The sequence below is a fragment of the Coturnix japonica genome, chromosome 4 (genome assembly GCF_001577835.2).
Source record: "Coturnix japonica isolate 7356 chromosome 4, Coturnix japonica 2.1, whole genome shotgun sequence".
NCBI classification, from domain to species: Eukaryota; Metazoa; Chordata; class Aves; order Galliformes; family Phasianidae; genus Coturnix; species Coturnix japonica.
The window spans coordinates 39,636,478-39,763,870 of NC_029519.1; the positions used below are offsets into that span (position 1 = coordinate 39,636,478).

At 39.4% G+C, this 127,393-nt stretch overlaps 3 protein-coding genes and 1 long non-coding RNA gene across 5 annotated transcripts; 3 read left to right on the forward strand and 1 right to left on the reverse strand.

The window, feature by feature from the left end:
- Nucleotides 1–7,146: 7,146 nt before the first annotated feature.
- On the reverse strand, nucleotides 7,147–61,605 carry LOC107313364. The gene is made up of 3 exons (XR_001554963.2): nucleotides 61,522–61,605; nucleotides 10,156–10,268; nucleotides 7,147–7,779 (listed from the first exon to the last, which is right to left on the reverse strand). It is a non-coding gene; the product is annotated as an uncharacterized LOC107313364 (long non-coding RNA).
- A 7,557-nt stretch (nucleotides 61,606–69,162) lies between these two features.
- MTHFD2L (methylenetetrahydrofolate dehydrogenase (NADP+ dependent) 2 like) lies at nucleotides 69,163–92,823 on the forward strand. Of its 2 annotated transcripts, XM_015861800.2 has the most exons (8): nucleotides 69,166–69,322; nucleotides 71,400–71,584; nucleotides 72,511–72,633; nucleotides 75,929–76,081; nucleotides 76,838–76,945; nucleotides 81,541–81,633; nucleotides 84,893–85,018; nucleotides 91,694–92,823. In XM_015861800.2, exons 1-8 carry the CDS (start codon nucleotides 69,195–69,197, stop codon nucleotides 91,804–91,806), a joined length of 1,029 nt encoding a protein of 342 aa, XP_015717286.1. In that variant the 5' UTR covers nucleotides 69,166–69,194; the 3' UTR covers nucleotides 91,807–92,823. The 2 variants fall into 2 exon arrangements, with proteins under 2 accessions (XP_015717287.1, XP_015717286.1); XM_015861801.2 differs by lacking the exon at nucleotides 84,893–85,018 and having other exon boundaries at nucleotides 69,163–69,322.
- Nucleotides 92,824–94,694: 1,871 nt separating this feature from the next.
- EPGN (epithelial mitogen) lies at nucleotides 94,695–103,061 on the forward strand. The gene is made up of 5 exons (XM_032444561.1): nucleotides 94,695–95,320; nucleotides 95,823–95,912; nucleotides 100,596–100,716; nucleotides 101,361–101,513; nucleotides 101,785–103,061. Exons 1-5 carry the CDS (start codon nucleotides 95,284–95,286, stop codon nucleotides 101,837–101,839), a joined length of 456 nt encoding a protein of 151 aa, XP_032300452.1. The 5' UTR covers nucleotides 94,695–95,283; the 3' UTR covers nucleotides 101,840–103,061.
- Nucleotides 103,062–116,719: 13,658 nt separating this feature from the next.
- Nucleotides 116,720–125,285, forward strand: EREG (epiregulin). The gene is made up of 5 exons (XM_015861843.2): nucleotides 116,720–117,357; nucleotides 122,370–122,453; nucleotides 122,878–123,001; nucleotides 123,554–123,700; nucleotides 124,882–125,285. Exons 1-5 carry the CDS (start codon nucleotides 117,312–117,314, stop codon nucleotides 124,940–124,942), a joined length of 462 nt encoding a protein of 153 aa, XP_015717329.1. The 5' UTR covers nucleotides 116,720–117,311; the 3' UTR covers nucleotides 124,943–125,285.
- The last annotated feature ends 2,108 nt before the right edge of the window (nucleotides 125,286–127,393 follow it).

Consider the following 127,393-nt stretch of genomic DNA (forward strand, 5'->3'; position numbering starts at 1 on the left):
ACAAAAGTGGAAAATAATATCTTTACCAAAGGTACTAGAATCTGGAAAAGCCAGTCAGATTAGCCAAAACCTCTCCTCATTATTTGTGCATGAGCAATAAAAAAAAAAATGGGCAGAATACGAGATTATCATTATCTCCAGCAAGTATCTCTGAATCATTGTGACACAACATTAAAACATTATGTTACTGTGTTCTCTGAAATGTAATATGTGAAATGTGTTGGAATAATACTTGTACGCTACACACTAACAAATGACAAGTTGTGCTGAAAACATCTCAGTATTAGCATACAAGAATAGAGATTATTTCTTCTAAAAGAAAAACAAAAGCAAAAACAAACAAAAAAAAAGAAAAATATTTTTTAGAATTTAACCATTTATCTAAATCACAAATGTAGCAACATGTCACTTTACAGTATTCCTACTTCTTTAGACAACACAAATGAATGTTTTGTATTCTCCTTTACAGGATGGCATTTCTTTTTCACTTTTTGGAATATATGGAGGAGCAAATGATTTTAAACTAGTTAGCACTGCCTTAAACATTCCTCTATTTAGCATGCCTAAGTATCTAAATATTTAGTGATTTTAAACAAGACAAATCCTTTCCTATACTCTAGGCTGTTTCCATGCTCCTTTCAAAGCATCAGTTGTTTCTAAAATAAGATCTTTTTGAAGACAACTAAATAATTTCCTGTCACATCCATATCTGACTCTTACCAGTACACCAGTATGGAATTTAGTTATCAGCTGGGAATTGCAGACATACTAAACCTCTGTCAGTGCTAGGAGGTATTCTGCATATTATTAGGCTGGAACAATAGCAGAAATGGCATAGATGTCAGTGGCAGAAATATGAAGCACATAAATTATTTTCCCAAAATTATATTCTTGATTAATTTTTGCTTTCTGTCTGGGTCATAAATGCAAAGCCAGAGTTTTTCAGTAGTTCAGCCAGTGTTACAGGATCTTCTCCTACAGAGTTTAGGAGCTTTTCTAATTCTTTACTGAACAGAAAATCCTTTCACACCACTCTATCTCCAGTGATTATTGGTAAGCTCCAAAACTGGGAACTACAAACAACAATCTCTGTGAACAGTTTTAAGAAGCTATTTTAAAAGCATTTTATTTTTTCTTCCTGAAGGAAGGAGGGTGGATTAAACATGAAAATAATTAGAAAGAAACTCACATATGAAGTAAACCACATATCTGGATTTTCAGTGGATTGTATGTTATGCACCTGGCAAATGCTGGCATTGGATGCTACCCACTTGTGTGAGGTCTTTTTCTTTTCACTTTGTGATAGCATCTGAAATTCTTGTTTAGAACAGTTCCAGAACATACTAAATGAAGTAATTCTTCAGTATTTAAGGCAATATTATTATACTGGAGAATAAGCCTGGCAGCACTATGGATAGATTGCATGGCTATTTATTATCACTCTAAGACCAAACTATTTTTTTTTAATGAATGAAGGCTCCAGTATGGAATACACTGAACAGAGAAATAATAAGAATTAAAAAAAAAAAAAAATCCCACTCAAAAACAGAAGGAAGTTGATACGTAGAATGTAGGGTGGGTGGGTGGGAAATGTAAAGAGCAGTGAGATAATTAAAGGAAAAATGGCTGTGTAATTTACTAAAGTTGACATTATTCACTTTGTAAAACTGGAGTCTATAAAAGATTAGTTATTTAATACTGAGACTCTGGCTGAGTTGTGACTGTCTTTAAAATCATTACAGACAAGTGTAAGAAAAGAATGGTAAACAGACAGATGACTTCAATTCTATTTTATCCAACATAATCCAAAAGCAATAAATTGCATTTGAAAACACAGACATTGTCTTCTCTTTTCCATCAGGAGAGATGACCATCAAAACACACTGCAGATAATCATAATCTCAGTTCCTGCCTGTACACAAGGAACTAATGACTTTGAATCTAATTTCTTTGTTCATCTTGCATGCTTGATGACATCAATTCCCCAATCCCCCATTCCTATTCCCACTTTCAACGGAAGATATCTGGTTTACAAAATAAGCAACCAAACATAATATTTCCATGTAAAATCTTTAAGAAATTGTTGCACTGTTGTCCACAGATTTTGGTGCAGATATTGTCACCTAGCAAAATCAATAGCTGTGGCATTTCACAGAGTTACATGCATTGAAAAGGATCATCAAAACTATCTGAACAGATTGTCTCTTAAACTGGCCTAGAGGTAGGATGCAATCCCAAACCTGTACAATTTTATTCAGGGAGTGAGTTAATAAGTTCCAGCTTTCCTAAGTTGTGTTTGTAAGAGCACAGGGAGGATCCAAGAAAGAAGGAATAAGCAGAAACATACAGCTGTTGTGGAACAAATAGCCTAGTGGCTTAAAGGTCAGTTTAAAATGCTTTAAAATCCAAACCCATACCTTACCTGTCTTAACACAGGAATATCATCTGAAGTCACTTATCCTACAGAAATCTTTACTGTCAGACTGACTAATGCACAGGACTTACAATGTGGTTAAAATTGTAAATGACTAATAACTGGAACAATTTTATTTTAATCTTCATATTTGTGGTCCCGGCATACCTATGAAATTGATTCAACTGAGGAAGAAGGTGCTTAGGTTGGGAGTCTTCCTTTGGGACTGAGCTTCAAGTAAGACATCAGCTAATGGAGATCTGGAATCTTATTCCAATGAACACAAAGTCATAGGCAGAAACTAAAACACATACAGAATGTACCTGCCTCTGGATAGAGGTGGCAGCTAAAGATATCAGTGATGCCTAAATGGGCAGCTAAGTGCCTAAAGTGGTGTATATTATCACTAAAGTACTTTTGAGAAAACCAGCTCAGTGAAAATCCAGCTACACATATATCTCCAGGTATCTTCTAACTGAACCATTGATTCATGGCAGTTTTATTTTGGTCACATTTTGACTTTATCTGTTCTCTTCTCAGGCACGGTATTTGTTCTAGTAAACTCTGATAAAAAAGAGTTTAGCTGTGTTGTTTATATAACTTCTATTTCTGTCTTATTCATGTTCCAACACTGCCATTACACTTTGCAATAATTGAGCACAGGATTAGGAATTCTTGGTTTCTGGCATTTCTCTTGCGCTTTTAGACAGTAAGAAAAAAATCAAGTAGAGGAGGTCAACAATTTATAATTTTTTATCATTTTAACAACAATAGCACTGCAGTTCCTCCTAGGCATCCCTCACCAAACAAGTCACGAAATGTAAAAGAGATATGTATGTACGCATATGTACTTCAGTAACCTTTAAAACATTTCCTGGAAAATAAGAGGATGAACTTGTGCCTACTCATTACAGCTACCAAGCTGTTTATCCCAAACTTTGCTTCGTTGTTCTTATTTATAGAATAAATTTGGCTTGTGTGGTCTGATTTACTAGCAAGTGTGCTGGAATGATACAACTGATTTTGAACTACTGAGGTTTATGTGAAACTTAATTGAAGTGAAACACTGAAACTGGAAAGGCGTAAAAGTGTAGAATTCTTAATTTTTGTGTTCACAAATATCATCCAAAACTCTATCAAGATAAAAATGTCTCAGTGTGTCTCACTTCTACAACACGTGTGCTAACACTATGACTTAGTATGAACATAATGAAAAAATACAAACTGAAGACTGAAGGGAAAGGGTTGGCAAGATTGATATTGGCTGAAATTTGTAAAATGGAACCTTCTTTCACTTGTTCTTCATGTCTAAAGCTTTTATTCACCATTGGCTTTGTTTCAAGCTTGATGGGAAATCGTTTCACACACAAAAAATATCTCTCTCAAAACCACATGAGATTTCATTAAAGGACCGAGAGAGAAAGAAAGACTAATCTGGCAATTCATGTGATTAGCTGAGCAGAATACACTGGTCATTCTATTCTCAAATTTCTCTTGTGCCTAGTTTAAGTTTTACATTTTTTACTGCACATGTTTCTCATCCCCATATTTCCTTCCTGTCACAATGGAGAAAAGATTGCCATGACAAGAATTTATTTTTTTATATATTTTATACGGAACTGTTCACATACATATTGCTTTTTCAGCTTCCCACTGGCAAACATGAGTGATCCATTCTTTAACAGTGCCAAACATTATCTACAATTATTTCTAGATTGTTATTTGGTTGTTGGAATTAGAGATACACCAAGGAAGAAATTATATGGTGTCCTTGACAAGAATGCCAGAAAAACATATATATCTTTTTTGATTATTATTTATAGCCATATTGTGCTTGGAATTCATTGAATTCACAGGCTGAATTGTACTTACAAAGTAAGACTTATCTGCCAGACAGTAGAACATCCTGGACAACCATCCACCAAGGAAATGACTAAAAAGTTTGAAATGCTAAAGAACAGTCAAGAAATAGGTGGTGTTCTACAGATAAAGCTTCTAGACAGAACTATGGGAAATGGAGGATATCTCTGTTAAACTATGTAGGGGAACTGCTAGGTCACAATATGAACTTGTGATTGGCAGTTAGTAAGATAGTGGTAGTAATTTTTGAAGAAAATACTGAAGGCAGATTCATTTGTTTTATAATCTGACAGAAGCAGGTATTATAGAGCTGTATAAATAGCACAAAGAGACTACATGAGATCCTGAGAGACTTAAAAGAAAGACCCAAAAATGGACGACCCAGCGCCCTGCATCTATTACAAACCATGTGGGCTTCCCCACTTAGGATTCAAATTAAAGCAAATGACACATTTTTAAAACCCCAAGTTGGGACAGTGAATAACATTTTGCTCCCTGCCCATGAGAACCTAGAGCCAGTGACCCACAAGGTGAAGTGGCCTTGGGAAGTGCAAGCGGGACCAAAGTGGTGCAGTCAACTTGGACCATGGGGGAAGCTATTAGAAGAAGGGAGAGTGGTAACCACACAAGTTAAAGGTACATGGCCCTTAGAGACTTAATACAAATCTCAATTTTTATTGCAAAGGAGACACTAGTTACAACACTTTGGCAAGTCCCCTTAGGTATCTGATGTAGATATCAGATAAGGTGTGGTACAAAAGGCCTGGAAATGCCCCTTGTCTAGGCAGAAATTTTGACTGAGGACAGAAATTTTTCACGCTTTGAAACTGTGATTTTTATATAAAAGGGATAAAAATAAATTAGAAAAAACAGATGTTCAAAATAGAATTATTTTTAGAAAAAAAAATATTTTTATCATTGTGTCTTGATGGAAAACACAATATTGAAACTATTTCCTAAAGTTTCTCTTCTCCATGGTAACCTAGAATTGTTGAAAAACAGAGCCTTTACTTAGTTAAAAATAAATACATGCAAACCAAATTGCAAAGTATTTTTACGTACAATACACTATTGTACACAGTGATAAAAGATGTAATTAAATTTCAACTTTTCCATTCTCCTTTATGTACCAAGATAATTATTTTTGAGAAAAATTACTAGAGAAAGCCACAATGAATTAAAATGGAAATTATCTTGCTAGAGAGCCCACATTTAGAGAAGAAAAAAGCAAATACATTTTTCCATCTAATATTAAACAGCCATGGCATGGGAAATATTTGTCTTAGTTACTACATTCAGAAAGTTGAATTTTTGATTTCATTAATGTGAACAACAGAAATATTGTTTTCCAACTGTCATGGTTTTGTAATTTTGTTATCAGTATTACACATAACATCATGTAAAGTATAGATACTTATATCGAATGTGCAGTTCACAGAAGAAGACTACATAACCCAGAGAACATCACGGTCAGGGATAAGTCAGGGGACCATAACGCTATATAATCTCATTCCCAGGCTGGAGTTCTCTCTCTCTCGGACTCTCAGAGAGTGGGAAGCATTCCAGCCGTGTCGCCTAGAGTTCACAGTAGGCCTCACGGTTTTCAGGGACTCTCTCTCTCTGTTTCGTTCGATTTATTAGCCTCAATTATATTATATTGTGTTAACTTGTATTCTGATATCATATTTAGGAAAATAAGTTTTTTCTCCTTAGATTGCTGCTGTTTTTATCCCATTTCCCTTTTCCCCCTCCTTTCCGGGCCCCAGGGGCCCTACGGGGTGGCTCCCCCCTGTCATGGGCATAGGTAAATCTAGGTAACCCGTGACAGATTTTGGTGGAGAATGCGGGCATAGAGCTTCTGCTTTTTTTTTTTTTTTTTTTTTTTTTTTAGCTTTTAGAACAACTCTCTCTTTGCTCTCAAAGAGCTTCATTAGCTTTGTTACGGGAGTGTAATGAGACTCTGGTGGGAAACCAGGACACCTTGCCTGTTGCAGTAGCCCTAACAGAATCTGTTAACGCCTACTTTAAAGGAGCAGATCCTTCATTAGACCTGGTGGCCCGTACGAGGACTGGCTTTCATCAGTCGTTTCTGATACTATTATGGGATCATTATGATTAGTTGATGGAAACAATTTCTTGTACATTTCATCTAGTCGGTCTTCTAGCCGTGAGATGGCAGAAACTGCGGCACACAGTGGGGGGAGCTGCTGATCGACGGTTTGAAGTATTATAATCAGTTCAATAACTCGGGGCCATCTGTCCTCGAATCCTCTAGATGCTGTTACCAATGACTGTGCAATTCTCTCTGGTGCTGTACTTGTGATTTTCTGCCACATGTCAGGATCGGTCCTCACTCTCTCAGGATCATGTTCGTTTGGATCAGGGTTGTACAACATTTCCATCATGGCCATTTCCCTCAGGTACTGGATACCTTTTTGGACGGTATTCCAACTAGTAATTTTAGGCTTCAAAGCATCCTTGTAGGGGTACCTTTCTCTCACGGCTTCTAACAGCCGGCTCCAGAGAGTGGCAGCTCCATCCGAACATCTGCTAATCCCTCTGTCGACACCTGCATCTTGGGCAATGCTTCCTAGTTGGCGAGCTTCATTACCATCTAGAGACAAGCTGTTGGCCCCGTTGTCCCAGCAGCGAAGCAACCAAGCAAGGATCTTAACCTCCATACTTGACGCTGTGTAAACTCCTTTCTGAGCCTTGGATTTCATTCAGCTCCAGAGGTGACAAAAGTAATTTCCTCCTCCTCAATCAGTCTCTTTCTCATGCTCTTGGTTTTTCCTTTTGCCTTTTTTGGTACTGATCCATGCCCGGCACCTGGATCTCGTGCTGCCCCCCCCCCCAACCCGCTTCTCCTTCTTTTCATTCTAGATGCATGGAGACCCGTTTCCATTTCTTGCCTTCCAAAGGGGCAACTGATATTGCTACTGATGCCTCCTGTGACTGATCAGAGTTGACTTGGGGATTTTCTTTTTTGGCTTGAATCTCAGATTGGAAACTCTCTCTCTCCAGAATAGTATTATACAGAGCACGGTATGCATAAGCCAAACCCCAAATAAGGTTTACCTCCTTAGATCTCTGACCCAAATACTCACTTAATTTCTCAGGGTCCCTTAGGTGTTCAAGAGTGAAATGCCATGACACTGCGGGTCCCCATGCTTCTATGATTTTTCCTAAACCTTTCCATATTCCCTGCCAGTCATCATTCTCTGGTTCTGGAGGAGACTTCCGCATAGAACGAATGTATAGGATTACATATACATTCATTAATATTGATAACATGGATACAAGTATGAACCCTATCTCGGCTATTGAAAAGCGTGCAGAAATCTGAGAGTATAGCCTGTACACTGGATTGAACATGGTGGTGTTTGTAAAATTGGCTATTCCATCTGGGATGCAAGTGTTTGTAAAATTAGCTATTCCATCTGGGATGTAGATGCCAAAATTCCATACCACATCGCATATAAGTACCAGGCAGATGCCTCCATCAGCTAAAAAAAAAAAATAAATAAAAAATTACAAAATTACAAAACCATGACACCAACAAACTGAAGTTAATAATTCTATGATTTTGTTGACATATAGCTGCTTAAAGAAAAAGCAATCAATTTTACATTTATATAATCTAGTCATATATCATTTATATCATTATGTTTCTTCCTGGAGATCTATACGGTGCAGTCACAACCTACTTGGAATGTAGCTGATACCAGTACTTGTTTTCCTGCATCTCTCTCACTGTAGCTGAGTCTAAAACTTCCTGTCAATATTTAGTAGTATTTTGGCATCTGTGTAATAACATTAGTCAAACATTTTTCTAGATCTATGCTTGGTTAAGAAATAATGGATTTCTAACAAGTAGAGCAATAGGAACAAACCTCGCTCACACACTTAATGAACAACAGGTGGAAATTATTTTGTTGCCTGACTACTTTGATTATTACTGGCAAATAATTTCAATGTGCCTGACATTCTCAAATATTTATGGTGTAGTATGAACACAAAATGAAAGCTTGGTGGAATATATAGATGCTTAAAAGAATTTGTCACTAAGTCAGAAAGTAGAAAAACAGCCTGATATTCCAGTCACATCTAAGTGTTACGCATAGCAAATGGATGTCCTTTAAAGTTCATAAAGTTTTTAACTTGTTTGTAGGAATATCCTGCCATGTTCAAAAGGTGTTTGAAAATCTGTTAAATCATTTAAATGTATATTTAGAATCAAAATTAAATATATTCTTAATGTCTAAGGATAATCTTTGTTGTGTTCCATAAACTGAGTAACATCGGAAAGTTGAATATAAGTAATCGGGTGATGAGCCTTACAGACATATGTTACTGTGTTACTTTGGGCCAGTGAACAAATAATTATTCATAGCATGTGACAAAGGATGATAACAGAATGTAGACATCCCCAAACAGCAGCAAGTCCAGCTTTTGTAGCTTTTGCCATACAAGAGCCTAGGATTTTAATGGCTTAATTTGAGTCCTATAGAGAATTAGGAAATATGCCTACTTTTCTGCAGTTTTGGCTAGAAATTGTAGTCTGGATCTAAGAAACATTTTTCCAGTGAAAACATCCCTCCAAAAGGTTTTATTTTTGCCAAAATAACCTTTTCTTAAGGGAAAAATATGAACAAGTTCCCAAACAGTTTTGTAGATGATTCATGGCAATAAGCTGCACTTATACTGCAAGATAAACATGAGTCCTTTAGTTAACTTTCTTGAGCAGCTGAATGTTGAAAACCTCTATTTCAGAAATATTTAGAGACTGGCACAATATTTCTTACCATCATGAAACAGTATTGAATGAAATTCACCAATTAGCAGACTATCCTTGTGGATTGTTCTACCATATACAGCTTCTGAGGCTCTGACAAAGTTTATAAAAATGAACAAAACCAAGACTATGCACATGACTTTAACAATTAAAGGTAGTATGAGATAAGAACTGGAAAAAACTTTAACTTTGCTTCTGACTGTGCCAGAGGAATGATAAGAAAACAAACTGTGTTAAGGAAATGGACAGTTAATGAAGTATAATTTGGCTTGGGAACTGGTATTTCAGGGCTACTGAACAATGTTCAAATACACGTCAATCAATCACTCTCAAACATATTTACACTATATGTATAATTGCTGTATGTATTCTCAACTTGACTTCCATTAACCTGAGAGTATAAGATTAACTTATCACACATAAGTAATATTTACATAGCACAGTCGATCATTCCTGAACAAACCTCATAAACCTTTTAAGCACAGAAATCCAAGCCATTTTATTATGGCATAAGATACATTTTCATGCATTCTGATACATCATTGATACTGGGATGAAGTTCTGGCATCATTTCAGCTAATGGGAGACCTCCTGCTAGCTTCTAAAACTCCAGTTATTTATCATGTGTATTTATCACATGTAATTACATGGGTTGGAGTCTGATATTTGGTATAATTTTGAGTCTAAAGGATTTTTATTCTGCAATACATTTGTTTAATTTTTATTTTCTGTAACCACTGGGACATTATAGAATATCGTATACACAATTCTAAATAACAAAAGTGATGTGACCTCTAATGAGGTTGTCCATTTATGATCTTCTGGCACATACAAATAGTCTGCCGGTTTGAGATAAACACTAGTGATGCACTGTAAACTCTACCATGATTAAACTTTTCTTATTATTAGGATTTCCTTCACCAGTATGAGTTTCGCACTTAATTGGTTTGACATCTAAATTAGAAATGGTGAAATGTGAGAACATACCACTGAATTTCATCATCATGAATATACAAAAGAGCTACAATTGAATAAGGAAAAATAAATGCTTTTAATAAGCCAGCTATGAATTTGGAAACTCACTTACCAACTAGTACTTCAGCTGGCACACATCAGTGAAAAAACACAGAAATCATCTGACTGAAGATAACCTATGTGGGTTGCTCCAAAAGTAATACCTTCTCTTTAGTTCCAAGGAAACTACAAAAGATACAAAGAGCAAAATAACACTATTTGATATAGTATGTTCTCATTTGCAAAAAACTATTTTTCAACAGAAACACCACCATTACTATACATTTTAGCCAGCAATGAACAAGAGTTTGCATGCAATGCTCATAAAAATCTACACCACTGGATTTGACTCACTGTTCATGTCATGACTGCTAAAACGCACCATGCGCTACCTCAATGTGCTCACATCCACTGTTTGGTTTCAGTAAATATTCAGCAAGCAGTGAATGTCAGTGTGTTCCATTTCTTTCCGCATGGAAGAATTCAATTACACATCTTTGCTTCTTTCATATGCACTTCCTTGCCAGATACTGTTCTGTCAGATCGTTCCTCTGTCATCACCTGTCACATGACAACAAAATATAATGGAATAGTGGTAGGAAGGTTCAGCCTCTACTACTGTACCACCACCTCTGAGGTTGTGGGCCAGGGTAAAAAAATAAATAAATAAAAATAGAGGCAATACATTTCGGACATTGTATATCAAATATTTGATCCTTCTTCTGCCTCTGTCTCATTAATATTGTACTTCAAAATTCATTCTTAACGTTATTGCTTATTTTATTTTCTTTGTGCTTGAGCAATGTGCTGGATACAGCCACGTCATACATATTCACAGTTTTCAGAAAATCTTGTATTTTGGTAAATAGCATAAGCCAGCATTTGGAAATTCTGTAATATTTTTTATAACATCTTAAAATACATTTTCTGTTTCTTAACATAATCTGAATTGTGAGAAAACAGCTATTAGTACTGTTCCCAACAGTGATATACCAACACCAAATCCACTACAAAGCAGCCTGAAATATCCATTCTGATGAGAGGTTCCAATATTAACCATATCTCAGTTTGGCACATATTTTTAGGAGCTCGACAATTAAAATGCATTTCATCCCACTAAATATAAATTATTTGTGTAAGCTTCATAGAAGTTCCATTTTCCTTTCCTCTGTGCTTCCTTACACAAACATTATTAAAAATTCTTTATCCATTTTAGTGTTTATTCTGAGAAGCTGTGTCTGATGAGGAATTTTATAGGGCAATTTAAATGTTATGTAAGTAATAAAAATTAGATTACACAGCATAAAAATTGCAAGAGTAAAACATACATATGAAAAAAATCTAGAGATGAATTATAAAATTCAAATGCTTTAATAAAATGTGGATGAATCAAACTATCAAAGAGCAAAGTACTTTAATAAAAATCTTTCCGTGCATCTTTCCATGCCATAGAAGCACATGAATATATGACACAAACAGTTAGGGCAGAAATTTCTTACTCAAGTTTTGGTGTATTAAGAAATTCATTTCTGAAGATGAGAAGATGTATTTTAATGTCAGTGATAATGAGAAGCACTTAGGATTTTTTAATTTTGTATCCACTATCTCTATTATGCTTAAGTACTACAGATCATTTCAAAATATCTATTATGATTTAAGCATCAATTACATAAAAGTCGTGGAAAAAAAACAGGAACAGTAAAAAGCAAAGTTCACCCTTACCAACACTGAAATAGGTGAGAACTTCTCCAATTTAGTGAGTAAATAATTCTAAGTTCAAATTACTTATTTATACCTACACCTAGATTTGTATTACAGTGTTGAGATAAAAAGTAAGAGTCTTTCTTTGAAAGCTTGAAGATTCCAAATTGTTAAGTGGTTTGGAGTGCCTAAAAATATAGACAGAGTTGTTTCAGAATCTTGAAGGAGACAAGAAACTACTAGTTTAGCATAAATGTCAAGAGAACTGTGTTGTATAAACTCATAGTAGTCACAATACAGAACAGAAAATCCCCCTGTATTTAAGATGTAGTTCCCCTAAAATGTAACATTCTCTGAAAAAAAACAGCCAACAAATTTTGACCCCTGAAGTCAACAAACAGTTTTTTGAGGCTGAAGAGGAAGAAAAAAAAATACAAAATGTGGAGATCTGAATTGATGATCAGATTGTCAGAATTTATTCCTTTCCTTATTTTTTGTTCTATGCCAAGTGACACTGGCTGTTGCAGTAAGAAAAAGCTGTGTAACTGAAACCCGTATACCTCTAACCAATTTAGCCTGTTTATGCATCTTCTTAAGGAATTACTGTTTTATACTACACATTTAAGCATTTAAACAATAAGAAAGATTGCCAAATACACCAAAAGGGTTCCTAGAAAGTCTTAAACTACCAAGAAGTTCACATAAAATGGGGCTGCTTATTTACAGGAAACAACTTTAAACAGTAATTATTTTGACTACTAGAGTGCGTTCAATATTAAAACACTGTACTAGGCTCAGGTAAAAGTCGAATATATGCAAGAATGTAGTGTTTCTTTAGGAGAACTAGGAATTTGGTTTCTAAACGTTTCAGAACATATCAATTTTTCTTTAAATTGTTGCACTTATCTGTGAGCATTTGGGAAGAAAAAAAAAGAAAAAGCAATTTCAGATACTATGTTAAAATATACATATATTACTGATTTACCAGCTTACAAATGTTTCATAAGTTTAATTTATTTTCTTTATTTTTATCTTGTTAATATAATAAAAGTAAAGTTTACTTTAGATTTTGTTTGAGCATTATGGTAGGAACATTCTGAATTTGTGATGTAACAAATGCAAATTGCAAATAAATAAATAAATAAATAGAACTAACTCTTAAACTTTCTATGTTTTTTTTTTTTTTTTTTTTTTTTCCTCCTAAATCTTAGTATGAGCATATCTCAGTGGCTTCATATCAAGAATCTTTAGAGCATGAATTCTTACTAGGGAAACTACAAATCAATGCCAAATAAATAATGGATAAACGTTGTGCTGAAATCAAATGTTTTCTATTACTGGCTATCTCCCATGGCTTCACTGTGTTGTTTGTTTGCTTAATAAATCCATTGTAATCCATAATGACACCACTGAGGAGTGTAAATGATTTTACTGATTTTATGAGATTGTGTTGCATTCTCCTAGAACCAAAAGGAAAATTACAGATTCCTTTCACTGCTGAATATGAATTATTTACCTTCAATGCAGACTGTGTGTGTAAGATATGAGTAAAAAAAATCTGAATTATATTTATATTAATTATGAAAAATTGTAGCTGTATGTACAGTGTATTATTTTAGTAGTTTATGTAGCCAGTTAGATTTATGGCAATGAACTACTTGGCCTTTATATCCAAATATATGGAAACTCTCCATGGAATCCATATAATTATCAGCATAGTTGAAGTTTATCACAGTGCAATTACTTTGCCAGATCAGTACTTGTATTATGCTATGAGCCACTCCTTTGTCTCACATGGAGATCCTGTTTTTGTATAATCCAAGATTACAGCTTCACTTCAACAAATTATAAATAAGATGTACAACCTGGTCACTGCAGGAAATATATTTCCTTCACTGTGCCTGGGGAGATGTTACAATCCACAGTGGTTATAAAGAAAATAGATACATCTGTGTTTCACATATCAGATAGAACGGTCAAAGAAGAAAACAGCACAGCTTGCATCAATAAGTAAATTAAATAGTGCTGCTCCAGATAACTCAGGATGCTGACTTAAAGTCTTTGTTTTCTTTGTTGCCTAGAAAATATGCTAAATTTAATTTATCATTCCTACATAGAAGTACAAACAATTTTCCTAGTCAAAGACATAAAAAAGTGTTTTCATAAAGTATCTTCCAGGGAAGATAAACTGCACGTGATTTATACTTCTACAAGTTTCCAAGACTTCCAAGGTAATAAATTGCTTATTAGTAAAATATTCTAATATCTGGCAAATCATTAAAGATACAGTTGAAAGGTTTTTGACTGCAGATTATTCCCAAGAAAAGCTACTCTTTCACCACTATGAAGGTTATATTTTCTCATAACAGATTTCTAGTAATCCACATGGTTCTGTATTTCAAACAAAATAAAGTTTGATATTTTGAAGTACCTACCTGATTCTTAAATCTACAAAATAGACTCATGGTTAAAATAAATAAGGTCATATTTTCATGCATCTGTGTTACCTTGCCTCCCATTGCCACTACCAGCTGTCTATTAAATATATGTTATATACCTTTATCTATCACTCTGTTCTGGGAAGGGAGTTTCTTACTGGACGTGAATCCAGTTGCTTTCATTTCAAGGAGCCCTGTATGAGGAGTGGATAATTCTTACTGCTAATAGATTTAAAAGAACGTACCTATTAACTTTCTTTTAATTGAAAGGTGCATAACAGACTCAAGATTAATGCCACTCCTGTCATTGTTTGTGCATCTGTTACATTCACAACAGGTCAAATCCGCCCCATCCCATTTTCCATGCTTATAAATAGTCTCATACACTGAAGAAAAGACATAGGAAAAATATAGATTGATTAGTTCTAAAAGACCAGAAGTGTTAAGTGGTTGAGATACCAAACAAAATGTTACTTCTAATAAATAGCCTCTCCAAGTATATTCTTACTTGTTATTAATATGATGCTTCATTCAGACACATATGTTCATTAGTTAATTGGACAGTACTCACAGTATATCACAGACTTAAATATGCATTTATATTTATTTCTGGAATTGCAGAATCAGAATACATTCAGTCAGAAGAAAATCTCATGTGAAGGTATTGTAAAAATCAGAAGCATTTATATCAAAATCTGCTTTTCCCTTGGATATCTTATTACATCAAAACTTACAAATTATTACCTACTTTTAACTTAGTTAAGATGTCCATTTTTAATCTTCTGCAAAACGACAGTTACAATAAATTTTATATGGTAATTTGAAGGACAGAACATACAATGACGATTATCTACTTTTGGAAAGTGCTCATTACTGTTGTAATTCATAGCATAAGAAGACTGGATCAAAATTTAGGAAAATTATGGAACATTGTTTTCTTCCAATATTTTGTCTTTTTGTTCCTGGCTGCTGCTAAGGATCCCTTTCTGTTTCTGCAATCTTAAGTTGTAGCAAGAATTGTATTCCTTATTTCTTTTTTCCTCTGAACTGAACTTTGGCAGGCTTCCTCCAGCATTGAAGCATAATTATATAGGCCATCTTGGACTGGGGGGAATAATTTCGTAAAGGACAGTTGCAGAGTAGGGGTCTTCCAGAAATATTTGAAGATATACCTATTTTTGCTTGTATTTGGCTTTCTCTCACTCCTATGATCCTGTCCAATACTGTAATTTTTTACAAATTCTGATTTAAATTCTTTCCATTCAACAGGAAGCCATAGCTTTCCACTTCATCCAGCTGTTGCTTCATTTGGCTACACATTATCCAGAGAATGTTATTGTGGTTTCATTTTCCAACACAGCAGAAAACTTCTATTTGTTTTGGTATACATTAAAAATGGAAAACTTTTCTAAATATTTATAGGAGAGATGTGGAACAAGATATATTTCTACTGGAGAAATCATATGTCTGAGGAGAGAAAATACTGAGGAATGGTTTCCAGTTCATGAAAGACTCTCTGCAGGGAGTATATAGTGCTGAGATGTACAGTGCTTTCATGGTACGAGATTAAAGCAGTCTGTGAAAAACTGGATCATTTTTCTTAAAGTCAGCAGATACCAGAATTGTTTCTGATAAAACTTTGACAGCATTAGAGATTTCTAGCAGTTATTTGCCAGGTTTCCTAGATCTTGCTTATTTGTGTCTCTGTGTCTTACATCTGTATCTTTTGCCTGCCTGCTCCCAAGGTGTCAGCAGTCCAGACAGTACTTTTAGAACTGCTGAAAAGATAACTTCAGTGGTGTGATTTCAATGTTTCCTCATATCTTAGCTCATCAGCAAGTCTGGCTTAAATACTTCTGAGGAAATATAATTTGAATGGAAAATGGCAGCTCATCAATCTTGAATACTGTAGCCACAGACAGCTCATCCTACACTCTATCAGAAAATTTCACACATCTGGGTTGGTGATTCCATGAACCAGAAAATGGTCAGGACATTATCTGGTTCAAACTGCTTAAGCAGGGCTGTCAGTTGTTCAAGACCATGTCCAGACAACTTTTTAAATAACTCCAAGGTGGTGACTCCAGTCATTCTGGACAACCTGTGCCAGTTCTCTGTCACCCTCATGGTAAAATAGTGTTTTCAGTGTTTCAATCAGTGCCTACTGCCTGGGCACTACTGAGAGGAGTCTGACTCTGCCCTCTTTGCATCCTCCTTTCAGGTATTTCTGTATGTTGATTAGATTTCATGAATAGAGAAAATATAATGATTGATTAATGAGAAAAGCATTACACATGTGAGAAGCATCACAATTCTATGTGTTACCATTGAACATACTGCTGCCACACATATCTTGAAACTAGAAAGCTGACTGCAGAAATATGCAGTGTCTTTGTCTAAGAGAGGGTGTGGCTCATATTTTAGTGCATTTGAACAGAAGTTAAAATAACTTATGATTCTGTATATTAAAAATGAGATAAAATCATACACTTATTCAGAAATAGTATCCTTCTTAGGTTTCTGAAGCTAGTCAGTGTAAATAAGTTTTCGCTGAATACAGAAGCTTTAAAGAGTCCCCTGTATCCTTCTGGTAATGCCTAAATAAGATTCTGAGCATCTCTACTGTAACATTATCATAGTATTCATAAATGTTTGGGTCAAATTAACTTTTTCTTCCCAGATGTACTATTATCCTGATAGTTTTAATTATCCTTGACATTTTAATTTGTGAAAATTTAAAAAAATAAATAGTTTTGTCCTTGATATTTTCTGTCATTGATATTTTAATTGCACAAAGAAACTGCAAAAGAAGAGCTGAATCCAATTTGGTCTTCCTTACAGTACAAATTGATTCAAAGGGCAATATTACACCTTACACGAGTAGGAAACTACTCCACATGCCAATGCACCATCTGTAGATGTTTGGCTGAGGCAAGAGACAATTCTGCAGGAAAATATTATCTGTAGTAGGATTTTAACTTTTGATTCACAGAAGTCTGAGGTGAGGAAGCAGAGGGGGTTTTGCCTGATTGAAAGCTGAGGCGAGATTTGTGAATAATTCTTTCATATCTCCAAATCTTTACCTTATTTCATAAGGGAATGTCTGAGTATATAGGCATTTCATGAGGACTAGATTTCTATTTTTGAGTCTCTGGACAGCTCAGACATGTAGGGAAAAACCTCACAGTTTGAACATCAGTAGAGTAACAATAAATATAAAGAGAAAATAATGGTTATCACCAAATTCCCTATAGCCTCATCAAGTAAACAAATTCTTTACTTTTATCTTATTGCTAATGTAAGTTAAGCCATTCAAAAAAATGAAGTGTCTTAGTTTTCATAAACTGTAGGAGTGTGACTGTACTCTCATTCTGGATGGCGGTTAATGTAAGGTGTCTCTATAGAGAAGCGCAGTACAGATGATATTCTATAGAGAGGCTCCCTTGCAACACCCAGGTACTAATGGAGGCTAGCAACAGCACATGAGAACCAGCCAGATAGAAGTACTGGATGCATCAATAAGTATAGATGAGGAACTTCTTAAAAATAAACAAAATCAATACCAAAAAACACAGCAGAAATAAAACTTCCAAACAAACTCCAAAAAACAGCCCCTTTCTATGTCTGAATATGTGGATAACAGAGCAAAGACTTCTGAACATATCACTGGATGAAATAATACCACTGTACCTTGTAAGAAACATTCCTTGCAGCTACTGGATATTTATGACTATATCTTTGTACTAAATTTTGCAAACCATAATTGCTGAGAATAATGCTATGATAATCTCATTAATAGAGCAAACATACAAGTACCTATGCAACAAACAGCGTAACAAGCTTTTATGGTTGCAACCATGAAGTCACAGCAAAAGAAAGTATGAATTTATGATTCAAATTTGGCCCTCCAACTATTATTTTAGAAGACTAATTCCCAAGGATCAGTTTTTAAGTGATTTATAAATAAAGAATTTTTAAATAAAGTTATTAAATATGAAAGTTTTATCTCTGGACATAAGATATAGTTCTAAATACATCAGCAGACCAGAACATCTGTCTAAAACACACCAAAGATAATTCTGCCTTATGTTACTTGAGAAATTTCAGAGCATCTAATAAAGCTAAGAGCTGAAAGCTTGAACAGGCATAACAACTCCAGTAGATAAGTTTACATTTTCTCTTTAGTACTGGGATAGGGTGAGAAGTCCTAAAGATAGCAGACAATCTGTTCAGAGTTGTGCATAAATCAGATGTTAGAACAGCACAGTGTATTTGATGAAAAATTACTCTAAATTAGATCAAGTCCATCTGAAGAGACGCTAGAGTTTACAGTGGGAAGAAATCCAAGAGAAAAGCTTAAAGCCAGCCTCAGTCAGAATGCCTGAGCTACCAGAGAAAGGGGAGTCATGTCCCTTCCCATCCTGCCTGGTTCATTTTACCATTTCAGCACATGAACGTTAAGTACTTTGCTCTGGGTTGCACAACTTTTATATACCACAAAAAGCTGAATAGAGACACAACCAAATTATTTTGGATTCCTTTACAACTCTGAAAATTGAAACTCTGTTTTATATTTATAGCAATTATTACTGAACCAGCAAAAGCCACCTAATTTCCCAGAGGCTATTTGCATGGCTGAGGTCTGCATGAAGTACATAAGGTACCTGCACTGTCTTTCAGCTGAGCAACTGGAGCACAGTTAGAACTTAGCTGTTATAGCCCAGAGCACAGTATACAGCTGTGCTTGAGCTAGTTTACCTTTGATCACCTTTCAAATCCATCAAGGAATTCAAACTGCCATGTATTGACTAATTTATTCCGACATTACAGGGAAAAAAAAAAAACACCATAAAAGATCTACTGGAAGACTGAAGTTTATTTTGAAAAGCACTGTATGTCATTGGTATTGGTGCCTGTCCAGCACTACTGAACTTTGTGCCAGAGACAATGATTCTGAACTCTTTGTTCAGCAAAATTCAATCTATGGACATAAGCAGCTTACAAAAGAAAGACTAAACTGAAATAGGAAATACAATTTAATATAACTCTTTATTTTTGTTACCACATTTAGTAGCATAACAACAAGTCTTTTAATATGCCCAAAAACTGAAAAATCAGAAAGAAGCTAGGCTTTGCCAGAAAAATTTTGAAGTCTCTTTCAAGCAAAACTTCTTACATAGCTGGCAAAGAAAAGATATAAATGTATGGATAGCAGTAACATGTCATATGCTAGATTGTTAGGTGCTGCAAGCACAACAAACAAAAAAAATCTCTTATTAAGATCAAAGTGAATTCCCACTCTAGGCTTGCAGGAAAGCAGTTCGAATAAATTCTAGGAAGGACTTGATGAGTAAGAAACCTCAGTGTAATCAAAGAAAAAAAAAAATGCTTATTACTTCAATTTCTTTCAATGACATTATAAGTGCAGTTGAATTGTATTAGGGAATACATGACAAAATAGCCAAAAAAAAAAGTTAAGATGACGAGCACCCATGGAGTTACAAAAAATGCCATTTAATGTAGCATACTGCAAGGGCAGTAAGAAGGAAAAGCAGACTCAGTGTCGACCGAAGTGGCTCTCCGCCAATGAGACAGGGAATTGGGTGAGGCTGGTCAGGGCCATTAAGGACTATCAGGGCGCTTAGAACCATGGTATTATCTTGGCTGAAAAGCTCTTAGAGCAAAGAAGAACGACATCTAACAATTTAAATCCCAGCTTGCCGCTTTCAGAGGGAAAGACTCAAAGTTAGTTCTGAAATATCAGTTCAGTGTGATGCACAGCTTAACACCTCGTGTTGTACAAAGGTGGTAAATTCAGTTTAAAAATATTTCTATGTTATTGGCAACACGATCATATGCCAATCAGTAGTTTAGGAGTACAGCTTAATTTATTTCCACTCCCACAGTGCTACATGAAGCATGGATTATCATTGCTATTGCACATTTTGTCAATTGAAAAGCAAGAAAACAACAACAAAACTCTTGTCCTTGCTAGTCACTACTCCCAAAAGCCTAGAGACTCCTGTATCAATAGATATTTTTATTCTTTTAGCTGTACTGCTGCTGCTATTGTTTTTCTCTCAATTATTACAGTTATAATTTCAAAAACCATTACTATTTTACCCTGTAAAATTATAAATATTAGGCTGACATTTCCTACACCAGCATTTTCTAATCACATAGAAAATCACAGATAGGAAAATCGTATCTAATTTGTTCAGTTTATCATGACTATCTGGCTAATTTAAGATCTCTGGACTCCAGCAACTGTAGAGAGGGGCAAAAAGTGAGAGATTTCTTGCCCTTTTTATTTTGGTAGCATTTTGTTATTCATCTTTCAATCTCATCATTTCCAACCAGATATTTATGTCTACTACAGCTACAACATGCTTGTAGCAGATGATGAAGATTACTGTATAATTCAAGATTATTTTTTTTTATTTTTTTTCCCCCCAGGGATTTCCTGGATGTCAGGATGAAGTTCTTTATACAGAGAGTGGTGAGGTATTGGAACAGGTTGCCCAGAGAGGCTGTGAGTGCTCCAACCCTGGAAGTACTCATGACCAGATTGGATGGGGCCCTGGACAGCCTGGTCTAGTATTAAATGTGGAGATTCGTAGTCCTGCCTGTGGTGGGGGGGGTTGGAACTTGATTACCCTTGGGTCCCTTTCAACTCAAGCCATTCTATGATCTAGGATTTGAGGCTGACTGTGGTTATTTTTGTTTCTGAACATTAGCTGAATCATCCACAGCAGACTGGATTCATGAGCACTGAAACTCTTTCAAGTTAGTTCCAAAGAAATGCAAGCATCTAAAATTATTAAGTGTTTCCAAAAATAATTGCCTATGTCTAGATATAGAATAAAAAAAACAATAAAAATAATCAAAATATCCCTGAAAAATTATAGTACATACTGTCTAAATTCTTTGGGTAATATATTTATGAAGGGCATTAACAAACTTAAAGAACACAGAATGAAAGCGTATGTTTCAGAAATACACAAGAGTAATAATCTAGTATCTACAATATTGTCTATGTTTGGATGACATCTAAGGAAATTGTGTACAGCAAGCATTTGGTTAGGAGAAAATAAGACTTGTTCAAGGTAAAATGACACTGTTATTTATTTTAACTGATTGGCTGCTCACCTTTTTGTTTTCTTGTAGAAAACAGTACAATTTTCTTGTGTTCTCTCAGAGCATGGTGCCATTATAGGCATATTTGACTAGATTTTCTGAAAAGTATCAATTACAAGCACCTTTAAGATTCTATTGTACATTGTCAGGAATGAAGGAATGCATGGACGTTATATCAGAAGAGTATCTTTTTTGTCACTATTCAAAAGACATATTTGAAAATGCTGTGAATTTTGTGCAATGAATATTGCGTATGTCAATATAGTATTCCTCAAACAAATAAACCTAGTAGACTCTACAACCGTAGTATTACTCACCAACAGACATCAGGCAAACTGTTTTTGAATTTTGTTGTGTGATGAATGCAGTGAACTTGAATGAAAAACAATAGAAAGAAGTTCAATTTAAGGACCTACTGAAAAGCTGCAGAAACAATTGTTTGCAGCTTTCAGTCTGTAACAACCATAAGCATTTGGCACAAGTCACAGACCACTTCAGAAGCATCTATTCACAGAAAAGTGCAGGAATTCCTCCTAGTAATTCAGCCTGGTCACTTTAAATTAGGACCACAATTTATTTAGCTGTATGACTGCCAATTGTGGATAAGTTCAATCACACATGACAAGAGTTCAGAGGCCGTATCTGAAAAAGGATTTTGACATCTAAAATCTACATCCAAAAATGTAGTATAAAATACCAAACTTGACTGAGCATCTAGACACTTTTATCCCACTTGAGCCTGTCTGGGACATAGCAAGTAGATAGAGTGTTGTGTATTTCTGGGGATGCCTGATCTGGTTCCAATGTAAATGTAGTCATGCATTCTTCATAGTACAAACTGATCACAGCAGGAAATTTTAGTTAACAATGTACTGTTGAAAGCATTTGCTCAGACAACAGGGAACTAGCATCTTACCACCTCAGTACCTGTGTCACTGGATTTCAGAACCATTTTGCTTTCAACATTTTTTCTTTACTGATATAATTCATCTTTTGCTACTGCATGAGAAGAAGTTAAGGAATGTCTTTGACGGCAATTTTGCATTACATTTTACTCAGATTGACCTCAGAATGCACAGATAGACAAAGTTAGTTATTCTCTTCCATATATGTGTACAATCTTTCTAAGAAGTGATTGTTTCTCAGAAATACTGGGAATCTTATGGTTGTTTGATAATCAGATGTAAATACTCAAATTCATAGTTAGTGGAGAGTCACGATTGAATGTACAGGGTCTCTAGGGAAGAAGTCTTGGGTCAGAATAATAATTTGTCTGTTTTATTTCTATTAAATTATTTTATCAGAAAGCTGTTACTGAACACCACTAGCACTTTAACAAATGGCCTGACAATATGATCAGGACAGCACTGTTCTTCTGTAGGCTGTCAATATGATAATGACAAATGATAAAGGGTTGTGTACTTATGAATCTTATGTTGTGTATGAAAATTTGTTGTCTTTTAATGACAATATACAAAAATATTCCTTCTGGCCATTTTTCATGTACAAATTACAGAATAGTCTTATTTTATGTTTTATATGACACCAAGTACATTTTCCACCAAATAAAATCCATTAGGACAATAACTATTCTATGAAATATTAGCAGTGTAGCATCTGGGACTTCGCACCATATCACTTTATAAATATTTTCTATATGAAATTTAGTTCATTTCTGGTAAATTGCCTTGACTAGGGGAGCACTGAAAGCTTTGAGTGCATAACTTCAATATTAATAGCATTCTTTGAACTCTAAAATATATTTCGCTGTCAGCTACAAATTAGTGAATTCTACCATAATAACCTTGCCATACTGCAAATTTCTCCAATGACAGAATCATTGCTGTTTACCAGAAAAGGAAAGTGTACTGTTAGGCCATGAAGAGACAAGACTGTGTTGCAAAGAAAACTGCTTAAGTTCTCTGCTGTAGACTTTGCCTCAGACTGTGATGTGGGATCTACCAGCATGACATGTGCTGCATTTCCTTCTTTACTGAAAAATGGAAGAGGTTTAAATAACATGTAAAGATTTACAGATTACTCTGACAGACTCTACATGCAGGAACAGAAAATCTGTACATTTTTGAAAGCATACAAATTCTTATCCCACTGAAAGATCTTAAGTTGTATGCAGACTGAGATAAAATATGAGTTGGATATAAAATGTTTTTAGAGGATATTAAGGAAATTTCATAGTTTCATAGTTTCGTGCGGGTTGGAAAGGACCTTAGAGATCATCGAGTCCAACCCCCGGGATTCGAGCCTCTGTGTAGTAGAGCGGCACTTCTACCACTTGCGCCACAGGGGGCAAAATGAAAAATATTTGACAAGGAATCAGTGAGCAGTACGGGAATTTGAAGATAGCTAGGCAAACTGATAAGAGCAAGAAAGTAAGAAAGTAGAAACAGAGGATGAAGAATGGCTCAAGCACATATATGTGAATAAGATTCAAGTTAGAAAGAACCTTTAAAGGTCATCTAAGTCCAGCTCCCCTACAATGAACAGGGACATCTACAGTTAGTTCAGGTTGGTCAGAGCTCCATTCAGCCTGACCTTCAAGAAAAGCTGGGAAAGTAAGACTAAATACAAGTGTGGAAAACAGCCTGGGATAAAGTGATTTTTGTTTGTTTTTTAATGTTATAAATAGGAAACAAAAGGATTAGAACAGTTAGTTCAGAGCATTAACCCTAAAGAAAACTGAAGGAATTACATGGAAAGATGATCAAGACCAAACAGTCTGATGACTAAGAAGTGGCATAGGTAGCTAGTATTCAAGAATCAAATAAACTCCTCCTCCTGTATTGTGAACCCCAGAGCTGTATGAAATCCTCCAGGATTGGATTCACCCATACTGAATACAGTGCATTAATCTCATATTTTGACTAGCTGCCCATACAGCAAGTAAAGCAAACCAAAATGCTGTTTATCCTCTTGACTCCTAGGGAGACTTGCTGGTGCTATTGTGCTTGCCTAAACTGCTCCTGCTAATTGGGTGCGTTGTTCTTTTAATCTAACAAGCAGCTTTAAAAAGTAATAAAAATGGAAGAAGATAGACCTACTGGAATTTAATGAGAGTAACTACAAAGAATTGGGGTATTACAAGGAATAACCAGTGAATCTGGATGATGCGAAGCCAGGAGTAGCAGCTACAAGACATTAATGTATTGGAAACTAATGGTATGCCCATCATTTTACTTAGATGAGTATTAGAATCCAGTACATTGCTCCTTCTGGCCCATAAATTCTGAAGCCAAGCTTCACAGAATTCCTGTATTGCTAAAAGTGAAAATGTTTCTTTTTTAACTCACAAGAAATGGCTTAACATTCACACTCAAAACTGCACAGCAAAAGAATACAGAAGTAGAAAGTCTAAGAACTAGTCTCCAACAATCTTTGCACATTGAGCAGTAAATTCCCAGTGGCATTTCCAAGGCATTTTCCAAAGTACATACATCTAAAGACCTTCAACATTCGTTTTTTCCTAAACATCATTCAGTTGCATGTTTAAAATAAAACAAGTATAACATACAGTTGGAATAATAAAAATACAGCTGGAAATAAATAGCCAGAAAGGACTCACCAGCTCTGAGACCTTCAAGACAGGTGCTCACCAATATCAAAGCTTCCCAGCAGAACTCTACAAAGGAACAATCTCCAGAAAGAGATGCAACCTTAGTGGTTGTCAGCCCTTAAATGGGATCTGGGAGAGATGGAGTCAAGCTCCACCCCCTTCCAGGAGCACAACTGAATTACCCTCACCTGTGCTCCCACAGCTGACTCATCGCTTTCCTCAGATGGTTAATCAGAGGTTCAGGCTGTGATCAACCATTTTCCTTACATCAGTTTAATTTCAAAATTCTGTATTCTGTAGATGAGAAAAGAACTACTTATAAAAAGCAATTAACAAGTTATTTGCATGATAATGAATTGCTTTCCTCACGTTACTACATACGTGCATTCCTCACCTACTTAGTGATTAAAATGTTTTAATATTGTTTTGTATTTATCTATTTATATGCTTTAAAATCATTTAAATCCCTTATAGACATCCATTATAGAACCTGCAAGTTAGGATTTAACAAGTTTTCTTTGGGGGACCAAAAATTATTTCTTGGCAGTGGACTAATAATTTTTCACCAAGTTTCTTTATGAGACAGTAAAATAATTTTGCCTAAAACATAATGTAGCAAGAGAGAAGCACAAATAACAAAAGTAAAACAGAAAAATAAAAGCTGAATAAGTGCATAAAATCAAGTGGTTGCCTACTCTTCCCACTCCCCCCCACTCACACACAAAATATTGATTTCATATTTAATAAACATGTTTTCCACTTCTTAAACTGTTCATTTCTTGGCTCTTACTTAGGATAACAGGGAATGGGTTGCTTGGCAGAAGTTTTCTTCTGTTATAGGTTATCTCACAATTCTAGTTACACTTGGTTCTTGGCTAACTGAAAACATGCTTCCCTACAGTCGAGACAAGCACTGTACAAGTTATCCAAAAATCAACTCTGTGCTCTCCTGCTGCCTTGAAGATCTGTTTGGTATTATTCCCAGGAGCACATAGTGATTTGTACTGAATTTATTCACTTCAGTCCACCACAGAGAGTAATAAATATTTTTCAGCAAAGTATATATACTTAATGCTATCACTTTTTAGCCTCCTATGTAAACAACAGTTGATTTGTTCAAGCATTACTTTGCACTGACTGTACAGTCGCATTAAACATCTTTCCTCTCCCAAATTATATAACTCACATCTGGTTTCTTAACCTTGGGATCTCTGCCATGTACTGCTATATCTATCACTGTCTTTTGGCAGAAACCTTTTCTTCTACCAGCTTTCAAACTTCAGCGAGAACTTTTTACATATTGTGACAAATGTGCACTTTAATTCCTTCCTTGTGCCAAGGTCAGAGACAGTTAACTGTTGTTCCAGCTTTGACAGCTCTTTAAAGACTTACTGATGCAATTCACTACCAGTAATATTTGTTCTCCTTTGCATGGCATCCAAGAAAAAAATTTAGAAAGTAAATCTTTAATTATATTTTTGGCTAGTTATGAACACTACTTAATGCAGCAATTCGTACGTACATATCTATATATATCAATTGTAACTAAAGAGATATGTACCAGTTCATGAACTTCACTTACAGAGAATATTTTCTATGTAATTCTTTTAAGGGCAAAATACGTACAGTGCATTTTAGACTTATAGATAGCTGGTCCAATAACAGTGGATAACCTTCACTCCCACTCTGCATAATTTATAATGAGAGTGGGAGAGATTTTATCCTTTTGTGAACTGAATGCAAACTACTGCTGTTCTGATTATGTTTACCTTTGTGAAACTGTAAATAGCTATGTAAAGCACTGGATAATATTAATAATTGTTTTGTTCTAAGTTATCATCATTTAGTAGTTTCATCATTTTTTTTTTCTACAAAAAATATGTCTATATATATTCATCCAAGTTTTTTACACTAGTTCATTTTCAATTAAGTGCTCAGTTAAATTAAATTTATGGCTCTCGTGAGACGACATTATACTTTCATTTATTTTTCTATATCAGAATCTTGATAATAGTGAACATGTTGCACAGGTAACTTACACAGGAAATTGGTAGAGATATAATACAGGAGGTGACTTTTAGTCAAAAGCTTCAGGAGATCAATGACAGTTGTCAAAATATGCTGACACTTTTTTGAGTGTGAAGTAAGTCAGTTGTGTGTGCCTGTGAACACTGAAGTTTTGCTCTGATAATGTTAATGTGAAATACTGTCTTTTCAGATAATAAAACAAAAATTGCCTGTGGAAACATTAGAGAAATCTCAGCACAAGCAGTTATTTAAAAGAGAAAACCTTATTTTGAACAATCCAGCAAAATACAGTGACTCAGACAGAATAACAAGCCTCATATCTCATTCAGGAGCTTAGGTAAATAAAAATATGTGGCAACAATATATTTCACTTCAGATAATTAAACTAAAGTGTGTAGAACTGTGTTTCTCTGACCAAAAAGAGATAATTCAGTTTATTTTCTGAAAAACAACAAAAAATAATAATTTTGAAGCAACAGGCACTTAGCAAAAAACAGAAGAAGTCAAAAGATCCAGTAAAACAGGAAATACTTATGTTGTATGCAAACTGTCCTACTCTGTTTGTTACAGAACACAGAAGCTTTGGTATTAAAATGACAATTTTACCATTATTTAGAAAAAAAAAATGCTGTATTTCAAAATTTCACGCAATAAGAAAACTGTGGTAGTAAAAATCAGAAACAAATTCATATTTGCTATAGCTTCACATGTTAACTTGAAGACAAAAATATCCCTCAAAGGAAGGTACTATGGGTGACCTGCTTTTTCCTGTCCTAATGTTGTTATTAGGATTCACTGTTATATTCCAGCACAATACCCTTTCTTCTTTTTCCCCACAAGCTGCTAATAAATACATTCTTACTTTAATTATGCATATATATATATTTGTAGGTGACAGTTACCAAAACCTGCATTATTGTGGGCCTGTATGAACAACCTGAATGGAAGTCACTGCTTGCTTATCCAGGAAAAGAAAACAAACAGATTTCTACTCAATAAAAAAATGCAAACTTAATAAATATACATTATAGTTGAATAAATTATTAGTAGTTAAAAAAAAAAAAAAAGAGAGAGAAAGAAAATAACCATTGCTCTGAAATTCTGAAACTTCTTTACATTACACACAGTAAGTTAACAAGTTAATCTTGCTGGGTTTTGTTGAAAACCAACATGATTTCTTTACAACACTTCTGGCTCCGCAGTTCAGTATAGACAGATATGTACGCCAAAATAAACTGCTTGTTATATAGAAGTCGTGGAATGCCTATCATTAAAAACTGAATTTATTTTTTCCTTTGTATGGGAAATGTTGAGTTGAACCTCAGCCACTGATTGAGCACCTGGGAAAAGGAGCCGGTCATCCTGGAGAGCACAGGTGAAGACAATTCAGATGTGATACTAGAAGGGGTGGAGCCTGGCTGCACCTCTTAGACCTCATTTGAGGGCTGACTAACACTGAGGGAGAATTTCTTTCTGGAGATTCCTCCCTGGTGCAGCTTTTCACTACAAATCTGGAATACTCTGATATAGGTAAGCAATTTTTTTCCTTTCCCTTATAGCACCTTTCCATCATGCTGATCCTTCTATTGTTATGTCTCTGGTGAAGCACCTTTTCCCACTATGCTAATCTGTCCAGTTTCTTCACCCTTCTATGATACTTTTTTTTTCTGAGAACATAACTTGACAAATAAAAATGTCAATTTCTAAAATGAACAGCCATCTTTGTATGACAATTAGAGTGCATCTACATAGCATATGTAGATCAAATATAATATACATTCACCAAAAATTCCCATCTCTACCTTTGGAAACTCTCGTTAGTAGACATACTACCCTTATGATTTCCATCTGCTAGAGGACTGTGAATTGTCTAACAGTGAAACTCCGATCCATATTCATGTACAAGCTATTTGCAGATAGGTGACACTTAGGAGCGTTTATGGGGGTAGGGGTATTTAAAAAAGAAACTTCTTGTAAGAAAATCACAGGAGGAAATTTAGGATGACTAAGAATTTTACTGCATATTGAATAGTCTGAAACTTCCACTTCTGCAGGAATACCACATTGTACAAAAGTGAAACCAATGTGTTGAACAGTTGTACTGTGAAAGACAAACATAGAGTTAGTAGTAAAGTCTGAAAATTGCTGTAGGTGTAGTAGCAGCAACTGCTTACTTAAAATTGTTGGTGGTAGGAGTACCGAACATAATTCAGGATTTATGATTGCTCCTGACATCCAGTTAGAAATTTGAGGATCCCCAGCGTCTGAATGCAAACCCCAGAATCCTCTGGCCTCTCCCAGTAAAGAGAGACTGAAACAGCATTCTACAAAGTGAAAGTGGTTCCTGTGGCCACACCAAAGTGTAGCAGAACAATCATGGGGCTACACTCGGATCCAGGGTTTCTCTATCTCCTTTGTGAATTGATTTATTTGCTCTTATTACTTAAAGTCAGCTGCAGCACTAAAGTAAATGAATAAACTTTTCATTAGCCTGAATTAGCCAACCTGCCATAGGATTCACTGTTGAAACAGAATGAGTTTATTCAGAAGCCATTTTACTACCATCCATGTTTCCCACAAAATGATGTTAAATCAGAGCAGCTTTTTCTATGCTGCCATTTTCAAAAGCATTTGAGAATGCTTTATTATAAGACATACAACATAATTAGTATCACTTTCCTTGTGAACTGCTCAATGATGTTTGAAGAATGAAAAAAAAGGTTGATAATGGGCTGAAAATAACCAGAAATATCTCAACACTGTTGGACACAAATTCATTTTTCTAAATCTAGTACACTATGGTGGTTTTCATTATTTCATATGTAAAAGCTAGAGTAATAGCCACTTTAAAAATACAAGATGAAGTTTAAATTCTTGGATGAAGACAGACATTAAATACTTCTTGCTTCTGCTTCATACCATTAAGGAAGCATGACAGTTTCAGATATGTTTTCCAATTAGTTACATGGGAAAAAAAAAATCCTAAAGTTTATTCTTTGTATCATAAATATCACTGCATAGATCCAATAAATAACCATAATTCACAGAGCAGGGATGGCATTCTTTGTAAAGTATGAGGTATGTCCTTCTTACTTGAAATCATTTAAGTCTTTTCTAATTGGGAACATGAAACACTAAGTAAACATTTGTTCTTGCTGCTGCAGCAGCAAATCAAAGGTATTGTTGCTACTAGCTTTTGGCAAAATGCTATTAGAACATACTCCAAAATTGCTTTTACCTTCTGAGGTATCTCTACTGTAACATAAGAGTCCTAATATTTTCTTCACACTTTGAAAATTTCTTCATGCAAGTAAAACTATACCTATGTTAAGGGTTTTTCTACCTCGGAGAAATTCTTTCCATCAATCCAGTTTAAAGGTCATTTGAGAGTGTTAAAACTGTGTTGTGTAACTCAAGTAGGTTATAGAGTATAATGTAAGCTTGCCATTCACACAGTTAAGAAAACACCATTTAGCCATCAGTATCCAGGTCTGCCTCAGTGAATTTCAGCCAGAGGCTGAGGAGGTGGTATACATTTGATAGTCCTCTGCTATGGTTTCAGAGCCTTGCATAAAACAGGCTAAAGCAAAGGTGTATTTCTAAAACTCGCTGTTTGCTCGCACACGTCAATGAACTTGGGAGATTTACACAACACTGCCCCCTGGCGAAACTTTTTTGCAATATTTCTACTCTGAAACACATTTTTATCAGTTCCTATTAAAAAGGAAAATCTAGAATACTCTTACTTTTTCTTAATATTATCAGTGAGATTTTCAAGATAGCCCAGAAATAGGCCCGGGTTCCAAACACACAGCCACTTTCACATTTAAGATCATATCAGAAATTTTAAGCTTACTGATATTTTTATTTAGTACTATTGCGCACAGCATAAAACTTAGCGCCTCATTTACAAGACCACAATAAAATAAAAGGGATAGTTCTGTTGAAGAAAACACAATTAAACAGAATACTATCTATAAAAAAATTATGTGGAATTTTGGCAGGATAAAAAACATGGCAGCTATAATTCTGCGTACAGCAGCTAAGGTCACATTAAGTGCTTGGAGGAGAATTTTGAATTGCAGTGGGAATTAGCTTGAATTCATTTCACTGCCAATAAAAGATTACTGCCCAGCTCTTGGCGACACTGATTCCATTGGAAATACTAGACGAGGGATGGATATTTCAGAAGAGTTTGGAATCCAATACCTCATACTTGGTCATTTGGGTTTTCCAAAGAATATCTAGGGTCAGAAACAGTCAGTCTATTCACACACTTCAAAGGTTTTCTCTAAGTAATCTTGTCTCAAGTGTTGCCACTAGGAATTCTGAATTATTCCTTTTTCTATTCCATTGTGAGATCTATAGACAATTTGCCTGTTTAAAGCCAAATTCTTAAAGTGTTCCTGAAGATAAACAATTGCAGACACCACAACAGGAAATAGTGATTTTACATTTAAGTTTATATATAAATATATAGAATATATATAAGCTATGTCATTACACCAAATGCACTTGAAAAGTAAAATAAGTTTTTCATTTAATTGCATTCATATTCTCTCTCAATTTTTAAACATTACTTTGATTTTTACCTAAAAATGGAAGTCACTGTGAAGTCTTTTGGCACCTAGGTGGCCTTACTGTCATGGAAGAGGAAGTCTGTATCTTGAAGACTTTGCTTTAGTTTCAGCTTCTGCATGGCACCTTGACAGTCTAACAGAAAAGCATCTGTAGTAGCTGTAATATACCATTGCCTGTGCAACTACTGCATTTGCCTAGGGAAAGGCTTCCATCCAAGGCTGTCCAAACAGCTGATCATTCTGAGTTTCTGTCTGTTAATAAGAGATGTCAACACCTGTCTTTTTCCTTTTTTTTTTTTTTTAACTATACAAAAAGAAAAGCAGCTTTTTAGTTGTTTGAGTGTGAGCAAAGTCAGCATCCTTAAGCAAGAATATCATCATTCATAAAGCTTTCAGCCCCATCTTTCAAATTAAAGAAAAACTGAAAATTCACAATTATCAATAATAAAAACAAGTTAGCAAATCTATATGGTAATGAACAAACCTATATGCAGATAAGACCTAGTTCAGCCTGATACTACAGCCAGATTCTAGTACACTTCTGTTTCTGTGATCTGTAGCAACTGGCACAACCACTGGTCCATACAACAGTTCTTAGAGGGATCATGCTCCCTTCCTAGTGGCTTCCAAACCATTATAATGCCACACTTCAATACCAAGACTAATGCTAGTTCCACTGCAGTGATGGTAAGAAAAAAGAACTTGTTGATGCAGTTTTCTGGTACTCTAGATTCTGCTTTCTCCAGTTTTCCTCTTTAGTATTAAATGAATACCTACAATTCCACAAAAGACAAAGCTTCTTCTGAAGACTGTTTATTTAACTTACATCCCATATGAAAACTTTCACAAAGATAAGAACCTGAGCTGTGAATTGCCAAGATCTTGAGGCTTTTAGTTCATTCAAGGCAGGTGACAAATGAAAGCTGATTGAAGTTGCTAACATTGTACCGCAACTTTCCTGACAACACCAGCTATAAAGCTTGTGACTAGGTGGATCTAAAAGGGTGGGCGGATGCAGGGATACATGAAGTATCCAGGCATCATCACATTGTCTTTTTCAAGTCTTTGGAATGACAGCAAAATGTAAGACTTCACTGTCTAACTCAGAACCCTTGGTCTGCGTGGTCCATATCTGAAAATTGGTGAAGTTCCCCTCTGGATTGCAGGCCATGTATAAAAACCCTGCTTAGCTATGAAGATCTTGTTTTCCATTATGAATTTTTATCCTTTCTAAAACATTTTTATTAGGTACTTGATCACTGAGCTAAGGACTAGAAGTCTGCTGCAAATATCGTTTGGCATCACATTTTTTTTTTTTCCTCTTAATTTTTATATGTTGGCTTCCATCAGAACCTATTTCCTCTTTTGAAGCTGTTCTTCACTTTCATGAACTATAACTGATATGCGTGTGCGCACACACAGAGCCCTTACTAGGGCTCTTGTATTCTATAGTAGCAGAATGTTGGCTGTCATTTTGAAGATATGGGTTCCATTCTGCTCAGTACAAAGGAGGTGGTATTTCTTAGTTCTTTAGCTTATCATTACTTCTTTTGATAAGCATTAAAACAAAACAAATCAAAAATTTCTTGTCCAGAACTGCTAAATAAGCTACTAAATAAACTCACGCTACTACGCAAGAACAGTTCAGGAAAAATAAAGAGGGATATACCTCCAAGTTCTCTTTGTACCATGCTACATTGTTTGCTTTGTTAAATATTTGAATCCTGCCATATGAAATAATCATATTATAAATTCCGATGTGATTAGACAGTGACCTTCTCTGAGAAACTAATGATCTTCTGGAAAATATCCATCAGTAAGATAAAATATAAGTTCCTTTCCCATTGAATTAATTCAGATGGCTTTCACTGAATTTCCACGTGATCTCATCATATTACAGTTTGGACTGAAACTAAGTTCTTTATATGACACTATTGCTTTTAAAATCTTTAATGCGTGTAGAAAAGACCCGAGCAGATATCTGGAACACATTTTAGAGAATGGCTGTACTCCTTTCTGTATTATGTCAGAATTGTCTTTGCCACCTATCATTTCCAATGTTCCTTGAAAACTCAAGCATTTACAAATAGAATTTCCACATAAAAACCTAGGATCTCCACATACTGTTCTGTTTTCTTGTGAGAGACTCAGCAATTACAGATCCTTCTGGTATATCTTTGGCTCCTATTTACACAGCCTTGTAAAGACAATATCTTCTACATCTTCTATTATAACACAGCATTGTTTGTTTCCTTGACAATGTATCTTAACTAAACTCCAAGATACAAACATCTCCAGATTTGACATTATTAACAGATTTCTCTGTTAATGAAAAAATAAAATAAAATAAAAAATCTGCAGAATATTTAATTAACTCTTTCCATGTTGGTGTCAACACAGCTAGCAGGAAAAGGAAAAAGCAACAGAAAGAACTCTGTTGTTTGAAGATATATATATATACACACATACATATACACCTCTAAGTTTTCCTATTTCCTATATACCTGTTATGAAATGCACTTTATTGTTCTTGAGACAGTATAGTGCTGGAACTTGGCTCCCCACATCTCTTTTCCTTCAAACCTCCTAGCATGGTAGTGAAAATTTCACACTACTGATATTGCTTCCTGTATTTAAATGTTGTTACTTTTAGGAAGGCAGACTATGACCCTTGTGAGATGCAATGGGGGTGATGGACAGTCTTATAGGCATAAGAAATTTCCAGAAGGGCCAAACAATGAACGATCAAACTGCCATGATTAGATTGGTCTTATCCCTGTATTATCACTAGATGTTTTCATATCTAATAGAAAGAAAAGCTGTAGCTACTGTTGTGAAGAGTAATTCCCAATAATAGCAATCTTTGGCAACATTTACTTGGAGTAATCTACACAAAGTAAAAATATAGCAAAAAGACACTTTACATTCCTTGATCTCTTAAAACAGTCTGCATTTGTTACTATTTGTTTTTCAATTAATTTTCACTATTTTTCCTGGCACACTTACCATATACATGTACGTGTATATGAGCACATTTGTGTATGTCTTCAATACTATCTTCCTCATAAGAACTACCAAAGAAATTTAGCATTAAGTCACATGAACTCTAAGTGGGACACGTGAAGAAGTATTCTTCCCCCAAGCTTTTAGAACTTGAGTTACATATGTAAAGGAGACTTCATAAAAATGTTAATTCATCCATACCATTCAGTACTGGTGATATCCTGGTAACACTCAACAATGCATATGTGAAGCATGTATCAGGAAAGGTACAATGACTAGATAAGCAAGATTTGGATACTAATCCATCTTACAATTTTCAAAGAGCTTGGATTTAACGTAGGATTAGTTTGAAGTGTAATAGATAGGTAGAAATTTGGTAAATAAATCTAAGATCCTCACTGATATCTACATTTCCTCACCATTTATGCTCTATTTAGTATTTCACACAAGTTCAAATCTTCCTGGGATGCAATAAACTAAATATAGTGAATATATACTTTGCCTAAAACAACCACAAATAGCATTTGGAAGGAAAATTTTAGATATCTTTTTTTAGTATATAAAAGAAAAGGTAATGTGTTTCCTTTATTCCCTTTCTAAATGTCCTGGTTTCATGAAACAAACTTCAAAATCAAACGCAAGCAGTTAAGTTTTCACACTCAAGATCCAGATTTTTTTTATACCCAGGAGATGACTCTGAGGACGATGAGGTAATGACAACAGTAACTAACACCTTTTATCTCTAAGAGGATTATAATCACAAATTGTAGTTGTTCTGGATATATGTGATACTGAAAATTCTCTGATCAATTGGACAGGACATGTACTGTACATTTAAAACATACAAGTTTTGTAGAACCTCTGCTGAGTCAACACTTAACATGTATACACTGAATTCTGATTTGGGCCAAAACAGGTATTTTCTCCCTGCAGCACAGGCATCTACAGCACAGAGGAAATCTGTTCTCATCAGTCACAACTTGGTTTGTGTGCCACAGAGGGAAATGGGCACTTGTGGCATTACCTACACAAATTAAGATGCCAACTTGTGGTAAAGTCAAGTGGACTCAGATTCTTCTGACAATGTTGATTACTAGCCATTGCCAATAGAAAGAGGTGCACACGACTGGCTGATATTTTGTTTGAATAATAGAACCCTAAACTTGACATGTTTAGGGATATAATGGCCAGAGAAAACAGCTTGTTTTGATAATTTGACATTATATATATATATATATATATATACACACACACACATCATGTCAAATTATCAAAAAAAGCATATATATATGTATATATATGTGTGTGTGTGTGTATATATATATATATCTTTGTGCAGAAAGTTCTCTGCAGGCTGAAAAGTGACCTAAGCACACATTAACTCATGACACTGTTTCCAAGCAACTGCATTAAGTTTTTCAATCATCTATTCCGTCCTAATTTTATTGCATAATATCCAGTTTGATTAACTGATGGGAATGATAAATAAATTCGTGTGGACTGCTCAATCCTGTATTAATATACAGGCAGTCCTGCATCTCTTTTTTCTTCAGTCATTCAGACTCATTACCCCAGTACAAAATGCCTGCTGTGACACTGTAGAGTATACATTAGATTCCTTTAATTATGTTCTGGAAATCCTTGATTGACTCTGAATTTGCCTTCTTCCATATTTACATGATGTGTCTATAGACTCTTATAGACTGCAATGGCTTATACTGCAAAGGGTAACTAGATATTTTTGTGTCTGACGTATAAAACACTGAAAAAGAAAGAGACAAAAAATGTTACGGAAGAGCATTCACAAACAAATTATCATATGTGCCATTGTCAGCACAGTAAAGAAAAAGAATTGCCTAAAACACAAAGAGTAGGTTCAGATAATGATACATAGGAAAAATAGCAACAACAAAAAGAAGAAAAATGGTTTAGAGACAGCTAATTCATCAGAATTTTTCTAAGTGATTTAAGCTGCTTGGAATACAAAGCCACCAACTTTGCAATGAATGGGATTGAGTATATTGGTTTTAGGGATTTGGTTTTAATATATTAGCCAGCCAACCCGCACTTGCTGTCATTTCAAAACAAATGAAAGCAGGCAGCCAAATCTATCACTCATGCTCTAACTCTGAAACATACATCATGTTTCATTAGCCTATTCTACTACAAGAAAACTGAAGCCAAAGTTTTGGATTTTTTTAAAATCTAATTATAAATCACTGGAGCACGTGTGAAAAAATTGAAACTTGGCATGTGTTGCAAAGTGCATAAAGTAATGTGTAGTTTATTCACTGCAACAGGAATAGACTTGCCTGTCAGTTGTTGCTATTCAGCAACACCCACCACTCCTGTCTGCCCACTGCCATGCACTGCAGTAATGACATTACTACTCATCATATTTCTATATTGATTAATTGTCAATAAAAGCCAGCATATCTGAGGACAGCATCCAAGATGCAGTCCTTGTCCCATCATCAGCATGGCTTAGAACTAAATGAGTTTCATATATATGTATGTGTATGTATGTAAAATAAAGAATATAATCCTCTAACAAGAAGATTTGTATTTCCATCATTTTTAGCAGCTGCTTTGACAAACACTGTAGAGCTTCACAAACATATAAAGTAAAATTTGTTGGATATGCTACATGGAAATTCTTAAATTCTACCTCAGTTTCTAAACAGCAAATGATTTCTGCAATTTCCACTCTATGTTGGGAAATCTTTGCAGGGCTCCATGACTTCTGCTTTGCCACAGTGTCCAGAGTCCTTTAGGGGGCCACTGATCACAGGATGTTTCCTTTGCAGCACATGCTGCCCTCCAGCCTGTTTTCTTGCTTTAGCCATGAACTTTTACTCCTCCTCTGAGCCAAAAACAATCAGAAAGACTGTGGGATTTCTGCTGTCCTGCAAACTAGTCAGAGGAGATTGTGCTATTAGCTTGAATGCAAAGGAATATGAGATGAAGAATACAACTCCTCCTCTTAAGTTACATACAATCTAACTAGCAGTTATGCAGCTTTTACGCTGTACTCTCCACCTGAAGATCATGTATTGTTTCACAAAAAACAAAACGTTATGTTATGTTTATTCTCACTTTACAGATTAAAAAGAAAAAAAAAAAATCAAATTTTCCTTGGACACCAACACAGTTCAAACAAGAATCAGAAGTCAGACCTTGACTGCCAAACCTATGTCCTGGAAAGTCCTCCAGTTCCTGAACCAGACAATTTTGACAAGATATTGAGTAAGTGATCTTATTTGTTTTTCAGGTTAACTAAACAGCATTTTGACATAATGGCATTTTTGTATTGCCATACACAAACAAACAAAAAAACAATTGTTGATAAAAATTAATAGCACAATGAAATATTCTGAGGTTCAGTTTCTTCAGACTATCAGTTGTCTAAATAGTCTAGTCACAAACACACAGAAAATTCTCAGCAGTTGCACAGTAGAGTGTAAATTTTACATGGATAACTTGAACAATGTTGAAAATGTGAATGTCTGAATTTATATAGGTTTGATAATGTCTAATGCATCCACTCTGTCAAGGGGTGGACACATTTGTAATATCAAACTGTGGGACTATTCCTTTGCCTTACAGAACAAAAAGGTCAGAGAGGCATATTTTATCTCAAACATGAGAAATACAGATTTCTATTCAACAGTTTGCAAAATCTTTGTGGCAGCTCTTATTGAACACAAATAAGTTACCAGAAATCATTTACAATCAAGGAATAAAGGCATGATTGAAATTATTTTATGTAGTTTATGTACCAAATATCATAGTAGTGGGCAAAATAGAGACTTCAAATGATTGCTCACCAACCATTTTGGCAGCAGAAAACTGTTCATATATTTGTTTCATAAAGAAAGAAACCTAATATTGCAAAGAAAATAACATTCTTGTGTGAATTCAGATTTAAGGGTAGATATTCAAGTAAAACTTTTAGATGACAATCTCAGAAGAGGTATGCAAAAGGGGTTATTTTTTTCCTAATGAAGAAAAGAAGGAAAGCTCAAAGAAAAACAAACAAACAAACAAAAAAAAAAACCCAAGCAGTTCACATTCTATCATAATAAGTTGGGTGGTGATGTTAGAGTATGCATAAGGAGTTGGGAAAAAAAATGAATGGATATAGATTTTAATCCAAAAAGAGTAGTAGATGTGGCACACGTTTCAGAGTTCATGATGGAAACTCTGCTTGAAATAAATTATGAAGCATAAGTGTCAAGCAAATCTGAGAATTAGCCAAGAAATACAGAAATACAAGATGTTAGATCTGAATTTAACTAGGATTTCATAGCTGGATGGAATGTAGATTTTTGACAAAGAAAAAAAATTCAGACTTCAAAAATCATTTGGAAATACCAAGTCACAAATGCAATTCTGGAGATCTTTTTTTAAGTACCATTACATTTCAACGTCTACTCCCTTAACCGTTATGCTCAACAAACTGCAAAGTGCCATCACCACCAGTTTACAAATATATACACGTGTACTTGGGAATCTTACCTTCTAGAAAAGAACATTCTGCTCATCAGATTAACGGTAAAGTTTTCCCTTTTCCACAACAGGATTAATGGGGCCAGAAATTAAGTTTTGCAAGAGAGAGTACATGACTCAATATTAACAGTTAGCAAATGCTCCTGTTCCTGCACACACACAAAAAACCATAGCTGTGACCTAATAGGCTTCAATTATAGAAGCTGGACACAGGAACTGTTCAGCTGCAGCCTGCTGAGAAGTCCATTAATCTACCTTGGCATCCACCTTGTTATCTACTTTCACAATGGAATCTTTGCTGTTCATGTAGTACTGGATACCTTAGTGCCTATTTCATTTAATCACATTATTTAATGAGTGGGAATTTAGGAGATGGTCTTGGAAACTTTGTCAGTCTCTTTTCCTGAGTATGAATTTACCTATCCTACATTGGCTAGTCACTGCTTACTAGGAGGCTTTCATGGTTTTATGATTTTTCATTATCGGTATTCCACACTGTAATATCATGTAGTGCACTGGGAGTTAATGAGTTAATGTTCCAGTTCTGGGTACCTGGTTCCCAGAAGAGAAGAACTACTACATACCCCCAGAGGACTTTGCATTCTGAGGGATGATAAAACTTCTGGCAAGTCATGAGTTTACCTTCTCTTTTCTCTTCTGCTCGACCTGACTGCACGTCTCTCCAACATTAGCGTAAGGACTTCAGTTTTCAGACACTCTTTCATTTTATTTGATTTATTTGCTTCAATTGTAATTATATTGTACTGTATAGTATTATAGTGTGCAATCTAGCATTCTAGATTTAGTAGAATAATTATCATATTTAGTAAATTAGTTTGTTTCTCCTCAGATCATTGCCGCTGTTTTGTTTTTAGGCCCATCTCTCTATCCTTTTTAACTTCTACCATTTTTTTCTTTCCTGGGGTGCACATCTGTGGGTCCCCCCAGTCTGCTAGACACAGAAACGGAGCAAACCAGCCTGTAAACTGTTGATATTCTTGGTGAAGAATGCAGGCATAAGCTGCTTTTTGGCCTTTAGGACAAATCTCTCTCTGCTCTTGGGGAGCTTCATTAGAAAAAATTATCAGTTCTTGACTGAAAACACAACCTTGAAAGTCCAGGCAGATGGCCAATATTCTGGGATATTTGTAAACTTTCTAGGCACTGCTAGCCTGCATTTGTAAACAGGGGGGGGGGGGGGGGAGTGGAAATATGGACCCACCTCCTCTTCTAGACCAGTTTCCAGACATAGATGCTAATTCTACAGAATTAGCAGAACTTCTGCTTTTTGAACAGTCTCTACAGCCTCTCGTTCTGCTTCTTCAGCTGTCTATACAGTCTCTCATTCTCTCCATTGTAGCCTTTATGCATTTTTTGAATGCTTTTCTGACCATGTCTATAATGGCCATAATTATACTAGCCATCGTCAGTTTACTGATTCCATTCGTTAGTGAGCTTCCCTCAGAGGTAGAGGATAACAAGTGGCAGAGAGTGTGGAGGGACTTGGGAAAATCTTTAGGGAGAGGAACATTCTTGGTGTCACGGAACTTCACTCCTGAACACCTGCAAGATCCTGAGAGCCTAAGCGAACATTTCAGAAAGGGACATGGTTCAGGCAGATCTGTGGATGCAGAAATTATCTCGGGCCTGGCTTATGCTTTTCAGGCCTTAGTCAATAATATCCTAGTCAAGAAAAAGCGTCTCCTAGACAGGAAAGGAAAGAAAGAGAGGAAAAGGAAAAGAATTCTCCACATCTGAGCGAGAGAGATTCTGAGTTGAGAAGGAAAATCTCCAAGAGAGAGACTCTTCAATCTGAGATTAAAGACTCCCTGAAAGAGACACCCTTAAAAATGAACAAGACACCTTCCAATCCAAGTGAGACACCCTCCAAACCGAGCGAGACACCTTCCAGTCCAAGTTTGATACCCACTGAGCCAAATGAAACACCCTCCAATCCAAACTAAACAGTCTCCAAACCAAACAAGTAAACTTCAATCTCAACAAGACATCCTCCAAGCTGAATGAGACCTCCTAACTGAATAAAACAGCCTCTGAGCCAAGCTGGAGAGTAAGAGCATCAAAACTGACCAACATGATTATTAGCAGGAGGCGTCAGAATCGATGTCAGTTGCTTCTGTAAAAGGATGGAAAATGAAACACACATCAACAGCATTCAATGTTGCTGAACTGGAGAGATGGCCAGTGTTTTATCTTTATACTGACACGTGGATGGTGGCAAATACCTTATGGGGGGTGCTTACAGCAGTGGGAACAAAACAACTGGCAAAGAAGGGGTAAACCTATTTGGGCTGCTGAACTGCGGAAAGACATTGCTGCCCAAATAATGAATATGGATGTAAAGGCTCACCATATAGATGCTCATGTGCCTAACAGTTGGGCTACTGAAGAATAACAAAATAACCATCAAGTAGGTCGAGCTGCCAAAATTAACAAAATTAAGGTGGCTCAAATAGATTTGGACTGGCAACAAAAGTGTCAATCATTTATAGCTCAGTGGGCCAATGAGACTTTAGGCCATGAAGGAAAAGATACAAGTTGTAAGTGGGCTAGAGACCAAGTGGTGGACTTACATATGGATGCTATTGCACAGGTTATTGATGACTGTGACATATGTGTTACAATTAAACAATCCAAGAGGATGAAACCTCACTGAGGGGAAGGGCAATGGCAAAAGTTTAATGCTTGTTAATTCTTGTTTGTATATATTAAGCATGATGTAGTGATGTAGAATAAGGGGTGGAATGTCATGGTTTTATGATTTTTGGTTATCAGTACCCTGCGTTCAGAGGGAAGATGAAACTCCTGGTATGTCACAAGACTACCTTCTCTTTTCTCTTCTTGTCATTAACCCATGACACTTCTTTTCAACCCATCAACATGTCTCACCACCATTAGAGGAAGCCCTTTAGTTATCAGACATTCTCATTTTATTTGATTTATTAGCTTCAATTGTAATTATATTGTACTATATAGAGTATTATATGGTGTTATCTTGCATTCTGACATCTTATTTAGTAAATCAGTTTGTTTCTCCTCAGATTTTTTGCTTCTGTTTTTGTTCTTTAAGTGCATTTCTCTATCCTTTTCCCCTGCATTGGATGTGGGTCTTTGGGTCCACTCACAACGCTAGTACAGAACTGGACCAAACCTGCCCATAAACCACTGACCACAGGACATGAACACTTGTTAACAGGAAAAAACTGCAACCTATGACTGTTGCACAGAGGGAGGCACTTACATGGTCTAAACATTTAATCCATATCCCTTGGATAGGATACCTACTCAAGTGGAGAGATCTGACCTGGGTATATTTATGTTAAGAGGTGAGTAACTTGGCTGCCCAAGATGGACTGACTCAATTTTGAGACATCCGATTCTATTTCAAGACAGGAGGCTCAGCATCTAACTCATTGTAGACAGGGTTGCAGAGTAGGTACCTAAACCAGAAGTGGTACAATCCATAGCACTACTGCATGGATATCCTTCTGCAGATATATTCCAGAGTTTATGAATTAAAATATTTCAAACACTGCTCTCATGTAGCAGTGTTTCTGAAAAGGGCTCTGAGTAGGTGTTGAACAATAAAAATCACCCATCTTATTTTTAATAATACCTGGAAGTTCAATGGAAATTGTGAACTTTGGTACTGTATTAGAGTGGAGGAGTACAGGGCTTTATTGTGACTACTGGCAATTCAATATTTGGATCAATTGTATGTGGTATTTACACAATAAATGTGTCCCTTTTCCCACTTGCACTGATAGTAAGCAGTAATAACAAACTTATCTTCACATTCTGAAAGATTTCAAGTTACACTTTCAGTAAGACTCATCTCTATCAACAACTAATTTATCACAATCATTCAAAAATTGTAAGGTGAGAGTACAGAGGTGAAGGTTATTTGACCTCACTTAACCAAAACAGAAATGTAATTTGAGTAACTCATTTGATCTTTTAAAAATCAATAGATAAGAAGCATACTGCTTTATCAACAGAGTTTTCCTATCAATCCAAAATATCTTCCTTTTAATTTTGCTTAACTTCTCAGAATTCTACAGAATTGTAATGACAAAACTAGGGATGTTTTAAATGACTACAAGCAACAATCTTGTTAAAACAAGAACTACCTGGCTTTAAAGTGTGTGTGGGGGGAAGGTGGCAGCAAATAGTAGGATGGAATATAGCCATGTATTACAATTTTATCTTCACACTTGAATGCTATGAATCACATTACAGCAGCTGAGGTGCTTTCATATGTGAAAACAACTTAATAGAGAAGACTTCCTTAGGCACATTCATCTGTACCACAGATTGTAAAAACTGTTTTCACACTGTTTCTGGAATTAGATAGTTATACCATCTTTCTCTTGCTGTTCAAAATGATAATCATGTCCTCTGAACACAGTACCTCCAGCCCTGCTTTGTGTGTGGGACCAGAACTCTGCAAGTTTACTTACCCAGAAGTTTATTTCACATGCCGTGTGCGTTGTGCTCTTGCTTCTCATAACATGTTTTCATTAACAATTCATTATTTGAACAGATGTTTCATGCTTATTGTGCAGTTGATTCTATCTCATCTTAGTCTTCAACCAGTGCCACCCTATTTGAACTGCATTTATATATAAAATAACCAGTTTTCAAAAGGATGATTATTTCATTAAATGGATTTTAATCTCACACACTGTCAATGGGTGAAAGTACCAAACCTTAAAGGGAGATGATTGCAGTAGCCAGAAAATAAATAAGAAATTTAATTTAAATGCCTGCTTTGTCTGTCTGAAAAAAATAAATCCCACTTTCAAAAATACATATGTTCAAACTTGTCTCAAGCACAACTCAGTAGCATTAGAAATACAACAGAGAGCATAGCCTCTAGAAAACGCTGGCACCTACATGCTGAAATGAGTTCTAGAATGTGGTACCCCTAAATTGAGCCAAGGAAAATATTAGCCACTGCAAAAGCTTCTAGACGGCCTTCCCTTCCCTCCCCCCACCCCAACTAAGAGGTTTGAGTACTGTACCAAAAACATACCCAAGACACAGACTTACACCTAATGAGACAAATGTTTTCTGTCTGCAGCAATGATTCAAAAAACCATAAAGGAAAACTATGATCATAAACAAGACAGCTAAGACCTGTGCTGGGCCTTGTTATGATTAAAACTCATCCACATGCTAACTAAAGAGTAGAACAGCAGTGGCAGGGGTGAGATGTGAGGGAAGTCCAAATAATGTTCTGCTCTGTTCTATTCTAGGCAGTTGGAACATAATCTACTAACTGTATTGATTTGGAAATTAACGTAATGACAAAAACATACGTATCTAGGAAGCATTTATGACTTCTGCACTAGCTGAGGTGAAAGAAGAGGGGCAACATTATAGACAAGTACTCATTCTTGTGAATAATTGAGTACCATACAAATATTTTTCCCCACTGTACCCATGAAAGTCTTTGCAGGTTTCAGTCTTCACTCCATGCTCTTTTCATTTCATAAAAAAGCAGCCTAGTTATGCTGACAGCATCTTACCCACAGACAAAGAAAAATATGTAGAAAATGTTAGAGAACATTAAATAGAGATATAAGAGAAATGTTACTTGCAGTTTCAGGTAACAAAACCGAAAAGTCACTTTAAGTTACTAAATTAGTGAAACTTCTGCACAGAAATTATAGTATAAGATTGGAGGAAAGCTGGAGTGCAAGTTGTTCTAGAATTGTCCTCTTGGTACATTTTTGAATGTACTTGGCCCTTCCAAAGTACCAGGTACAAACAAAATACCTTTCAGTAAAACTGCATTTAAGAAGTTTTTTTGTTTCCAGAAGCCAGAGTACTACACCGCTGCACACACTGCTTATTCAGGTCTCTGATGTTTCTAACTTGGCAACAAGTATCAGAGGGTACTTTCCATTGAGATTCCGTGCAACTCAATTTCCATGAAATGGGAACAGTGTATCACCTTACCTGACGCAGCCTGTGGTATATAAGTGAATTTAACAAATAAGGTACTGCAGACCATTTTTAAAGACAAGGTTTAAACAAATATGATTTGTATACTGAGATATGGGATTTTGCTTTTAATTATAGAACCTTAGACTATTTCCCTTGAAATCTGTACGATAATGTATAAGCAATTCAATCAACATTGCACAACAAACTCAAAAATAGTCTTCAAATTCTCAAGTTCGCAACATGAATATTTCTATAGTTGTGAGTTTCAAATTATCAGATTAACCTCTCTAATCAACTCTCTAATGATATTCTTCATGATAGGTATTACAGATCTCATCTTTTTACCATATATTCTTTTATTTTCCATAAAAGGAATAATTATGCCAGTAATAAATGTCATAAAAGAGATTATCTACCATTAAAACATTTATCACTTATACTCAAAAGAAGGGACTACGACCAGATATTTTTCTTAAAGGAAAATATCCTCACCAAATACAAACCCATGCAAAGAATAAAATATCACATTTAAGATCTGATCTAATCTGTTCACTTCACTTGCACTCTCTCCTCTAAGAATTCAGTTTTTAACATAGTATCAGAGAATAAGTTCTTTCATGTCAATGAATTCTTTTGTGCCTATCAGATACATTGTAATAGTGGGTATTTGTTTTTTTGCAACCATAGTGATGAAATGTGTTTATTGGCTACAATCACAAGAACATTAGGCAAGTATTTGTCTTTGCTTAAGTTCAGAAAAACTGAATATCAAGTAATAGGGATTTGGGGAGTAGAGCTACAGAAGAGGTTATGCAACATTTTTCAGACATTCATCTATCAATATGATTTTTCAATTAGTTGAAAAACCAGTATAGTGACATAGGCAAAGAAAGAGGAATCAGATAATAAGTTCATCTAGCTCTTATTATAGATGAATTCTCTCAAATTCTTCACATTCTTATTCCTGAAGATACATTTTACCTAACTCCTAGATGTATAGTTTTAAGTTAATCTTATCAAAGTTAACAAAAACCACCAGGTAACATTCTAAAGTTTATTTTAGGCGGTAGTGTTGTGATCCAGCAAATTTTAAACTATAAATTCTTAAGGGAATTTAGGAAGTGGAATGTTTGTCCCTATTTGACCATACAGAACTTGTGATCCATCAAAGTCAAAACTGTTAGCACAGTTGGTCAAGCTTTCAATGAATGACAGATGTAGTAAAGAAGATCGGAATTAAATGAATGATATCACACAAGAAAGTATGCCAAAGATAATCAGCATCTTTATATAGAATTGTGTAGAAGAAAAAGTAGTGTGTATTCTAAGACTGTCAAAAAAATGTGAAATGCCACAAATCTGAACTAAAAAGAAAAAAAGGAATGGTTCTTGTCTGATGCCAAAGTTACTAAAGCACACAGTGACTTCACTAGCAGAAGCCTTTACTACAAATGTTAAGTTTACAAAACTAAACTTTACTACAAATTGGGGGGGAGGGGGGGAGGAGGGAGGGAAGAAAATTTAACATCTACCTCTTCATGCAAAGATATGGAAACAAACTGAATTTTATGGGACACAGCATAACCTTATCAAGACAATACACAAGCAAGTACAAACTCTAAAGGGATACAAGTGCATTCTAGTTTATTTTTTCAGTATTTGATTTACAAAGTTACTTACAGTCACTAAACCACACAAAATAAAGCAGTACGGTTAAGAAGGAATTTAAAATATACTTAATATCTTCTCACTGGAAGAAATCCAATTGACCACAACAGTGGAGTAGATTTTGATTATAAAAATTTGTTCATTGTAGTTTCCACAGAAATAAAAAGGGCGCATTGCTTTCAGAGTAACCTATATCTATACACAAACACACTTATATGATAGGTTACATTATTCTGGACATCACATTAATTGCATCTCCTGAGAAGTACTAAAATGACTGCAATTATACTGTCCAGCTAATATTTCCCACATACTGAAGAACTGCAAATATTATCAAATGGCAGTTTAACCTACAATGTGATAACCTAAATAATGCACAAACCACATGGCATACAAATATTTCTATGACTTCTTACATCACAACAGTTTGTTAAAACCCACTAAATAGTGTGAATAAATATTACTTTTTACCACCACCAGGTAGTACTCCTGATTACTTTGAACTTCATATCTCACATTCTAGTTTCACATTTGAGGAGCAAGAGTCTTTTGTCCACTGAGAAATAATAGGTGCACTTGCCACTTAACTGTGTAAATATTCTCCTCTTCCAGTTCTGATTTTTGCTTCAGTGAGATGGCCCATTGTATTCACAGCCAGACTATTGGTAATGGCTTGTCCATGCCAATATGAACTCTCAGTAGAATTTCTAGATAAACATCGCTCTTTGTCTGCCTGGCTGAAACAATGCACATATGTTTTAAATAGATGAGTCTCTTTTGGCCAGATAAAATAAGCTGGCATTGAAGAAAGCCAATGACATCAGAAAATAGCAAATATTTTTCAATGTTATAGTAATTTTCCTTTGTCTAACTTCTGTTTTGAGTACATAAACCAAATATCAGAAAGTCACTCAACACCAAACTCAAAGAAAACTGAATTTTCATAGAAGCATAGATTGGCATAGATTGAAAAGGACCACAGTGACCATCAAATTTCAACCCCCTCCCACCATATGCAGGGCTGCCAAACACTGGACCAGGCTGCCCATAGCCACATCCAGACTGGCCTTGAATGCTTCCAGGGATGGGGCATCCACAGTCTCCTTGGGCAGCCTGTTCCAATGCATCACCATCCTTTGGGTGAAAAACTTCCTCCTAATATCTAACCTAAACCTCCCCATCTCAGTTTACAACCATTCTCCCTTGTCCTATCACTATCAACCCATGTAACAGTCAAGCCCCTCCTGTTTATATGCTCCTTTCAAATATTGGAAGGCTGCAATGAGGTCTTCCTGGAGCCTTCTCCTTTCCAGGCTAAACAACCCCAGTTCCCTCAATATTTCTTCATAGAAGTGCTCCAGCCCTCTGATCATCTTAGCGGCCCTCCTGGACCAGCTCTAATTGCTCCATGTCCTTCCTGTACTGGGCCCCCCAGACCTGGACATTGTACTTCTGATGAGGCCTCACAAGAGCTGAGTAGAGAGGGACAATCACCTCCCTCTCCCTGCTGGCCACCCCTTTTTTAATGCAGCCCAGAACACAGTTGGCCTGGCAGGCTGCAAGCACACACTGCTGGCTCATGTCCAGCTTCACACCCAGTTCATTTTCTGAGAAAATGAAGTAACTGACTTTGATAGTTAGGCGATAACTTCAACTGAAATGGTCCTTATTGTCAGTCTTTGCCACTGTGTCCCTTTATGACACCACTATTACACATACGGGTGATCTGATTTTTCACTTCATTTCTCATACTTCTAAACTATTTACTTATTTATTCTGTAAGACGACTCCATAATTGCTAAGTCATTGTGCAATTAAATACTGTTCGTCTACATTCAACCAAACTTGTACTGACAAACAAATACTTGACCTGGACTGTAAGAGATAAAAACAAGTTCTTCTTTCCTATATCTGAACACAATAAGTTGCAGATTTTCAAAAGGACTCCTGACAAATTAGTAGATACAAAGTCTGTTAAGTAGCTTGAAACATTAACTCCCATAATAAGAAATATTAGAAAAACAACGTTTTAAAAATAACCTATTTTTAAGTTCGTACCTATTATTCTAGGGTTAAAACATGATTCTCTGAAGTTAAAAATCAGCATGGGTAAACAGAACATTCAAAGACATTCAGAAGATGATCTCAACTCTGGAAGACCTGTCTTTGTTTTAATGTTTCTAAAGAACATTAAAGAACAATATGAGTAGTTATGTAACTAGCTAGTTACAAAATGAAGGAAGAATGAATGTTCGACTTTTGACCGATTAACCTCACAAAATCCTATTTCTGTTGAAGATGTTGATTTTTAAAATCAAAAAACATTAAAATTTTCTGAAAGTTAGATTGCTATGAACAAAGATCTCCATTACTGCAATCTTCATTTATCTTGCCTCCTAAAAATTCACCCTGATTATTAACTTGCAATGTAATTATGAAGGCACTGTAACAAAAGGAATAGACATTAGTGAAGGTTCTTATTTGAGTACATTCACAACAGCTGAATTCCTCTCATAAGGTTGAAATACCTTTTCATTATACCTGGATCACTTAATACAATTCCCTGCATGTGATACACAACCTGATTTTTAAATAGTTTTAGCAGTAATTAAAAATAGTAAAAAAAAACCTAAAAGGCCCAAAAGGATCCTAGTGTTTATCCTACTACAAACAAAAACTGTCATAGGAAGAACTGTTGATGCTATAGAAGTTTCTAATTAAGAGAGGACAGATAGACTGCCCATTTTAATCACCAGCATAATGGATGTTTTCATTGACCTTTCTAGCAACTACCTTATATAAGAATATGTACATAAGTGCACCTGTTTATATTTTGAATTAAAAATGATTTTTCTATGTCACTGAGTTCTCTATATGTCATTCTAATCTATTTCTCAATTCAACTATAACTTCTCAGTGGCCACTATTAGCTCCACTTTACCATTACAAAAATAGAGGCAAGAGGTCTTGTCAGTATTGTAGTGAGAGTCCTTGAAAATTTCTTCCCTGGCACATAGCAAGCAGTGCATACAGAGGTAAGACAGAAGTGGGAATCTAGTCATTTTTCTTACTTGTTGAAAAACTCACAGCTTTCTCATACTATAATATGTTAACAAAACATCTTACCATAAGATTAATTAAACACATGAAAACGCCACATGCCTACAGATAAAAGTAGCTGGGATAGTTTGGAAAAGCTCATCTTCCAACTACCTACACTTCCCCGCCTCAACCCCCACCCCCCCCCCCCCCCCACCCCTCTTCTTATTTTCTTTGTTTTATTATTTTGTTTAGTGAAGGCTGTCACATAGTTAGTGACTAAATACTACTTTCTGTATATAATAACCTTTAGGCTTCAGGAGTGTTATCTCAAGAGGTAAACTAACATTATTCAGAGAGAACACAAAACTTGCTCCTTGAAAAAGAAGTTAGCAGTATCATGATATGTCCTGATAGACCATTAAGAATTTACCCTAAGTTAGAGCTGGCAGGAAGAGTTAAATCTATCTTTAAGGCTGCAGCTCCCAAACCACAGTATTTCAGTAGGCAATGTTGCCTCCATTATTTTATTTAAAAAAAAAAAAGAAATGTGTAATATGTCAGCAAAATATATTTTGTCACCCTGAAAAAACATTGGGTAACTATTGTAAAAATTATTAAAGATGTCAAATAAACACATTATGTTTTTAAATTGTTGTGTAAGAACAATGTTCTATATGCACAAACCACCACAGTGAATGGAATTAAAGAAAACAGGAAGTAGTGTATTACTCCCAGCCTGCTGACTATGACAGACTATCTGACCTGTACATCTCAGCAAGAACATTGTATATTTGCCTAGCAACCTTCCAGACAAGTGTATCACTCCTCAAAAATTGTTTGCCCCAAAATAAGTCTTAATACAGAAATATCAGCAGAATTGTACAGATGAAGTTGCAAAGAACCTTGTGGTATGTTCTCTTCTGCTTTGCACTTTTATAAGCTTTAGTTGACAAATATTGCACTTAAGTGTATATGAAAAGGTATTAACTGTTGATATGTTACTGGAAACAAGTCAGTTGATGCATAATTTGGCTTGGATTTTGGAGGAATCTAAAAATGCTTTTTAGAGCTCTCAAAATTACTGATCATATATATTAAATCTTTACAGTCCCATCTAAAGCCTTCCTTCTGAACTAACATTTCATCCGTTCTACACAGCAGTTTCTCACAACGCTCAAAAATCACAATGACAATACACTGGTTAAGATCATGTGCTCACATCTCCCTCTAGTGCCTGCATCTGTTCTGCGTAGTTTTAACTGAATGTTAAAAGGTGACAATCAGTAGAGTCTGTATAAAGTCATCACAGAATTCAAGCAAGGAGAAACAGGATAGATATGAAGTATTTGCTATGTGCCTACAAATACTTTGTTCACTTTGGGGAGAAGGAATGCTTAAGGTAAGGGACAAATAAAGAAGTAGGAACATAAATTATATTTCAGTGTAGTCTACGTGATACTTCTCAGTGACCTCTTCACAATCCGTATTTTAAATTTACTAACTTGCTCCTTCAGTTGCAAAGCATTCTATTAAGATCTTTTATCTAAACCTTTTCAGAGTGCAAAACCAATACATCACTAGTAAATGTAGAGATGACTTAAAGTTTATGTTTGCATTCAGAAAATGCCACAAAAATTTGGTCTCAGTGGACTTTGCAAACAGCTGACCTCCTGCAATATGGAAGACACAAAGATGGGAATTTTTTCCTTTTTCCTACTACTCCCTTTTGTTTCTGATCAAGCCATAAGTGGCAGGAAAATAGGTAACTGTCTGCAGCACCTCTCAGCAGTCATATATCACATCTACTATTAGCAGATATTACACATTCTAGTTAATGATGCTTAATGTTTTGTTGTAAAATACCGGAGATGGACAAATAAATTATTCTGAATTAGGCTGAAAGAGTCTCTCAGTAATCACCATACTCCAGTAAACTGAATTTGCAAATATAACTGCATGCAGCTTCACAGATTTTTTTTTTTTTTTTTGGTTTGTTTGTATTTGCAGCCTGAAACATAAACAGTTCATAGCTCAGAGCCAGCAGAGAAACACTGCAGTATTCTGCAGTTATTGTATTGACAATCATCAAATGGCCTGGGTTGAAAAGGACCATAATGTTCACCTCGTTTCAACCGCCCACTAAACCAGGCTGCCCAGAGCCACACACAGCCTGGCTTTGACTAACAGTTGTCAGTGTTAAGTAAACAGACTATAATACTAAGTCATTTCATTTCTATCAAAAGAAATAAAATATATCTGACTTCTGAAAGTATGGATGTTGACTTTTGTTTGTTGCATCTAACAAAAGACATTTGTTTCATGCTACAGGTGAGTTCTGCAGAGCTCTCTCTCCTAAATGTCATGCTCTGTATCTTCAATCTTATTTTCTATAATAATAAGAACTGGCTAAGTTCATACCAGTCAAACATAAGGTAACCTTCAAAACAATATTTTCCTAGATATATCAATTCCAAAAAGAATTTAACAGGATATTCTTCTAGTTAACACTTCTGTTATTCTTCTGTTACTCTGAGTAATTTTACACTCTCTACTCAGCCTATTTACTTTACAACACACAAATTAAAATTAGCAGCCAGTAAATTAGACACCGAAGTAAAATGAATCTACCGTGTGAACACCTAGAAAGTTGAAGTCCTATCAGGTTTCCCACCCAGAGAGATGAGCGAAACTCCTTACTTGAAAAATACTTCTACTGTGACCTGATTATTAGCTGTATTCCCACAGTTCCTCTGTGTTTTGGATGAATTTTGGTCAGCTATAATAATTGGTGAAAATACAGAAGCATTTATCAAGTTGGGAAACCAAGCTAGATGCAACAATACACCTAAATAACATTCGCTATTTGTAGAGCTTCATGATATTGAGCTAAATTGAGTAAATCAAAAGGAAAATGCCTTAAGTTATTTTTAACTATAGTATGAGACAAGTTTACATTTTCACATTTCATTACAATTAGTTGTGCACATGAAGTTACTATTTGGCACATGAAAACCACCTTTCCTGCTCTTAAAAGAAAATCAAATTCTAAACTGAAATACATACAAGTACATATATGCATACACACACACTGCTACAAGCAACAGAGGTAACCTTATTAGGGACATATAAAATAAGATTGCTCAAAGCCTCTATTTATAGGACACAGGCTAAAAAAGAACTGCTATTAATAACCTTTGTGCCATTCAGTCTCCAAGCAGTTGGAGGGCAGATGCCCTCATTCCTCAATTGCCAAAAGTATGAGAACTTACTACAAAGGTTGCTACATTAAGTAAAAACATGTCTGCCTAAAAATACTCTAACTTTAAAGAAAGTAATAATCCTACAAGAAGTATTTTTCTTCAGAATATTTTTCATGGCTGAAATAGTATATGCAGTTGCAGAATACATTTTTTTAAATAACACTTTTCAAAGCTGAAATATAAATATTTCTATATAAATGCAGTCTCCATCTCCAATCAGTCTTACACCCTCCTCTGTCATTCAGCTTAAAACTCCATATTCTATCATGCCTGACTCACTCTTAGAAATAACAGAGAGGTGCTTCTGAAATCTGTGACAAATAATTCACCCAGTCAGTGTATATGTATACAAATTAGCCTCAGACACGACATCTAGGGAGAGTGCTGTTACACTATTAGTTACAATTCTCAACCAGAGATGGTACTTTGAAGAAAGCCCTGTGGATTCTGAGAGTGTACTAAACATAGAATCACAAGGTTGGAAAGGAACTACAAGATCATCTAGTCCAACTATCCTCCCATAACCAGTGCCACAAGCCACTAAATCAGATCTCATAGTTCCTCATCCAGACGCCTCTCGAACACTGCCAGGGATGGGGATTCCACCAGCTCCCTGGGCAGCCATTCCTGAGTGCCTGAAAACTCTCTGAGAGAAAAAGTTTTTCCTTATGTCTAGTCTAAACCTCTTCTGGTACAACTTGAGGCCACTTCCTCAGGTTCTGTCTGTCGCCTGGGAGAAGAGGCCAAAATCTTCCTCATCACAACCTCCCTTCAGGAAGCTGTAGAGTGTAATGAGGTCTTCCACGAGCCTCCTCTTCTCCAGACTAAACAATCCCAGTTCACTCAGTCACTCCTCATAAGATTCATGCTCCAGATCCCTCACCAGTTTTGTTGCCCTTCTCTGAATATTTTCCAGGGCCTCAATGGCTTTCTTGTAGTGAGGAGCCCAAAACTGAACACAACACTAAAGGTGCAGCCTCACCAATGCTGAGTACAGGGGGATGATCACCTCTCTGCTCCTGCTGGCCACACTATTTCTAATGCAGGCCAGGATGGCATTGGTCCTCTTGGCCACCTGGGCAAACTTTCAGCTCATGTTCAGCCAAGCATCAACCAACACCCCCAGGTCCCTTTCCTCTTCAAAATCACTAACCACTATGCTTTCATGAGTCTAATTAATTATTATTAGGTAAGTTAAAGTGCAATGTTAGTTGAAGTGCTTATATTGCGAAATCTGTTTTTCACAATATAAAAATGCTTCTTAAAAGAAAGAATTTTTACACCAAAATGCACTCACCAGAAATATGCACACAAAGAATAACAGCAAGATGCAGACCTCTGTGCAAGGGAACTTTGCGTGCCTGTGGGCTTTCCAAAGCTGGAATAGAATCTGTTGTTTCAACCAAGAATGTGAAGAAAACTCCTTACTAGTATTCCCTTTGTGGGAGTAGTGGCTCAGATGTCCAGTTATGCTCTCATCACCTACAACAATCAAGCTCCCAGGAAAACTGGCAATCACACACTTCGCTGTATTTAATATTGGCCTCCTTTTGTTCAGTTAAATCAATTGTTTCTTCCATCTTAGTTTCAAACAAAAGTTTGGGAAACAAGAGCAAAAGCCAAAAACAGAGTCCAAAGAGATAATAATCTCTCTTTCTTCATGCAACTCTGATGGATGTGACAGAGTTCCTTTCTCAGCCCTCACAAAGTCAGCAAAAGGTTCCATTGACTAGAACTAATCAAGCTTTACTAAAAACCATCTCATTATCCAACATAAAAAGTTTTCTCTTAGTTCAGACTAGTTTTACATTTTATTAGAAATAATCACTGAAAGAAGGCAGATGTCTGTCTCAGTATGTTGTTAGTGGGCAATCAAAACCTCTGAAATATGATATTATAACACTTGCTGGACAATTTATATGTTACAACACATGCAAGAGGTAATCAGTATAGTTACAGCTTGCTTGGCATTCTCATAATGACAATGAATCTGCAGACCACATATTTGAATGCCTGCATAATACGTGAACAGCATCAGATCATTATCTTGATCTCACTAATCCTAATTAGTGAGTATCATTCCTAACAGTTAATTTACATATCTGTTCTGTACAAGGAGAAAAACTGTCATTTTCTTCTCACTGAAATCAATCAGCTTGCCTTCTGTCACAGCATAGTATATAAAGGCCAGGATCTGAATGAAGATAAACAAGCATATGCAAACCTACACCTAGAGTTTTGTACCAGATTATTTCCTGTGATAATTGTATTTTATCTAAAAAAAAAAAAAGCACATTTTATTTAGCATTGTGATTAGGGAGTCTCAACAGTGCCTATAAAATTCACAGAGGCACTGGCTGTAGTCACAACATATTCATTAGTAAAACTGAAAATTTCTGCCTGTTCCAATGTACATTTGCTAAGTTTTCAGAGGTCACCTTGAGAGTAAGCATTTAATTAAGTTCAGCAGGTGAAAATCTGTTCCTTTAAGATGTTTATTTTTCCAGATCAGGTATAATTTACATCTAATACAACATGCTGTACATTAATGCACATAAGTTTCTGAACAGATTCACATTGGCTTAATGATTTTCACTATGTAACAAAGCAAAAGGACTATCTATAATTTCACTTCAGTTTGAAGCATGGCCATTGAATATAACGTATTCTGTTACTGATTTTGTTCATTGTTGTGTTTGTGGGGTTTTTTTTTAAATACTTGCCAAGCCTTTTATTTTGTTTGGAAGCAAACAACTGTCAAAAATTGAAGGTTGTCTTCTATAGAATGCATTCCTTTGCTACTACTTTTTCTAAGTACTACTGGAGAAATGCATGCATTTCTATGACTTCTAATTGACTGTGCTTGTAGAGAATCTCAACATAAAGAGATGCAATAATGGAGAAAAGGAGAACACCCAGAGATGCATTAAGGTGTTAATTAGATAGAAAGAATTGCATTATTCATAATCAAAATTGACGTGACATGACAGCAAGAAACTACACTCTTTACATGTAGCACTCCTATTCATGAAGGAGTCAATTTAAGAGAAGTATTTTTCAGATTTGAGCTGCAGTAAAACAAAGCTTTTTTGTTTTTTTCAGGTGAAATATTGGATCACTGGAATAACAGTATGGAATATCAAGTCAGTAGCAGATTTCAGTGCTAATAAGGAATGTGCTTTACAAATCTTACTGGCTCCACAAAAAAGTGGACTACTGCTCTGAGCAGCCTGATCTAGTGATTGGTTACCCTGTACTTAGCAGAGGCATTGAAATTAGATTACCATTATTGTCTTTTTCAGCCCAGGACATTCTATGACTTGAATAAGCTTATTAGATTACAATATTTTTCTCAAGTCAAATATTTGAACATAACAGAAATAAATCCTACAAATATTTACTACAGATTTTTCTAAGTCTTCAAATTAAACACACCTTAGAATCATTTGAAAAACTTCAAACCATACTTTTTCAGAAGCCTCTAGTTTCTATTCAAAGTTATAAACTCGTTCTTTACTAACTCTTGACAAGAAAAAAATAAAAATTGCAAGGTTTCCTAAAACCATGGATTCAAATAAGTCAACATGTTGACTACACGGGAGGAAAAAAAAGTGCCTCCCAAAGTCTTGAAGGATCGGCAGTAGCACACAGTTTGCATTAAAGCAAACTGGACTCCTGGAAATCTAACATAACTGACACTTTCGTCCCAGAGAAGGGATGCTGTTTCCTTTTTTTAAATAGATAACTTTTATACTTGCATTTAGGACCACGAGAATATCACATTTTGATATTTCAAGTAAATAGAATTATCATACTATAAATTAAACAATATTCCTATTTTAGAAAGGCTTCCTGCCATTAATTGGTAGTCAGTTATGACACTGCACATCCTGCTGATGCATTTCTAATAAAGAATTATGTATTCCATTTCAAGGCTGCTACTTTAAATGAATTAAAGGTGAAAGTGATATTTGATATTTAAATCATTCCAATATTTTATTATCTAAATTGGAAGAGGTATACTGTGTAGTCTCAAACATTTAGACTTTGGCACTTCCTAAAAAGAAAATACATTAGAAACTTCTAGCTGGATCATATCTGAACACGGTAGATCAACCAAAGCATAAACTGAAAATTATCACTAAATAACCACTTAACAACATGACTACTACAGTAAACTGTGCTACCAAGAATCTTTCATTTTATTCTACTTCTCAATGAGAGTTGACTGTACCTGGAATGTGTTAAGATGCATTTCAAGTTGCGAATGAGAATTAACCACAAGGTTTTGAGCAAGATGGAAATACAAAGCCATGTTTAAAGAGAGACAACGTGTGGTTACACACATTTATTAAGTTAAATCCAATCTACCATATTGCAGTATGGGGTCAAGCAAAAGAATAAATAAAAAAAAGGAAGTCTCACACAGAGACTTTAAGAATTTACATAGGAAGTTAAAGAAAATTTATGTTCAGACTTCTCTCTTGAATGCGGCACCAGCTCTGCATTTCAACTGATGCATTAATCCTTTGCCAAGTACAGTCGTGTGAAGTAGATTACTAACTATGGTAGTTTGGATTGAAAACTGTTCATCAGGCAAAAGCAAGATGCTTGGAATTATGTCAGATTTTCCTAAGTTGATTATAGATATTTAGCACTGATTTTTATTTAAAGGCCACGTTACATTCTGACTAGTGGTTTAACTTTAAACTTCTGAATACAAAAAGAGCAAAACTCAGTTCTTTGTGAACTGTACTCTCAGTTCCACTTCAGTACCGGATATCTGTACAATACACATAGTATTTACACACTAAAAAAAGAAATCTCAACACAAAGAAATGCTGACAGATAGAAGATTAATATTTTTTCCTCATGGCAACAGAACTCTTTCTTCCGCAAAAAATATTTTGGAGTGATTAACATATATTTATCATAGTTATATATTTTTACATAGAGAAGAGAAAAATTCCAGTGAGCTAGAATCACTCATACTGGTTGAATATATCATGAAAAAGTAGCAAAACACTGCCAAGCATAGGTGATATGCTGTATTTAATATCAACTTATATCAAACAGATATATTTGCAAGTCATTCAGATCAGTCCATAAAGTGTTCTCAAAGTTATTAACCCTGAACTTTGCATGCAAAGTTAGTTGAAATGTATTTTTTAAATATGTAACCAATTATTTTTTTTCCATTTTGAAGGAGAATTACAAAATGCTTGTAGGAAGCATTTGAAAAAAATAACAATTCTGAAGAAGAAATATTCTGACATGACAAAGGAATAGATTTGCCCTTTCAGCCAGAGTCACTCGTACAGCGTTGAATTCATTCAACTATTAACACTCAGGCACAAAGCCATTATGATCAGTTAACAGGCCAGTTTTTGCCTTACATATGTTCATTAGAGCAAAGATTTGCATTTTCTTGTTATCACTGAACTCTCATGAGAAAGCACAGTGCAGGCAGACTGTCCCCACAGTTTACATGAAAGATTTCTGTTTATTATGATGATCTCTCAAATATCAACTTTCTAAATTGCTGTTAAAAAGGGAAAAATATCTGTATTTGAAACCCTTCCTCCAGCTGTGTATTGCTCAATTGTTGGTTTTCAAGGCATTCAGAAATTAGTGCAATTAGACTGAAAGGACACTGGGTCATGCTCAACAATTAACTTCACTAATACAGCTGATGTGTCCAAATGTTCCTGCTGAGTATCTGTGTAAACATATTCTCTTGATGGTCTTCCACTCTCCATTTCTTATCATAAGGTCTTGGCAACACTTTCCAGTATCCGCAGTCTATATTTACAAACTTCTAAGGTACATATATAAAGACTGAAAATATTATATTATGAGAAGGATAGGATGACTTCAGAAAGCAGATTATGAAAATACAGTATTGCAGTGTGGTCAAAATTTATAATCCATAAAGACTGGATATTCTGAACTGATGGATACTTCTCAAATAGCAATCTCATTAACTCAGCAACAAGTAATTCAATTGTTCTGTTACAGTCTTTAATTTAGATCATGTACTTTTCAGTTAGACTACTTCTGATCCTTCGGTGAGCTAATATTTGAGTTACTAAAGGTAATGGGGACTGAGTATTTTAGAGAATCAGGCCAGAATCAGTGATCTTCATAGCTCTCAGAATGAAAGAAGGGTCAGAAAATTGTTGCAATAAGAGTATATTTGAAAACAAGACAGATACTTTGCAAAAAAAAAAAAAAAGTAGAAAACATACAAAGTTATACAGCTAAATCACATCAGGACACCATCGGCACCTCCCTGCAGCAGAGAAGGGAGTAAATAACTCTACGTGGAGGAAAAACAACATGAAGTCAATCACCTCTACACTAATGAAACACTCATACTCTTGTTCCACCACTGAAATAAAGTAAGGTATTTCCCTTCTGCTATTCTGGTACTATATTTTTCAAAGCCATATCTCTCAGTTATTTCTGTACAGCGCTTAATAGGGTGGCTCCTTAATTATGATTATAAGCATCAGGAATGATTTCCCTACAAAAACACCAGACACGGAGAAATAATTGCAATGTCTGAGTTAAAAACAAATATATTGGCTACCAGTCTGTTTAGTCTGCTAAATTAAACCCTATTTCCCATATAATCAGTGTAATACATGACATACAGTAAATATTAAAAAGCAGAGTCACCAGCTATCAGGCATTTTCAGGTCATGCCAAGCACACACCAATGAAAATAACTTACTTCCAAGCTTCATTCTAACTGCTATGACCATATTTGTAGAGGAAAACAGCAGGAATACAGCTACAGTCTTCCCACACCAAAAGGAAGGAAACCATGGTCTGCAACTTCAGTTACTCAGTTCACGATCCTTTGAGATCACTACCTGCTCTAATACCCTCTGGTTTTCCCCTTGTCTCTGTACCACCAGGGTGCTCCTCATAGAGATCTGCACTAAGGTTTTATTTTACACCTGCAGTACACCATTCACATGAGTCTTCCCACTTACCATGCCTTGCATCAAATCAAAGTTTCTCTTTTCGTTCAGAGGAATCTCAGCTGAAAATTTCAGCCTAGTTGCCATCAAATTCTATGGGAGACACTCGTGGGAATAAACTACCACTGGCAAGAGAACTACCATTGCTTCCCTTCTTATTACTCATCTCATTTTCAAAATTGCAGTTAGCTTTAGAGAAAAATCAAAACATAGGGTACAACACAGTAGTTAATAGATTCTTAAATATTCAGGAAATATTTCCCAATAACATCAGTAACCAAAGCTCAACATTTGCACCTATTTATCATACTCCAGTCATTGCTAATACCATCAGAAGCAAGAGCAAACAACAGGGATCTCGAGCAAACCCTCACGAACTTAGTACTAGGAAACAGAATGGTGTATAATGCTTGTCACTATCTTCACTTCATAATCACCACCTGCTGCACTCTTTCTTGAATTAACTTCATTAATGAACTTAAGGCAATACACGCTACCAGTGTCAAACCCCACTAAGAAACCTTTGTGCCTATCACTCTAAGACTGTCAATATCATGTATACACAAAATAGGAAGGAATGCTCTTCAGGTTGCAAACTGGATTTATTAAAAAACAATTAATCAAAAATGAAAAAACTGAAGTATTGGTGAGATCTTGCTCCACTAACACAAATTCTGACAACTTTCTACCATCAACGAACACAGTTCTATTGTACTTAAAGACAAAAAGTCCTTTCCTGCTCTTTAAAGTGAAAGAGGCCCTGCTGATTTAGCAGCGTTCTCACAGTGCACAGGATCTTTCTTCAGCTCTTGAATCTTTCTAGACATGCTATGAATAGCTCTCTGTCTTCATGAACTTGAGGACAGAACTGTGACATGGAAGAGGAAGATAAGGCTCCTCTGGAATAGCTCAGATTCTGCCTGTCTAGCCCATAATGGTCTGGGAACATTCTTACTTCCTTTCCCATGGTCATAAACTCTGGATAGAATGTGGAACTTGTGTCAAAGGGGAAGACTGCTTAGCTTAATGAATTATGTTGCTTATCCCTATTTAAGAATTTGTCTGAATCAGATGATTACTATCAGAAACATCCTCGTCTGTTAAGAACTATGGGGGTGGCTTCATCCTGTAGGCATTGCCTGAAATGGGGAAAAATCCTAATTTAAGACTTCCTGGACTCTTTTTTTTTTGTCTCCCATATACAATCTCTGCTCTTGTGCAGTTGTGGTAAGGCCTTTCATATTTCATTGCTCAATAAGACCAAACTCCAACTGTGCAGTGATATTCCAAATAAGTTGTTGAAAAGATTCAGGCTACAGCAAAACCAAAGGAACAATGAGACAATCTTTCCTGGACATAATAAAAACAGACTAGAAAAGATGTCATAATAGACGAGTAGAGAGTTAAAACTTCCTCTGGTTCTACTGATTCTTCTGCTTCTTCTCCTCATGAAACCTCATATAGCAATACAGTCCTTTCTTGGGGGGCCCCTTGGCTGCCACTGGACCACAACAAAATATGAAGAAAAAGCAATTCAACTCACCAAAGAGGATTGTACAAACATTCTTTTCCCTTCTGTTCCTGGGAAAGTAGCTATTAGGGATGGAAGCGTACAGGTCACTACTCCCTTAGGGACACCGAATACTAGCAAGAGAGACCAGTTTTATACTGGCAGTATACTGGCAACATTTAGTATTCGTTCACACTTGGATAGATTCCAGTCATTGTTCAGTTTTGAATAAGAAAGTGCTGGGGCACTGGGTACCTAACAAATTATTTTTATAGTATCTTTTGTGGACATGAGCCTACTTCTACTGGATATTTTTTTAATGAATGACAAAGACACACCAACTTATAAAGTGTATGTGAATGATAAACGCAATCTTCACCTTTATATTTTTCATGCAAATTAGCAAATTCAAGAGATATCATTCAAAATTTGTACAAACCTGGACTCCACAAAGCTTAATACCACAGGGGAACAGAATATGCCATTTGCAAGGAAACATGGGAAGAAATTCTTCAGCTTATGTCACAGTACCCTGCATTCCCCCCAGACAGCCAAACAGTAACCTGGACAAAGGGATTCTGTCTCTTGTCCCAGCCTGAAACATTCTTCAGTTAGGTGGCTTAGTAGTATTGTGCTCTTGTTCCCAGAAGATGAAGACACTCTAATACAAATAGCACTAGAAGAAGCCTCTTCAGCTATGGCTGTCAGTAAACAGCATTTGACTTTCAAGACCACCAATTCTTGCAGCTGGTGCTGCAGGACTCATTAAAGGTTCAGATTGTTGCTATTACAGTAAACACCTAATTGCAAACACATTTACTGTAAGTTTATGTAAACAGATATAGTGACTCTGTGTTCCAGGGATTTTAAACCCCTTAGCATGACAGAATTTTGCTCACTAAAGTATTTCAAAAACCATTACAAATAGGCTTACATACCTATAAACCATGCACTTTGCTAAAATTAATTTTGTTTCTAGTTACGTATTAAGACTTATTAAGGCTTTTCAGATTTACTGAAATCACTCAGGGAGAATGGTGACATGAGTCAACGCTATGCACCTGAACCTCACAATACATCTAGTATGACAGCACAGCATCCTGCCTGAGCAGCCAGCCTACTCATCCCTTTGGGATTGACAGTCAAGCAATTCATGCAACTATCTTCTCAAAAACAAAGCACGCTGAACTGTAAAGAATGTCAAAGCTTACAGAGATGTTCCACCTTGTTTGATAAACAATGTTGTATTTAATGTGAAATATTTTCTAAAAACCTGTGTATGTAACACCTTTTTGAAGTACTACTTAACCTAACTTGCAGACTGTAAACAACTATAAAATGAATACAATGATGGATAGAAAAATCTGTACACAAGAAATGAGCCACTTTTAGAAAAAAAAGTACTCTAATTGGTGTGGTTTATTAGTTACATGCAGCCTAAGGTGCCAATTCATATTTATCTATTTCCTCGCACAGAACTCTGACTGCCACCCAAAGGTTTATGAATCATGTTCTTTCCGAGTCCTACAGAAGAAAAAGCTTTTACATTATCTGTGATAAAAATGAATTTGAGTTTCCATATAGGTAACAAGGAAGGAAACCTCATTCTTTCTAGCATTTGTTTAGCAGCTAGACTTCAAACATTCTCTAAAAAGCAAACAACTCCAGGAAAAGGCAAATTGAAACACAGTGAGCACACTGAGCAGATGAAAGGTTCTTAACTGCATCTACAGATTACGTAACAGGTTAACAATGATGGGAACGAAACCCAGGGTTACAAATTCAAGATAAAGAAGGGAACCAAGCTACACATAATCCATGACAAGCACTAACACTTTCACAGTTAATCATGCAGGGTTATTGTTCTTATTTTATACAAAGTAGAATAAGAAATTTCTCCTTTGAGTACAGAAGTATCATGAAAACTCAGTGCCACACAGTTTTTTCTTTTAACGTCTTCAAAAGAAACAATTAGCAGCTGAAAGCATTGGTATTTTAAGTGAATTACTATGCAGCAGATAATGATAAAGTCACTTATTGCATTAGCCTAAAACAAATGACTTTCGTGATGACTCAAAATGATAAATTACCTAGAAATATTTTTTGACCTTCTGCCTTGGAAAAATAAAGCAAGAGCTCCCTCTGCGTAACTCTGGATGCATTACTCCTCATTATTGTGTTATAAAGGTTACTCAGATATTAGAAGTACTACTGTGCAAGTAAATGATACACAGAAGAAAACAAGCAAAATACACAGAAAATCATTCTCCTGTAATTGATTTTTATAATTGTTCTCTATAATTTTAATAAAACCTAAGAATATAAGCATTCTAATTCTAAATAAGTTGATAGTAAAGAACCACAGAAAGTAAAAGGCCAAGATTTCAGATGAATTAAACCAAGGTTCTGACACACAAGCACCTATTCTTCCATACAAGATAAACCAGACTACTAAGAAACACCTGAGGAAGCTTGTTACTACTGCTGTCTGACTGCGGCAGTAAAGTTTTACTATTCTTGGCTGACTTCCTTGCTTCTCTATCTAAAGCATGCGTGTTCAACCTTTTGGCTTGACTAGATCACTTTATTTTTAAAATATTTTTTATTATAATCTGAAGAAAACACAATGAAAACATAAAAGTAGGATCTTGTTTTTGCGAATCAAGTGCTTTGTGGAACTCTCCACATTTACACATTCTCACTACTCAATGTTGGCTTAAAACTGCTCATCTGAAAACTTCAACTCCTGAGGTTTTTCTGGACAACTGATGATATGTTAGGAGAACAACAATAAAAATACTTCTCCAGATTGTACCGACCACTCTGGAGATGAAACAACTACAAAAATTAGATTCCAGAAACAGACTTGCAAGGCACAAGACAGGTATGACTGCAAGACAGGTGAGCACACAGCTAATAAATATAATATATATTATATATATAATATTATAATATTATATTATTATATATTATATATAAATATATAATAATATGGCTAGTACTGGTAATTCAGTGGCAGCCACAATGTAAGTTCTGATAATTCCATGCACATTTTTGGATTGCTTAAGCCCATGCATTTGTATTTTTACTACCTTTGTGAGACTAATTTCAATACATTTACTCATCATCTGATCACACAGTTACTTGAGCAGACAGGTCTAATAAAATAACATCAGTCTTCCCAAGAAATTGTAGAAGTACAGAGAAGAACAGCAGACAGCTGAATCTTCCTTAGTTAACAGGGGGAGATAGACCATTGGCACCTGCTGCATATTAGACAATGTAGACTTGATTGTAAAATAAAGTATTTTCTTCAAAGTGTAAAACTGTATACCAAGCAATTCAAATAGATAATGAAACTTTGTATTGTGCTGATTTGTCTTTACAGAAGAATGACATATTAACAGTGAACTGTATCTTTTGTTCATATTTAAATACAGGTCAAGCAACAACAGTGTGAGTTTACATTCATAATTCCTTTCTGAAAAGATAATTTGACATGCTCTCCTTTTTCCCCCCCACTTTGCAGCATATCCAGCTTTAGTTGCAATGATCATTTACTGTCCTAATGCTTTTCCCCCTTCAAAAGTGTCTACACATGTTACATCCCACGATGAATGCCCATTTGTAAACAAAGTAGTGATTCATTATTATAGCTGAAGGGCATCGTTTTACCTGGATGTAAATTCATCATTTTTTAATGCCTCACAGCTTGATGCTTGAAATCTCATCAAGCACTCCAAAAGCTTTGTTGACATGGACTGATGTTCCAAACAATTAACTTAGTAACAGCATCAACAACTGGAGGTTTGTTTCAGAGAAAGTGAGCCAAGTTCATCCCTACTGTAAACCTAATAAAGTCAAGGGAGGTAAGGTTCTATTTATTGCAGACAAGTATTTGACCCCCATTTTTCCTGCTCTGAACTAATTTTATGAGTCTAGCTGTACTGCATTAACTGCTCTGTAGAAAACAAATTGAAACTGTTCTGTTGTGCTTTTTTTTAATTAGGTCCTATACACTGTAATCCTTTCTGAAATGATCTGTAAACGCTGTTAGAGCTCAGATGGAGATAACCACTTCTCAGCTGTTAATTATTCCTCACCCGAGATATGGAGATGGGGTAGCTGTTCACATACGTATTTCTGCTGCCGTCTTCACTAATGGATTGTCTATCCCAACACATCTCTACATAACTTGGAAATCAACTGATTACCTCTAATCACCATTTGAATTCAGGTTGATTCACAATTGTCTGAAATTTAAATTTTATAATAAATACTTTTACTAATGAAAGTCAGGAGTCACTAATTGAAATTAACAGACTCTTTCAGCATATAATTAGCATAAGAAAAACAAAACCCTTGGTTCTCAATAAATACTTATAAACAGCATGTCATTCCATTTTGGCTGGATCATAAAATACAGTAGACCACTAAAAAACTTGCTAAGTCCAGCAACAGATTTTCTACTTAGTGTTCATCCTGGACAACTTTGAAATTGAACATAAAAACTCACCTTAGCAACTTCAAACATACATTGTAAAGTATCACTTGTCCTGCCTTTTACACATTAATCATGTAGTGCCACCACACCCTTGCAACCTTTACCTTCTCAACTGCTAAAAATTGCTGGCATCATTAACTCACTTCATATTATGCTATTTCTTTCTGTCCAACCTGTCACCTCATTTTCACCTGCACCTCATAGTTTGAAGGATGCATTTGCAGGAATGCTTCTCTAATTCTTGCCTTATTCAGATTCTGCTATGATGCCAGCTTCCTCCTGAGAGCGCTGCTGTACCATAAGCTGCTTCCTAAGCTTATAAATAGAACTACAGAAGACTTCCAAGCACCACAAGAACTGTAACATTATGTATCCAAAGGACACAACTTATTTCCAGCATAACTCCCAGTTCACACAACCAACTGGTATCCCTAAAGGAAAAAGCATACAGCCCACATAACACACATAAGACAATGAATACAAAAAAAAAAAAAAAAAGAGAGAGAGATTTAAAGTATAACTAATGGAAAAAAAAAAAAAAAAACAGAGTCTTCCATAAATCTTACCAAACAAGTTTGATTACCAAGTAATAAATCCAAATATGCAGCTAAGGCCAAGGAAATCCTTGTGTAGCTGTTACTTCTCTCAAACTGATGAATGTTTAACTGAAAAACAAACAGTTTGAATGTGCAGGTGATACAAAGTTCATAATTCAGATGTCAATCCAGGCAAAAAGAAACTGGTAGTTTCCTGAATTATTTCTATTTTCTTAATAGCAGCCTTCACTTTTAGTCTGCATATCTTCTATTCCAGCTAGAATCTAAACACCATTTCTATGCAATATCTGACAGCTTAATTAATGGTTTGCTTAGTCCCTCTTCCAGGTCATTAATGAAGGCATCAACTAAGACCAATTCAAGCAGTAATCCCATGGTGCCTTGGCAGACCCCTCTCTTCACAACATAATTCATCATATCTTTTGTTTGGAAGATACAGATGATGAAAAAGGAGGCTGCCCACCCACTTAGCTGAGTTAACCGTAGGGAGCATATTACAGTCACACTAGTTTAGATAGGTAGGAGAACAGTACACAGCTTTCTCAAATGCTTTTCCCTTAGCCTGAGATGGGCCGGTCTACTATACTAAATTTTAATCATTTATGTAGTCTGCATGAGGGAAACTCAAAGCAAAGGTTGAAACACAGTAAAAAGCATTCAAAATACCCAAAGGCAAGAGGAATACATAATTACTTGTATTGCAGTATTACCAGCTATTAAACTGAATAAATGTATCCAAAAAGCAAGGTTTAAGCTTGCCAGTACTCCTATCAAACAACTTCTCTATCATGTTATACACTGCCAAATAACTTGCTGCCAAAGAACATTTTCTCCACAAATCATGGAAAAACTTATTACACAGAAGCTCATCTCTTACTGCCAAAGCAATCAAATCAGCAACCCTATATTGATAGCTCTCTGTCACCACCTCTTAAAAATATTTCAGCATCAGAAGGAGAAAAAAATGAGCTGAAGCATATGCAAAACTAAATTTGAAATTCAGTTAAGTGACATGAAGAATCTTGCACAGAATTCAAAAATAGCTGGAGAAATGTAGCTGACAAGCAGCGTGAATCTCAAATGCATAGAAACACATTCACCTAGTCCAACCTGCTAAGCTAAGCCAAATTGCATGTGAGAGCTATACCCCAGCATCTTCCATCCTTAGAGAATATTCCTGATGTTTCACATACACCCTGGACAATTCATTTATGTGCATTCACTTCAAGATTTTTTCTTCATATATGCAGTCAAAATTTCCTCTGCTGAGCATGCTGAGTTGTCCCTCTCCCTTTTGCTGTGCACCTTTCCAAAGAGCCACTGCTTCCTTAAGTTCGCCCCTCCTTAAGCAAAAACAGCAATTGAAACAGTGTAGGAAGTCTTACCCTTCTCTTCTGCTAAGTAAACCCTGCTCTCAGCCAAGGTTATCGCATACTCCAGCCCCCAAATACACTGTCAGAGCTCGGTTGGTCTCTCTATAATTTGAGAATACCTTCATGTAGTCAAGAATACGGAATTGCACAGATTCAGTCCAGATAAAGTTTCACATCCCCCAGGCAAAGAGAAATAATCACTTCCCTTGACCTGATGACTATCTTCCTTCCAGTACAACACTAAATGCTGTTCACTGACCTTGCCACAAGCACACAGCTGGCTCACTCTCTGTAATCTACCACACCCCTGTATACCCAATCCTGCAGAGCTGCTCAGAAATTAAGGTACTGGACTGGCTTTGTAAAAGAAGCTCCTTTGTAAGCCCAGCCTTCTGTTTAAGTTTTTACAGTGCTACAAAATACCCTATGTGAATACTTCACAAACATCCACTCTGACACCTAGCCATCTAGTCCTTGAGGATGAACTTCTTTTTCCATTCTGTCTGCTTCCTACTACTTCCTAGCCCCTAAGGGGAAAAAAATTAATTATGGTAGGCCCTTCTCCACATTCCAAGCCTCTCTTCAACTTTCAAGCAAGGAATAAAGTGAAATAGTCACATCAAAACAACCAGAACAATAAACACAATGGAAAAATTGACACAAGAGGCACAATGACAAAGGAACTAACACAACAGAAAAGCATTAGAAGTGTATCTTTAAGAGCTAAAATAACTAATTTCCCTTTACGACTGTGTGCTGGTTGTGCTCACGTTATACCAACCACGGATTTAATTTGGTGTTTGTACATCAGTTGAGGGGCAGATGAAGATATCTGCGAAGAGTGAGAGTGGAAATTTTCCTTAAGACATAAAACCTCAAGGGTGCCAGAACGTTCTCACATCTGTTACAAAGACCGATCTGGCAGATATGCAAACAGACAGGCTACACGTGATAGATGTCAAAGCAGTATCGTGACTGCCTTGGGAAGGCAGGGAGTGGTGGGCAAGATCCTCTTGCATGTGTTGGTGGCCCTTGAGTGTTCTGCAGGTCTGGGAGGGGGGAAACCCTTTTTCCCTCGGCATGTTTGTGCTGCAAGACTATTTTTTCCAAATAATATTGGAACAACTATCAAATCCACACATCAAAGCACGTGCAAATTATTAATGTAGTGGATGGCACACACGGTTATGGACTTCCCGGACGTCACGGCGACCGGCACCGCCCTCCCCAGCCCCTCCCGGCGGCGGCGGCGCTTCCGCTGGGCGCATCGCAATGGCCACGGCCGCCTTCTGCTCCCCGTGCTCCGCGCTGCGGCCGGGCCTGGCCCCGCTGTGCCGATGGCGAGCCCTGCCTCGCCCCGCGTCCCGCCGCGCCGGCAGCGTCCCCCGCAGCGCCGCCAGGTACGGCACGCCGCCTTCCTCCTCCTCGTCCTCCCTGCTCCTCCTCCTTGCGCCGCCTGATCGGCCCTGCCCTGCCGATGTTCGTGTTCCGGGGCGGATAGGGCTCTATTTTGGGCACGGTGTCGGTATTTCTGGAAGAACGCTTGCTGTGCTCTCCTGCAGGGAATTGCTTCTTTCCAGCTCATATCCCAGCGGTTGCACGCATCGGGTCAGCGTTAGGGATGTTTTCGTTGGGAAATAAAGCGTGACCAGGCTTGGGAAGGTCCTGTTTTGACAGCTCCTTTTTTCAGGCTTGTCATGTAGATGGGGATCTAAGTTAGCAGCTGGCGCCGTTGTGTGATGCCCCGCAGTGCAACCGAGAAGGATGCAGAACGTGAACCGTGCATGTAGTGGGGTGGAGGGCACAGTGACGGTGCTGGCTGCTGTCCCACCGCTCAGGGGCTACACGGGGACGTTTTCAATAGGGGTATGTTGATTGCATTGCCTGGACTGGCTTGCTGCACTGCAATCTTCCTCTGCACCTGATGCCTTACTATTCGCTGTATTTCTGGAGTCCTGTCTCTGTTCAAGGAGTTAAATGAGATTTTAAGCCTGAGAAGCATTGGCACAGAACCCCAGAACTGTTATGATTGGAAAAGGCTTTTAAATCCAACCATCAGCCCATCCCCACCATGCCCACTAGCCATATCCCTCAGCATCATGTCTCTGCGGTGTTTGAATGCCCCCCCAGGACTGTGACCCCACCACCTTCCTGGACAGCCTGTGTCAATCCACCACTACTCTTTCTAAGAGTAAAATTTTTTCTGATGTCCAAACTGACATTCTCCCCATATGCTGGGGAATTGCCTTTTTCCTTGCTTAGCTGTGCGCTTAAACATATACAGATGTGAACTAGTTGTTAATTGCAAGTTATTGCCCGTAGTTTCTTACAGTAGAGACAATATAGAGTGCAAAACTTTTTTCTTTGGTCTGCATGTTCTGAAAGCGCAGCCTTGTTTTCCCCCAAAGAATATGGCATAGACAGGAAGGAAACCAAATGCAGACTTGTACAGGTGGGAAGTCATTCCGGTCTTAAACTGAACCAGGAGGTTTTATTGCTTTTACAAGCTACCTTCCAACAGAATCACAGAATGACCTGGGTTGGAAGGGACCTCAAAGATCATGAAGTTCCAACCCCCCTGCCTGGCAGGGCCACCAAACTTTCACATGTACTAGATCAGGTTGCCCAGGGCCCCATCCAACCTCGCCTTGTACAACATGTTTGTACAACTTCTTATCTTTTTTCTCCCAGAGTGATTTTTATTAAGAGCTGAAAACACATTTCTGGTAGACAAAACACAGTGCACATTTCCACACAGTCTGAATTTGTGCATTTGTCTTAGAACTCTAGATGAAATCCTGAACCTGCTGGAAATTAATAATAATGATAAGAAATAATAAATACTGCTGCCTTCCTAGAAAGCAGAGGCAAAGTGCCAGCACAGGTACTTCCCTTATTTGATGTTTCAGGCAAAGTTCAAGTAACAGATATCAAAGTAATTGAGGACAAGCTGTAAAAATAAATGTAATTGCCAGAATTAATTGCTTTAATTGCTTATTGGAGTCTTTCTTAAGAATAGTATGTTAGTTTGCTGTCATGACAATCAGACAAGATAATTTATTATCAATACAACTAATCTTGGGGCATCTCTTGGTGGTACTCATTTGATGCAGCTATTTGAGTGCTGGTAGAGATCTGGGTTTGTGTAATTGAAATACATATGGTTAATGATAAACACAAGGTGGTACTGGTGGTCTTTTCTGTTGCATTTGACCAAATAGCAGAGTTGTAGTACGTGAACTTCTGTGTCTGTGTACAAGAACATAATCTTTGTATTCTAAGTAATGTAATATTTATTGTATGCAGGAAGCTGTGTGAGTATTTTTCAAGTACTATTGGAATTACTGTCAAATTCATGCATCAGAGCATATGCAGGTGTTTAATGCAGTAGGTGATGTGCTCAGAAGTGCCATGGTTATGGACTGTCCTGATGTGACAGGACATGATGTGACTATATGTGTACTTTTGTCTTTTTAGTGATGAAGCAGCCGTTATCTCAGGGACAAAGCTTGCTAAGCAAGTCTTGAAGGAAGTTCAAAGAGATGTGGAATCGTGGATATCCTGTGGGAACAAGAGACCTCATCTCACTGTCATATTAGTAGGAGACAACCCAGCTAGTCATATCTATGTCAGAAATAAGGTAAAAGCAGCTGCAGCTGTAGGTATGTACTAGGTAATATAAGTGTTCCTTTGGTGAGAACAGGATGCTGTTCTTTAAAAAAGTTCTAGAAGTGGGAAAAAGAACCCCTTTATCTCATGTTACACATTTTTCTTCTTCACCTTCCCTGATTTACCTAAGGTGAAAAAGTTGCAGTGATATGCAAAAGGAAGTAATTCTTATGTCATGTGCAATGTAAGCATAAATTTAATGGTGCACCTTGAAATGTTATTGGGAGGTAGTTTGCATTATTACTTTTAGAAACTGCAAACGAGAGGTGAGCACTGGAGAATAACATTTTTTTTTCATAACATCATTAATAATATTTACCTTCATCTGTATGGGGTACATCTCATGGAATTTCTGGCTTGTTGGATGCTATAGATCTGCAGTAAAGCCAGGCAGTCTCATCTAAAACCAAGATTTCACAGTTGTATATGTGAAGGGCAGAATTTCAGATGTAAATCAAATAGTAAACCTGAGGGACTGATTGGAATATGACTCAATCACCTCAGAATGGAAGAGCACCACAGCTTAAGCAGAAAGCTATTTTGTTGCTTTTGGTGGAGCTGCAATTTTGTCCTGTGACTTGAAAAATCTGTTGTAAGTTTGGTCCTGCAGATGGTACCAGCGTTCCTAGCAGAGCTAGGTCCGTTTGGCTTTACTCATAATTCTTAAGAGCATAGTTATAGACAAATTATTGTATGCATTGATTTCCAAATATTTTTTGTCTTTGTTTTAATTTTGAAGCTGCTGTGTCAAATTACTGACTTTGTTGTGAGTTTGCATTTGATAACTGGTAATAAAGCATTAAAGACCAGAGAGTCTTATTCGAGATGGTTGTTGAACATTGAATAGATTTTTGTACAGTGTGAGTAAACTGTCTCTTAATTTCCTGATATGAATAAGTGTCTTTCTTTTTTCTGTCAGGAATTTCTAGTGAGGTCATACTGAGGCCTAAATATATTTCTCAGGAAGAACTCTTGGATATGACTTTAAAACTCAACAAGGACTCAGCAGTTAGTGGTGTATTAGTTCAGCTGCCTCTCCCAGGTAGGTGTTATCTCTTATTTCACTCCCTACATGCGGTTTATGTAAGAGGAAAATGTTTGACAACTTCCGTTGTTGCAAGTGTATCATGGTGACATCAAAGGCTCCAGAAAGAGGGCAAATATATAATGATAAGGAGATGCCTTTTTCTGTTGTTGTATAAACAGCAAGTCAATATAACTTTTCTGATTTTATTTTTTCCTACCATGCTGCAGTGCTTTGTCTTGAATACCAAAGCCTTTGCCATGTGTTCATCCCCTGCATTGTACCAAGATACATTGCTTAGCTGGTAGCGCTAGTCTTTCTCAGAGTGGCTCTTGCTTGTGCCCTGTATGTTTGTTTGCCTGTTGCGTGCTTTTGCCAGTATTTGTGATGAACATTGTGATAAAGACCTGAAAGACTTTAACATGCTCCTGATGATTGTTTTCCCGCTCCTGTTCTGTACTATAATTTCACTCTAGTGAATCAGTTAGCAGCATCTGGCAGTATGGTCAGTGCTAGGATTTGCAACTCTTCATATCCATCTCTAACTTCATTAAACCAGCATATGCTTTCTCACAGGGATTTGCCTAAGCTAGGAAAGTCATTGTAATAGTCTTGGTGGCATGTTGAGTTTCCCCCTTTTTTATGTCCAAATGTTGTCTTTTATCACATATTTAGACCATGGGCTCTGAAGGGCACGAACTGTCCTTTTTTTTGAGTACATAGAGGAACTGAAGGATGTGCTTTGTTCACATTTCTAATAACAACCAGTGTTCATTACCAGTAAGTTCTGTCATTTGTATTTCATGAGAGAACTTATGGTTGTGGATGTTTGCCTCCTGCTGCAGTGAGTTGGCCATTAGGTGGAAGTAGAACACAAAGAAGGAGAAGGAAATCCTGGACACAAAGTTGGGAACAACCTGAAAAGGTGGTCTGGTGTGGGAAACATCTCTCCCTGCAATAACAGATTAGGACAAACAGGTGGTTTAACAAATTGTCCTCGATATTAATCACTTATACAAAAGGTTAAGCGCTGACAGCCTAGGTAGGAAGTCTTCCTCTCTGTGTGTAGTATGGTTCACAGGCTCTCCATTTGGATTTCCTGAATCAAATGGTTGGGTTCGTGCTTAATAGTTCTGTAATGGACTTGAGCCTTGCAAGTTGGTCATTTTTAAGCTTGTTGAACATTTAACAAGGCAGGATCAGAACATAACTCTAGTTGTGTGTCAGTTTAAATATCTGTTGCTGTTATGTTTGAATGTTTTAAATTCTCAGCTGGCTGAGCTTCCCTACAAACAATGGCATGTCTGTCACCATAACCACGTTAAGAATAAATAGGCTTTCTTCAGCCTGTGAAACTTGTTGTTTTGGGGCTGGCTGCTGTCTACCTTACTAAAACCTTAGGGACATTTGATCAATAGTACAATGTTTTCAGCTTTACATTGTTTGTATAGATATCTAGTAAAGGAAAATATCCAAGCCGTCATGAACTGAAAACCTTCTACAATTGATGCTGGATGTAACTTTGATTGCTGAATTACTATTGCTGCTAAAACACTGTGTTCCCTCCAAGCAACTTGAGTGAGAAATGGGCAGAAAAGTGATGTAACTCCTTTTCCAAAGTCCTTTTGGCTTGTCCTGTGTCAGAAGGATGCAAAGCCCAGAAGTTGTGAAAACCTAATCAGCAGTGGCTGCTCATCCCACAGTTGGGGTTGTTGTATGGAGTATTGGATATTTATTTATTTTTTCACAAGAAGCCACACACAGGTGTGGCTTTTGATCAACACTGGGATAAAAATAGAAGCAGAGGATGGCTTTGTTCCTTCAGTCCTGTGAGCTGCAGCAACTTAACTTTGAGGATTACCATCTTTGCCTGAGGAAAACTTCCTTTCTGTGCCCCTTTGGAGCACTGTACTTCTGATGTGGTAATGGCTTCTTGGAGACTTCGCTCTATCTTTTAAATTGCCTGGAAGATAGGAAGATGTGTTCGAAGTTTATTTGAGATAAAATGTGAAAAGCTTGACATTTTCTTAATTGTAAGCAGCAATAAAATGTGGGATAAATTAGGATAAACATCATATCCTTCTGTGCTTCAGAACAGTTTATTCTTTGTTCCCTGTCTATACTTCTCAGAATCTTTTTTTGTTCCATGTTTTTGTTTTCATCAATCTTCTCTTTTGAGAACCAGACTTCATTTCTAGTGCGTATTGTGTAAATAAGAGCATGTTGGAGTAGCTAGGCAAGTGATGGCCAGTGTCATCGTGCAAGCTTGGTTAACAAGAGCTTCTTCGAAAATAATGTTTCCTGTTTTTATTGTGTTGGCTAATGATATCACAGGCAGATAATGGTGGTATGACAGTAGAGATTGAACCTTCCTCAATGCATAGATTCATCAAGCTCTTACCCAGAATGGACATTCTGTCATTATATAAAAGAATTAAATAATAATTCTGAGATGGTACTGAACCTTGAGTGTAATTCTGGTAAAGGTTTGGGAAGTTATTAGACAATGAAGCAGTAGACTAAAATTGACTGAAGTATCACGAGATAAATATATCTGTCAAATAGAATTGCCTTTGTAGGTCAATATGGGGACATGGTTTACAGCATTATTCCTCTGGAGCGTCCAAATCTGTTCAGGCCTTAAACTTGATTTTGTAACTTTTCAGAGGTGAAACTTGCTAATTCATATCTTTTTTATTTTCGGGTATCACTATTTCAGCCACATTTGATGTTTTGAGTTCAACAGTTTCAAACAATTATTTGTGTTGTCCGTTTTGTTTAGTAGGACATAGCTAGATCCTGCTGATTAACAGATTCTTAAAACCACTTGTGTTGTAAAATGGAAGCCAAAAGCAAGACTGAAAGAAAAAAAACAAATGAGTTTATGATTTCATTATATTTGATTAAAACTTAGGACATAGATCCTTCGTGCTGTTTGGTATGGGTAATATGTGCTAAAAGAAAATTTTTCCTATGACTTTTTTAATCATTTTTGAGCCAAGTAAGTGATGATAACTCTTGCAGAACATACAAGAGAGCTCTTGCTTGAACTTTTATAGTTATTGTTATTGTCATCGTTCACAACTTAGTGTCAGCATCTAATTTGGACCAGATCTGTAGCATTAGCAGCGTTATAAATGAGATCATTTAGTTTTCAGTAGACTTTAAAGGTTGAGGTTGCAACTACTGTCTTTGAGGGGAGATGGTTACTCTAGCTAGATGGAACTCGTGTGTTTCTCTGTGTAGTGATTCAGATAGGAGTGATGACCTTTGACAACTGAAAGAAGTGTAATTGAAAAGCAATGTTTCCCAGACCATATAGATGAGCGGACAGTTTGTAATGCTATCGCACCTGAAAAGGATGTGGATGGATTTCATATCATTAATGTTGGACGTCTGTGTCTCGATCAGCCTTCTATAATACCTGCCACTGCTGCTGCTGTCTGGGAAATCATAAAGCGAACAGGTAAGAAATTCCTCTGCATTTAATTTTATTCTTTTGTTATTTCTTAAAACACAGAAGGAATGAAGGATGCCATCGGTTATGGGTTAAAAGTTTTGGGCTGTCTTAATGTGTTGAAGAACCAATATTGAGAGGATCAGTCTAAATAATAAGGAGATGCCAAAGAGGATGGGATATTTTGCCAGTATTATTATATTATATTATATTATATTAACTAAATGTAGATGGTATTTTGTATCAAAGACTTTGAGCATTTTGAATGGTAACTTATTTTGTTCTGTTTAGTTTTGCAAGGAGTTTTAAGGAATTGTGCTCACTTCCTGTTTAATTATCAAATGCAATGTGTAAGTCCCTGTAGGGTAAAGGGAAAAATGCAGAACAGAAATGCAGAACATTCTGTTGGTTACTAGAAAGGGAAAAGATGCATTAAATAGATGCCATTTTCTAAGTACAGTATGCTCCTACCAGTGCACAAGAGAGCTTTCATTTCACTTTGTGGTCAGAAAAGAGAATTTCTGAGTCTACAAAGGATGATTCAGAAAAACTCAATTACTTGTCTATTTTGTTTTTCTGCTGTGAAAGCTGAATGTTATTTTGTGGGTTCATACTTAAAATTCAGCCTTGTGGGTTTCCAAGTCACACTGATGTCAGCAGACCACAATAACAAATAATTGCTATTATTCTGGCATTGAGAGGAAGGGTTTTGGTATCTCAAAATAGCAGAATAAGATGTTGTGTTCTGTTTTGGTTTCTTACAAGGAATACAAACATTTGGGAAAAATATTGTTGTAGCTGGAAGATCTAAGAATGTTGGAATGCCTATTTCAATGCTTCTGCATACTGATGGAGAGCATGAAAGGCCTGGGGGTAAGTCTGTGAGTGTTGTCATGTTAGTCTTAGTGTTTCCATTTTAACAATTGATGAAATAGTTAGAATAAAGCTCACCAGAGCATTTGGATAAAGAGAAAGCCTTTCACTTGTATGATATTAACAACTGGAGCAAGGAGATTAATAACTAATGCATTTCCTGATGATTTCTCAGCAGAAAAGGTCAGTTTCTGGGCTGGGCTTTTTCTGATATGATGTCATTATTTCATCCTACTTTTGAAACAACTTCTGTATAAATTTAAAGATCTTTTCCAGCCTGATTGATTCTATGACTGGGAGCTTGCACAGTCTCATTCAGTGGATGGTGTCCCTGCATATGGGAAGGACTTTGGAACTAGATAATCTTTAAAGATTCCTTGGATCCCAAACCATTCAGTGGTTCTAAATATTGTTAGCATTGAACTGTGAGGGCAGTTCCTGCAGTGCAGTTTATACCCCCTGGATGCTGGATGCCGCAGTGAAATATTTTTGAGTAATTTTAATTGCAGAACTGTGAATGTGCTGCTGTAACTGTGTTACAAATAAAATGTAAATACAATACTGTCACTTTACAGCTTCATTTTGATGTCAGAAACTGCCACAGTGGTGTGTGCAAATGAGGTAAATGCTGATGTTTAATCCTAGATGTATTTAATAGGAGTGGAGTGAAATCCATTATTAATACAGTGAAATACTGGAAGCCTCTTACTACTCACAGAGTTAGTTTGTCCATTCAGCCTCTGTGGGAAAGCTACTGTTTGAAACTTGTCTCGGTGTTGGAATTGTAATGACCATCAGCACATAAGTTTGGTCTCATCCCCATTCCTCTGTCAGTGAGATTTTTGCCATTTACTGCAGATCCTGGGCTCCATAAAGCACTGGCAGTGCATTTCAGTGACTTTTCTTGCCATAACTGCTATTTTAACTTCCATCTTGTGATTTAGTTGGATCTGAGGCTCAGCTCCATTGTCAGATACCAGGACTGAGGCTGTTCTTTGTGGTAATGTGACTTTGATGTTGAAAGCAAATCCAGGGGTCTGCTAGGCTATGAGTGATCATTGTTCTGTTTCACAATAATATGCCTGGGTTCTGATTTCTGAAATAATGCACGTCTTATTTAGTGGAGTAGGCATTAGGGCTGTACATGTTGGGTATCCTATGCAAGAACATAAAAACATTCAGATATTCCCATACCCATTCAGGGATCCAGATGTAAAAAGAGTTATCCCATTCTTGTTATCTAACAATGTTATCTTTGCTTATTCTGAAGAAGTTGACTTGTTTATACAGCTGTCTTTCTTGTTTTCCAACCTGCAAGGTGGTAGTATATGGGATATGGCAGCTGATAATGAGAAACCAAAGGAATATTTGCTGTTCTTTCACAAAGGCCAAACGATGAGTGTATGTTTGTTGTGAATGTGATAATGCATCTTTTCGAAGTTGGGGACTCGTCTTTTGTTTGTGACCTGTGTATTGGGTTCCTCTGCAGATCTGCTTAGTCTTTTCCATATAGCTCTCTCTTCTCTTGGCTTCTACTCTGAGCAGAAGCCTGGTTTGTTACCCAGCAAAGACAGCTTTCCTCTGCTTGCACATTTAAAATGTTTTAGCCCTGTTAATAGAGATGAAGAAGAAACTTTTTCCTTGTTCCTCTTTTAATATTTTTTTCATGGGGATGATGACCAGACAATACATTTCAAGTGCTGAAAAAGATATTTCCTATCAGTCAGAATGGGATATTATTGGCAGCTGGGACTGATGTTGTGAAGTAACTTCTATTGTATGATGAGGTGAGGTATGTGGGTATGTTTTTGGATAGGTTTTGAGTTTTTTGGAGATGATAAGCAAAGATGAAAAGCTGTGATCTGTCTTCATCTGTGATGTTTTGTATGTAGCAATTGCAACGTCCTGCAGGTGGCAATACCTGATTAGGTACAAAAAGGTTCCTTACTAAACAGTGTATTGTCCACAGACAGATCAAGACACTATTTTTATTTTATAAACTAGTGCCTTAATATAGCAATATGGTGCTAGGCCTTATTTGCTAATAACCTCTTAATTTCTATCATTGTCAGTAGCATTGTCAGAGTTGCCAAGTTACTTATTCTTTGTTCTGGCATGGTCACAACTAAATGGAAAGCCCACTCTTTCTGAGGTGAACTGCTATTTCGAGGGTAGGGACCATCCTTCTATTTTCAGCCTCTCCTTAATAGTGATGAGAGCAGTTCTTTGGCTTCAGGAGCTGACCACAGACGCATTTATCCTTAAGCTTTGGAGAGGAAAATAGTACTGATTGTGCTGCTTAGAAGCTGTGAATATTCATAGCTTTGGAATTTCCACATTGTTTTCTCTCTTTCATGGTCTAAGAGGTCAAAAGAACCTCATAATGTATGGTTTTTATAGCAAGGGTTGTAGTTTGAGGCAGGACATCTTTCTTATCTTTTGCTTAAAGTGAGTAACAGAAGATTTCTCCTTTTTATTCCATCCTTATTCCATTTCTTTGTCCTGCTCCCCTTGAGTTTTGTTGTTTTATTTTTATTTTGTATTATTAGTAGCAACTTTGGGGATCAATAGGTGATATTAAAGAAAAGAGGAGGAGGGAAGAAGGAAACTAGACATGCAGGCTTTATGTACTGCTTGGGATGTTTCTGCCACAAGAGTATGCCAAGTTAGTTTGAAGGCAGTTGTTTATTCCAAGCTTTAGATGGACTTAATTGCATGGGAAGTTATAGAAAATTGGTGAAAGACTTCTGACTTCTAGGAATTCCACTTATGTCAAGAAATTGCTTATGCACATATGTGCTTCTCTGTTGACATTAACTGCAAATGTCTTCATCTGCCTCTCCATGAGTGCAGAGACTGGAGAAAAAATGGTGATAACAGAAGAAGAGTGATGAGAGATAAGGGAAAAGAGCAGTGAATTCAGAGTGCAGACAGATTGAAGATGAGATTCTTGAGGAAGAGAGTTAATGAGATAAGAGGCACAGATTAGACAGTCGGACACATTCCAGAGGAAGCATCTGTGGTGGTAATGTCTTAGATGGCAAAAATCTTTATTTAATGGTTAATAATATGGCTTATGAGTCCTTGATGGATGGAATGTGAAGATGAACACAAAAGCATAGAGTAGAACAAATAGTTGATGGAGAATCAGAATCTGGAAACAATTTCCTTCAATAGCTTTTATCTTTGCATTTTTTGAGCAAACTCAGAGAGAGTGCCACCCTTGCTGCTGGTCTCTATATGATATCTTAGTCCCTAAGCCAATGACGTTTTATTTCGTGTATAGTGGTCTTTCCTCAGCATCTCAATTGATCTGCACGAGGCTTTTCATGTCTTGCTGGCAGGGTTTATTTGTAGCTTCTTGCCAAGCAATGTGGATGCATGCAGGAGCAGGCCCCAGAGCTTTTGAGTTTACCCAAAAGGATGTGGTCTTATACCTGTGATAACTTCAAACACTTCCTGCTCTGGTATAAAGTACAGGTTCAGCAGTTTTTGCTTTATCAGGAGATAGAAGAGCTGGTTGGGCATCTGTGAAATCCCAGTACCTTTTTCATTTTTTTCCATTCCTGGTGTTGCATTTGACCTAAATAAAATGATTACTCAGAATGTTTTGAGCGTGTGGGGAAATAAAACATTAGATGTATTTTCCTGAAGTGGTAACAATGATAAACATTCTCAGCCAACTGAAATTGTACAGGTCATATAAATATTGACGCTGCTTTTGATTGTGTTACGCATGTGGGTTCAAGAACATTTCTTCTCTATGAAATCTGTTGATGTTCCAGTCAACAGAAAGATTTGGCTGTCTGACCATCGTGTGCAATTGTTGTTTAGATGGGAGAGTTGATTGATTAGCTATTCAACATGAGTCAGCAATGTGCGGTTGCAGCCCAGAAGGCCAACCATATCCTGGGTTGCACCAAGAGAAGCGTGACCAGCAGTGCAAGGGAGCTGATTATGCCTTCTACTCTGCTTTCATGAGATCCCACCTGAAGTACTGTGTCCAGTTCTGGGGCCCCCAACATAAGAAGAACATGGAGCTGTTGGAGGAGGTCCAGAAGAGGGCCACAGATATGATCAGAGGGCTGGAGCACCTCCCTTTTGAGTACAGGTTGAGAGAGCTGGGGCTTTTTAGGCTGGAGAAGTGAAGGCTCTGGGGTTTTTTTCTCTTCCTTCCCATAACCATTCTGTGATTCTATGATTCTGTGAAAGACTCTTGGCCCCAGAGTCTCACTGCTGTCGTAGATCCTAACCTCAGAGTTCAGGCCAAGGAGAGCCCTAGTTGTCTTCTCTTGTTGACCAGATTATCAGCCATGCTCATTCTTGCAAGGGGGAGTATCAGTAAGAAATAATGTCAGTCCACAGTATATGTATTAATTAATCCTATGCCAATTTCTAAAGTAAGTGCTTTTTCATATGTGTAAAATGCAAATGTTGTGAGCATTCTGCCTATGCTGAAACAAGTGATGCAGCACTAGATAAACCTGGTGGTCATTTTCACTGTCCTTTGTGTACCAAAATGAGTCACTTTGTACTTGAAAGTAATTGCAATATAGACCTTCTCTATCTATTAATTATCAATCTTTATGTTTCAGGAGATGCAACAGTGACCATTGCACATAGGCACACACCAAAGGAACAGCTCAAGATCCATACTCAACTTGCTGACATTGTCATTGTAGCTGCAGGTAATGTGGTTAATGCAACCAATCAATGTTTAAAACCCTAAAAGAAAAGCTTGGAGTCAGTTAGTGGCACTACTTGCTATTATCATGTGTTTTACCAAATAAGTGGTGCTTGTGCTTGCCAAGGGTGTCATAGTGTGCAGGATTTCTTCTAAGATGGACAGATGATCTGGCACTTGGTTCCCGTCCTTCATATTTGTAGACTCATAAACTGTTTCTCATCACGTGTGACACCTTTCCCTTAGGGAGACTTCAGAGTGAACTCCGGATTGGGAACCAGTTGGTGTGTAGTTTATACAGGTATAATTATGTAAATTAAGACAGTCTCTGTACTGTGCAAAAACCATGAGTCATCTAATTTTTGGCAGAAGGTTTTCTTTAAATCAGCTGGAGGTGCCATTCATAAAAAACAATGGTATCTTTCTCTTACTGTTAGAATTAAGGGCAAACGTAGCAAATTAAATGGTAATTTTAGTAACACGTATGTGTTATTCATGGCTGATTTTTTTTGTTTGTTTACTATTATCATGTCAAGAGGAAGAGAATGGTAAGTGCCAAAAGGAGGGGCTCTGAAAGATCTGTGAAATACTTTGGATTTTCTAGGATAAAGAAATAAGCAGTGCTACTTCTGAGTGAGCAATCTTTGGTTTTACTTTACTGATATCTATTAATGGAAATAAAAATTTAACTTAAAAACAAAGCAGCCTTTGGAAAAATTCTGTGTCCTGTGCAACTCTTGTACCGCTTTGGAGGACCACAAATAAGGATAAATATGATCATATTTACTCTTTTCTGCTCCTTACCTCCCTCCTCACCACCAACAAAACATAATCTTGGGAAGTTATTTTCCAGATGAAGACAGATAGGCACATGTCTGGATCTCCTTGCTTCCTGTTGAAGCAAGATGTCCATTCCTTCAGGGCTTCATTGCATTGTCATCTGTTTCTTGTGCCAGGTTGGGAATAAGAAATGGCTTAGTTCTCCCACATGTGATTAGCCAACTGTGGGTCAGACCAGAATTCACATGCTGTGAATGAAAAATAATATGTGCACTAATTGAAAGTAAACCAGTAATATCAACATTCACTGCTGCTGAATTAATCACAGTTCAAGGTTTTTTACATGCTGAATAGTTTGTTGTCAGTTATGCTTGTAGTTAAACACTTCAGTAGCAATTTAGCAGTGTTCATTCTTCACATTCATTCATTCTCCCAGCGTCTTTTGTAAGAGGAGCATGATACAATAGTTATTACACAATGTGAGATAGGCTTGAAGTGATGCACAATCCAGCTCTGGTATTTTCTCAAACAGAATGCAGCCCTGCCCACTGCCACTCTATCTCTTCTCAAAAGAAGAGAGACAGAAAATACGATGGAAAAGCCCCTCACTACCAAAACCTTGCTACATAAACTACATACCTTGCTCTGTGCACTGTATGTAATAGCACAATTCCTATTATCTGCCTATGAGGAATTCCTATTCACTTTCATCCATGGCTGTCAAATAAGTCAAATCATGTGTTTGTGTTTTTACTCCGGACTTTGAGAATGCCTGTCTGTAGAAGTTGTCTCTAGTTTATTTCCATCCTTGAGACATGGCTATGTGGCTTTTCTTCTTTATAGCTATTGTGGCAATTCCTTCCTTCCCTCTCGTTCCCTCGCAACTTGTTGCATCATAAAGCCATCTCTCCATAAATGAGTGTTTCTGCTTTCAGCCAGAGATGCCACACAGTTTTGCTTTTTTGGCTAAGGTATAATGTTTCCTTCTCTTGCCATCCCTCATGGCATGACCTGTGGCCCTTCTGTATGGAAACCGCTAAATTCCTGGACTGTTTGATTCAGCCCGTGGCTGGTTTGCTTTCTCGGTATTTTACTGTTTTACAGTCCTTGTACCTAAAGTGGGATTATGTAGGACTTATACTTCACTGTTTTCTACAAAACTAGAAAGGAAAAAAATTCCCACATATTTCAGTCTCTGCATTTTAGGAATTGCTGTTCCAACGCTTATCTTTCCCTGCTTGGTATGCAAAGCAGGCTTAAGTAAATGGATCTGTTCATTTGCTTTGGGGGTTAGTTTATTTGTTGCTCTTAAATATTTGGCCTGTTATCAAGCCATTTTACAAAGGGTGTAACTGTGCAACTTCCGTTAATATGCTCCCATTCCTATCGTGCACAGATCGTTAACCCCATCAGACAGAGGCATTATCCAGTTAGCAGTCGGCCTGCAATTGATTGCACAAGAGTGTGATGAAGGAGATGTAGCCAGATCTTATCATCAGAATAGGAATAAATAAATAAATAAATGAGGTTGTGGTTTGCTCAACATTAAAATCAGAGTTTCAAGGAGTTTCATAGCTGTGTGCTATGGGGGAGTGAGAAATGGAGAGCAAAAAAAATGCTCCTGTATTGCCTGGATTCAAATGACAAGCTGGCCAAGGTCCAGCTCTTCAAGCAGAGTCAGAGCACTCATATGCTAGTGCTTGCCTCCAGTAACACTGGCCTCAAAACATACAGTTTTGCTTTCTTTTCCTTTTCTTTATTTTTTTAATGTGTTTTTGGTTTTTTGCACCTCAGAGAAGGCTCCCTCGTGGGAAGGGTGGAAGGGCAAGCTCAGAATCCCCCTTTGGAGATGCTCTGTTACTGTGGCAGACATTCACAGAACACAGAGCTTGCTGCTTGCCCAAGAAGCAAGGCAAAAATTGGGTTTGTTTCCAAGTTCAAATCTCCTGTCGTTCAGAGCTGGAGGCTGCATAGAAGAAAATAAATTTAGGAGGTCTTTTAAAGCAGGTGCACAGACAAGACTGCAGATGTTGCATTTAGAATGTGATGGTCTAACATCATGCAGCTGCTGGCTGATGGCTTTATATTCTCCACTCTCTGATAGTATGTAGTGGCTATGGACTCAGATACTTCTTTGCTTATATACTTGAGGAGAGATACTTTATTTTTCTGAATCTGTCCAGGAATTAACTTCGAGGTTTTGTGCTTGCAAGGCTTTGCTTCTGTCTTGAAACCTGGGCTAACGCTGTTTGCTGTGGGTAGGTCTGCGTTGGATGCTTTTTTCCTGTTATCTATCTAATCTGTAAATTACAAGAATGAAAAATAAGCAGGTGGCATAGATCAGGTTCTATGCTTAATTACTGAGTAAAATACGTATATTTTTTTTTAGTGGGGGTGGGTGGGGGGTGCATGCAAACTTATAATTTGGAACTGATGGCCCAAGATTATTTGGCCATCTTAATCAAATATCTTGATGATTCCAGGTATCCCGAAGTTGATTACAACCGATATGGTCAAAGAAGGTGCAGCTGTGATAGATGTAGGCATCAATCATATCCACGATCCTCTAACTGGGAAGACCAGAGTAGTTGGGGATGTGGACTTTGAAGGTCAGTGAAACACTCCTTATGTGAACCTATTGGATTCATTGGTGATAAATACTTTGAATAGCTTATGTGTCTCAGAGAGCACTGACAGAAGTGCTTGTTCTCAACAAGCAGTTTGTTTATATGCCTGCTCTTAAGAAATGATAAATTATTAGGAGAGGCAGTGCTACTTCTAATTACAGATAGGAGCAACCTTTGAGAGATACAGATGAGCTTTTATGGCACTGTCACCATACTGCAGCAGTTCTAGAGGCGCTTGTCTCCAGACTTCTTTCATCCTCTGAGAATCTCTAAGGCTTCTTAAAAGTATTTGGACATGTGCATGCACAAAAGCAATCTACAGTTTCTACCTTTTCGTGAGTATATGTTTCTCACTGGTCATAGCAAACACTGTTATGCCATAATTTCTCAAGCATGCTTTCACACTTCCTCTTAACTTGTATTTGAAAATATTCACTTCTGCTTCAGAAATTATACTTCAGGCTGAGGATTAAGGTGGGTTCATCTCGAGCTCTTGAAAATCCTGGTCCAGGCAAGCCTGAGATAATGTGTGATGTTACATATTGATCTTTTCATGTTGAATGTGTTGCAGAGCGAGTTCATAGTGTAATTGGATTAAATCTCTCTGCTCTGGAGGAGCTCCAGACTGGAATAGCAGGATTGTTGCAGCTGAAAATTAAAGCTTATTGGCACAGCTGAGTGTGGGAAGCTCAGACAGCATTCACCCACATTATTAATGGTTCTCAACAGTTCCTTATTTTGATAAGTATGAAAATCAGCCACCATTTTTTGTTGGTTTTTTTTTTTTCCATAGTTATTAACATCTTGGCTGGCACAATGTCTCAAAGCTTAATTGTATTCATGTTTCTAGCCCGCTGGATGTATTTGAAATTATATCATTTGCTTCATTCTTGCCTGTTTTACTCAGTGAACATTTTATCTGTCTGCTGAAGTCTATGGAATGACCTGCATGAGCTCAGTAATGCTTTGAGAGTGCATTTGGAATTATATAGCTGCATTCATAAAATAGTTCCAGTAGAAATCTATTTCTACAGGACAGCTTTTTGTGTGGTTATCTTCCATGTGCCATCGGAAGTAAAAGATGGTTTTCCATATTCAGAACTGAGCTAAAATGAAGTATAGAGAGGAGTTCCAGGAATTTCTTTTCTTTTTTTGTTTTGATTGTTTGTTTTAGCATGTTTGAATATGACTTTCAGAAACTCGATGCCTCCTTTCTGTTTGTTTTCTTTAAATACATAACCTTCTGAATGCAGTGTAGGGCTTGATTCAGTGTCCGTGCCATGACTCAGAGTTTCAGCGATGCACCGTATGTGTCTTGTCATGTCTGCTGTGGGTTGCTCTCAGGATTTTACCTGGGGGGAGGGAAGATCCAAAAAGGAGGGAGGAACTTCAACCTCGATTATGCCACTGCAACTCCAAGTAGCATTTCGCTGTGCATTGCCAAAGGGAAATTGTTGTTGGTTTATTGGTATCGGTGAAAGTTTCACTAAATCTCTAACAGCAAAAAAAAACTGTCCCTGTGTATGGAGTTGGAAATATTGCAGACCATGTCACCTGTGCCAAATCTTTTATTTGCCACTTAGGAAATGGAACAAGCTATGCTATTCACGTACCAAATCATTTTATCCTTTTCTTCCTTTTGATCACTTGTCTGAATGTATGCCTATGTCAAAATGTTTTTTGCAGTATGTAAGCTGGCAAGGCATACATCAGCTGTATAATTTAAAATAGCCCACCAGTGTATGTTCTTTCATCATCTCTTTCCTGAAGTTGGGAAATATTTGGGATGGGAGCTGCAGGATGTGTGAGAGATTAGACTGGGCAATCCCATGTCAAACCTTTATTGTAAGAAATGGATGGGAATGGCTGACCTAACAAGGTCATTTGGCTGAGAACCTCTGGGAGTGCAAATAAGCTTTAGTAAGTGGGTGGGAACTGTTAGGATTTGGTTGTCATATCCTAGCAATACTTGGATGCTATCCTCTGATCTCTAGGGAGTGGGTTTGAAACAGAACTTTATTTTCATCTCAAATAACAAGAAGATGACATTTCAAATATATATCTTTTTAATACTCTTCATTCATAAACTCAAAGTAAGAAATACCTGGGGGAAAATATTCTTAGCATGGGCCAAGAGGATTGAATAGCTATTCAAGATGAGTTTTGATGTTCTGAGATCTGTATTATAAATTGGGCATTAGTGTGAGCCATGTCCCATTGGGCTCTAAGTGGTTAAAGGTGCCCAGAGTGCTATTATATGTGATTCCAAGATATCCAGAGGAGAAAGACAGGAAAACACTGCATTTGGAGGTCGGCTATGCAACTTGCACAGAGGATGCAACTGGAACAGCTCTTACGGGTGGAGCACTGTTTCCAAGAGTCACTGTATAGCAGGGTGGCGGCACAGCACTGCTAGAGCTGATCCTTGATATGGAAGTGTTCAGAGCTGCTCACCACTGTGCTGCTCCTGCCCGACCTGCCCAGTGACAGTGGTGGACCTACCCATGTTCCAGGACACAGAGTTGCTCACCTCATTCTGTTCCCACCCTATCTGTGTAGTGGTAGTGGTGCACCTGCCCATGTTCTGGTGCTGCTGGAAGCAGCTGGCTGAGGTTTGCCTTCTTAAGGGTTCTGGCAATGTGGACATGAAGGGCTGTATTAAAAAAAGGGAGGAGCTTTGCACTTCAGTTGTCACTGTAATTTTCACAGCTTGTGAGAAGGTGGCACTGTTGCTGAATTGTGGTTCACTGTTCATGGGACACAAATCTTTGTGATATCAAATGTAAAGCAAAAATGTTGTTAGAAATGAAGCTGACTACTGATAGCTGGAAATGAGTTAGAGGGGCCCATGAAGTTGAAGTGTACAGAATGGATCAGGCTCACTTCTGGATGGAGCAAGCATACCAAAAAGCACATAAGTTTAGTAAGAACCAGGGAAATGCATCCTGTTCCTATTAATAACAGCACTAACTCCTACTAATCGATTGGATGAGCGGACAAGTGTGGTGGGATGTAGAAACACAGGTGTTGTGGAAACAGTTCTTTCTGACAGTAGTTTGCTGCTGTTCCACATTCAGTGCATTACTTTCTGAGCTGTGAGCAATTTTTTCTCAAGCTTCTGAATCCTTTTCAAGCAGTTCCTTGATGCTGCTTATCCAAACAGCAGCAGGTATTCCACCTGCTTTCACTACTACTTGATCTTTTCTTTTTTGTTCATGTAGAAGAAGTGACATTCATTGTCTAAGAAATTGAAGTCCAAACTGTGTAATAGTGTCACTGTGTTGTTGCTTGGAAGAGTTTAGGGGAGTCTCTGCCTGTTGGTATGCTCTGTCAATGCAAGAAATGAGGTTTATTTTACAAATTCCAAAGGCTTTCTATTCATTCGTAACATTTTGAAATGGTGGCTTGGAGGCTACTTTTGTAGTTAAGTAGGATCCCAGCTGCAGTGACAGCATACTTGAGTTTCTAAAGTGGGCTGTGGACAGTACATTTGCTAAATGGGACTGCTAGCTCCGGGTGGTGGCTGACAGGAGGCCGTGGAGCACCACTGCCTGGTGGTACTGAGCTTTGGGATGGAGAAGTTGAGGCCCTTTCTCACAAAGGAGGCCACATGTCATGCGGGGGTCTAAGAAAACGTTCACTGGGATCTTTAATTTCTGCTGCCACTGCTCATTATCCCAAGGCTATTGCAATATCCCACCCACTTGTCTGTGCTAATTAGCTGCATCTGAAATAGCTGTGCTGCTTAATTTTCTTCTGGGGAGCATTAGAGGGATAATATCAAACAGAAGGGATTTTGAGAAATGGGATCATTGTTTTCAGGTTGCTGTCCCACAGTGCACAGTGAGAAAAATCCCAAGCAGATCATGGGATATCTGCTACAATTGCTGAGCACGTGATTCACACTTGTGTGGTGCCGCATGAATACGGTGATCCTGGAGAAGCTGTACAGGGACTAATAAAGCCATGTGCAAACAATGCTTAGGCAGGAATTATTCTGCATCACTCAATGCAGATGCACCAGACTCAGAACCACCTTCAGGTTGAGACTTGCCCTGGGTTTGTATGATGAACCCTATTCCGTGTCTGATGTTCCTGCTTTAAAGGAACAGAGGAATGAAGGGCTGCTTCCAAAGCAGCTGAGCCTGTTCATCAAGGAAATAATCTACATTTCATTTCTTCTGAAGAATCAAAGGAAGATTTGAAGATTCTAAAGAAGCTGCAAAATAGCAGCTCCTTCCCCATAGGCACCTCATTTGTGTACCAACATTTTACAAATTGCTGGTCTCCAGAAGCTAGGTTAGAGCTTTACCGTTGCTGGGAAGCAGAAACGAGAGCTCCTGAAGGAAGCAAAGTTGCGGCACCTGATTTGCTGACATGAGGTGGGTCACACCGAAGTGCTGCCTTAGGACTGCTTTGGCTTTCTACAATTCACAAGAGAAGGAAAATCCGTTCACATTTATGAGGTTATGTTTACCCCTTCACTCACTAATGTTCCTCTTAGAGAAATGCATTCGTCTGATCTATGTTTACTCTTCTAGGTGGAGATGTATCAGATGGTAGATCCTAAACATAGATGCCTGTCACTCATTTACGTAGGCTGCTCCAAAAGTAATGCCTCCTGTTTGTTTCCATGGAAGCCATAGCAGGTACAAAGAGTGCAATAACACATAGTTACCACTGTTAGCTATGCATTTTGTTTACTGATGAATAAGAACCCGCATGTGTAGTAGTCATGGGAAGGTTCAACCTCTGCTGCCATACAACTAACATCCACCTCTCAAGTTGTGGGCCAACACAATAAAACAGGAGGCATTACTTTTGGAGCAGCCTTTGTATATAGCTGGATCAGCTTTTGTGAATAAGGTATCCAGGTGGTTGTATGTAAACAGATATAAACTATGGTTTCTGCCACACTGAGGCCACAGCGATTTCCATGATAGAGTATGTGGAGAGAAAGTCCTCCACAACCTGTGAGAGCAGCACACTGTGCCTGTGCTCCTCAGTACAGCACCTAACATGAGAGGCAATGATGTTGTGCATTGGAAGGCTTTCCTTAGGTGCAGCTGTGAGCTGCAGCACTTTGTAACTAAGATAAGAGTATTCCAATAACACCACAAAGAGAAGCATGTAACATTGCCATGGAAATAGACTTATTTCAATTTTAAATGGATGAAACAATTTGTATGGCAATTATGATGGTGTTCACTTCAGATGTGGGTGCATTTCAATAATTATGACATTGAGTTAGGGATTTGCAGTAACTACTAACCATAAACACCAATCTCAAAGAGCAGGGAGTTCAGAGTAACTAATAAAAGTGAGAATATTAAGAATAACTGTCATATGAGACCTTAATTTATTTCTTACAACTTGCATGAACAACACAAAGCAATGCAAGTTGCAATTTGTTAAGGTTTCCAGGTATTTTAATAGTATATCTGGTGGTACAGACAGCAGAGTAAGTAAAGCCCGCCCCAGTGTAATTAACAGCTCTTCTCAGCTGTTTTTCAAATAGTAACACTCACCATAGAGTGTGTCTATATGACATGCTGGCAGTTACTTACCGCTCCTTATTTCAGACACTTGTTGGCAACAGGGTGAAAATCTTTACAGCAATCAGTAATATGTCACTTGCGCTAACCACTATTAGTAAATGGCTGCTTGTTACAGTTTGTCATGCAACCAGTTCCCAGCCAGATGCGTATAGCTCATGCAGAAGTAACTTAAAATTTCAGTTGATTTCATTTTACAGAGTAGATACAAATAGCAACTCAGGTTGTATTGTTCTGTGGTAGTAGTTTGTCATACAAAGAAGTAACTTGACAGCTGTTACCTAAATGCTTTAAAAAATAAGAGAAAAGGTCTACCTATCTCTTAGCATAAGCATACAAGGTACGTGCTAACTTTGGACGGCCTCATAGCATTGGTCGTTGCAGCTAATTCAGTTGTCAGAGTTGTTTCTTTGGCACTTCAGTAAGACCAGTCCAAGTTTGGTGTAGGCACCATAGTAAGGCTGTTTTGTGGTTTGGTTTATTTTGTTTTTATTTGTTTGTTTGTTAAACAACAACAATAAAACCGCACCTTCTCTGAAGGAGCAGAGCATTTATGGCTGCTGTTGTAATGTGAATTTGTTTTTCCGTAAACTCAACTCTGTTTTGTCCCTTGCCCATCTTGAGAAACAGAAAACAAACCAACCAGGAAGTTGTACTTTCTCCTGCTGTGGTCTTCTGAAGTTCCCTTTTCTGATGGTAGAGTGTCTTCATTAGAAGCTTCAGGTTGCAGTGGGGGAAGAAGGCTGAAGAGGCAGCCTCACTGTGCTGGTGCTCAGCTTTTTGATGGACTCCTGCTCTTCTTGCAACTCCTCTGAAATGTGCAGTTTAGATGACTGACTGCAGGTTGGGTGAAGGTGTGTGCTCCTATGGGGAGAAGGCAGCCTTCTGCAGGCAGATTGCTTTAAGCTAATGGAGAAACCATACCCCAGATCTGGTGCCTGGGTTATGATGTTCATGAGAAAAGCACTACCTTTCAACCCTGGTCCTGACTGTATCCTATCACAGAATCATAGAATCATTAAGGTTGGAAAAGGTTACTAAAATAATCTAATTCAACTGTCAGCACATCACCACCGTGTTCACTTTCTCTCTTTTCTCTTAGAAGTGAAGAAGAAGGCTGGCTTCATCACTCCAGTGCCAGGAGGAGTGGGACCTATGACAGTCGCAATGCTTCTGAAGAACACGCTGACAGTTGCTAAGAAGCTCATTTACTAGAGGAAGCAGGCTGTCTCAGAAGAAGAATGCAAGTTCTATTTATTGTTATACAAAACCTTTATTTTTTACTAGAAAGATATTTATTTCTACATTGTATTTATTTTTTCATGTAAACTATATTGAACTTGATGGTTTACAAAACATTACGATACTTTATGTTACTTCCTGCTGACTTACTGTGAGCAACACTGAACTGAATGGTGCAGGTTTTGTTGGTACCGTGTTGTTGGTCAACTGTGTGCGTGGAAGTGAAGAACTAAACTTGAATTCCAAAGACTGAATATGCTTATGTATATTTTGAGATGGGATGCTATTGCTGAGATTATTTAACCATTAGCTATGCTCGGTCTCTATCAAAACTAGGTTTGAACATGGTGAATATCTGTTGAAAACATAGAATGTTCCAGGTGTAGTTTGAAGCTGGAAAACATTTAGATAGCAGTCATCTGGAGTCTGAAAGGAACAAAAGGATGGAATTTGTTTCAGCTACCAGACAGCGCTGGTGCTGAATACAAATGCTTAGTACACATTTAAAGCTGTCCTGTATACTTCCGTATTGGCAAAACTCTTACCTCTGAAATGTATGCAAGAGGTGCGCATGAAGTACTCACAGTTGTGAGGCCAGAATTGTTTTCTTTCCATGTCTGAATTTGGTTGAAAATGTTTTCCTGCATAATGCCACAAAAAGGTTACAAGTGGGTGATGTGGTTGGATTGGACTTCAGTTGGATAGAATGTCATTAAAGCTGCTCCGTATGTATTTTTTGTATAAGATGGAGGGGAAGAGGAAATCAAAAGTTTACCCATGTCAGAAATACTTGTATTGGAATATAAGCCATTTGTTTATTCTCTTGTCTTCTGAAGCAGCATGAAGGGTTCTTAATTCCTTGTATAAGGCTGAGCCCTGTGAGTATTTGTTGACAATATTTTCCTTCTTTGAGAGGACTGTGTGAGATAATAAGATGCTTGCTGTAAAAGGAAATAGAAATCATAAAAATAAACGGGAGAGAAATGATTATCAGTGTGTTTCTGTACCCTAATTTTGAGTTCCAAAGATGGATGCAGAATAGTCTCGTGCAATGTGAGAGTCAGAGGTGTGTTACTGCTTGGATACCACTTTTAATATGCAAATACTGACTTGAAGAGTCTACCCTGGTTCCTACGAAAGTCAGTGGGAGTCACTTTGGGCTGCTATCTCCGTATTTTTATCTTGGTTGGGATAAGTTTATTTTAATCAAGAGCCTTTAATGTTTGCCAGTAGGTTCAAGACTACTTGAAAAAGGAAGAAAACAAAATGGCGTGGCTAAAGTGCGTACCAAAAACAATGACTAAATAAAAAGAAACAGATGGAGCATTCCTTCTGTGCTGCTTGTTTCTGCTGGTGCTCTTTATAAGAGTTTTGCATAAACGCATTTTTTGCAGAAGAGCTTGACAGATCCATTACTAAGTATGTGGAGCCAGTAGTGCAGACACCCACATATCTGTATGAAACAAAGTGTTATGAGAATGTTAGAGGTATCTACCTGCATGTGGAGATAATGCTCAGATCATTCAACCCATCACTGACTCAGATGGAATAAAATTTGCCCATTCTGCTAACCTTTCTATGAGATACTTTGATACAGTTTGGGTTGGATTTTTTGATTGGATCCTTTCTATCTAAAGTGGAAGAACAGCAACCTTTTGCTTGTTCATTCGTTGCCTTTATTTCACCTATTTGCATTGCTTTTCCAAACCCGTGTTTGTTTACTTTGCTTTAGCTAAAAATCAAGTCTGCATTTTTGACAGAAAAACAACTCGAGGCACTTTGCTTATGTCATTGGAATGAGTCTGCCTCTGTCATATCCTCCCAGCAGCTTATGGTGCATCCTCAGCTTTTTCTCTTTTCACCTCCCACGAGTGAGTTAGTATGACATAAAGCCAGCAGGACCAAGGTTTCGCTCACTGGCATGTTGTATTCAGAGCTGCCAGATGCATCTGTTCTCCATTGCAACCTGCAGAAAGGTTATGACTCTTACTTCCAAAGTGTGTTCGTGTGCCAGGACCAGGAAAGGTGGGGACAGCCACAGCCTCATCTACTGCCCTCTTCTTGCCACACCCACTGCATTGCCCAATGACAGAGCCACTACTCACATTCACGCTGGATTAAACTCCTATTGTGTAAAAGTATACTGAATGGAAGCTCCCTGCTTGGGACTGATAGCAAAGGTTCTGCAGGTAGCACAAACATCGGTCCTGGCAAGTGGGGAGTGCTCAAGCTACACTCAATCAATGTGCAGGCATGCAGCCATTCAGGATACTGAAGGAAGGGAAAAGCCTACTGGAACACAGCCCATTAGCAGCAGAACACATAATTAAAGTGTGCATAACCAGCTTGTGTTTTTCCCCGAGCTTATGAAGTGGTTACACTGAATCCCATACATCACCAAGAGCTTGGTGCAGAGGGAGAACTCAGGCTGACCGGAGTTGCTAGAGCATCTGTCATTAGGTTTTGGCTGAAGAAAAGATTAAGTTGTGAAAAGTTTTTTATTTTCTGAAGCTCACTGTGGGGAAACTGGAACTTGGGGTGAATGAAGATAGCAGCTCTTTTGGGGTGAGAGTGAAGTGTTTGGGGGCTGTTGATCTGTTTTTCCATTATTGAGCTGGGCCTTCCTGGTGATCTGCCCCAGTGCTACATAACAACACTGCAGGGGGACCAGTCCTGCTTGATCTGAGCTGCCTGCGACAAAGGAATTGACAGCATTTAGGGCTATGGAGAGTGGTGCTAATAAATGTGTATATCAGGTATTAAAGACCTACAATACTTAAGGTAAAAAGCATGATCACTCTCACTGTGTGTCTGCACAGCTCCAGCTGTGATCAAAGGCCTTTTGCTGGCAGCCACAGATAGGGGATATCACCGTTATCTCTGTCTGATCACTTCCCAATCTCAGCACGGCTGTTCTCACCATTCCTTTTCTGAATGAGGAGGAGTTGAAGTGCAGGAGGAACCAGAGCACAGCAGGATCTGGACCCTGGCTCCTGGCATCTGGAGCAGCACGCTGCATGCTGATCACCCCCCTGGAAGTAGCATAAGACTTTATCACCAAGGGACCAAAGATCTCATTTTTCACGATAGATCTCATTAGTTTGTTTTGCTGCCTTCTGGTTTTGCCATATATCATCAATCTTCTCTGGCAGATGCCAGGTCTCTCTAAAACTACATCCCTGCATACACAACAATGCCCACGGGTAATAGGAAACTGGGGTTTCAAGAGAAAACCCGATCCCAGTGCTAGATAATAGCAGTTTCCTAAATAAATGTGTGGTTGCCCCAAGGGCTGAGCTTGCTGCCAGATGCACCTTTTTCTGATTGGTGAGAGCAGCAAATGACGCTTCGTGGCATATAAGTGCAAGAGAAAACACGGCAGCACGGGTAAGTGGATCCAACGAGCAGCGGCAGAGGAGAGTTGCAAAGGTGCTAAAGCAGCTGCTTGCCATGGCTTTTGGAATGCTCATCTACATTTTGCTGAAAGGTGGGTTTGGAGGGGCTTTTCCATGTCATGGTATACTGGGCTTTCCTGAGGAGAAGTTTAGTCTTTCTGAAATAAGCTGTAGGGGTGGGAACCATGGCAATGTGAAGCAGATTCATTTCAGTTCTTTTGAAACTGGGCAAAGTTTTAAAGGATAGAATGGAACCAAGACCCCGCTAAAAGAAATTTCTTTGGTATTTCTTTGGTAAGTAGGTGTAGTGTTTTCTGGTACTAAATTGCAGGTATCTTTGCCATAAGTTACATAGATAATAGAATGGAGAATAGAATGGATGCGTGTTTGGGGATTCTACAAGCGTCTGTTTTCCCTACAATCATAATAGTTGCTCTGTAACAAAAGAAGGTTTGGGGCAAGTACTTCCTAAACTGTGCATTTCTGCATTGCATGAGAAGTGCATGAAGTGAGTGAATGTTATCTGGATGAAATGAACCTTGAATAGCCATGCTGAGTTTTCTGTTTCAGTCAGCATCTGTTTGCATTACACAGCAATGGGGGCACTGAGTGAGGAGGCGGCTCTCACTGCTTCATCCCTCAGCACAGAACTGTGGAATAGCTGGACGAAAAACAACACTGAAGGTATTTGTGCTTTGTTCTTTTATTAATCACTGAGTAAAAGGAGATGTTTTGAGGCTGTTTGTGACAGATTGCCTGCACTTTTGATGGTCATTTTTGTTTTCAATAATGCCTGGTTTCCATCTGCCTTCAGTCTGAATCTTTATGCACTCAAGTGGGAATGCAGCAAACCAACATAAAGTGATGACACGTTCATTGCTGTTACTCAGGAGTTTTTCTTTGTTGCAGTTTTGCTCTTGGCTATCACAGCTTCTGCAGCCCTTCTCAGAGTGTTAGCTCTCTTTTCTCTTTCTATTCTGACTGAAATGTGAACTCAAGCTATTTACTTGCCAACCTCTGAGCCCAGAGCACTGTGTTTATCCTGCCAGCTGCATTCTTGATGTGACTTCAGGTGCTAATGATGTCATTGCTTTGGGAGAGCTGTGCAATCTGGACCTGAGGTTTTGGCAGGTCAGTAAAGGAGGAAAGGATTTGAACTGTGATACTTATTAATGTCTTTGTACTTTTAAAAGAGCATATTGCACACGAATCATCTTGGGCTAATTTTAGGTCATCTGTCTTGCAAGCTTTCTTAGCAGATCCACATGCTTTTTATTTTTCTCATGACAAGCCAAGCTGCTGTGCTTTGTTCTCTTGTATCTAGTTTCTCACAGTGGTACAGTTTTACAGATACATGTGCATTCATATGTATGCTATAAATGTTACACTATAATTTTGCGTAATGGATGTGCACATGCTCATACATACACACATATATATACAGACTTACAGAAGTCAAGGTGCTGTTGATTTTTGACAACAGTAGTTTGACTTGGCAGTACGACACTTGCATGCTGGTTTTGTCTGTGATATGGTTCTTCCAGAGCACACAGGAATTTAAGGAACTAGCAATATGTGTTGTTACTTCAGAAGTACCCAGTAGTATTTCTAGAAAGCAGGAATTATGGGTCAGATTTTAACAAATAAGAGATTTTTGTTTACAGGAGCACAACCATGACTGCAGTTGTTCCATGTATATTTACGCTAGTTACATTTGTGCAAATTAACTATATACCCATGCTTCTAGTTAGAGAATGTTTCCCTTGGAAGTAATAATGCAAATGTATAAGCTATCAAGCATAAGTTTGCACAGGTAGTTAAAGGTATGTGTAGGTGGACCTTATCTACAGCCCTTGAAAAACCAGAAAATGGTATTTCTGGCAAGAAGATGAGAAAGAAATGCCTAAAGAATTACCAGAGAAATTGAATGGGTAGGATGATCTGGAGGAACTGGGAGTTTTCTGTGGGAGGTTCATTTCTGCTCAAGGAAGAGCAAGTCCATTTGCATCCCTCCTACAAGATCATGTCCTGTTTCCTTGTTTTATACCTCAGGTGGGCCTATGTAGCTGAGCTGGGGCTAGGAAACGCAAGGCTCCATGGTCAAAGAGTCATAGAATCACAAAGGTTGGTAAGGACCTCTAAGACCATCCAATCCAACCATCCAGCTATCACCAGTAGTTCCCACTAAACTCAGTACAGCGTCTATGCTTTCCTTTAACACTCCCAGGGACAGCACCTCAACCACCTCCATGTGCAGCTTATTCCAGCACTTCATCACTCTTGTGGAGAATAAATTTTTCTTAACATCCAACCTGAATCTCCCATGGTGCAGCTTGAGGCTGTTCCCTCTCATCCTATTGCTAGTTATACAGCAGGAGAAGCCAATCCCCACCTCAGTACAACCTCCTTATGGCATTTGTAGAAAGCCATAAGGGATTCCCTGAGCCTCCTCTTCTCAGACAGAACAATCTCAGTTCCCTTATCCACTCCCCAGAAGACTTGTGCTCCAGACACTGCACACCTTTTCTGGATGCACTCCAGGGCCTTGATGTCTTTCTTGTAGTGAGGGGCCCAAAACCAAACAGAGGTGCAAGGTGGATCAATCGCTTGGGAAAATGATGGTGAAGAGGATGCTTGGCTGGGAGCTGGCTAAGCAGGAATAGGGAATTTCAGGCACAGCTTCAGCTGAAGGGAGGTCTTTGTAGCCCTTTGCAGCCTATCAACCCTGGAGCTGACTTTTTCCCTCCCCATCTGATGCTCTCATTCTTCTCTGAGTACCATACTGAAGGCTAAGCTGCCATGGCCTTGGTGGCTCGCTCTTCTTGTTGCCACTTGGTCTATGTTGACGTGCCTCAGCTTTCAGGTACCTGCAGGTTTTAACTTCGTGTCATATCTTGCCAGGTGGATCTTTTTGAGTGACTCAATTGCAGGCAGCTGTCAGGTGCTTACACAGCATGCTTGTCTGTCTTTCCTCACGGGACTTGAAAGGCACATGTGTTTGTTCAACAGTTTGCTTAGTATCGAGGTGGGTAACATGATAGGAGTTAGCATCATGCTCTGGGATGGGTTAGAAAATCTTTGGTTTTGAGACTCATCATTCTTTTGAAGGTCATCATTTGTACTTTTGCAGTGTCAGGATAATTAACACTTAGGATTTGTTCGTGTACACATAAGATCAGATCTTGCAACCAACTGTAGACAAAGCTCTTGCTACTGACAATGATGGAGTCTGTGGCCTGTGCAATAAGCACTTTTTAGGCAGGCTTCTGTTCTGGGCTTACCTTTGTTTCTAGCGACAATCTTAACCACAACTGTATGCAAGAGAAAGAGGTTTTCCTGCTCACAGGAAGGCAGCTTTCCTCAGTGACAAGTGGATGGGAGGCTGCCATCTCCTGGCAGAAATGGTGTAAACCACGAGAGATATTGAGCTGAGGTCTGAGCAGAGGCAGCTGCTCATCCCACACGTCTGACACTTGTATTTACACCTTTTCCATATTTTTTCTTTGTGGCAGAGACCTAAGGGCAGTGTGTGACTGTGACTATGCAGTAGATGCCTTCCCAGAGCCTGGTAGAAGAGCAACACGTTGAGCAGCAGGGCTGGGCAGTGAAGGGTTTTACTTGAGGGTCAGATTGAACTGCTTCATACTGTGTGGTTTGGCCCTGTTGTGCTGGAAGCTCACAGAGAGCCATGAATGAGTGTGAATGGGTTGTTCCTTGAATCTCTCACTTGCAACATTGTGAAAATCAGCCTTTGCAGTTCTCCTGCATCCTGGATCTCCTCAGCGTGCTGCTCCTTGCAGATGTTCTTGCCATGTGTTTTGTCTCGTACTTTTCCAGCAACAAGCATCATACTCATCATCATCATAGTATCATAGTATCATAGTCTCGTGCGGGTTGGAAGGCACCTTAGAGATCATCGAGTCCAACCCCCCGGGATTCGATCCTCTGTGTAGCAGAGCAGCACTTCTACCACTTGCGCCACAGGGGATTCAAATCCAGAGCCTCCAGTGTTGCAAAGCGGCATTCCTACCACTTGCGCCACCGGGGGGCACACAATACTGTCCTGTGGACTGAGTAGCATCATGAATCTCTTTCATGAGATCAACCTCGTCTTCCTTAGATCTCTTCCTCCAAGACCTGGTCCTCTCCTGATTGTGCTCTTGCTCAGTGAGCCCAGTGTCTTGGCTGGTGTCTCTAGAGTATGTCTGCAGTGTCTCCCCTGCCAACCAGATGAGAGATTTTAGACGACACTATTTTCAAAGCAGTGATGTTCAATTGGATTAGCAGTAGTAGCATCAAACCTCTTCGATATCCCAACCAACTTCATGGCTGAAGTTGTAAAGTACCTCAGCATGTCATAGCATAGAGCAGCTGTTGACCGTCACTTGCCATGTTTGGGATGCAGCTGCACAAAGGACAAAAAGTCACCAAGCTGAGTGAACAGTTGGATCATCACTAAAGAATGACTCAGACTGGAGTTTGTTCAGGAAATGGGGGAATTGGTCGTATTGCTCCTGAAAAATCTGTCTTGACATCTCGTGTTGACCGCAGAAGGGCTGGAGGCATACATATATGACAGTATGTTCTTCAGTGTACCATCTCCGAAGCTTGATTCAGCGCTTAGTCAGAAGGAGGGTTTCTGCTGCTGCCCCATTGCTTCATCACTGAGCAGACCTTGTCACCTTCCTGCATGGTGTTATTTTGCTTGTGGTCATCACTGAAACCTGGTGTTGGCATATGCTAAGTTAGGAAATCGCTATCAGTCATCTCTAGGACAGTCCCTTGGAATACTAAGACACTCAAGTTTAAACACTGAGCAGTTGTGGCCCTGGCTTCCTCTCAGACAGAAAAACCATGTGGGGAGTACTGATTACTTAAAACCATAACTGGACATTCTGCTAACATAGGACCATGGAGAACCATTCATCACTCAGTTGTAGCTGCAGCACTGATGGATAGGAATGCAATGATTTCTCTTGGGATTGGAAGAAAAAAATGTTTGAATTCTAGCAGGGAAACATACTGAGAATAGTTCCATGCTGCCATTGTATCCTTAACCCCTGATGTTCTGGGATATTTTTTTCTGATAGACTTCATTTTGGATAATGCTGGTGTTAGCCAGGGTGTATCTTCCGTAATCATTGCTATACATGCCCCTCGTTAGGAAGTAATTTATTAACAACTTGTTCTTCCTACAAAGCCAAATTGCAGAAGTTTGTTCTGATGAGCATTATGAGAACCTTCTTGAAAGACACATCATAGCAAACTTATACATTAAGTCTGGTTTCTGCGGGAGATGTCTGTTCATCTTGAGTTGTGAAAATACTTTCAAATACTTTCATTTTTGTACCTTTTCTGTGTTCACAGTAGAGTATGCAGAGCAACCAAGGCTCCTGAAGCTCATGCAGACCTGTCTGGAGGAACACCACAGTTATTGCATCAACGGGCTCTGTGCTTTCCACAGTGAACTGAGGAAACCCATATGCAAGTAAAGAGCATTGTGTTTAAGTACCCTTCTTAGAGTATTGCCAACAGTGGCGTTGTTTCTTTGTCTGCCACAAGTTAGTGTTTCAATGTGACTAATTTTCAGCACAGCAAAACTTATATGTGCCAGTGAAGTTTTTCGAGGCTTCAAGCTTGGCAAAGTCTGGAGTGCTATTCTGATACCAAGAAAAGGGGAGGGAAAGGTGCTGACTCGATGGTGTCTCACATCAGAACTGTGAAAGGGGCAAGATATTTGAAGATGTCAGCTGAAGCTCCAACACTCCACATGTATTCCATGCCGATTAGAACTGTGATGTGCTTGAGTATCTCTAAAGTACTGAACGACTTTGGAGATCACAGCAGCTGAGGATCAGCAGGGCACACAGCTCTTCGTCCACACCCTCTGCTATGAGGGTATGTTTAGATGGCATTTGGTGCTGTGACTGCAGTACTGGAGCTTGCTTTAAACTAGATGGACTGGGACAACTGGTAGTCTTGAGGAAGAGGCTCTGACCAAGCACTACATTCAGCCCTTCCTAGTTCAGACTCATTCTACATTGTTTAAAACTACTTAAAACTAGCATGTATTTCTGAAATAGAGAGCAGAAGTTCTGAATAGTTTTTACATGGCGTATCTTTATTTTTCAGGTGCCTTGCAGGTTACAATGGAGAGAGGTGTGAACATTTAACACTGAATTCCTATGCGCATAATTCTTATGAGCGCTACATTGCTGTGGGAATTGGCATAGGGATACTCACAAGTGGGATACTTGCAATCATCTACTGCTATGTAAGAAAGAGGTATGGGAAATATGTAACCTCGTTGCATTGATCTGATTTATGGTTGGGAGGAGAGCAGAGTTGTACAAGAGCATTGGGAGTATGTGTGATCTTAAAGGCACTGACACTCAATATTTCTGCTGTCTGTTCTGCCATTTGTATGGCACTGTACAAGTTTACTAAAAGTGGCTTTCACTGGGGCTGCTTCAATGAGTTGAGCAATTTGATTGAGTTCTGCCCAGACTACTGTGGTTTTAGATTTGTCTGATTAAAATGACATCTTCTATTTTAGATGCAGGAAATTGAAATCTCCCTACAAAGTCTGCATGGGAGAGACAGCGCTGTGAAGCCCTGGCATCAAGATGCTTACCAGTGTGTCTGTAAACAAGAGGCAGTTCTGTTTGGAGGGCCACTCCACGCAGTCTAGCAGTGCCCCAGCCTCGCTGAGGGGATGAAATAAAGGGAATGACAGAGTGAGAGCATGAATGGAGCTCCTGCAGAACTGATGGGCTCCGTTTGCTTCTGAAGAAAGACTTACTGTTTTTAGAAAAGGTTGCTAGATGAGCGGGTCAGAACAGCGGAGAATTATTGTAGCCTTCTCGAGCCTTCTCAGCGTTCTCCTGTGCTTCAGATTTGCTGAGGGGGAGGACTGACTTCTTTCACCTATTTTCAGTCATTTCGAGCCCCCATTTCAGAGTATTCTGTTCTGCTCTTTTCTGTCTTTGTTTGGTTTTTTTTCCTTCCCCTTTCTGCTCTGGAGGAGAACAACAACCTTGTTTCACAATGGAACTGTATTCTGAGCATCACGTGCTGATGAGAAGCTGTCTGGATTCTGCTGTCACAACGTTGACTGCCATTCAAAAGGAACTGGACATCTTTCTTCCAATGGATTACTGAGTGCACTCACAACAAAGAACACAACTCCTCCCAAACATCATAGGGTGGCTCATTACATTCCTGAAACCTAAAGCAAACCTTGCCTTGCTGCACTGTGATTTTAGAGCGAGACTCTAGTTGCTACAGAAGCTGGAATTATGTTATGACATTTAGTAGAGCTTTGCCAAGGAAGCAGAACCGCTTCGCTCCTTTCTCATATATTACACACACAATGTGGTCACTCAAATAAGAAAGAAATGAGCATAGAGATTTTGTTCCACCCCACCCAGACAGGTTATTTATTATCAGGTGCTTGTTTTGCTTCATCTTCCCTGAAGAGAAGTGCAAAGGCAAGAAAAGAAGATTTTGTTCAAGGAGAGGGGAAGAAAATTGTTTCCAATGATGATGACCCTAACTGTGATTTCTCACTGACATTTGGAGTTACCTGCCAATGCTAGTGGGACTGGAGATGGCTCTCATATACTTTTTCATTTCAGCTGTTGCACATTGTAGACACATCTTCCATGCTTAGTCACCTACAAGGAAAAGACAGTTAGGTACCTCGGCAATCTTTGTGACTGTTATAGAATGATACAGGCTCCTAATTTAAGTGAATTGCTGGGAAGTTTCATTTCTTTTTCCGTGAGTTTGTCTTTACCAAATGATGAATATGATTTCTTTATTAAAACAAAACAAAAACCACAACAAACAAACAAACAAGCAAACAAAACCCTGTATTTATAAATAACACAGCTGTGCTATTTATTCGTATTTATAAGTAATACAGTGGTAGTGCTGAAATGTATATGAAAGAATAGGTTTTGAAAGGGTAAATGTGCTTTAGCACTTGGCTGGTCTGAAGTTGGTGACTTTTCCCATGGGGGTTCCTGGTCAGGAGCTGAATCCTGATGAAATGCCTATTAAAAACTGCATATCATCAGGAAAGCACAAGTGAGATATCTCCTCTGAGAAAGTTGTAATTGCTGGTCAGTCCAAAGGAGGAAAAGCTGCAAAACATTTGTCATGCAGGTTCATCTTCTCCAGAATGTCTCTTCCTGCTGTCACAGAGCGATGGGTTTTTGTGTATGTGTTTTGACCATTTGTGAATCCTCTCATTGATGTATTTGACTATCCAGTAGTACTTCTTGAAAGAAATTAACTTGTCTCAGTGAGATGCTCTGTACCTAGAGAAAGGCCTAGCGACTTTTTATGTTTTGATAAATATGTCAGCTAACTGGAAAGGAAGGTGTATTTCAGTTTAGGAGAAAGTGCAACTGTGCTGTGTTTTCTTCTGGTTGCTTTGTGGACTGAGGCAGCTCTGTAAGGGCAGTCTGTGAAAGCTGATAGGGGTTTTAAGCTAATGGAAGAAAAGCAGAAGAAGAACACCAGATGGGCCCCTGCTATGCAAAATGAAACTGAAAGTGCAGGGAGAGGAAAACTTAGAGACAAAGGCATGGAGATGGAAGGGAAAGGATATCTTTGCTTTATATCTTCTATTTTTCCAAATCGTGTTCAGGCTTCCGAAAGTGGGTTACTCCCCACCTGGGTGCCATATGCGCCTAAGCCCAAACTGGGAGCAGGCTTCCAGCATCTTACCTGCTCAGAGGTTGCACCCACCCAGATGATGCTTTCTGTTGGTCTGCAGAGTGTTCACAGGCTGTAGCCTATGTGGGAGAAGAGTCATTGCTGCAGCCATGAGGTTTTCATCTGGTTAGCTGGGTCTCAGGCATTGCTGCAGGAATGACTCACCATTGAGTGGTGGCTCAAGGCAGTGACCACGCTGAGGAAATTCGTGCTGCATCAGATCACTCTGTGGAGTCGACTGCGCTCAGCCCTGCCTCCATCAGTGACAGATGCTGCCTGGCTGGTATTGCCCACTGCTGCTTACTCTGCAGAATTTCCTGCAGAACTGGCCTGGCAGAGGAGTGGGGCCATCCTTCCTGCCTCGTTTATCAGACTCCTTCTGCAATGGTGCACAGTTGGAAGCTGCACGTGCCAAGAATACTCTCCTCTTTGTCAGGAGACCCTGTGATTATGTGGCTCCTGGGCAGTCTTGTCTGGCTTGTTGGGGGCAGCAGCTCAGTAGAGCTAACAGACGGACACTAAAGGCTGAGACTGCCTTCCCAAAGGACACAGCACCTATATTATGTCTGATCCTGGCTGCTGGAACCACACCACATTTTCTGGTGGTGCATCACTCCAGCCTGTCTGTCCTCAGGCCATCAAGTCCTGCACAGGTGCCTGCTCTCAGCATCTGTGTGTTTGCTGCCACTAATGCTGGGGCTCGGGTACCTGTCCAGTATCCAGCACTTATTTCCATCTAAAACATCTATGTAGCCTGCAGTTCCCTGACCCCAGCAAGGTCCACTTAGAAGAATGGGGTACAAGCTTGTGGGAAAAATGACTGTCCTTGCAAAATAATATTTATTGAGGCAAAACATCTTCTTATTGTGCATATAAAATAACTCACCTGAAGAGCGCTGATGTGCATGGCAGAAGCCACCTGGTGTCAACTCTGAGCTATATAATACTGGGTTGTGTCCTAGAACACTGTCTGCAGTCTGAGCCTATTGCATGTGGAGTTTCCAATGGTCCTGCCCCTTGGGAGCTCCTGACTCAGAGCAGAACAGCTTCGTGGCTGCCTTTAGAAAGGTCAGCTTGACAAACAAGGAATGCACAGAGGGAATGTACAGGTTATTGCTAGCATCTCAAAGTGTTAGGTGGCCCTAAGCTGTGATTGAATTTGTGGACCTGACAAAAGAGAGACTGGAAGTATTGTTCGCACAACTCTGAGCAGTGGAGCACTGATGGCACCTGCAGTGATGTGTGTACACGTTATGTTAGCCTGTCTCTGAGGAGGGAAGCACCTGTAGAGGTCTCCATTGTACTGTAAATCCAGGAAATCATTTGGAACACCTCTATGACCCAGTTAACAAACAAACAGAGGGAAAAAAAGAGTGCAGGTACTCATTAAAAGCTCATTGTAAGTAGTCGTTAATTATCATGACAGCAATAAAATCTTGTACTATGACAAGACTGGCTGCTCCTACTCTCGCTGAATTGCATGGGAGCGAGAAGGCTCTGTGAGAAGCAGATTTTGACAAGAACATGTCACAGCGCTGCTGATGCCTCTTGTTTGAGCAGAAGAGGAAGATGTTGATTGTGCCATTGCTTGGAGCACTGTTCTTCCTAGCTCAAGTTGGAGCTGCTTTGCAGATAGAAGGAGCACCCACCCACTGGAGGTCTGACAAAGACTCCTGGATGGAGAGCTGTGTTTCACTTGGTTCATGTGCTCATGGCCATGTAGGCAGATGGACCCTTACAAGAAAGGTGAGGTTGGATAACCACAGGGAGAAGAGAATGCCTCTTCTGGAGGAAGTCAGATGGAACAAGAGGGAGGAAACAGTCCTGGAAAAGCGAAGTTACTATACCTAAGTCCCACAAGGCAAGGCACATGTATAGATCCTGGGCCCTCAGGCCACCCACCCTGGACCTGGTAAGGGAAACAGCAGAGGTGTAGGGCCTGAAAGAGACTGAAAAAGAGTTTACCTGTGGCAGGGCTGCCATCTGCTGTGTTTCTCATTAGTGAAAGGATGGAAATCTGTTAGCACTTTTGGTCACATTTTCATAGACCAAAGTTTAGATCTTTTGCCTTCCTTACATCAGTTGGATAAATAATCTCATAGGAAAGGAAGTAAAAATATAGTCAGAAAGTAGCACAGAAAAATGTCAATCTAATACCCCCTGTCATGGAGTCCTCCTTGCAGCTCATTTGTAAATGTTGGTTATGGTCTGTGTCTGGCTGTTACACCTGCGTAGGAGCAGCAGTTTCCTCAGCCACCCTGAGGCTGTTGCATAGCCAGTCTCAAAAGATTGCTATATGGACTGAATCAGACAAGTTAACATTTCAATTTAGGGAAGAAAGAAAATTAAAAATTTGCTTGAGGATTTCACAAAGCAGGGCAAAAGCAGTTCTAAATGCTCACTATACAGTTTGGCTCTGGAGTTCCATCTTCTGGGAGTTTTTGGTCTCTTTTTTTTTTCCCCCCCCACTGTGACAACAAGTCTAATTAACAAGGAGCTCTGGGATCTTTCTGCACTACTCATTGCAGCTGTGCAGATGCCTCTCTGTAGCTCCTTCTGAGAAACAGCACAGCCAAGGCTACGACATAAGCGCACAGCTCCATGCTTTGTGAGAGCATCTGACTAATTCAGGCAAAGCTAATTTGTTTGACATCATTTCTGTACATAAGGCTAAGTCTGTCTGTGTCTCATTGTTATGAAAAATCCCATGATGAACCACATGTCTTTGACTTCTGCCAGCTGTTTGACAGAGCCCAGTGGCAGATGTGAATGAGCATTGCTCCAGGAAGCTGTCCAATAAATACCAATCTCAATTTGGAAGGCTATGGGCCAACCCATAGGCTCAGCAGGTTGCTGTGGTGTCTTTGCATAACAGGGAGGACCTGGTGTGTTCAGTGTATCCCTGGTTTGCTAACCTACAAACAACCAGATCATGCTGTTTTTGATTAACAGTTCTTGTGCTTTTTTTCCCCCTTCAAGACTATGGCATTATATATATCATAGAATCATAGAACTACAGTATCATTCAGGTAGGAAAATACTTCTAAAATCACCAGGTACAACTACCAGCCCATCCCCACTATAGCCATTGACCATGTCCCTCAATGTCACATCTCCACAGATCTAAAACACTCCACCAGGGACAGTGACTCCGCCACCTTTCTGGGCAGCCCGTGCCAGTGCCTCACCACTCTTTCAGAGAGGAAATATTTCCTAATATCCAACCTGAAAAGGTTGAAGTAATGTCTGTATCAAGGATGGTGTTCAGCCAGCGAAACATGAGGAAGGTGCCACATGGCCTTATCTGCATTTGTTCTTTTTGGAAACTCTCAGCATCTCACATGTTGGTTTGTTGAGTGTAGTTGCTGCAGCTCTGGCACAGCACCTCATGCAGTGTTGGTGTTGGTATGCAAGCCCTTATGCTGAATAACACAGATCTAAAAGAATATCCAGCCTGCATTAATACTGTTTTGTTTTTCCAGTGAGGAAAATATCTGCAGCTGCAGTTCCCAGCTGAGTGTCTGGTGGCTGTGCCATGACATTCAATCCTTTTGTCTAACATCAGTTCAGATCTGGGTCTACACACAGAAACTAGTCCAGTGATGGCTGTGACAGGTGGAGTAGTGGCTGTGGAAATCTCCAAGTAGGAATTCCTGCTGATTTCTCTCGCAGCCCTCATGGCAAGAGGCAGAACTGTGAACTTCAAGATAAACATGAATGTGATGATGAAGGCAATGTAAGCCTGGCAAAAGGCGCTGAGCTTTACGGACCTTTGAGATGTGTAATTTCCAACCTGCAAAACAAATCAGGAGAAACTGGATGGTATATTACAAAGCGGCAGACTCCCAGGGAGCTGTGGGACTGGAAATTCTCCTGCCCTTTCCCCTCACCTTATTAATGCTTCTCCTGACTTTTTTGGTGGCACGTTCGTGATTTCTCATGTGCAAATATGTTTGAATGTTCTCTTCCCTCGGGCAATTCTCAGCCATCTGAATGCCTTCCTCCATCACCAACTGCTTTTTCCATCAAGATTACAGCAGCAAAAAAATGTTCTCTATGGGCTGGGTGCTCCCCTGTGCATGAAAAATATGTGCAGGAGCCAAGAAACACCAGGAGTTTCTTCCTGATTGTTCCAAGTAAGAATGGGCAGTGACGCAGTCTGGGGGCACGACCTTGCACACATATGTACACGTGCTTTGGAATCAGCACAGAAGTGCCCATGACCTCAGCAAAACCATACGGAATCTGGGGGTAGCTGGGCTGGTCCGTGTTTGTGCAGGGTTGACCTCTCAGTTCACTGAGGCAGAGGAAAGATACACCTGTGTGGGAAACAGCTATAAACTGCTCCGGTGCACTCTTGTAATTCAGATGCCATTTTCAAACTGCAGCCTGGAAATTTCTGAAAAGGGTATTTAGGCACCACTTAGGCAGTGGTTGCTTTTTGAACCATTAAGCGTTTGTGAAATGTAGAAATTGAATGTCTCCACTGGAAGACTTCTTAGAGAGAATATTATTAAGAGAAATAATCATTAGGTGGGCATCTGGGATTCCCCTTTTAGCTCTGGCTTGGCTCCCAGTGCTGCTGCAGCAAAACTCTGCTCACTTCAGTGGGTGGAGACTTGGGCTACCTGCACTCTCTGCATCCTTGGGTGTTCGGGCATTTCTGTCTTTTGAGTGCTATCAGATTATTAATGTGTATGTTTTTCCTTTTTTCAATTATGAAGCCCCATGGAACATAGGAGGAGCATGATAAGAGGTGCAGCCGCCACCTCAGAGGTGGAACCATGTTTGCCGTATTCTTGGAAGGTTAGAAACCCCCATGTAGAAGACAGAACTCAAGTATTTTCCTAAATACGGGGATAGTTTGGACAAGCCTGGCAAAATGCTGGTCATTTTTCTATCAGCTTCACTAGGCTTTGGAGCAGGCAGGTGGTGGCTGTAATGATGGAGAATCTACAGGGAAATCTGCTGTGTGTGTTGATTCTGCCTCTCCTGTTCCTACAGAATTGACATGGAAATATACAGTCAAATATTCACAAAGTCTAATGTTCTATCCATATGTAAGATAGAGCAATTTCAGTTTTAATGTCTATACATACGCTGTGCTGGTTCAAAGCTGAGGTGCTGACTTACACCCCAAGGATTTTGATAATGTTGAACAGCAAGTTTGTCTTTAGTTTCTTGCAAAAATGCCTGTCCATGAAGAGTTTGGTTTCAAACAGAAAGCTCTGCAGAAAGCATAGCATTATCCTCAAAAAAATAATGTAAGGAACACCTCCTGGGAGACCAGAGTCCTGAAAGCCTCATACATGCTTTGGTCTGGTTCCTGCCTTTGGCTGCCAGCAATGGGTTGGTCCAGTGTGCAGAGTTCTGCTCTTGTGTGTGTAACAGCTGTAGCAAAGGATGCAGTACAGAGCCCCAAATGCCTCCTAATTAATGACTGCTGACTGCTGCATGCAGAGGTAAAACCTCTGTTTTCAGCCAGAACAGTAGTCAGTGACACACAGAGCTTTTTCATGCCCTACACAAAACCTGAGCCCACAAATTAAACTTCCCAGAGGATTATAGCCTTATGCAAAATAATACTGTCATACAAATAAGACAGAACTACAATTCCATATGATACAATGAAGATCCAGACAAGGATTTCCACATCTCATGAGGATTTGGGTAGTAGCTCCAACATCAGTCTACCCATGTAGACCTCCCAGCTCTCCCATCTCTTGTAAGGCAACAGGCTACCAAGGTTCAGGGTTTGTGGCACGAGGTACAGGCTTACCTGCCTGTGATAAGGGGGAGGAAGCAGGCATTGGAAGAAAGCAAAGCTTGGTTCTTTGAGAGAGCCATGACAACTCTCAGCAGGCAGTGAGTGCATCCAAGGGACAGAGTGGTGGCTACAATTAGAACCCCCCTTCACATACACCACACCATCTGCCTTTGCTTTGCTGCCTACCTCCTTCATCTCTCCCACCTGCAAACAGCTGAGGGAAAGTTTCAGGTGTTAGTAATTTGAAACAAGTGGTTTTAAGAATGCTTTTCCCCTCTGCAGTTTTCATCACATGCACTGTGTTGTTATCACCTGGTGGACGCTGATTTGCAATGTTCTGTTACTGGAGCTGTACACCCTCCCACCATGGTTGCTCCAACTTCCAGTCTCCTTTGCTTTTGGAGGCTTACGTCAGACTTTTAGGCACTATTGAGCAGTACTGTTTCTGTTTATCAGTTTACCAGGTAAGGGAAAGGTGAGCTATTTTTATGCTTTAAATGCTTCTCATATCTCTCCAAGGGCACTGAATTATTATCTCATCTCTTAGCTGGAGATACATTCATAGTGCATGTAAGATAGTTTCCCCCTGATTTATCTGCAAAGCTATCAGAAGCCTAGGTGAGTTCATAGTGCAATACGCAGAACAAGTGTCATCAGGGCTTCACAACAGTATATTCTTGGGACTCGCTCATGCACTCAAGTAACATTGAATGTTACATCAATTATTATTTCTTGAATGCTTTGTTTTTACCTGATCTTAACTGATCACAGCTGCTGGCTGGAGTTACAGTTCCTGAGGGCACTAGTGTTGGAGCTGAGGATGTGCTGTCAGGTTGCTCTGTATCAATGCAAACCCAGCAGTAGGCTAGTCATGCTTGTGCTAGAAATGACAGTGTACCAGTTTACAGGCAGATCCTGACTCACTGACCACCCAAATGTCCTATTCTGCAACACTCAAGAAAGTCCCAAGAAAATTTTAGAGCAACAGACTTTTTCCATGTGTATGTGCTAGTTTGGACACTCACATGTCCCCATCTCTGTTCTGCCGAAGGGAAGTTTCTGTGAAGAGCAAAAGGTAATGCAACAAACAAACCCTCTAGGTAAGGTATAGCAATGGGAATTTAGAGCTATGTAATTCCCTTGCTATTGCTGAATATGGAAAATGATGACAAAAATTGGGCTTTATTTCTTTCATTTTGTGTTCCCCAGGAAATGTTCTGAAAATGTACCAACTCCAGAATCAATGTGTGGAACCTAGGAAGTACAGTTATTGATACATGCAATTAGAATCATAGAATCATTTGACTTGGAAAGGACCCTTAAAAGCCATCCAGTCCAACTCCTCTGCAATGCACAGGGTCACCTGCAAGTAGATTGGGTGCTCAGATCCCCTCCAGCCTAACCCTGAATGTCTCCAGGGATGGGGCATCCATCACCCCTCTGGGCAACCTGTGCTAGTGCCTCTCTGCCCTCACTGTAAAAAACTTCTTCCTTATATCCAATCTAAATCTCTCCTCTTTTAAAAGCAATTCCCTGTGTTCTGTCAAAACAGACCCTACTAAAGTGTCTGTCCCCTTCTTTCCTATTATCTGTCATTAGATATTGAAATGCTGCTTTCAGGTCTCCCCAGAGCCTTCTCTTCTCCAGGCTGAATAGCCCCGGCTCTCTTAGTCTGTTCGTGTAGGGAAGGTGTTCCATGTTGCATCCCTGCTGTCATTTTAGTGTCTCTCCTCTGGACGTGCTCTAACAGGTCCATTAGTAGCAGTTTGTTGTGGCCAGAAACGGTCATGCAATGTTAACAGTGAAGTTTTTTTAGTAGAGATAGATTTATTGCAGATGAGCACATACTAAACTGGTCCATTGTGAATTTGGAAATCCACAGCTGATGGATTTCCAATGGATATTTACAAATTGTTAGCATCCTGTTTATGAAAACTGTAAACAATCGAAGGCCATTGCCTAGAGGCTCCAGCCTTATTTAGATCTACGTAAAGGACGATTCCCACATTTGCAATGCAGTCAGCGATGCTGGCACGTCACATGGTTACTGCACATGGTCATCAGAGTTGCTCCAGTGTAATCAGATGCATGCCACCGTGTGCAGTGCATTGTGTAAGAGTGCTCTATGAGAGAGGAGAGAGAATTGCGCAGAGACCTCTTTTCCGATGTAGCTAACCCACGTGCCCTTTAAAGGGGTTGATTTGGAAAGACAGGCAATTAGTTTTGCATACCGTAGTCCTTCCTGGAAATTGCTCTCCTTGGTCCACGCAGGGGAATGTTACGAGAACAAAGCAGGGAGGGCTGGGAGGTGTGGATGGAGCAAAAAGTTGGGCTGTTTTCTGCATGAGCTCTGCTGCCTGGCATGTTCCACCTGAGCACAGGCCATCTCTGGTGCTAGCTTAATGCTCTGTGTTGTGATTGATGTCAGGCTGCCTGTACACCTGGTTGGGCAAGGTGGATTAATCTGGGTGTGGAGCTGGAACATGTGTTATGTATGAAGGGGTGACCGCCACTGTAAGCATGCTGCAAGTTGGTGGCTGAGATTGTCTCATCCAGAGCATCCAATGCACAGCCTCTATTTGGAATCCTACAAAACTTAAAAGAAATCTTTAAAAAAGGACAAAAAGGTTTTTTTGGGATGCCTGTGTTCTCTGAATGCCCTTCAGAGGGACCATCTTTGCTGAGGAATTGAACTGGATTCAGAAAACTGTGTTCTGTAGTTTTGTCCAGTGTTTCCCAGAGTGCATTTCATTCTTAGCTTCAGTTAACATTGGAATGGAATGTGATGGAAGGAAATCAATGTCGGAGCAAAGAGATCCTGTGTGGGATGGAGCTCTCCACCCTTCTCAGTTGTACAGATGCCAGCAGCTTCTCCCCATTGGTACCCAGCCCGTGACCCAGCTTTCTCATCCCTTCCTTCTGTACATCACCTAGAGATCATCTCCAGGGAAGCTGGATACCTGAGGTTGTGTTCAGACTGTGGATGGGAGGGGAAGGTGACTGGAAGATTATTTCAGTTACTCTTGCTCATTCCTACCCAAACCCTGGACCTTCCCACATACCATGTGACTCACAACTGGCTCTTGGAGCTGGTGATGTGAAATTCACAAAGACCAAAGAATATGGGGTTCTATTGCAGATTGCACCAGCAGAGTGAAAATACAGAAGGGAAACATCTTGTTGAGTGCTGAGATCCAGAGATGTTCCTGGCTAGCTCCTTACCCTCCAGCCACACTTGGTCAGAGCATGATGCCAGCAACCTGGCTCCAAGCAGACACAAACGAGGCTGCTGTAGCTCAGCCCAAGGGAATGTTGTGGTTTGTTTTTGCTCAGGTTGTAGAAGAGCTTCATTGGGCACTACAGTGTCCTACTTAGCAATGTGACTGCGATGATAAATTGGGCACCATGTTTATGGGTTCCCTGGGGCGGGCTGTCTCATCATCCCTCCATGACAATGCTGCTCCAATGACGGCCTGATCCTGACTGCTTTCTTTTTGGTCACTGCAGTAATAGTAATGATTAACAGTAATTATAAGAACAGTAATAGGAGTGTCCCTTAATGCCAGTGGATGGGGGAATTCCACTAAGCACATCTGCTCTCGTGCCTAGCAGCCATCACTGGGCCAAACAAATACACCATGGACCTGTACCTCTTTCCTAGGTTCTGCGTTGGGAATGTGTGCTGGCTGATCTGGTTCCAGTGAATTGCTGTTTACTTCATCATCCCCAGCACCACACCTCATGCTGAGAGTACCCATCTCCATGCACATGGCCAAGCGTGCGAGTGGCACTCACTACTGAGTCACAGACAAAATGAAGAGGCCACAGCAAGCTGTCTCCTACCCTCTGATGGTAACACTCACACGGAGCATCTCCTTGCCCTATGCCTTCCCTAGGCTGTCCGTGGCGAGGATACAGGAGAGAAAAGGAGGGCAGCAATGCAGAGCCCACAGCTTGGGCTGAGTGCTGTGGTGAAAGCCAACGGGAGACAGTGAGTGCAGCTGAGTCACACAACCTTGCAGCAGTGGCTCTCGCTGCCATTTCTCAGTCCCCAGAGTGTTACTGTGCTCAGAGCCATCAAGCAGAAGTGCCACGAGGTTGGCTGACAGCAACACACTGTCATTTCATGGTGTGCTTGCTGTTTGCTAACAATAAAATGCATTTAGATCACAAGGAAGGCAATTCAGAAGTGTGGCATCATGCTTCTCTGAGTCTTTGCTGAATGCATGTAAGAAAGTATCAGCTGTGAGTCCAAATGAAGGGGGGAAAGGCAGAAACCTGAATGGCTTGTAGCTTCATTCTTGCCACCCAATGTGGGGAAACCACTCCTCTTCCACCTTGGTCCTAATTAGAGTCTTAACAAATAATTAGGAGCAAGGGTCCAAACTGACTGAATGCATGGATGAGACCTGGTTTGGTGCACCCTTCTCATGGGTACAAATAAAGGTTTGCTTAGCAGCAAGTCAAGACAGAAACCATGAAAAGATCCTGTGAATGAAAGAAGCTGCCACCTCCTTCGAGATGAAGGAACTACTTTGCAGAGAGCTATAATTAGGAAAGGGAAAACAGCAGATGAGCACTAAGGAGCTCTTCCTGCCGGCGGCATGTGTTGGGACACTCAGGAGCTGCTCAGAGGAATGGAAATTTCCTATATGCCAGCAGAGTGAATACCTGCCTTTGCCTTTACCTTTCCATCTTCTGAGATGCATCAAGATTGACAGGATTTAGAACTCTTTTCTTTGTTGCTTCTGTTTCAGTTTCTGCTTAATGCTGAGCCAAGAAGTTGCCCAAGACACCACTGAATTTGGGGTGATTGTTATTTTAATAACAGCAAAATGTCTTTTGTCCGGGAGCTTTGACCTCACCCTGCATTTCCAGGAAGAGCTACTTGCAGCCTTGGGTTAGCATTTTGAACTCTCATCGTTTATTGGAGAGCTTGGTTAAGTACACTGGCCCTAAATGATTCATCACAGACGTAGATTTGAGTCTGACCTCTCTGTAGAGTAAGTCTGGCTCAAGGCTTTTTCCTTACTCCATTTCCTGCAGCCTATCTCAAGTATGGATCCCAATTAGGTATATGACTTCTTACAGCATTTGTGGTCGTGTTTTTCACCTTTTTATTTCTCATGTAGAGTTATGCAGTGCTTCAAGGCAAGGTTATGATTTTCTTCCATTTTCAAAAACACTTTCTAACAAAAATACATTGCTTTTAGAAATAGGTTGTATTCTTGACAGACAAAAAGCAATGCAGATCAGTACCCAGAATGGCAGTGCCTAAAACTGGATGTGGGTTTTACAGAAAGTAGGAGTCATCTGTCATATATGGGTTTGGTTATGCAAGAACACATACATAAAGTGACAGTTCACTATTAGGAATGCACCCGTATTCTTCTACAGCCAATCACCATGAAGAAATGCATTCTCAAGCAAAGGAAAATGTACATCTAACTTCTGCTTTTTTCCTTGGATCCATGGGATGTAACAAATCTGCTTTACAATGGATCCATTGGTGTAGAAAGGTACTACTCAGTGTGAAGAGTAGCAACTGGAACATTGGCTCTTAAGAGTGTGTACAGTCAGTATCCAAAGAGGCACCTCCACACAGGGGAAGAGGATGGTGAATCATTCAAGTGGGGATGGCTGATGTGGAAACATAAACCACAAGACAGAGAAAATTACAGAAAGGTGAAGCAAAGATCTGTATGTGGTACTTGTTGCCCACAGATTCAAATCTGAAAGAGGAAATTCCAATGAATGGCTTCAGTGGTGTCAGCGTTACCTGGTATCTGGATACCGGTACAGAACTATAATTAAATGCTCTCTTTTCAGAGGATAAATCACACAGGAATTTAAGGGTGAAATTAATTATAAAGTGGAAGTTCTGCAATTATGTTGCTTTTAAAGCATCCTGGAAAATGCCCACATGCAGAAACGTTTTCCTATGATTGCAATTACTTCCTTTACTCACTGCAAGCCCCAAAAGAGCAGACAATAAAGTGCTTAATAAAAGGGATCAGCCCCAATTAAAGAAGCAACAAAAGCAGTCATGTGGCATCAGAAAAGCTACCACCTGCTCAACTTAATGCAATGAAGTGATCGAATTGGGGCCATAGCACTGCAGGGACAAAAATGGACTTGGGAAATGATTCAGGTTACATTATGTCCCATTTCCTCACAGAGTGAACTTTGGTTCCATGCAGAGCTTTTGGTACCCAATCTTGCCAACTCTTATGTTTGCATAGTTAACAGGCCGTGCTGACGTAATGCAGTAGTAACACACTGAGCTTTTTACTTTCAGCATCTCCACGCTTCTGTGGATCTAAGAAAGTGTTCCCAAGATAAGCAGAAGAGTGACTTGTAAGTACCAGGTTTGTTCCCAAACTCCCAAAATTAATGTGTTTATTTCTTAGAACTGGAATCTGAGTATGGAGACATGCTCTGTCATGTTCTCCAGTATCTTCTGTAGTGAACTCTGTTGTATCAGTAACACTTGTGCAGTAGAAAAACTATGAATAGCAGAGTTATCAGCTATTTAATTGCACCTTGCTATCAACAGTCACATTCCTTACACTATGAGGTAGGCTTATCAGTTCCACAATAAATAGGGTATAACCTTACCTTTTTTGATGTAAAAGGTAATGGTGTGGCTTTAAAAGGAAACGAAACAGCTCCCACAGCTGAGCAGTTCAGGCAAAAAGTGTTTCATCTGTCAGACACGTGTACAGAGAGATGTGGGGTGGCGTATCCCCCAACTCTGATGACGCAGACAATGAGACCATGCTTCACCTACCAATGGAGTGCAGCAACTGCCCTCAGCAGAATGCAGGAAGAACTAGATCCAGCCAAGTGCTGGTCAGTTGGCACAGCAGCTGCCCACGCTGCCAAGCACTGGAGGGGCACGGTGCCCTTCAGCCATCCCAGCAGGAGGAGGTGAGGTGCTACATTCCTACGGCCTATTCTGGAACCTAATGGACCATTTCTGTGCCTACCGCCCAGGCTTATGGCACGCGTGGGCTGAGGGGTGACAGGAAATGCCAGCAGGTGGGAGACTGGGGAGGGCAGCGAGTTTGTGGCTGCCTTCCCAACACTGTTGGTCAACATTCGGCAGTGTTGGGGGTATGCTGCATCCCCAGGCCCCATCCAAGTGGTTCTGCACCCACCTGCTCTGGCACCCACACCATTGTACCCGGCCCCAGCAACGCTGCCCTCAGCGGTGGCTATGAGTCCCTGGGCCCGCTTGGCAGCCCGTTTTACAGCCAGGTGTGCCACCGCAGCAATGTTTGCCGAAAGAGGGATAAAGGCAGCACGTGCACCAGGGGGCGGGGTCCGGGTCGACGGTGCCCCCATCCTCCTCGGGGCATCGCCTCCGGGCACGGGGGGACGGGAGGAGGCGGCGGAATGCGCCGCGGGAGGAAGCTGGTGTGGAGGAGCACCTGCTCCGAGCCCTGCAGGGTTTCATCACTTCGCCGCCCCGCCTCTCCGCCGCACATAAAGACCGGGACGGCGCTGCTGCCCCACAGCGCTCCGCAGCTCTGTCGCCGCCGCCTTCCTCCCTCTTCTCCTCTTCCTCCTTCTCTCAGACAGTGACAGCGATGGACGCCGGCGGTCCTCGATCCCGCAGTCTGATGCTCTTCTTCGGTGAGTGCCTGGAATCTTGCGTGTACAGGGGTGCGATGTGATGGGGGAAGGTGTGTGCTCGTTCCCTTTTCCCTGCCCGGCAGCAGGAGCTGCTTTTTCCTCTCGTCCTGTCCTACTGTTCTGGGTGAGCTCAGTGCTGGGGACAAATAGAGGGGCCTCTGCTTGCCACAGAGCAGGCTGTGGGCCCCTTGCCTTGCCGCTTCTTACATCCTTACCTGGAGCAAGCTCCTCCGAAAAGCGCATCCTTGTAGCACCCAGAGTCCCAGAGCACACAGCTGACTTCCATCCTACAGCCCCACTGGGGCTGTGAAGCAGTGACCCTTTACGGTGACACACGCTGCATGCAGCAACACTTGAGGCAGGGCTGAGACCTGCAGCACTCACTCTGCTCTCATCATAAAGCACATTCTCATGCCTGCAGTGTTGGGCTCAGAGTCTGAGGCAATGGGTCAGTCAGCTCCCAAGGCCAATTCCAAGATCAATTGCAGCAGGAGTTTCTGTCTTTCCTCTTGGCCAGGTGTTTCCATAGGGCTCATGCCTCAGCTGCTGCAGTGACAGCAGGTTAAACCTCTTTTAACCTGTGACTCAGCCGTGCTTTGCGCACAGCTGGTACTGGAAGGAACTGGTATGTCTTCATGGATTTGTGTACAGATTGATGTATTTCCGGGGCAGGCACAGAATCTAATGGTAGGGGACAGATTAGTCACAGCGAGGTGGCCTCATAGCAAGTGCTGGGAGCACTTCACTACCTTTCTATCCCAGGTCAGCAGTCCAAGCAGAACTCTGTGATGCAGCTGGGAAGTCTGTCTCCAGCTGATGGCTGCTGTTCTGTCAGGCTGCAGAGCTTCACTGCCCCAAGGCAGGACTTAATTCCAGTGGCCATCATCAGCTCCGTATCCAGGCTGTCACTGGCTCAGGGGAACTTTGTGGTTTCTTATGCCATGTCTGAACTGACTGCAGAGGTGTCTGAACCTGAAGATACAGAAGATGGCAGCAGGTGGTGTGTCTGACAAGAAGCAATAGAGGATTTCTCCTTCCCCTGCAGTGTAGGGCCCTCTGTCCCATGCTGGGAGCAAGGGTGGTGAGTGAATCCAGTCATTGGTGTGCAGGTCTGCACGGGAGTGGAAGTGGTGCTGAAATGACTGGTGCACATAATAAGTAATTATCTGAATTGTCTCTTCATAAGGGTAAGTTCTGGCACAGAGTACAAGGTGATTATGGGGGCTTTGCTGGAGTGATGGTACTCCCATGCAGGCTGCTGTCTGCAGGGCTGCTTTAGGGCATCCGTGGTTCTGAGTCAGCAGTTCTGAAGTTGTGGGTGCAATATGCAGTGCAGACACTGCTTCCCAGTGACATGCACAGGTGCTTCAGCTCATTGCTGTAGGGGGGGGGGATTTATTTGGATCTCTCCTTACCACCATGTGTACACAGAGTATGGAGAAGTGGGAGGCAGAGAGGGCAAACAACATCTTTACATGGTGGGACATGCCTGTGCCACTGGCATTTCTCATACCAGGAAGAGGAGTGCTAGGCATGTGTTTGCTGACCATGGCCATACAGTACAGTTACATCCCAGCTTGGGCGCTAAGCAGAAGCAAAGTGTTATATCCCAAGCATGAAGATGGGGAGGTGTGCTCTCTCTGCAGTGGTTAAAATTATTTCAAATGACTGCTTCCCCTTTCCCAGGGCATGTGTTCAGCGTACACAGATAACCCAAACTCCAGAGATGCTGTTGCAAGGGCAGAGTTGCACAGATGCATGTTGAAGCAGAGCAAGCCATTAGCAAGGCTTTCATTGCCAGCCCTATGGCTCTGTAATCCTCACCTGGAGCACAGCCACCCCACCTGGCCTTCGCTGCCAGAAGGAATTGCTTGGTTTGACATGGCCTGGAGAGTTGTGGGGTAGGGCACAGTGGTTCACTGCAGAAAGAGACGGAAGGTGATGCACCTAATTTGGGTGGTGGTAGTAGTGGTGCTCACAGAGGCTGTGGGACAGGCTGACCTTCGTTCATTGCTCACTCTGCACAAAGAAGGCCTTAGGCAGTCAGGTGAGCTCTGAGTGTGTGAAACCAGATAATGGCAATCCATCTGGATCCGTCCCCCAAGTTAAATGGGCTGAGACCCACCAGGGGGATGTCACCTGGGTACCGCTGTGCCTGGCGCTTCTTTGGTAGTGCAACCCAAGTGACATGTGTTTGAGGGGAGCGCAGAGGTGCCAAATGTGAAATAGCATTAGGGAATTTTCTGCAAGTGAATCAATACATGGCCAGTGATCTTGTGGGGTGAATGAAGCCAAATCAAGTGATGGTAGGGACCTAGCACCTCTCAGGAACCTAACAATTCCCTGTTAAAGTGGTGTGAATCTTGCAGAGAGACTAGTTCTTTATTCTGTAAGTCCTGTACGTATGTCCCTCATCCTGTAGCTGGAAGCCATAGTGGCTGACCTGGTAATTACCGTATAGCACATCACCTCTGGTAAAGGCTTCAGGAAGCTGAGGTTCCACTCTCTGTCTCTCCTTCATCCTTCATGAAGGGTCCAGCAAACAGCAGCAATACCCCCATTCCAGAAACAGAGTTAATCTTAGAGTGATACCCACAGGACCTGACCAGGTGTTGCGTGCTGGCGGCACAGCACTGGCATTCCTGAGAGGCATTAATAAATACCAACAACCTCATTACTGTTATCTTGTACCCTGTGCAGTATTTACTTAGTGAACAGTGAAGGAATAAAAATATAAATACCTCTCCCAGGTCCTACGTTTGATATACATCACTTGATAACTATTCTAGGAAAGGTATTCCTCTGTTACTGCAGCATGTGGAGCCCTAATCCTCCAGCAGGATCCCCCTCCCACTGATGTCAGAGGAAAAATATGTGCATGGGGGAAAGGGCAAAATGTAATGGTGCAGAGCAGGAAGGACTTTGCCCAAATGCCGAAAATACTGCTGGGTGTCAGCAAATACCACACCTGTGCTCCAGCCTCTGGCCTATACCCACAGTCAGGTGGAGGTTATTGGCTGCTGGGATGGGGCAGGCATTGCTCAGCTTTGTGTGAGCAGGTGTGCCTTAGTCTGTTGATTATGTAGTCTAGTGTTTTGTCTCTGTTGGTGCTCTGAGCACAGAGAGGGGCTGACCTGCCTCTCAGTTGTACTTCTAGTCCACCTTGATTGCGGTTTCTCATCTATGTTCTGGTATCTGTCCGACAGAGAACTTTAGACTAAAAAGGTACTGCTCAGATCATACTCAGATGGAGGAAGCATGCAAGGCAAAGCAGAAGTGTGTAGGCTAAACAGAGACCTGCTGGCTTAAAACCCATCTACCCAGCTACCTTCTTCTCCTGGTAAAATCTGTACTGAACACAAAGTGCTGTGAAAATAAATACATAAAAATTAAAAGAATAATAATAATAAAATCCCACCCTGAAAGTAAACTTTCAGGTCCTGCCCTGTTGGAGTGCAAGGCAGCTCCTGCTTAGTCATGCAACAGAAGCAGCTGTCTCCGGCATGCTCATCTATGGTCCCTCATGTCACTGCTCTCTTGATGTGGCTCTGGTTGGGTGCACCCAGCCTGCATCCTTTCTCTAAAGCCCTGTGGTAACCTGGCTGTGCAGGAAATAATGCTTAGAACAAAAAAAAGGCTCTGTCCATCTGAGGCGGATGTTCTGTGTTTCTGGCATCTAACTGAACTACATCTTAAGGGATGCCCTGCCAGTCACCCAGAAATGGATGAGCTGTAGGAAATTCCTAAATCACTGTAGATCTAGCACTGAGGGGTAATGAAACTTTCTAATAATTGGAGTGATCAAGAAACTATGAAGGCACATTCCATCTATTAGGCATGCATGAGCTGACAAGTTAATGGAGGCAAACAGCCCAAAGACACTAACTGCAGGCTGCTCTGGCATGGGGCTGGTGACTGAATGGGTTGGTTTGTGACCACAACAGAGATGTCCCCAAAGTGGATTCATGCTCAGCTGGGACAAGCATTCATTGTTTCTTGTGGGCTAGCCTTGGAGCCTTTAGATGGTTCTTGGAAATGTTCATTCAAGTACTGGAAAGCTTGTCCTGTGCAGCATCACAGGACAGTCCAAAAGATGTCAAAATACATTATAGGTGCATCTGTGGGAGAAGGGGAGCAGGGGCCTGGGAAGGGAAATGCAGCAAGATTCCTCTGCCTGCATGGTGCAGGCCCTCCTAGTGTGGTGGGTACATACACCAGGCCTGCTGAGCTGCAGTTCTTAGAATCACAGAACCATAATGATCACAGAAGACCTCTAAGATCACCAAGTACAGCCCCAACCCATCCCCTCCATGCCCAGTGACCACAATCCTCACTGCCACATCTCTGCAGTTCTTGAGCATCTCCAGGGGCAGTGACTCCACTGCCTCCGTGGGCAGCCCATTCCAATTGCCTCATCACTCTTCTTGAGAAGAAATGTTTCCTAACATCCAGCCTGAACCTCCCCTGGTGCAACCTAAGGCTATTGCCTCTCATCCTCTTCTTGCTGTAGTGTGGGTGGTGGAGGAAGGACAGCAATGTCCTCATTTCTGCCCAGGGCCCTCCCCAGATGAGAGACAGTGGCCCAGCACCTGTGACTGGATTGACATCTTTTGAATCCATTGAGCAGATAGAGGGATTTTGAGGTCTCATGGTATCTCTCTCTAAGTGGACTTTCATTTGAATAGCGGAGAGGAGTGAGTGCAGGAACTGGCCAGGGTTTCAGGTAGGGTGCAGCAAGGCTGAGAAAGCTGTCTCCTGCAGAAGAGTAGCTTTGCATTGATCTTCCTTTGGACAGACCATGGTGGGCGCTGAGCCTGGCCAAGTACTGACCCTCAGTGTATGCTGCAGCACTACCATGCTGACTGCTGGGTCCTGGGAAGTCCTCTGCCTGGGGTCAGCCATGACTCCGGGAGTTCTCCATGTTGATTACTTCCTGTGATGAATGCAGACTTGTCATGCCTATTCATAACTGTAGTCAATAGGAACCTTATTCCGATTTTGTTTTCTCATAGGTTACCTATTGCAAGCAGTCATGGGCACAACAGTGATCCCGTTATGTGCACCTGGTGAAATGGAAAACTGCACAACAGCATTAGGTAAGTGTACACCACAGCCCTCTTTGCAAATAGCAAGTGTTTGGTTGCCATCTTCCTTGAGCTGGTGACCCTTGGAAAACACTTCAGCTCTACCCATAGATTACTGTTGAACCACATTCCCAACATCCACACAGCATTTGCTGATGTTGAACATGAACTTTCTTAAAGCCTGCATGCTCTTGAGTATCGCTTTTCAGTGTAGTATCTGTGTCTTAGATGAGAACTGCTGTGAAAGCAGTAATAGCTGATGTGGGGTTTGTAAGGGAGAAGTCAGTTTAAGTATAACTCTATCCAAAAGGCTCATCTGCTGCAGTACCCACTGCATTGCAGCTCTGTTGGTAGCCTTGTTGGACGTGTAATGCTTGCATGTTGTTTGGGAAAGGGAAAATGAAGCTGATGAGATGCTAACCAAATCTTTTTGCAGTCCAGACAGAGAACAGTCCTCGTGTGGCTCAAGTTGGGATAACCAGATGCAAGCCTGAAATGAAGGACTACTGTTTCCATGGACAGTGTGTGTACATAGTGGACCTAGATGAGCACTACTGCAGGTAAGGACTGAGCACAGCATGCCCTGTGGCCTCCCTGACGTAGTCTTTGGGATGAACTGCTTGTGATTCTGATCTTGCTGATGTTTAGGCGATCAGTAGCCCAGCAAAGAGTTTAAATGCTCACAAGAACTTAAAGAGAAGCAGTGTATCTCTAACAAACCGCAGCTGGATTTAAGCAAGTATGGAGCATATGAGCTGGCTGCAGTGAAACCAGAGTGAGAGTCTGAGAAAGGTGAGGTTAGTCACCAACCCACCATAGGCATGGCACACTCATTGTGATGTTCCTGCTATTGTTCATCTTCATTTACAATAGTGAGAGGTCCAGATTGCATACAAGGCAGTGAGGTGTCTCCTAAAAAATGACCCTCTGGGCACTTTAAGGGTATTCTTCACTTACCTGAAGGATTTGCATTCCTAGACCCACAAGGAGTTTGGCCATAGAAGTTGGAATTGCTTGTCCCTAAGGAAACATCCAGCAGCAGAGCATACATTGTGGAGTGCTGAAATGTAACTCTGTGGCAATTTCTCCATTTCTGTCTCTCTTGTCCTCAGGTGCGATGTAGGTTTCTCTGGTGTCAGATGTGTGCATTCAGAACTTGTCCGTCAGCCCCTCAGTACGGAGTATGTGGCACTGACAGTCATCCTCGTTTTGCTTTTCCTCGTCGCCAGCTCTATCGCAGGCTACTACATCTGCAGGAGGTAAGAGCATTTTCTTTGTAGTTCAGCAGTGTGCATATAATAAGATGTTCAGTTGGACAGAAGTACTTATCTCCATGCAATCAATTGAGAATAGTTTAAGCAAACCTGCTGGCATGATCCAAAAAAACCATGTACTGACTGCGTAACCCAAATAGAAGGCTAGGTCATGATGGGGCACAAGTACCTGCTAATGCTCTCTGACCCTGCTGGATCACTGAGCAGGTTGATTCTCCTGTCTTAGAGAGCGTGCTGGAGTAGATGAGAGAGCAGGCAGGGAGTGGGAAAGCTCTAGTTTCTTCTCTTGGTAATGCCATTTCCTTGGTCATTGGGAACTGTAGATCAGCTGGATAGAATTGTGGGATCATCAAGGTTGGAAAAGATCTCTAAGATCATGCAGTCCAACCATCCACCTACCATCAGTACTGCCTACTAAATCAAGTCCAAAAGTACTATGTCTGTCCTTCCACTAAACACTTCCAGGGACGGTGACACCACCACCTCCTTGGGCAGCCCCATTCCAATGCCTCACCACTCTCTAAGAGTGGTAATAATCTAAGAGATTATTCCTATTATCCATCCTGAACCTTCCCCGGTGTAATTTGATGCCATTCCCTCCCATTCTATCATAGCTAACGCTATCTGCTGTGCTGTGGTGACTGTGCCATATGACAAGCATTGTTTTGCCAGCTGCAGAGCACATAGGACAACAATCTGTTCTACCAACAGACACAAGGGCAACAAGAATTGTTCTTTGTGCTAATAACTAACTGCAAGGCAGAACAGCTCTAGAGGGAAGTCTACAACTTACAAATCTGTTAGGTAGGTGGTAGCTGCCTAAATTCATCCTCCTTGCCTGAAGTCTCCATGGCACATCACACCTCAGAGAAAATGGCAATGTTGGTTGGGGCACTCAGCCCTAGTGCAGGCAAGGATGCAGCAGGATTTCACAGCCCACTACCAGCAGCAAGATTTCAACATAGGTGTAAAATCTTCAGGGCTAAGCTTAGACGTGAGTCTCTGCATGCAAGTTATCTCAGAACAGGCATAGCCCATATGCTAGAATTGGAACAAACACAAAGAGGTCATGTTGAGTTCTGTCTCCCTCCTTCCCTCCATTTGTTCCTTAAAAAACCCCTTGGGATGACAGGCTTTCCAGAAGTGACACTTCTCTCTGTTCTCAGGTACCGAAACAAGAAGAGACGCACCAATGCTAGTGACTACAAGGAGGTTGGTGCCCTGTAGAAGAAAATGTGACTTCCTGCAGCATTCTGTTCGTCTGAATGGACTCAGTCCACATCTATTTAAATGTTATTTTTATTAATGATATTTACGATATTTATATCCTTTTACAAATTTCAATTGTTTGGTGTTCCAATCAGTATAGGTCAAGCATTTTGTTTTCAGTGTTTTATTTTTTTATTAAATAATATTTCTTAATAAGAACCCTGCATCAGTGTTTCTGTGCAAAAGAGATATATTTTTGTAAAAAGTCGTCTTCTTACTCTGAAGAGTAATTTTATATTTATTCTTGTGAATATGCTCAGAACAATTTTACACCTGTAAATAAAAGCTCTTGACAAAGTCAGAATGTCTGTGTGTTTTGATCAAAGTGAAGCTTGGCTTGGGTGAGATGCTGCAAAGCAAGGATGCTACTGTAGAAGGTGCTGTGCCTGTAGGTAGAGCTGATGCTTGCCCAGTTGATCACAGAGCCACCTCTTTCTCTATCATCTTAAATGCTGTCCTGTCTTAATTGCTGTTAAGGTCAAGCAAATGAAAAGGGGGTGCCTGTCTTTGTTGGTTTTTTTTTTTGTTGTTGTTGTTGTTTTTTGTGATGGTGTCCAGTTCTATGTGAACTTGGAGACATCAGGACTTAGGCCTGTCTTGTGTCATCCCATTTCTGTGTCAGCCAGTCGCTGACTGCCACTGAAGAGACCCACAAGCTCTTTTACACACAGCAAACCAACAGAAGGAGGGAAATTGTATCAAGGCCTTGAGCTCTTGTTCAAGTGGTCCAAGGAACTTGGGAGGCAATGTGGGATGGGTTTTCCCAGTGTCCTGACATGTGACGAAACCTTTTCCTTTGGAAAAGATGAGTCATTGAAATGACAGCTCTGCTGCTCCCCAGCTTAGTACTCACTTCCTGACCTTGCCTTACTTTCTCTGTTATCTTCCCACTGATGAGCACCAAAGTAAAGGTGTGGTAGGGCAGAGCCAGGCTGCAGTGGAACAGCTCTGCCCTGATGGAACAGCTCTGCCCTGATGGAACAGCTCTGCCCAGGTTCTGCCTGCTTTTGTTGTGCTTCTCCTCCCCTGGTGCCTCAGTGGGCAGTGCATGCAGCGATGAGGAGGAAAGAAGTCTGCTTAGCAACACAAAGATGCAATTTGTGCACAGTCTGACATTACTTATGGCAGATCCCTCTGGCAGTGCATAGCAGGAGAGCAGCCCTGATGGCCTTCAGTGCTGTGCCTGGCACTAAGGCACTTTTTGTGTGTGCTTTGTTCACCTTCCAGCACTGATAGTCCCTCCAGCAGAGGTACCAACAACTCCTGGAGCCTTTGTGTCAAGGCAGTACATGTCTCCCTGGTACCCAGTTAGAAGAGCACTTCAGGTCAATCCCTGCTAGTTGGGTGATATGTCGCAAGCTCTCATTATTTGCCCCTCAGCTTTTCACTTCCTCTCTCCTCTTGTAATGTCACAGAGAAACCTGTTCTGCCGGGTGACAGCTGATGGCAGGCACAGCCCCATGCTTGCACAGCCTTCCCTGGTGGGAACTATTTTTTAATGTCCAACTTTGAGCTGACTGCCTTAGTTTGGCTTGGGCTTTCCCCACCTACCTGTTGCTCATTTCAATCCCAGCCCATAGCAGCTCTTCAAATCCTGCATTTTCTTCCCTCCTGCATATGATTGAGTAAGCAGTGAGCTCGAGGTTGCATACCGGGCTGCCAGCTCACGGCGTGCCAGCTGGACTGCGGCTACCAGTCCCACAACCGCGTGGCTGGTCCTCTGACACACCCAGGTAATTTCTCTCTGAGAGTGAACCTCCCTCATTCCTCCCATGGTTTCTGCTGGCACCACCTCCATCTCTCCAGTGCAGGCAAGCAGCTCAGGAGGCCGACCTCTCTCTGGCCAGGGACTGTCTGGCCTTGCGTACTTCATGGTAATGTCACTGGAGGTGCTTCGGCATCTGAAGCCTCTGTGAATCATGTGTCCCCCCAGTGGGTTTCCTTGCAGTGTGTCAGCCAGCAATGCCACCAGTGTGCTGAGAGCCAGAGGAAGACTCAGTGGTGATCCTGGATTACATCACAGGGCCGGAGGATATTTGGAGGGCTGGTTGTCAGCTGCACAGAGGCAAGTCTGATTGTACAGAGTGCCTCACCTCAGCACTGCTCGTGAGAAGGGCAGATTTGGGGCACAGGGAGGAAGGGAGCTGAAATGGGCTGGAAAGGCTTGCAGGTCATGCACTCATTGCACACCTGGGCTGGGTCAGCTGCAATCATCTTTGTTTGTGATGAAGAAAGGATGGATGGGTGGGTGGATGGATGGAAGAATGGGTGGGTGGATGAATGGAGGGAGGGGGTGAGAGATGGAGGGAGAGAGGAAGGGATGGATGGATGGAGGAAGGGATGGATGGATGGAGGAAAGGATGGATGGATGGATGGATGGATGGATGGATGGATGGATGGATGGATGGA

Coding starts and splice junctions, on each gene's coding strand:
- MTHFD2L (XM_015861800.2), top strand. CDS start 69,195: ATGGCCACGGCCGCCTTCTGCTCCCCGTGCTCCGCGCTGCGGCCGGGC. Junction 71,585..72,510: donor AAAAGCAGCTGCAGCTGTAG/GTATGTACTAGG, acceptor TTTTTCTGTCAG/GAATTTCTAGTGAGGTCATA. Junction 72,634..75,928: donor AGTTCAGCTGCCTCTCCCAG/GTAGGTGTTATC, acceptor AATGTTTCCCAG/ACCATATAGATGAGCGGACA.
- EPGN (XM_032444561.1), top strand. CDS start 95,284: ATGGCTTTTGGAATGCTCATCTACATTTTGCTGAAAG. Junction 95,913..100,595: donor GACGAAAAACAACACTGAAG/GTATTTGTGCTT, acceptor CTGTGTTCACAG/TAGAGTATGCAGAGCAACCA. Junction 101,514..101,784: donor TACTGCTATGTAAGAAAGAG/GTATGGGAAATA, acceptor CTTCTATTTTAG/ATGCAGGAAATTGAAATCTC.
- EREG (XM_015861843.2), top strand. CDS start 117,312: ATGGACGCCGGCGGTCCTCGATCCCGCAGTCTGATGCTCTTCTTCG. Junction 117,358..122,369: donor CAGTCTGATGCTCTTCTTCG/GTGAGTGCCTGG, acceptor GTTTTCTCATAG/GTTACCTATTGCAAGCAGTC. Junction 123,002..123,553: donor CTAGATGAGCACTACTGCAG/GTAAGGACTGAG, acceptor TCTTGTCCTCAG/GTGCGATGTAGGTTTCTCTG.